Below are 144,179 nucleotides of genomic sequence, written 5' to 3'. Positions count from 1 at the left end.
TGCAGGGTGACTTGGATAGGTTAGGTGAGTGGGCAAATTCATGGCAGATGCAATTTAATGTGGATAAATGTGAGGTTATCCACTTTGGTTGCAAGTACAGGAAAACAGATTATTATCTGAATGGTGGCCGATTAGAATAAGGGGAGGTGCAACGAGACCTGGGTGTCATTGTACACCAGTCATTGAAGGTGGGCATGCAGGTATAGCAGGCGGTGAAAAAGGCAAATGGTATGTTGGCATTCATAGCAAAAGGATTTGAGTACAGGAGCAGGGAGGTTCTACTGCAGTTGTACAAGGCCTTGGTGAGACCGCACCTAGAGCATTGTGTGCTGTTTTGGTCCCCTAATCTGAGGAAAGACATTCTTGCCATAGAGGGAGTACAAAGAAGGTTCACCAGATTGATTCCTGGGATGGCAGGACTTTCATATGAAGAAAGACTGGATCGACTAGGCTTATACTCACTGGAATTTAGAAGATTGAGGGGGATCTTATTGAAACGTATAAAATTCTAAAGGGATTGGACAGGCTAGATGCAGAAAGATTGTTTCTGATGTTGGGGAAGTCCAGAACGAGGGGTCACAGTTTAAGGATAAAGGGGAAGCCTTTTAGGACTGAGATGAGGAAAACCTTCTTCACACAGAGAGTGGTGAATCTGTGGAATTCTCTGCCACAGGAAACAGTTGAGGCCGGTTCATTGGCTATATTTAAGAAGAAGTTAGATATGGCCCTTGTGGCTAAAGGGCTCAGGGGGTATAGAGAGAAAGCAGGTACAGGGTCCTGAGTTGGATGATCAGCAATGATCATATTGAATGGCGGTGCAGGCTCAAAGGGTTGAATGGCCTACTCCTGCACCTATTTTCTATGTTTCTAAATAACTACGTATATAATAAAGTGTATTTCCTGAACTGGTAATGGATTTAATTGGGAGACTTTGGGAAGTTGAGAGGGAGAGTTACCCCACAGCTGACTTTACTTTGTATTTACTGTGAATGCCCATAAGAAAATGAATCTCAGGATAGAATATAATGACGTATATGTGGATGTTATCTATCATGTCTGATGGTGACAGGAAACTTGTGTGGGAGAGTTTTTAAAGTTTAAAAGCCATTGCACTAGGGCAGTTCCACTCCCTCGACCTCAGCAGTCCGGGTCTGAACAAACATCACAAACTAGAGTCTTCCTTGGTTCCAGTGGATGACCATGACATTTCATGTGCCCTGTCATGACCTTCGCTCTCCACGGAGCGTTGCAGTACCGCCTTCCTAGCCGTTGGATCTCACTGTAGATCTCATCCACCCAGTCCACCGGAGCTGAGCTCGCATGCTGGGACAGGCATGACCCTCTCGCTGGAGTGTGAGGCTGCTGGTTACCCTCACCTGGGTTAGCCCGTCTGCTGAAGCGGGGTACCCGGGGTGCGGCTGCTGTCACATGCAAACAGCTACTTGGAGCCTTAGCTGAGAGCTGAGTGTCCGGTGGGGACCAACGGTGAGTGAACTGCCCCAGAGAGGACACAACAAGCCCCTTAACCAGAGGTACTACCCCTACCTGGAAACCCCATACATCGCAACATATACTGTAGGAGGTGCATAAATTATATATATGTACTCTGATAATCAATTGACTTTGAACTTTGACTTGTACTGTTTATTGTTTTTTGAGTTGAGTAGTACACATGGAGACATTTTCTGTTCAGACTGGAAAAGGAGTTTGACTGCAGCTATCACTAACATGAAGGATAAGGAAGTGGGCACCACTACATTGTAAATTTTCTCTGTACTCTGTACAGCTCAGAGTCATAGACCACTACAGCACAGAAACAGACCATTCAGCCCACGTAGTCAGTGCTGAACTGTTATTCTGCCTAGTCCCACTGACCCGCACCTGGACTAACGCCCTCCATACCCCCCCCCCCCCACCCCAGCCATCTCCTTATCCAAACTTATCTTGAATGTCGTATTTGAGTCTGCATCCACCTTTTTCTCCGGCAGCTCGGTCCACACCTGCGCCTCTCTCTGAGAGAAGGATCCCCATGAATGGTTCACCTTTCGCCCTAAACCTATGTCCTCTGCTTCTAGTCTCATGCAACCTGAAGAGAGAAAGCCTGCTTGCATTCACCCAAACTATATCTTATCTATATCTATATAACTGTCTTTTTATCGGCCTGCCTGTCTATCTATCTATTCATCTATCCATCTATCTATCTATCTATCTATCTATCTATCTATCTATCTATCTATTCATCTGTCTGAGTGTTTGATTATTTCTGTATTTGTCCTCTAGGTCTGATTGGGTTCTTCATTGCGTTTGGGATTTCCATGGGCAAGATGGGAGAAAGGGCTCAGGTGATGATCGACTTCTTCAACGTGCTGAACGAGATCATCATGAGGCTGGTTTCAATGATCATGTGGTAAGACACAGAGCCTCAAACGAACAGGACACTGCTCTGCCATTTTCCAATATCTCCTAGGCTTTCTGAGGCTTCATAATCTAAGTCTTCAAAGGGACAACCCAGATCCCAAATGGGCTCAATCTGAGATGAAAGGGAATTCAGGAATTTATGTGGGAAAGTTAGATACAGCAAAAAAGGAATTGATTACTCCAATTTTTGTTCTTTATGTTATTCTTTGGGTTTTGGCCATTGTCCATCAGAGGAATATTTGTTGACTTTAAGGGTCATCTCCTGTTAGGAGTAAAGGGAGTGCATTTCTATTGCCTCTTGGTTGATATTAGCATGCAGTCAATGAAATCAGTGAAGCATTGTGAGGTCAGAGATGCAGCAGCCAAACTGTGCACAGTAAGCTCCTAAAGATTGGGAGGTACGGTAGATAGCGGTCAGTGTAATCCATTGCATCCAATGCATTTTCCATTGACCCAGGACCGAGTGGTGAACATAGAACACAGAAACTCTACAGCACTTTACAGGCCCTTTGGCCCACATTGTTGTACTGACCATGTAACCTTACTCTAGAAGCTGCCTGGAATTTCCCTTCTGTATAGCCCTCTATTTTTCTAAGCTCCATGTCCCTGTCTAAGAGTCCCTGAAAAGACTCTTCCATTTTTTTGCCTTCATTCACCAATGGGATGTGTACCTCACCAGCAATGCCAGCAGATATCACCCTTTACAGAGGCAGTAAAGAACAGACTATGATGGTGGCGCTGGAGATGTGTAGGTTGGCAGATTTCCTATGAGCCATGGGGTGAAGCAGGCCAGTTGTCCACCTCAGGATCCCCCTACCGAGTCCATGGACCATCAAGCCCATTACTTTAACCTCAGCTTATTCCACCCACATTACCCTCAGCTCCCCGCCCCCCAGGTTCTACCCCTCACCCACACAATCTAGGCAACTCACAGCAGCCAATTCACCCACCAACCTGCACAGCTTTGGGATGCGGGAGGAAACCGGAGGAAGCCCACGCAGTCACAGGGAGAGCGTGCAAACTCCAGACAGGTATTGCTAGAGGTTGGGTTGGAACCCCGGTCAATGGTGGCGTGAGGCAGTGACTCTACCCACTGCGTCATTTTGTTGCCACCAGGTGAATGAGTTTCTGCAACGACCTGGTGGTTCTGTGGTTATTGAAATTAACTTTCGGCCCATTCGTCTTTTTTCCTAATTGCCCATGATTATCCTGGTCACAGCTTGCTCTCTCTAGAACAGCGTGGTCTAAACCCTGGCTACTGGTTCACTCACTTAGCCTCTGCGCCACCTACTGGTACAATGGATTCATTTCCACCCTCCTAATGCTGGTAGGCAAAGCTTCCTGTCACCTCAGACCATGAGTTCGAGAGCCTGGGGTTGGACTTGATCCATTAACCTCAGATTCAGCAGAATAATTGACAATGAAGAGAGGTTGCCACGGTGAAGATAATCATAGGGTTTTTGTCATTCTGATAAATCAATAACAGGGTGATGAAGCAGTTGTTAGGACACTGGCCTTCATTTGTCAGGACCTGAAGTACAGGAGCTGAGAAATGATGCTGTCCATGGTTATTTAAGATGTTGGTGTGGCCTCTTTTGGTCACCCTGTTATAGGAAAGATGCTATTGAACCAGGCAAAATGCAGGGAAGATTCACCAAGACGTTGCCTGGACTTGGGGGCCTGTGTTACAAACAGCGGTTGTATAGACTGGGACTTTATTCCCTGGAACGTCGGAGACTGAGGAGTGATCTGATAGAGGTATATACGATCATGAGGGGCATAGACAAAGTGAAAGGACATGGTCTTTCTCCCTGGGATGGAGTGCTGAAAAAAGAGAGATTGAACTCCAAGGCAGAATACAAGGTAAATGGCAGGATACTTGGTAGTGTGGAGGAGCAGAGAGATCTGGGGATACGTGTCCACAGATCCCTGAAAGTTGCCTCACAGGTAGATAGGGTAGTTAGGAAAGCTTATGGGGTGTTAGCTTTCATAAGTCGAGGGATAGTGTTTAAGAGATGCAATGTAATGATGCAGCTCTATAAAAGTCTGGTTAGGCCACACTTGGAGTACTGTGTCCAGTTCTGGTTGCCTCACTATAGGAAGGATGTGGAAGCATTGGAAAGGGTACAGAGGAGATTTACCAGGATGCTGCCTGGTTTAGAGAGTATGCATTATGATCAGAGATTAAGGGAACTAGGGCTTTACTCTTTGGAGAGAAGGAGGATGAGAGGAGACGTGATAGAGGTATACAAGATATTAAGAGGAATAGACAGAGTGGATAGCCAGCACCTCTTCCCCAGGGCACCACTGCTCAGTACAAGAGGACGTGGCTTTAAGGTAAGGGGAGGGAAGTTCAAGGGGGATATTAGAGGAAGGTTTTTTACTCAGAGAGTGGTTGGTGTGTGGAATGCACTGCCTGAGTCAGTGGTGGAGGCAGATACATTAGTGAAGTTTAAGAGACAGGTACATGGAGGAATTTAAGGTGGGGGGTTATATCGGAGGCAGAGTTTGAGGGTCGGCGTAACATTGTGGGCTGAAGGGCCTGTACTGTGCTGAACTATTCTACGTTCTATGTAATATCAGAGGTAGGGACATTGAGACAGCTTCTTCACACAAAGAAATGAGCTGCCAGAAATAGTGATGGGCACGGGCATATTAGCAGCATATAATCACCACCTAGATGAGTACACAAGACCATAAGACACAGGAGCTGAATTAGGCCACTTGGCTCATTGAGTCTGCTCCACCATTCCATCATGGCTGATTTATTATCCCTCTCAACCCCATCTTTCTGCCTTCTTCCCGTAACCTTTGACACCCTGACCTATCAACCTCTGCTTTAACTATATTCATTGCCGCAGATTCGGCATACGCACTCTGGCTAAATAAATTCCCCCTCATCTCTGAACTAAATGGATGTTCCTCCATTCTGAAGCTGTGCCCTCTGGTCCCAGAATCATCCACTATAGGAACCATCCTCTCCAGATCCACTTTCAATAGGCCTTTCAATAATTGATAGGTTTTAATGAGGTCTCCCCTCATTCTTCTAAACTCCGGTGGGTACAGACTCAGAGCCATCAAACGTTTCTCATTCATTTACCTTTTCATCCCCGTGAACCTCCCCTGGATGCTCTCCAATACCACTGCATCTTTTCTTAGATAAGGAGCCCAAACTGCTCACAATATTCCAAGGGTGGTCCAACCACTGCCTTAAAGCCTCAACGTCACACCTTTGCTCTAATGTTCTAGTCCTCTCAAAGTAAGGCTAACATTGCATTTGCTTTCCTTACTACCAACTCAACCTGCGAGTTAACCTTTAGGGAATCCTGTACGAGGGCTCCCAAGTCCCTTCGCACCTCCAGTTTTTAAATTTTCTCCCCATTTGGAAAGTAGTCTACACATGACCATACACTTCTCAACACCATATTCTATCTGCCACTCCTCTGCCCATTCTCTCAATCAAACCAAGTCCTACTTCAAACTCCCTGCTTCCTCAACACCGACTGCCCCTTCACCTATCGTCATATCATCCACAAACCTAGCCACAGGGCCATCAATTCCATCATCTGAGTCATTGACAATGTGAAAAGGATGGTCCCTATTCTGACCTCTGCGGAACACCACTAGTCAATGGCAGCCAACCAGAATAGGTCCCCTTTCTTCTGACTCCTTGCCTCCTGCCAATCGTCTATCAAAGCTAGTGTAGTGAACTACATATACCTGTCTGGACAAGGCCCCCTGCTGACTGCTCCTGTGGCTCCTCCCACAGACCCTTGTATAAAGGCGATTGAGGTCTGAGCCCGGCCTCTCAGTCTCCAGGATGTAGTATGGTGGTCAACCACTGCTTGTTCCTTCTTCCAATCAATAAAAGCCGATATCTCGCCTTTACGTCTCAGAGAGAGTTATTGATGGTGCAACAGCTAGTATCTTTCCTGTTATATCATGGGCTCTTATCCTGATGGATTGTAGAGGCTTAGAAGGCTATGGATCAAACACTGGTCAATGGGACTAACTCTCTGGGCAACAGGGCCAGCATGGATGAAATGGAGTTTCTAATGGAGTATGGCGCTCGGATCTTCTCCTGGCAGATGAGTAAGTCTGTTCTTTCTTTAGGTACTCTCCTCTGGGAATCGCCTCCCTGATCTGCGGGAAGATTGCAGATATCAAGAACCTGGAGGCCGTTGCTAGGCAGCTGGGGATGTACATGGTGACGGTGATAGTAGGCCTCATCATCCATGGTGGCATCATTCTCCCTTCCATTTATTTGTTACTGACGAGGAAGAGCCCACTGACGTTCTTTGGGGGGATATTCCAAGCTTGGATCACAGCTCTAGGAACAGCGTCCAGGTAGGATCAACACTTCCCACCCCCCCCCCCCACACACCTAAACCTGCTGCCTTGGCCATGTGAAATGAGGCCTTGCTCCAAGTTCAGCCTGTCCTGTCTCTGATGGATGGTACAGAGGGAGCTGTACTTTCCACTCAACCTGTGCTGGCTGTGGCTTAGTGTGTGTGGCGGGACGGTGCAGGGGGAGCCTTACTCTGCACCTTGCCTGTTACCATTCCCGTGTGGCGGACGGTGCTGGGGGAGTGCTGTTCTCCATCTTGTCTGTCATTGTTCCAGTGTGCCCCTGTTCCTTAGGCATGTCTCCTACAAGGCCGAGCCCTTGGTGGGTACCTCCCTCTCCAGGCACCCAGTCTTGGACCTCACTATCTGATCCATCCCTTTGTGTATTCCTGACCTATGAGGCAGATTGAGACTTGTCTGCATTCCGTCATTGCCTCCAGGAGGGGAAGCCCTCCTCCTCCCTCCTCCAAATGATCTAGAACTGACGGGAAAGTATCCTGAATTCCTGGGAAACTGGTTTATTACTGTTCTGTGTGCTGAGGTAGAGCGAAAAGCATGTCGAAGAGATTAGTTTTATTTATCGCATGCACATTGAAGCATACAGTGAGACGTGTTGTTTGTGTCAACTCAGATCAGCGAGGATGTGCTGAGGGAAGCCCGCAAGTGTTACCACACAGCATGCCCACAACCCCCGATTTAACCCTAGCATACTCAAGGGGCAACTTACAATGACCAATTAACCTACCAGCCGGTTTGTCTTTGGGCTGTGGGAGGAAACCGGAGCACCCGGAGGAAACACACGTGGTCACGGGGAGAATATAAAATCTGCCTATAGGCAGCTGCGGGGATTGAACCTGGGTTGCTGGGACCACAAAGCTTTGCACTACCGTGCTCCCCGTTTATGTCACCACATACACCTTGAGGTTAATTTTCTTGCAGGCATTTAGAGGTTAGTAAAGAAATACAGTTAAATTTATGAAAAACTGTACATTTTGTAAGCAAAGACTGACCTTTGTGGGGGGAAACCAGAGCACCCAGAGGAGACCGACGCGGTCAGGGGCAGAAGGTGCAAATTCTTTACAAACAACAGTGGGAACAGAACTGCGATCTCATAGCTGGCTGCTGTAAAGCACAGTGCTAACTGCTATGCTGCGCTACCAGCCCCGCTCACACAGGCCAGTTCACTACGTCAGAGCGTAGGGGTAGTACAAGGTAAAACAATAACAGTGCAAGTGTTGCAGTCACAGAGAAAGAGACGTGCAGCTGAGGTCCTTTAACATCTGCCGGACGATGCTGAGGATCTTCTACGAGTCTGTGGTGGCCAGTGCTATCATGTTTGCTGTTGTGTGCTGGGGCAGCAGGCTGAGGGTAACAGACACCAACAGAATCAACAAACTCATTCGTAAGGCCAGTCATGTTGTGGGGGTGGAACTGAACTCTCTGACGGTGGTGTCGGAAAAGAGGATGCTGTCCAAGTTGCATGCCATCTTGGACAATGTCTCCCATCCACTCCATAATGTACTGGTTAGGCACAGGAGTACATTCAGCCAGAGACTCATTCCACCGAGATGTAACACTGAGCGTCATAGGAAGTCATTCCTGCCTGTGACCATCAAACTTTACAACTCCTCCCTCGGAGTGTCAGACACCCTGAGCCAATAGGCTGGTCCTGGACTTATTTCCACTTAGCATGAGTAACTTATTATTATTTAATTATTTATGGGTTTACATTGCTATATTTCTTCACTATTCTTGGTTGGTGCAGCTGTAACGAAACCCAATTTCCCTCGGGATCAATAAAGTATGTCTGTCTGTCTGTAGACAATAAGGTGCAGGATCATAATGAGCTAGATGGTGAAGTCAACAGCCTGTCTTATCACAGTAGGGAAATGATTCAATAGTCTTATAACAAACAAAATAATCAAAGTTTGAATGCCTGGACCCTCCAGCCTCTCATTTCCTCTCTCAACAGGTTAAACACAATTCAAGATTCACGATTGTTTATTATTATTCTTCAATCAATGAGAACAAAATGGTTGTTACTCTGGATCCGACGCGGCATAAAAATACACAATAAAAACACAATTATTATAAATATAAAAGCTATCCTATAAAGTACAAACGGTAGAAAATCTTCAGATGCTGGAAATCCAACGCAACACACACACACACAAAATGCTGGAGGATCTCAGCAGGCCAGGTAACGTCTGTGGGAAGGAGCAGACAGTCGACGTGTCGGGCTGAGACCCTTCATCGGGACTGAAAGGGAAGAGGCGAGATGCCTGAGTTAAAGGGTTGGGGCGGGGGAGAGGGGAAGGAGGCTAGCTGGAAGGTGATGGGTGAAGCCAGGTGGGTGGCAAAGGTCAAGGGCTGGAGAGGAAAGGACAATAGGAGAAAGGGAAGGAGGAGGGGACTCAGGGGAAGTGATAGGCTGGTGAGGAGAAGTAGAAGGTCAGAGTAGGGACTAGAGGAGGGGATTTGTCAACTGCAGGGAGAAATCGATGCTCATGCCATCAGGTTGGAGGGTACCCAGGTGGAATATGCGATGTTGCTCCTCTAGCCTGAGGGTGACCTCTTTTTGGCACAAGAGGAGGCCAAGGACCAACAATGTACAACTAAGTATGGCTGTGTATATCTATAAGATTAGCTTATGTGTTGGTGCGTGGTTAAGGTGTTGGTCTAGTGGCCTGAAGGTCGCCAGTTTGAGCCTCAAATAAGGCAGCGTGTTGTGTCCTTGAGCAAGGCACTTAACCACACATTGCTCTGTGACGACACCGGTGCCAAGCTGTATGGGTCCTAGTGCCCTTCCCTTGGACAACATCAGTGGCGTGGAGAGGGGAGACTTGCAGCTTGGGCAACTGCCGGTCTCCCATACAACCCTGCCCAGGCTCGCGCCCTGGAAACCTTCCAAGGCGCAAATCCATGGTCTCTTGAGACTAACAGATGCCTATTATTATCAGTTTATGTACGTAGACTGTACACAAAGTGCAGGAGTATCTGTACATAAGGTGACTCTGATAGGAAATGATAAAGTGACGAAGTGACTCTTGGCAAGCGAAACTCTTCTAGGTAGCAACAGGACATGTGGAAGCACAGCAGGACAGTGACTGCGTCAGTGTGGGGATAAGTGTGAGGTGGCCGCGTTTGGGGGTGAGAGGTGCTAGGGGGCCATGGGGAGGAATGACCAATGTGGATGTAGTGGTGGAAGGAGGGGTGGAGGTGTTGATCAGCCTGAAGGCTTGGGGGATGTAACTGTTTTGAGTCAGGTGGTCCTGGCTTGGGTAGTGCATAGCCTCTTCCCCACCGGGAGTGGGACGGACAGTCCATGAACAGGGTGGCTAGTATCCTTCATGATATTGCTGGCCTTCATGGTAATGTCATCGGTGCTCATGCCTACTTCACAAAGCAGCCTCCAGCGACTCTTCCTCAGTACAGATTTAGAATCACAATCGGGTTTATTATCATTGACATATATTGTGAAGTGTGTTGTTTTGCAGGAGCAGTACAGAGCAGTAGATGCTGCGTGCATACATCTACCGATGCCTCGGGACACATCTTCAGTGATGTTCCTGGCATCATCGGGTGTTTCGGGTCTTTCAACATCATACACCCTCCTCCGGGTGACCCAGCCGGGGCAGATCAGACCCCAGCCTGTGTCCAGGTGGCTAGCAACACATGACTCCATGGCTCCCCTCTCTCGAGCCACAGCCACCTTGAGGCCCTCTCTGCCGCATCGGTGGTACTGCGGATGGCTCTCCTCTTCCTCCCTCCCTCGATGCCCAAATTGCCGAAGGCTCTGGATGAAATATACTCTCAACTAAAATAAGAAATAATAAATCTACCTATCTATCTGTATATAGTATATATAGATAGTGTTGTATGAAGATGCTCTGCTGCACACCACTGTTGTAAGGTGTGGCTACTTGTGTTAGGGGTCACCTTCCTGTCAGCTTGAACCAGTCTGGCCAGTCTCCTCTGACCTCTCTCATTGACAAGGCACTTTCACCCACAGGTGTCGCTCGTTGAATGCTTTTGATGAGCTTTCATTGCTGAGCTCTAAGGATTCTGAGATACTCAAACCACCCCATCTGGCACCAACAATCACAGTCAGTCAATTAGCTTACATTTCTTCCCTGAGTACTGAAGCAGGGTCTTGTCCCAAAATGTCAACTGTTTACACACTTCCATAGATGCTGCCTGCCCTGCTGAGTTTCTCCAGCATTTTGTGTTGGATTTCCAGCATCTGCGGAATATCTAGTGTTGACGTTTCTTCCCTATTCTGATAATTAGGCTGAACAACAGCCGAACCTCTTGACCACGGCTGCATGCTTTTATGCATTGAGTTGCTGCCACATGATTGTCTGAATAGGTATTTGCATTAACAAGCAGGTGCATGGAATCCTGTTGAATATCACTAGCGTATACGGCAAAATTAGTTGTTTTGTGGCAGCCGTACATTACAATACATAATAATAAATGACAGTAAATATGTTTAAGTTAAATAAGCAGTGCAAACGAGAAAGAAAAGTAGTGCAGTCGCGGTCATGGGTTCAATGTCCGTTCAGAAATCTGATGGCAGAGGGCAAGAAGTTGTTCCTGAATTATTGAGTGTGTCTCTTCAGGCTCCCTTCTGATTGCAGCAATGAGAAGAGGGCATGTCCTGGATGGTGGGGGGGGGGGGGGTCCTTAATGACGGATGCCGCCTTTCTGAGGCATTGCTGCCTGAAGATATGCAGAACGCTGGGTAGGCCAGTGCCCACAGCAGAGATGACTGAGTTTACAAGTATCTGCAGCTTATTTTGATCCTGTGCAGTAGCCTGCCCCTTTCACACCAAGCTGTGATGCAGCCAGTTTGCACCGTACAGGTGTACCTAATGAAGTGGCCATTGAGTGTATGTATATATAATAAATAAATAGTGCGAAACGAGACTTCCTGCTTCTCTCTATCCCCTATGGACTGCTCCATCCACTGTAGGAAGGTCCCAATGATCCAGCATCTGACAGATCTGATATTCTGATGGGTCATTATCTGGCCCACTGCCTTCATTATCAATGGGCCAGCTTCTCAGTGATCCACCTGGTCACAAAGTTGGCCATTAAATAGTTAACGATATTGGTGAGGCTGAAGTTGGAGTATTGTGCTCAGTTCTGGTTACCTACCTACAGGAAAGATATCAACACACTTGAAAGAGTTCAGGAAAAATTTACGAGGATGTTGCCAGGACAGAGGACCAGAGTTATAAGGAAGGGTTGAACAGGTTAATACTTTATTTTCATTTTTAAATTTTATTTGGAGATAAAGCACAGTACTAGGCCTTTCCAATCCATCGAGCCCACGCTGCCCAATTACACCCATGTGTAATTAATAACAATTAATAATAATAATAATAATGGGCATCCGTTAGTCTTGCAGGACCATGGATTTGCACCTTTGGAAGGTTTCCAGGGCGCAGGCCGGGGCAGGGTTGTATGGGAGGCTGGCATTTGCCCAAGCTGCAAGCCTCCCCTCTCCACACCACCGACGTTGTCCAAGAGAAGGGCACTAGGACCCAAGCAGCTTGGCACCGGTGTCGTCACAGAGCGATGTGTGCAAGGACACAACACGCTGCCTCAGCTGAGACTCGAACTGGCAACCTTCAGATCACTAGACCAACGCCTTAACCACTTGGCCAACACGTGACCAATTAACCTACAAAATCACACTTCTCTGGAATGTGGGAGGAAACTGGAGCACCTGGAGGAAAACTATGCAGTCATAGAGAGAATGAAGGAAGTTCTTACAGACCATGCCGGGAATTGAACTCAGGTCACTGGCATTGTAATAACATTACATTAACTGCTTCACTACCGTGCTACCCCATGGTATCATCGGGAGAGCAGGAGAATGAGGGGAGATTTGAGAGAGGTATACAAAATTATGAGGTGAATGCAAGCTGGCTTTCTCCACTGAGGTTGGACATGACTAGAACTAGAGGTCGTAGGTTAAGGATGAAATATTTAAGATAAACATGAGGGGGCACTTCTTCACTCAGAATGTGGGTTGACTTGCCAGAGGAACTGGGTTCAATTGCAACCTTTAAGAGAAATTTGGATGGGTACATGGGTGGGAGGGGTATGGAGGGCTATAGTCCAGGTAGAATAATAGCTCAGCATGGACTAGATGGGCCAAAGGGCCTGTTTCTCCGCTGCAGTGCTCTGTGGCCACAAGATGGACTCTTCACCTCACAATGTAGCTTGTCATGGTCTTCATTGTTTCTCTGCACTTCGCTTTTTCATTAGCTATTGAACTTCTTTCTGTACTGTTACTGTTTTCCCTCGATGCACAGAGGTGATGAAATGATCTGTCTGGATGACATCCAAAACAAAGTTTCTCACTGTACCTCAGTGTATGTGACATTAATGAACCAAACAGCAGTCGCTAGTTACCAACCCGTTCAGACTGAAAGCCCCAACTGTTCACACAGCGTGCAACTTCCCTTCACCAAATTCCTGATGGTATCACGAAGAGTTAGGACACTCCCAGAAAATCTTTTATATTTTCTTTATATTGATATCTGACACAGCTTTCACACTGTTACCGCAATGGCGTTAAGATACTCAGATCCTACCTCTTCAGCTGCTGACCAACTGACTTCCCTCGACACCTCGGCATTTCCACTGCCTCCCTCTCATTTTTTTTCTCTCCTGTCCAGCGCTGGCACCTTGCCCGTCACCTTCCGCTGCCTCGAGGAGAACTTGCACATCGACCGGCGGGTGACTCGCTTCGTGTTGCCCATTGGCGCCACCATTAACATGGACGGCACGGCCCTCTACGAAGCTGTGGCGGCCATCTTCATCGCTCAGATGAATGGGATCATGCTGGACCCAGGGCAGATCATTACAGTCAGGTGAGTCTTCCCATCCTGTCCACGGACAGTCTGTACATGGCCCAGCCAGAACTGGAGACAGTTTTGTGCCTTGTTGTTGAACTCGGCAAGATCTGCGACAGTACAGGGTTCCTCTAGCGACGGGGAAGTTGCATAGTTTGTGGCTCAGTTCCACATTCACAAGTTGTCGGGCTGGTTGTATATCCCCATTTGCTTGGTGACACCTTTGAATGATCTACACCAGTCCTCAGTCTGTTCAGGCAATTCCAGGTAGCCCAGTTGTAATTAGCTCCTGGGGGAGGGCTTTCATCCGGTGGAATTTCCATCGTTGGGTGTTGTTTGAGACTGGCGAGCCGGTCTTCCCACAAGGTGATGCGGGCTTCAGATGGGGTTGATTGTATTGGAACAACACTGTTCATGAAGCTCTTCCCTGATGTTAGGCAGCTGGCTGTAGGTGTATGACCACGTAGAGGGTGCCTCTCACCTGATGTTTGACAGAGTCGTTCTTTCTTGCTGGCTACCGTTCTTCTTATATCAGGAAGAGCGATATCCATCGGGACAGATAGGCTGTTGGTGTTTGTTGGTTTTAAACAACCTGTGATAAGTCGGCAGCTTGCATTCGGAACGGCATCCATCTTCTTAGCATGAGTAGATCTTCCCCATGCAGGGCAGACATATTCGGCAGTGGAATAGCAAAGAGCAAGTGCACTGGCTCGCAATGTTTTCGAGCTTGCTCCCCGTTTTGTGTCAGTGAGCTTATTCAGGATGTTGTTTCCTGCCCTTGTCTTATTGATGTGGTTCCTGAAAGTGAGGCCTCTGTCAAGGGTGACTCCTAAGTGGACAGGGTGCTCGCGATGCGTCAGGGTTGCTCCACCCCAGGTTACTTTAAGCTGTCGTTTGGCTTCATGGTTCCTGAGGTGGAATGTACAAACTTACATCTTTGATGGGTTTGTGTGGAGGTGGTTTTCTTCATCGTAGGTTGTTAATCCCTCCAAGGCCTCAGAAAGCGTTTTCTCCACGGTGTTGAAATCAGTGCTTTGGGCGGTGATGCGTAGGTCATCAGCATACGTAAAACGGCGTGTGACATCACCTGTAGGTTGGTCATTCGCATAGATATTGTACAGCAGAGGAGAAAACACGCTTCCCCAAGGAAGTCCATTCTTCTGAATATGCCAGGTGAGTGACCCATCTCTTCCCACTGACTTGGCAGGGAAAGCTCACATCCCTGTGCCAAGAGCACAACATCTTTACTGTATTTGCTTCTCCCTTCCTGCATCCCCCACCCCCCCAGTAACAGACATGACCTTTACCCTCTTCCTCCACAGTAGGGAGACAGGCCACCAAGAGACGGGTGTGCTGTAGTGTCCATAAAAAAACCATTCACCCCCATGGGAGTCTTAATGTTTTATTGCTTTACAGCATTGAATCACAGTTGACTTAATTTGTCTTTTTTTTTTGACACTGGTCAACAGAAAAAGACTCTTTCATGTCAAAGTGAAAACAGACCTCTACACCATTATCATCAGCCCCACTGATTTGCTTGCTATCCAGAAATCATTTAGAATGACTCGATGACTGAACTCCACTGTCCTTTAGGGCAAAGAATTCCAAGCTCTCGCCATCCTCTAAGAGAAGACATTTCCTCGAGTCCCATTCCTCATTAGACCATCCCCTTATTCTGACCCTTGGCTCCAGGCTTCTCATGTGAGGAGACGCCCTTCCTGTATACAGCCCGTCCACCTCTGTGAGGATATTGGGAATTTCAATGAGATTCCCTCTTATCCCTCTAACACGGGTCAGGTTCAGACTCATCACTGTACAGATGCACTGTACAGATGCACGTGTGATAAACCATGGTCTTTTGCTGCTGGATTCCATCCACTTCAAGGTTCGATGTGTTGTGCGTTCAGAGACGCTCTTCTGCACACCGCCGTTGTAACACGCGGTTTGGCCATTCTCCTCTGACCTCTCCCATTATCAAGTTGATTTCACCCACAGAACAGTCACTTACTGGGTGTTTAAACTCGAGAGACTGTTGTGGGTGAAAATCCCAGGAGGTCGGCAGTTTCTGAGATACTCAAACCGCCCCGTCTGGCACCGACAATCATTCCCAGTCAAAATCGGTTAGATCACATTTCTTGCCCTTTCTGATGTTTGGCCTGAGCAACAACTGAACCTCTTGACCATGTCAACATGCTTTTATGTCAGTTGCTGCCACACGATTGGCTGATTAGATATTTGCATCAACAAGCAAGTGTACTTTACAAAGTGGCCACTGAGTGTATAGCTAAGCTCTACTCAATTCCTCTTCATATGTGAAAGCTGGCCTGCCAGCCTGGTGAATTAAAGATTGGCTTTTTTTGTCACAACACATCCAGTGAAGTTTGCATCAGCGATAAATTCAGCCTGAGGATGTGCTGGGGGCAGCCAACAAGGGTCAGCACACATCTCACGCCAACATAGCAGGCCCACAACCTGCTAACCTTAACCTGTACATCTTTGGAATGTGCGGAGGGAACTGGAGCGGCTGAAAGAAACTCCCACGGTGGTGGGGAGGACGTAGGAACTCCTTACGGAGAGCAACGGGAATTGAGCCTGGGTCGCGCACGCGCGCAAGTGTTACGCAAACTGCTGTGCTACCGTGCCGCCCTCGTATTCACCTAACCTCTGGAGAAGGCAGGTCCTGTTTACCCAATCTCTCCTTGTACGTCAAAGTACCATCCCCGGCAGCAGCCTGGTGAGGCTTCACATCATACCCTCACCCTGCCTTTGGCGAGGAGGCCCAAACTGCACTCAATGCTACACGTGCTGTCTCCCCAGCACCCTGTGTCACGGCAGTTTGTTAGGCCCAGTTGATGGAGATAGGGAGAGGATGGTCTGATAAACATTTAGAGCATAGAACATTACAGCACAGTACAGGCCCTTCAGCCCACATCGTGCTGACCTTCTAATCTACCCTAAGATCAATCTAACCCTTCCCTCCTACATATTCCTCCATTTCTCTATCATCCCTGTGTCTATCTGAAGAGTTTCTTAAATCCCCTAATATATCTGCCTCTATAACCACCTCTGCCAGGACCTTCTATGAACCGACCACTGTGTAAAACACTCACCTCTGACATCCACCCCATACTTTCCTCCATTCATCTTAACATTACTGCCCCCTTGCATTGGCCATTTCCACCCTCTCTGGCTATCCAGTTGATCAATGCCTCTTATCGTCTCGTACACCTCCATAAAGTCACCCTCTTTCACTCCAAAGAGAAAGGCCCTAAATTGCTTCACCTTTTCTGATATCCTGGTAAATCTCCTCTGCACCCTCTCTAAAGTTTGCACCTCCATCTTATACTTAGGGGTGGAAGTGAGCAGTGAGGGCTCGATGAGCCGGAAAGCCTGTTAGCTCACCGTATCTATAAATCAAGGGTACCCAACCTTTTTTATGCCATTAATCGAGGGTTCTGTGGATCTCAGGTTGGGAACCCCAGCTCCAAGTTTAAAACAATAAAATACTTAAATTTCGGCCTGTTTCCTGAATCGATCTCTCGTTTTTCTCCCTCTCAGCTTGACGGCCACCTTAGCCAGTGTTGGAGCTGCCAGCATTCCCAGCGCTGGCCTCGTCACCATGCTCCTGATCCTGACAGCAGTGGGTCTCCCCACCCAGGACATCAGCCTCCTCATCGCAGTTGACTGGCTGCTGTGAGTAGGTCCGAGCGGGGGTGACTCGGGGACTGGGGCTGGGTGGTGCCTGTGCGGGATGTCGGAGGGCTGAGGAGGGGAGGTAAGAACATAGGTTGGACGATGAGAATGAGGCAAGGAAGATTGGAAAGGAATGCGTGGAAAATGGCAGTTCGCTCAGCCCCTGAAGAACCGTACTCAATGTTTTAGGAACAGCTTCTCTCCTTCACCATCAGATATCTCTATGCACCATGAGCTCATAACACTACCTCACTGTCTATCTACAACACACACACAATGTTGGTGGAACACAGCAGGCCAGGCAGCATCTATAGGGAGAAGCACTGTCGACGTTTCGGGCCGAGACCCTTCGTCAGGACTAACCGAAAGGAAAGATAGTAAGAGATTTGATTGACATGGGGAACAAAGTTAGCATTGCTGGAAATGGTCAGTAGACCAGGTCTGGCCCATGGAGTGACAGAGCCTTGGAGTGGTACTGCCTTTGTACCAAGGAGAACCATCACTGATCTCAACAAGTCAGCTAGCGTCTATGGAGGGGAATAAACAGTCAATGGTTTGGGCTGAGGTCCTTCTTCGGCACTGGCTGACTGTCGCTTTGTGGCAGCAGAGGAGGAAATACAGTGGAATCTGGTTCATTGTGTCATCAGTTAATTGGGGCAGGCACGTATCTGGAAAAACCCTTAAAGCACCAAAACTAATTGAGAAAATCATTGGGATTCCCTTCATTCATTTTGGACAATATGCTGCTTAACTGCGGCCAGAGAATGTTACCTAACTAGTGTCAGACGCGTGCACTTATGTGGCCATTAGTCAGGACACTATGCTTAGAGCGAAGTTTTTAAATAACATCAGTTGTGAGTGCCTATGTTCAAAAAGCAGTGACTTTTGACACTGAAAGTTGGCAAGGAGTAAGCAGTGAGACAATTCAGAGTTATTCTGCTCACTGAGGTTTCAAGCATTCAGGTTTGGAGTTGCCAGAAATGGATCGAAGAGTGAAAATGAAATGACTTCACTACTTCAACAAGTTAGGAGCTACAAAGAATTTTGAAGGTATCGACAAACAACTTGAATGTCACAACGAAAATGAAGATTTGGAGAAGTGCTTGGCTTAAGATGTTGGGGAGCATTTATACAGCAGTTCAGCTTCAGGTTTGTTGTCGGGGTCCCTGGGTACACGTGACGTGGAAACTGGCTTTTTGCAGAAGCAGCAGCGGAAAAGGACAAACAGAAGTTAAAATAGATTTTAATTCAGATATATTTACATCAAGCCATACAGTGAAATGTATCATTTGTGTTCAGGTTTTTTAAAGGTTGGCTTTATTTGTCATGTAGCTCGAAACAGTGAAATGTGTCGCTTGCACCAATGACCAAAACTGTCCATGAAGTGTCACCCCACTTCCGGTGCCAACACACCCCACTAACCCTAACCGTGCATCTTTGAAATGGGGGAGGAAACCCACGTGGTCACGGGGAGAAAGTACAAACTCCAAACAGGCAGTGGCGGGTATTTAACCCCGACTGCGCAGCTGGCTCTGTAAGGCTTTGAGATTACTGCTGCTCTAGAAGGTTGCCTGCACACCCAAGGATGAACTGGGGGCAGCCCACAAGTGTTGGAATGAATACTGGGGTCAACATGGCATACCCAAAACTAACACTAACTCTAAGTATTTCTGTATTTATACACATTTTACCTCAGTTTATTGTATATGTAATTCTCTATTCCGATAATTGTTGAATGTTGTTTTTTGTTGCATGTCGTGGTCAACACACCACAGCAATTTCCCAGTACCTGTAAATGTATATGGGGATAAAGATAATCTTTGACCTTCGATCTTTGACATTTCTTACACAACAAAATGAACATAATGATACTAGTAGAGAGAGGGGAATACATTCCGAGGTAGTGTCAGGGATTTTCAGGTGGGCTCAGGAACCTGATGGCCGTGGGGAAGAAGCTTTCGTTGAACGCGAGGGTATGGATCTCCTGCCTGGTGCATGTTGTCTTGTCTCTCCCCCTCCCAGAGGTGTAAACACCAAAGCAATGCCCCCAACCTCAGGATCGCTGGGCTCTGCAGTGACAGGTCTTTGTTTTGCAGGGACAGGATGAGAACGTCGGTAAACGTGATCGGTGACTCCTTCGGTGCTGGCATAGTCCACCACCTCTCCAAACGTGAGCTGGCAGCCATCGACGCCCAGCACGCGGACCAGGCCGACTTGGAAATGATTAAGCTCCAACCCTCGCTCAACAATGAGAAGATTTACAAGATGGAGATCAAAACTGCGCTTCCCTACGCAGGATACAACTCCTTGCCCACAGACGATTATGAAGTAACGCTTCCAATTCGATCGACTTTCGAATGCGTGTGCTCTTTGTCGGCCCACGTGTGTCCTGTAGAGGTGCCCAGAATGATTGATCAATGTCCAAATCAACAGAGAAAGTGCAGTGAATCGGCACAAGAGATGCTGGAAATACAGAGCAACATGTACAGAATGCTAGAAGAACACAGCAGGTCAGGCAGCATCTACGGAGGGGAATAATGTCAACATTTTAAACAGACACCCTTCAGCAGGACTGAAAAAGAAGGGGGAAGAAGCCAGAATAAGAGAGTGGGGGGGGGGGGAGGGGGAAGAAGTACAAGCTGGCTGGTGTTAGGTGAGACCTGCTAAGGGGGAGGTGGGTGGGGAGGGGGTTACGAAGTAAGAAACTGGGAGGTGGGAGAGTCAAAGGGCTGAAGAAGAACAAAGCTGATAGTCGAGGATAGTGGAAAGGGGAGGAGATGGGGAACCAGACAGAGATGGGTGGGACTTGAGGGTGTGGAAGGGGAAGAGAAGAACCAGGAATGAAAACAAAAGAGTGGAGGAACTAATTGAAACAGAGTGAGAAATTAGTGGAATTTAGAGAAAACAATGTTCATGCCATCCAGTTGGCGACCACACAGATGGAATATTAGGTGTTGCTCCTCCAACCTACACTTGGCCTCATCGTGTCAGTAGAGAAGGCCATGGTAAAGAGATATCGACTGTTCATTCCCCTCCATAGATACTGCCTGACCTGCTGAGTTCCTCTGGCATTTTGCATGTGTTACTCAAGATTTATGCATCTGCATAATCGCTTGTGTCTCAATGTCCAAAGATGCTCTAAAGCAACGACGTAATTTTTTTTGTAATTATAAAAATAGCTAGACCTCACAGTCAGCTGTGATATAACAAATATTCTTCTTTAATGGTATTTCCTGAGGTTCACATCTTGGCCAGGGAAGAGAGAAGATCTGTCCTTGTCAATGGACAGTGTCTTGAGGCTTGCTGTTACGTTTCCATGGAAAGGGTCTGCTTAAGTGTAGATACAACCACTGGCAGTGTGGCATTCCATCAACCCAGCCCCAAAGGCTTACTTACTCTATGATTTAGAGTTATAGAGTAATACAGAATGGACGCAGGCCCTTTGGCCCATCTGGTCCATACTGACCAAGGTGCACATCTGAGATAGTTCCATTTCCCATGTTTCAAAGGTTCATTTATTATCAAAGTATGCAACTCTGAAATCCTTCTTCTCCAGGTAGCCACGAAACCCAGACAGAAAAGACAGAAAAGAACGACAGCACAACCCCCAAATCCCTCCTTCCTGCACAAAAAAACAAAGAAAGACGGGACAGACACATCAACCCCCAAATCCTCCACCCCGCTCACAAGAAAGTGAGAAAGATCCGCTTTAAAAAACAGAATATAAAAGTTCTATAAGACTGGAAAAAGTATATAATCCAAGTCCATATCCAAAATGCAGAAAACGTGGCTAATATTCCCTCTCCCTCTAATAATTGGCCCACATCCCCCTAATAATAATAACAATAATAATATTAAAAACTTAGTACCAAGACCATAAGACATAGTAGTAGAATTAGGCCATTCAGCACCCCCCATCAAACCTTCTCCGCCATTCCATCATGGCTGATTTATTAATCCTCTCAACCCCATTCTCCTGCCTTCTCCCTGTAACCTTTGACGCAATTGAGTTTGAGTGAACATTTTTAGAAAGAGTGAACGCCAGGAAGCCTGACCAGGGGATCATCAGATGAAAAGACCGTAAGACATAGAAGCAGAATTAAGGCCATTCAGCCCATCATATCTGCTTCGCCATTCCATCACAGATGATGTATTAACCCTCTCAGCCTCATTCTCTTGCTTTCTGCCCATAACCTTTGACACTCTGACTAATCAAGAAACTATCAAACTCTGCTTTAAGTAACTTGGCCTCCACTACCATCTGTGGCAATGAATTCCACAAATACCCCCTCTGACTAAAGAGATTCCTCCTCATCTCTGTTCTAAAGGGACACCCTACAATTCAGAGGCTGTGCTCTTTGTCCTGGACTCTCCCACTGTTGGAAACATCTGCTCCATTTCCACTCTACTAGGCCTTCCAATATTCGGTGCTTCATTGAGATCTACCCCACCTTATTCTTCTAAACTCCAGCGAGTACAGGCACAGAGCCATCAAATGATCCTCGCACATTAACTCTTTCACTCCCAGGATTACTTTTGTGCAATTCCTCCAGACCCTCTCCAATGCCAGCATATCCTTTAAATTACTTAATATTATAATAAAAAACAATAATTGTTATTAGTAATACATAATCATCCATGTCACATACAACTGCAACTGAATTTTATATGTCATTATAGTACCTGCCTCAACTACTTCCTCTAGCATCTTGTTCCATGTACCAGTCATCCCCTGGAGGAAGAAGTTGCCCCTCAGTTTTCTTTAAATTCTTCACCTTCTCACCTTCAGCTTGCAAGGACTCACCCTGTGTCATCTTCTTTTTCTCTGTCTTGTTTTACGGCGATTGGCACCCAGCTTAATGGTGCATTACCGCCACCTTCTGCACTTACATTCTAAATCCCTTCTCACACACACACGCACTCTAAACTACACTTTATCCTTCCTTCTTTGGCCATCCTAGTACCCTATTCCTGCTTATCCATCATACACTATATAAAAAAAATCCCTGAATCCCTTAAGAAAGCTAAAAGTACCCTTTACCTGTGCTCTCTCACCCATGCCCAGTAACCCTTTTAATGTGAATTCCTGCACCCCCAATTCCCTTAGATTAATTCTCATCATCTCTCTCTGTATCCCATACTTCCTGCAACTCAGAACTACATGTTCTACCGACTCCTCTTCCTGACATTCCTCACACAAACCTGTCTGGTGTTTCCCTATCATTTTTAAAGTTTTGTTTAGTGCATAGTGCCCCAGCCTTAACCTAGTCCACACAGTTTTCTCTCTTCTGTATCCACTGCCTACCCTAGTACCTGTAACACTCTTGTATTTGATAGAAATGCCTCCCTTTCCCCTCTCTGTCCTATCTTTCTTGCCACGTTTGGATGATTTCTTTGCCAGATTACACACTTAGCCTCTGCTTTACTGATACTAATGTGCATTTCACCCTGTGTCCCTCATAATTTAATACACCTCTGTAAGGAAACCACCACCCCCATTGACACACCAAGGAATAAAGTGCCAGCCTGCTCAAGGTCTTTCCGTAGCTTCCACTGATCAGCTGGTAGTGAGAGGGTTAGACAGTCCTGATGTCCTATTCATTGGGGCGAAGCATAACTACAATAACATCTCCCCACATCATCAGTGACCCACCCCTCCCAGGCCATGTTTTTCCATCATCGAGGGCTCAGTCTGTGCAGGCCTTACTCTCCTTTTCACTTCTCAGGTAGGAGGATCCCAACTCCACCAACATTTACTCCCCTTCCACCATCAGCCTCCTGAACCGGTGTGGAAAGCTTCACTCACCTCAACCTCAACCTACAAACTCACTTTCAAGGGCTATAAAACTCACGTGATTAGTGTTATTTATGTATGTGTGAGTGCACATGTGTGTGTGTGCATGTGTGCGTGTGTATGTGCGTGTGTGCGTGTGTATTTGCACATTAGTTTTCAGTCTTTTCGGTCTTTGTTTTTCATTAGTTCTCTTTTACTTTACTTTCCTTGAATGCCCGCAGGAAATGATTCACTAAGTAGTTTATGATGGCATATACATAGAGTAATAATTAATTTACTTTGAACTTTCACAGATTATAGACTCCAAGAATGAAGGTACAGAGGAAGACGACAATGAGCTGGAGGGAAAGGAGGAAGAAGAAGAACTGAAGAACAGCATTGAAACCCTGCCCAACTGTGACACGGAGAAGAGTGAAGATGTGAATGGAGAGGATGAATAATTCTGTTTGGTTTCTCGAGTATCTTTTAGCCTTTTTTCCCCTCTTAGAGACCAGTAGATGTAAATCTTTAGTCCTATAGAGAGGCCCAGCACTCACTTGCACCCAAAAGCATGCTTGATGATAACCCATATCATTTGTATATTCTACCAGGTGGTTTCTCCCATACCTTAACAACTCAACCACTTCATGGTAGTTTGGAATTGTCAATGCGTCAGGATGGTCCTGGGATTAACAGGTAACTTGCTCAAGCACCCGAGATTAGCACCATTACATAACTCTATTCCTTTTTAAAGCGTTTTCTCAAGAACCCAACTTGGCATTTTACAAATAAACTGGTGAATAATGGCAAGGTTTAGAGTAAGAATCACTCAGATGGATATTCAAGAGTCTAGAAGTTAACTGGATGGCTGTGGGAAGGCAGGGTACTGCAGGAGTAGATTTATGGAAACAATGGTGAAAGTGCGAAGGTGGGTTGGGGAGGCTAGAGGCTGTAAGACCACCTCTCCATTGCAGGCACCTTTAGATAGATAGTTCAAATCCATGCAGTGACTGAGATTCCAGGTAAGAATGGAGTGTGTGCTAGAATAGGTACAGGAACTGAACTTGTCCAAAAGTTTCACCACATCCAGGAAAAGACCACATTGTTTGAATCAAAAGATGTCATCATGAAATAGTGTACATATATGTGTTGCTATCTGTGTTATGTGCTTGATGTAAAGTGGAGGTGTTAATGTATATATTTGATGAATATTGTTTCAAAGTGAATTGTGCTTTAGCAGATTTTTCTTCCAGTTTTGCCCAAATGTTCTGTAAATTCTCGGAGGTTAAGTCAGGTGGTACAACCCTGTAACCCTATCCTATCCTCGTTACATGCAACAGTGAATGTTCTCTCTGTCACTGGTCAATGCCATTGCATATGAATGAATAATAGACACTGTAGACATGGATTCTGGGGACCTGAACAGAAATAAAGGTGATGCTCAACAGATCAGGCAGGTTAAACATCGCTCTCTGAAACCACTGAGTTGAGACCAAAAACACAAGAGATTCAAGTCAGGAAATGTAGAGGAAGCTTGATCCAAATGCATAGCAGTGGAGATGGTTTAGAGCAGGGAATCCCAATCTTTTTTATGCTATGGAACCTTATCATTAACCGAGGGGTCTGTGGAGCCCTGGATTAGAGGGATAAAGGCCAAATGCAGGCATGTACCTTTGGACCAAAAGGCCTATTTCCGGTTGTATGACCCTCTGACTCTGACATAAGATCACAGCAGGAGGCCACTCAGCTCACTGAGTCTGTTCCGGCTACAAGGAGAACTTTGCCACCAGTTCCACAATTCCACTCTTACCCCACGGTTCTGCAAAATTGCCTTCTCTCCACTGCCCCTCTCCTTCCCTCTAGAAAGTCGATTGACTCTATTTTGATCCCATTGTGGGCAGTCATATCCCCTTCAAATGTCAAAGCTCAAAATAAACTTACTATCAAAGTATGTGTCAGAAAATGTAGAGGAGGCTTGACTCAAATGGAGAGCTACAGAGACAATCTAACAGTGAGCGATTACTTTAATAAAAGATCTACAATATAACAAGCTATGAAGAGCCTCAAAGCAAGACAGAGTGGATATTTAACACAACAAGACAGCAAAGTAACTGATGCCTGGGAGCAACTGGTTGAGGCTCGCTGGTTCAAGGACTGTGGATGAGAACTGGGTTTAAGTAGGCTGCAGGAGATGAGTTGAGAACTGGGTTTAAGTAGGCTGCAGGAGATGAGTTGAGAACTGGGTTTAAGTAGGCTGCAGGAGATGAGTTGAGAACTGGGTTTAAATAGGCTGCAGGAGATGAGTTGAAAGCAAGTGACGGGTGACTCCTGTTAGCTGGTTGGAGACTGGGAGTTTCCTGCATATGCAGGTCTGATAGGATCCCTTCTCCTATGGCCAGCTCCTGATGGCCCAGGGCTAAACAATGGGTCCTCAATGAGCGATGATTCCAAGATGATTCCAAGACCTCCCCTCCGGGCTCCCCAGTCGACCAGCTACTGCACAGCTCAATCACGATGATGTGAACCCATCAACTGGTGAACTGTGTAGATTGCAGCCTCAGTTCGAGAGGCGCAGGCTTAGGTAGGTTGAGTGGCCCATGGACAGCAGGCAGGACACGTGGAAAGTAAGTGTGATCCAGAGAGACATTGAAAGCTGGGTTCATGCAATGGGCAATCTTAAAGGGACTAATGAACTGGGGTGAGAGCTTGTGGGAGTCATTGCACAGGGGCAGATATTGTGTGGACAGCCAGACACGGTTCCCTGGCCGCAGTAGTCTGGCTGGGTGCTGATAGCGGTTAGCCTGATGGTAGTAGGCATGGTTGGCAGCTAGGATGGCCCACCGTGCCCTCACCCAAGCACTCTGACATTGGTGAACCAGGTCTCTGGTAGACAGAGCCTCCATTTTGGTTCCCTCGTGGGGAACAATGGTGGTTGGTAACCATGGAGCACCTCTACCTGTGGCAGAGGAGGTGTGTAGACTGGGGAACAGCTCAGGCCAGAGCAGGTACTTCCTCCATGGGGAATGGTTAGGGGTAGTGAAGCATTGCAAAAACTTCTTCACTTGCTGATTGACCTTTGACAGCTAGAGGACAAACTCACCGAGGTACGGAGGTGGGGAGCAGGAAAGTGGCCAGAAACAGTGCCCGGGTCTGACACAAAGCTCCGAGGGAAGCCGTGGAGGTGAACTACACGTCGGAGGACCGGATCCGCCATCGTCGCAGCTGATGGGGAGGGCAATGAAGTGGGCCACCTTGGAGGAGTGGTCATGGTCAACGTGGCCCCATTGGAAGGTGGCAGATCCATTATGATGACTGTGGTGACGTGGGACCACCGATCTAGGGGGACCTGCATGAGCACAAGAGGGCCAGAGGTTTGGAAGAAATGGACTGGGCACATTGAGGGCAGGCAGCAATGAACTAACAAATACCTGTAGTCTTGGTGGGCCACCAGAACCAATGTGACATCAAGGGTGTTCTTAACGATGCTTTGGTTGAGTCCACGGTAGTCAATGCAGGGACAAGGACCCCCATCTTTCTTTCTGATAAAGAAGAATCCTGCACCAGCTGAGGACTGGGATAGTTGAACAAGACCATGTTGCAGTGCATTGGTGACGTAGTCATTCACAGCTTGGGTCTCAGGAGAGGAGAGGGAGAAATTCAGGGAAGGGTGGTGCCCGAGAGGAGGTTGAACAAGCAGCGAGGTGTCAGGGTGCTGGCTTCCCTTTTACTGAAGGCAAAGGCTGAAGTGAGATGTTCCTGCGGGTGTTTTCCTCCATCTCCATAGAATGACGGGGTCTGCTGAGGTTGTCAGCGGTGGTCCCCAACTCAGCAGCAAAGCTGACGACGAGGCAGAGTGAGAGTCGTGCGTGGAGCGCCGGGCGGTCTCAAGATGGTGGTGGGGGGGGAGTGTTTGGTGAGTTGATAAAGGGGATTTAGGTGGGCCAGCAGTGCTCTGTGATGCTCCTGCCCAGGCTGTATGCACAATCTGACTGTCTGTCCCTGACCCCAGGGGACATTCGTCAATGGATGCACACGTGTAATAGCTCGGCCCGCACGTGTAGACTTTCCATGTTAGGGAAAGATTAGTTCAAAGAATTAAAGTAGATTGAAGTCAGAAACACCTACATCCACATCTGATACAATGTTAGTAACCTGCCTGTCACATAAGCCATAAGATATAGGTGCAGAATTAGGCCATTTGGCCCATTGAGCCTGCTCCACCATTCCATCATGGCTGATTTATTATCCCTCTCAACCCCACTGTCCTACCCTGTTCCTGAAACCTTTGGCACGCCTACTAATCAAGAACCTATCCAAGTCCGCTTTAAAAGGATGTCAGAGGTAGGTTTTTTACACAAAGAACGGTGAGTGAGTGGAATGCCCTTGTAGAGGCAGATACACTGGGGGCATTTAAGAAACTTTTAGATAGGTGCATGGATGAAGGAAGAATGGAAGGCTACGTGGCAGGGAAGTGTTAGATTTTAAAGTAGGTTAAAAGGTTGGCGAATGGTTAACTGGTTATGGGCTGGGGGCCTGTCCTGTGCTGAAACGTTCCGTGCTCTATGTGCTTAAATATACCCAGTGACTTGGTCTCCATTGCCCTCTGTGGCTGTGAATTCCACAGATTCACCATCTGCTGAATAAAACCCTCCTCATCTCCATCCAATGTCCTTCTATCGCGAGGCTGCGCCCTTAGGTCCTAGACGCTCCCTAGATTCTACATACTAGCCAATCAATTGTATATCTAGACTCGCGGAAGGATCATATAGAGGTAGGCTTCAGCAAACTCGAGTAACTTTGGACCAAGTGTAGAGTGGTTGGACAATACCTGTCACTGTGGTGACCAGGACCAGCATTGCCAAACTCTCCAGCAGCAATGTGTTCCTCAACCAAGAAATGAACCTGATATTACTGTTCCTTGGGTTCAGATCGACCCCTTTCCCCTGGAACTTTAAAACTTTGTAAATGTAAATAAGTGTGATGTTGTGTGTGATGTATTTGATCAGTTGTGTATTGTGAACGTGTGCATAGTCAAAGTACCATGAATAAACCGGACATACTTTTAATGCTCTGCGTTTCCTGCCTGTTGTTGTTACACTGCAAGTTACAGCACGTAGATCCTACACCAACAATAGGGACAATGAGGAAAAATCAAACGTGTCCAAAGTGACAAAGCTTTTGGAATGGGAATTGGTTTTTCAGTCTCACATGCACTGAGATACAGTGGAAAAGTTGTCTTGCATTCTGTTTTATACAAATCAAATTACTACACAGTGTACTGAGGCAGTAAAAGGAGAAGCAATAACAGATTGCAGAAGTGTTAACAGTTACAGAGAAAATGCAGAGCAGGCATACAACAACGTGCAAGATCAAAGCGAGGTGGATTTTGGAGATGGACTGAGCCCAGTCAGTGAGCAGGAGTACAACAAGGAGCGGCGATATCATCCAGGTCCATTGGTGAAGTTGAAAACAGGCTGCACTTTGCGGCAGTTTTCAGAGTTTAACTGCACAGGATTCACAAGAAAAGGCAAATAAAAATGAGGCAGGTGCAAGCAGAGCAGCCATTGTGTGAGTGGCCCAGTGTCGGAGTGGTTTCGGTAAGGTCAGGCTGGGCTAGGGAAGTATCTGGTATCTTTCTTCTTTCTCTCTATTTTTTTGTTCCTTGTCTGTTAGGGTACAGCTAGGGCAATGAGAATGGCTCCAGGGGCAGGTTTTTGTTCTCTGTGTGAGATATGGGAATTCTGAAGAGATCCGGCCTCTCGGATAACCACATCTGCACCAGGAGCACGGAGCTCAAGCTCCACGGAGCACAGGAGCTGCAGCTCGGTGACCTTCGGCTCCTACTGAAATCTGAAGAAGTGATAGATAGGAGCTTTGGGCAGGTAGCCACATCGAGGTTGCAGGAGGCAGGTAACTGGGTGACAGTCAGGAGAAGGAAGGGAAATGCCGATCCGGTCACTGTTCCCCTCCATAATAATTATGCCACTTCGGACGCTGTTGAGCGGGATAAGCCTACCAGGCGTGGGGGACGCACAGTGACTGGGTCTCTGGCACTGAGTCCGGAGCTGTGGTTCAGAAGAGAGGTGAAGGGGACTGCAGTGGTGAAAAGGGGTTCCATAGACAGAGGAGTAGAGACGAGAGGACTAAACACAAGAGCAACTGAAAGAAAGGTTGGGTCAGGCAGAGCGGCCATTGTTGGAGTGTGCCAGTAATAGAGTGGGAAGGCTTTGGCTTGACAGGCTGCAACGAGAACAGGCAGAGGCACAGACAAGGGACAGGTAAGCCTTTTTTTTTGGTATAGAGTAGTGAGAATGGAACGTTCCTCCTGTCAGATCCGGGGTTTCAGGACAGTTTCCAAGAAGACCACATCTACTGGAAGTACACCCAACCTCAGCTCTTAACTGACAGGGTCAAGGAGTTGGAGCTGGAATTGGATGTCCTCAGGATCATCTGAGAAGCAGGAGACATTAGAGATGTGGTCAAACCCAGAGTACATGCTTCAGACAGCAGATTACCAGGAGAGGTAAGGGGATTAAGAAGTCAGTGCAGGGTTCCTCTGTGGCCATTCCTTCAGCAAAAAGTTTACCTCTTTAGATACTGCTGTGAGGGATGACCCGTGGCCAGCTCTGATGCTTGACCAAGAAGGGTAACGTCAGGCGGAATTGTAGAGATAGGGGACGATAATTGGGGGACAGACAGGAGATTCTGTGGCCGCAAAGGGGGCACCAGGATGGGTGCGTTGCCTCCCAGGTGCTAGGGTCCAGGGTGTATTGGAGCGGCTGCAGGATATTCTCAAAGGGGAGGGTGAGGAGCCGGAGATCGTGGTACATATTGGCACCAATGACATAAGCAGAGAAGGGGAGGAGGCTCGATACAGTGAGTATGTAGAATTAGGAAAGAGGCTGAAGAGGAGGTCCTCCATCTCCTGATTACACCTGGTGCCACAGGTTAGTGTAGGTAGAATTGGGGCAATAGCATGGCTGAGGAGATGGTGCAGGGGATAGGTTTTCAAGTTCTTGGATCACTGGAACCTTTCCTGGGGAAGAGCTGACCTGTATGAGAGGATCAGGCTGCACCTGAACTGGAGGGGAACTAATAACCTGGCCGGGAGGTTTGCCAACGCTACTGGGGAGGGTTTATACTAATTTTGCAGGGGGCTGAGAACCGGAGCACCAGGCCAGTAAGTGAAGGATTGGACAGGAAGCTAGATGTCAGGGAAAGTGTTGAAAAGCAAAATCAAAATACCAGGTATGATGGGTCAGATAGTTTGAAGAGTGTGCATTAGGAGTATTATGGGTAAGGGTGATAAACTTAGAACATGGAACTGTGATGTTGTGGAAATTACAGAAACTGGTTGACAGAGGGATAGGAATGGATGATTAATGTACCAGGTTTCTGAAGTTTTAGTATGGATAGAGAAGGAGGTAAAAGGTTGGCAGGGGGACAGATGCACTACTAATCAGGGACGATTTCAGGGGAGACATAATGGAGGGGTCAGACACTGGGTCCGTTTGAGTAGAACTCAGAAATAGGAACGGTGCAATCACACTGATGGGACTGGTGACTGAGTTTTCAGTGGGTGAACAGTTAAGAAACAGTGACCACAACTCCTTAACTTTCAGGATCGCTCTAGATAAAGAAAGGTATGGTACTTACGGGAGAGTCTTAAATTGGAGTAGGGCAAATTGTTAGGCTGGAACTGGGGAAGTTAATTGGGAACTTTTTTTTTCTGGCAAGTCTGCATCAAATAGGGGGAGGGTGTTTAAAGATCAGTTGCACGGAGCACAGGAGAGGCACGTTCCTGTTAGCAGGAAGGACAGGGATGGAAAGATTAGAGAACCTTGGGCGTCCAGAGAGGCGATGAATTTTGTGAAGAAGAAAAGTACGTAAAGCTTTGGAATTTAGGATCAAACAGAGCAGATGAGGAGTATTAATGAGCCAGAAAAGAACTAAAGAAGGGAAATAGGAAAGCTAGGACAGGCCATGAAAAGTCCTTGCCATATAGGATTAAGGTGAATCCCAAGACATTCTATACATACATCAAGAGAAAAGGATAATGAGAGAGAGGGCAGATCCTCTTAAGGATGAAGAGGGGAATGTTTGCTTGGATGCAGATAATGTAAATAAGGTACTTAATGAGTACTTTGATTTAGTATTCACCAAGGAAAAGGACACGGAGGACCAGGAGATCAGTGCTGAATGTTAGGCTGGTTAGAGATCAAAGAGGAGGAAGTTGGACCTCCTAATGAGCATTAAGGTGGATAAGTCCCCAGGGCCTGATGGGATTTACTTCAGGTTATTGAAGGAGCCAAGAGACAAGATTGCTGGGCCCTTGACCAATATCTTTGTGTCTTTTCTAGCTACAGGTGAAGTCCTGGAGGACTGACAAATGGCTAATGTTGTACCTTTATTTAACAGACAGACAGAAAGGGAACAAGGGAAAATTCCTGGAAACGAGACCGGCGAACCTCACATCAGTTGTTGGGAAATTACTGGAGAAAATTCTTGGGGATAGGATATGTGAGCATTTGGAAACCCACGGCCTAATTAGGGAGAACCGGCATGGCTTTGTGTGGGGAAGGTCATGTCTTGCCAACTTGAGTGAGTTTTTTTGAAAAGGTGATGAAAGATTGATGAAGGTAGAGCAGTGGATGGTGTCTGCATGAATTTTAGTAAAGTATTTTACAAAGTTCCTCATGGGAGGCTAATCCAGAAGATTTAATGCATGGGATCTGCTGCAAATTGGCTGTTTGGATTCAGAACAGGTTTGCACATAGAAGACAAAGGGTAGTGGATAAAGGGACTTATTTGAGCTGGAGGTCTGTAATTAGTGGAGTTCCACAGTGTTTCTCTGCTGTTTGTGACGTATGTAAATGACCTGGATGAAAATGTGAATATGTAGGTTAGAAAATTTGCAGATGATACCAAGATTGGTGGAGTTGTGGATAGTGTAAGAGACTGGCAAAGAATACAGCACGATATAGGCCAGTTGCAGGTATGGGCTGAGAAATGGCAAGTGGAGCTTAACTCAGATAAATATGAGGTGTTGCACCTCGGTAGGGCAAAAGCAAGGAGACTGTACATTGTTAAGGACATGTTGTTGAGCAGAGGGTTCTTGGAATCCAAGTTCATAGCTCCTTGAAAGTGGCTACACAGGTCAATAAGGTGGTTAGGAAGGCTTATGGAATGTTTGTTTTTATTAGTCACATCTGGAGTATTGTGTACAGTTCTGGTCGCCCCGCTATGGGAAGGATGTTGAGGCTTTGGGGAGGGGGCAGAAGAAGTTTACCAGGATGCTGCCTGGTTTAGAGGGCACGTGCTAAAATGAAAGGCTGGACAAACTTGAGATGTTTTCTCTGGAGTGGTGGAGGCTGAGGGGAGATCTGGTAGAGGCACGTGAATGTGAAGATGGAGGGGTATGGACATTGGGCAAGCAGGAGGGATTAATTTTTGGGTGTCTTTGATTTCCGTTTCTCTATGGTTTGGCACACCATTGTGGGTTAACGGGCCTGTTCCTGTGCTGCACTGGTCTATGTTGATTTTCTGTGTGCACAATACAGCCTCCTAGATCACTCCCAGGGCTGTGAGGAATCAGGTTCACAGAACTCGAAAGGGGGAGGACGAGCAGCCAGAGGTCCTGGTACATATTGGCACCAATGACACTGGTAGGAAAGATGAGGAAGTCCTGAAGAGAGATTTTTGGGAGCTTGGTAGAAAGCTGAAAAGCAGGATGTCCATGGAATTGCTGACCGTGCCATGTGTCTTTGAGAGTAAGAACAGGATGATTTAGCAGATGAACGACTGGTGCAGGGAGAAGGGCTTCAGACTTCTGGATCATTGGATCTCTTCTGGGGAAGGTACAATCTGTACAAAAGGGATTGGTTACACCTGACTGCAAAGGGTCCAATATTCTTGCAGGATTTAAATTCGTTCGGCAGGGGAATGGGAACCAGAGTGACAGGGCTGAGGATGTGGTTTGCAATGTAGTGAGATAGCCAGCAAGGAGAGGCTGATGATAGGGCATAAGACCAGAAGCTATAGGAGCAGAATTAAGCCATTTGGCCCATCAAGTCTGCTGTACCATTCCATCATCCTCTAAGCCCCAATCTCCTACCTTCTCTCTGTATCCCTTCGTGCCTTGACCAATCAAGAGTCTATAAACCTCAGCCTTAAATATACACAAAGGCTTGGCCTCCAGAGCTGTCAATGGCAAAGTATTCCACTGATTCACCACTCACTGGCTGAAGAAATTCCTCCTCATCTCTGTCCTAAAAGGCCGGCCCTCTGTTCTGAGGCTGCGTCCTCTGATCTTAGACTCTCACCACCTCCACTCTATCACCATTCGACAGGTTTCAGTGAGGTCCCTGTGGTGACTTCCACTTTGAAAAAGGGCCACTCGACAACTTCATGTCCAAAACAACAACTTTATCTGGGACGGCAAAACCAATAGCTACACATGGAGGTTTTCACTAAACCGTGGCATGGCAGCGAGCTATGCACATTCACACCGGAGCAGAAAACAGAAGTGGAACCAGCCTCTCTGTACAGACAGCTTCCCTAGCAGGAGTATTGCTATATAACCATTGTCCTAATTAGTATTAACTTATTTTCATAATGCTCACATTACAACAGTCCCCTCATTCTTCTGAATTCCAGTGAATAGAGGCGCGGAGCCATCAAACGCTGTTCGTATGACAAGCCATTCAATCCTGGAATCATTTTCGTGAACTTCTTCTCCAGTGTCAGCACATCCTGTCTAAGATAACGGGCCCAAACCTGCTCAAAGAACTCGGTGAGTCCTCACCAGTGCTTCATAAAGACTCAACATTGCATCCTTGCTTTTAGATTCTAGTCCTCTTGAACTGAATGCTAACATTGCTTTTGGCATCCTCACCGCAGATTCAACCTGCAAGTTAACTTCTAGGGAATCCTACACAAGGACCTTCTTTCCATTTAGAAAATAGTCAATCCTTTATTTCTCCCACCAAAGTGGATGACCATATACTTCCCGGCTCTGTATTCCATTGCCCATTTCTTTGCCCGTTCTCTGAATCTGCCCAAGTCCTTCTGTAGCCTCTCTACTTCCTCAAGCCTACCTGCCCCTCCAGCTGTCTTCATATTGTCTGCAAACTTTACAACAAAGCCATCAGTTCAATCATCCAAATTATTGACATATAATGTAAAAAGAATCGGTGCCAACACAGACTCCTGTGGAACACCACTAGTCACTGGCTACCAGCCAGAAAAGCTGCCTTTATTCCCACTCTTTGTCTCCTGCCAATCAGCCATTGCTTCACCCATACTGGAACCTTTCCTGTAATACCATGGGCTCGTAGCTTGTTAAGACGCCTCATGTGTGGCACCTTGTCAAAGGCCTTCAGAAAATCCAAGCACACATCTACCTACAGTATTCTTATTTGCCTACCCTGCTTGTTATTGCTTCAAAGAATTCCAATTGCTGTCAATGGGGATGAATTGCATTGCAAAAAGTGGACAAAAAAGAAAAGGGTGACAGGTACAGGACTGAAGGGGTTATATTTGAATGCACGCAGTATATGGAATAAAGTCTTAGAGTATTGTGTTCAGTTCTGGTCACCTCATTATAGGAAGGATGTGGAAGCTATGGAGAGGGTGCAGAGGAGATTTACCAGGATGTTGCCTGGTTTGGAGAACAAGTCATATGAAGCAAGGTTAGCAGAGCTGGGACTTTTCTCTTTGGAGCGTAGAAGAATGGGAGGGGACTTGATAGAGGTCTGCAAGATTATGAGAGGCATAGATAGGGTGGATAGTCAGTACCTGTTTCCCAGGGCACCAATAGCAAACACCAGAGGGCATATGTACAAAATTAAGGGAGGGAAGTTTTCGGGAGACATCAGGGGTAAGTTTTTTACACAGAGGGTTGTGAGTGCCTGGAATGACTTGCCAGGGATGGTGGTGGAGGCTAAAACATTAGGGGCATTTAAGAGCCTCTTGGACAGGCACATGGATGAAAGAAAAATAGATTATGGGGTAGTGTGGGTTTAGTACTTTTTTTAAGGATTATATGGGTCAGCACAACATGGAGGGTTGAAGGGCCTGTACTGTGGTGTAGTGTTTTATGGTTCTAAGGTTGATGAATTGTAGCACAGGTACCGATTGGCATGTCTGACATTGTGTGTATCAGGCAATTGAGGCTGAAAGGTTATAACTGGGAGCTTAATGTCCAAGGGTGCACATTGTATCAAAAGGACAGGCTGGTAGGCTGAGGTTGCGGGGGGGGGGGGGGTGGGGGTTGGTTCTGTTGGTAAAAAGTGAAATCAAATCCTTAGAAAGAAATTACATAAAATTAAAAGGTGTAGAATCGTTGTGGGTAGATCTGAGAAACTACAAGGGTAAAAAGACCCTGATGGGAGTTGTATACAGACCCCCAAACAGTAGTTAGGATGTAGTCTACAAATTACAATGTGAGATAGAAAATGCATGTTAAAAGTGTAATGCGGGGCATTTCAATATGCAGATAGATTGGGAAAATCAGAGGTGCTGGATCCCAAGAGGGCAATTTCTAGAATGTCTATGAGTTGGCTTTTTAGAGCAGTTCAGGGTTGAGCCTACTAGGGGATCAGCAATTATTGACTGGATGTTGGGCTATGAACTGGAATTGATTAGCAAGTGTAAGGAACCCTTAGCAAGTGTAAGTGTAAGGAACCCTTAGGGGCCAGTGATCATAATATGACAGAATTCACACTGCAGTTTAAGAAGGAAAAGCTAAGGTCAGATGTATCAATATTACAGGGAAGAAAAAGTAATTACAAAGGTATGAGAGAGGAGTATGCCAAAATTGGTTGGAAGGGAACACTAGCAAGGATGATGGGAGAGCAGCAATGACTAGAATTTCAAGCAGTAAATCAGAAGGCGTAAGATAGTCCCAAAGAAGGAATATTCTAGTGGAAGGATGACGCAACCATGGCTAACAAGAGAAGTAATAGCCAACAGGAAAACCAAATCAGGGACATATGATAGACCAAAAATTAGTCGGAAGTGAGAGGATTGGGAAGCTTTTAGAAACCAACAGAAGGCAACTAAAAAAATATAGGCCAGTTAGTCTGATCTCAGTGGTTGGGAAAATGTTGAAGTCAATCGTTAAGGATGTGGTTTTGTAGTACTTGGACGGAGACAGATGATAAAATAGGTATAGAGGATTGGGAAGCTTTTCAAAAACAACAGAAAGCAAATAAAAATATCATAAAGAAGGAGAAGATGGAATATGAAGGTAAGCTAACTAATAATAATAAAGGGGATATCAAAAGTTTCTTCAGATATATAAAATGTAAAAGAGAAGTAAGATTAGATATCAGACCACTGGAAAATGATGCTGGAGAGGTAGTAATGGGGGACAAGGAAATGGCAGAGGAATTGAATAAGAATTTTGCATCAGTCTTCACTGCGGAAGACACTAGCAATATGCCAGAAGTTCGAGAGTGTCGGGGAAGAAGTGTGTGAAGCTGAGATTACTAAGAAAAAGGTTCTTGAGAAACTGAAAAGGATGAAGGTAAATAAGTCACCTGGACCAGATGGTGTACACCCCAGGGTTCTGGAAGAGGTGGCTGAAGAGATTGTGGAGGCATTAGTAACGACCTTTCAAAATTCAGTGGGTTCAGGCATGGTTCTTGAGTTCTGGAAGTTGCAAATGTCATTTCACTCTTGAAGAAGGGAGGCAGAAGAAAGGATATTATGGGCTAGTTAATTTGACCTCAGTGGTTGGGAAGATGTTGGAGTCGATCATACAGAATGTGGTTTTGGGGTATTTGGAGACACACGATAAAACAAGCTATAGTCAGCATGGTTTCCTTGAGGGAAAATCTTCCCTAACAAATCTGTTGAAATAAGTAACAAGCAGGATGGACAAAGGAAAATACTGTAGGTAGATGTTGTGTATTTGGATTTTCAGAAAGCCTTTGACAAGGTGCCACACATGTTACAAGTTACGAGCCCATAGTAGTACAGGAGTGACTCTAGCATGGATGAAGCAGAGGCCGACTGGCCTTTTCTAGTTGGCTGCTGGTGATGAGTGGTGTACAACAGGGGTCTGTGTCAGGACTGCTTTTTTTTTACATTATATGTCCATGACTTTGATAACTGAATTTTCTAAATGGAGACAATTGACAATTTTCTAAATGGAGAGAAAATTCAAAACTCTGAGGTGCAAAGAGACTTGGGAGTACTCATGCAGGATTCCCTCGGGGTTAATTTGCAGATTGAGTCGGTGGTGAAGAAGGCAAATGCAATGTTAGCATTCATTTGGAGAGGACTAGAATATAAAAGCGAGGATGTAATGTTGAGGCTTCATTATTCACTGCTGAGGCCTCATTTGAAGCACGGTGAGCAGTTTTGGGCCCCTTATCTAAGAAAGGATGTGCTAACATTGGAGATGTTTCAAAGGATGTTCATTGAGTTGATTTCAGATCAAAAGACTTGTCATTTGAGGCTTGATGGCTCTGGGCCCCCATTCTCACCAGAATTCAGGAGAATGAGGGGGGACTTCATTGAAACCTGTTGAACATTGAAAGCCCTCAATAGAGTGAATGTAAAGAGGATGTTTCCTTTGGTGGGGGAGTCCAAGACCAGGGGATACAACCTCAGAATAGAAAACGTCCATCTAGAATGTAGATGAGGAGGAAGTTCTTCAGCCAGATGGTGACGAATTAGCGGAATTTGTTGCTACAAACAGCTGTGGAGGCCAAGTCATTGAGTATATTCAAGGCAGTAGTTCATAGATTCTTGGCTAGTTAAGGCATGAAGGGGTACAGGGAGAAGGCAGGAGATTGGGGCCGAGAGGGAAACGAGTCAGCCACGATGTAATGGCAGGGCAGAGTCACTAGACCAAATGCTTAATTCTGTTTCCACATCATCGACTTACGGTCTCATTGTGAGGTTGAGGTCCCACCTCATTGTTCAAAGGGACCGTTTAATAATCTGAAACAGTAGGATAGAGTCTGGAGATACGTGCTCTCAGACTTTTGTATGTTCTACCCGATGGGAGGGAGTGGGGAGAAGAGAGAATGTCCAGGGTGGGTGGGGTCATGCAGGATACCCTTAAGGTTAACCTCCAAGTTGAGTCAGTGGTGAGGAAGATGAATGCAATGTTGGCATACATTTCTAGAGGAATAGAGTATTGGAGCAGGGATGTGATGTTGAGGCTCTATAAGACACTGGTAAGACCTGACTTGGAATACTGTGTGCAGTTTTCGGCTCCTTATTTAAGAAAGGATGTGCTGACATTGGAGAGGGTTCAGAGAAGATTCACTAGAATGATTCCGGGAATGAGAGGGTTAACATATGAAGAACGTTCGACTGCTCTTGGACTGTACTCCTTGGAGTTTAGAAGAATGAGGGGGGACCTCACAGAAACATTTCGAATGTTGAACGGCATGGACTGAGTGGATGTGGCAAAGTTGTTTCCCATGGTGGAGGAGTCTAGTACGAGAGGACATGACTTGAGGATTGGAGGGCAGAACAGAGATACGAAAAAGTCTTTTTTAGCCAGAGGGTGGTGAATCTATGGAATTTGTTGCCATGGGCAGCAGTGGAGGCCAAGTCATTGGGTGTATTTAAGGCAGAGATTGATAGGTATCTGACTAGACAGGGCATCAAAGGTTATGGTGAGAAGGCGGGGGAATGGGACTAAAGGGGAGATTGGATCAGCTCATGATGAAATGGCGGAGCAGACTCGATGGGCCGAATGGCCGACTTCTGCTCCTTTGTCTTATGGTCTTATTATGCTGGCTATTTCATCAGATGTGCGGAGCTCTGCAGTTTCTTGTAGTCACAGGCTGTACTAAGCCCTGATGCATCTGGAAGGGTTTGTATTGTGGCGACCCACTTCCTGCGCAGGCGAACCGGCTCACAAATAGCCAGCACGTGGGGAGAGACTTTGGTAATGCACCTCTGATGTCATTTCCACCCGGAGAGGGCAGGCGCTAGGGATTAAATGCCAGCGCTGCGAAGTTTGAATAAACTAGTCTCGAAACGACTTACCGACTGTGTGTCATTGTCTCTAGCTCTGTATGTAGTGCATCGCTACAGTATTATCTATGGTATTACAAAGGTTCTGAATAAATCAAGTGGCTAAATTCTGCATTCCACAGTTTCCGAGATGACGTCCAATTGCATAGCATGAGAGAGACTTTAAAAGAAGAGAGCAAGGGCACTCATACACGGGTAAGGTGCCAGAGTATTAGAGGATAGCTAATGTTGTTCTGTTGTTTACGAAAGGCTCTAAGAAATAAGGAAATTATAGGCTGGTGAGTCTGGCATCAGTTATTGGAAGGTATTTTAATTCAAAGACCAATTAGGGATAGGCAACATGGCTTTGTGCATGGTAGGTCATGTTTAACCAAACTTATTAAGTTTCTCGAGGAACTTATCGGTAAATTTGATGAAGGCAAGGCTGTGGATGTTGTCTACATAGACTTCAGCAAGGCCTTTGTGAGGTCCTGTGGGGAAAGTTGTTCAAGAGGGTTCAGTTGCCTGGCATTCAAGACGAGGTCATAAGTTGGATTACGTAGTGGCTTTGCTAAAAAAAAAGACAGAGTGGTAGTTCTACTGCCCTCGCACTGGGTATGTACAAAGCTATGCAGTGAGTTAAATACCTTCTCAAAGATCACCCAAGACAGGAGCCTCCTTCGGAGTTTTTATAATGAGGCTTTGCTTTTGAAAAGATATTGCTGTTTCAAGAATAAATGAAGAGGAGATGGAGATGGACGTCTTTCTGCTTCAAAATGAATCCAAATAACTTACTCTGCATATGGTATAAAACTTGGCTCATGGACAGGAAGAGCTATCCATACAAAAGGAACTGCAGACAAAATGAGGCCAGAGCACTCCTCCACCTGACATCCATAGGATATCAGATTAACTACTGAAACTAAATGATCATTTCATTGAGTCTTTGGGAAAACAAGGATAGTCTCAGTGAATGGCCTTTCTCTACAGTCCTTAATCATTCTCACTTTGAAAATTTCAGCCTTAATGACATTCCTGATTGGGATCATCAAGAAATGCTGGGCCAGTTAAGCATGAGGAGAAGGTGAACCGATTAGTTTGGAGACCTCTTATGGCCAGAGTAATTGGATTGACATCATAGTTCCACTGGTTTTTCTGGGTCGATTGCCTGATACATTAGATACTATTATGCATTTAAACATGGAACCTTCTTGTTTCATTAAATATGTTACTGAGCACAACCCTGCTGTAGGTAAAGAACTTGATATCATTTAGTTCTGTGTCCACCTCTTTGGTTATCCATCTCTGCCATCTCATCTGCTAGAACAGCAGCACCGAGGTCAAGCTTTGTTATGGTGGGCTCTGGTTTGGGGGCAAGCTTTGCCTTGCCCAGAACGAATCCAACTTCACTGTGTCCAGCATTGTCTGTGATCTTCAAGAATGCAACAGCAGAGCAGCAACAGCTTAAAGCTGATGCATCACAGAAGATGCAGGCTCTTCCTTGGGTGTTGTAAATAATGGAATTGCGTTGGTTCTTGGAATCTTCAAACCTTTCAGATCCTGAAGTGAAGAACTCAACTGTTGCCGCTGCTAATGTTTCTCTTTAGGGAGTGGGACATCCCATCCACAAGGTCAACTCTCTTAACATGCAGCATCCCTAGATACTGACTGGAGCAGCAAATAGTCTATTGATAGTTGATAGCACGCCACAACTCTTTCAGTGACCTTGAAAATAAGGATGTCAGTAATGAGGTCCTCTCCTGGCCCCAGACCACGCTGCATAAGAGGGAGGTCCTATCCAAGATCAAGGTTCTGTAGATCTTTGGCCAGATCTTCGGTTGGGAAATGCTGCGTGATCTCAGCACTGTTGGATGCGATCTTGCGCAATCTGAGATTAGACTGCCAACAGGTCTCGCTGACTTCTTCTTCTGCATTGGAAAATTATTTAAGGAAATTATCTATGTAGAAATGCTTTTCTATGTATCACTGTGCTTCAGTCCTGAATCCCTTCCCTCCCTCGATAGCTGACCTTTTAAGGCCATAGATTGCCACAGCTGGGGAGGGACAGTTCCTAAGAGCATGAGCTCTCGTTGTCTAGTTGGTGGTCAGGATCTTTCTTTCTTTATCAATCTTTTTATTAATTAAATAAAAGAGTACATATATATATAAACAAGAGGAGAATTATGTCAAATATCTATATCAATGACAATTCATATAAAAGGTAAAATAAACATTATCAAGATCATACATAGTATTAATCTCAGTATGTAATAAAGATAATTGATTCTCCTCTTATCCACGAAAAGAAGAAAAAAAAAGAAACTTTTATAATTTCAATATACTTTTAAAAAAACCACAAAACAAAAAAGAGAGAGAGAAAAGGAACTGGGCAGCTCAAACTAAGAGTGAAAGCAAGAACAAAGGAAAACTTTCTGATCAAATCCAACGTTTCGAGGAGGCAGCTGAAAGAGCCATAAATCGAAGCATATGAAAATACTGAATAAAAGGTTGCCAAGTTTCCTCAAATTTAAAGAGTGTACCAAATGTCCGACTTCTTATTTTCTCTAAACTTAAGCAGAACATAATGGAAGTAAGCCAATAAAGAACAGTAGGTGGATTAGAATCCTTCCATTTAAGCAAAATGGCTCTCCTAGCCAATAAGGTTGTAAGAGCTATCATCCATTGAGCAGAAACATGAATATATCCTGCTTCTGATGGAATGATCCCAAAACCACAAGAATCTAGGTCATTTCAATGATCCTGTCTTACGAGAAAGCTGTGGAATATTTTTCAAAGTCTGTCATCACTGAGATGACACAGAGATTTCTTCACTATTCTTGGTTTGTCTGTAATGAAACCCAATTTCCCTCGGGGTCAGTAAAGTATGTCTGTCTGATGGACTCAATCAGACTGAACAGACTGTTACGGAGGTGAAGATCACATTGTTCAGCGATACTCCTTTAAACTGCGCACTTGAATCAAAGACAGGTTTCTCGGGGTGGTAAACACCAAAGCTGGGCAAATACCAGCTACCTTCGTCGGGATCTGGTTGAGGCACTTAATCAGCATGATTGTCCCTGCAGAGTTTCTCCATGAAGACCACGTGGTGATCTTTCATTTCTGCTTTCCTTCTCAATATGTGACTGAAGGACATGAGTCAAATACTGGACTGCTCTCTGCTGTTTGGTGGGAGTTGTCGTGGCAAGCGAAAAGAAAGGGGAGCTACCCAACTGTTCGATAAACTGAAGCAACACACCCAAAATGCTGGTGGAACGCAGCAGGCCAGGTGGCATCTACAGGGAGAAGCACTGTCGACGTTTCGGGCCGAGACCCTTTGCCAGTCCTGACGAAGGGTCTCGGCCCGAAACATCGACACTGTTTCTCCCTACAGACGCTGCCTGGCCTGCTGCGCTCCACCAGCATTTTGTGTGTGTTGCTTCAGTTTCCAGCATCTGCAGATTTCCTCGTGTTTATTTGATAAACTCTTTGTTCGTGACTCACGGGAAGATCTTCGATGGAAGGTGCCAACTTATATTCATCTGGCAAGTGACAGAGAATCAGCTGATTGAGCAGAGATAAGTATGTCAGAGTGCTTGGTTTGTTTATCCGCAACCATACAGGTTCTGCTCTCACAGGGTCTGAAATGTCATTAGTCTTAAATGTGCTGACAGGGGCTGATAAGCCTCATTGGGGCAGACTTCACTCGTTATGACTCAGCCCAGGTCCAGGTATTGGACATAAGGTGCACTGTGCTGACCATCGCACTGTTCACCTGCCTTGTATACACGGATGGTTTTGCGAAGTGTCAACAGACCCCTATTGACTTCACGACAAATCCTCTGGACTTCTTCCAGCAACTTCTGATGTTCCAGAACATGTTACTAGATTGTACAGGGAAACAGAACTTTGAATACCAAATACATCAAAGAATGTTGATCTTGCCAGTGGCACATTGCTCCGATCATCTGATATCGCATATGTCTTTTTTTTTGCTCAGGATGTGCTTTTGGGTAGAGGTTGGCCCGAGTTATTTTAGAGCTGGATTTGCCTTGGAATCCTTTCCCGTATACCCCGTGCATGAGGAAGTGGCTACATCTGATGCGTGCTCAGCTGTGCTCTGTTGTGGGTGTGCCGGGGTCAGTAACAGCCCAAGGTGCCGGCCCTGAATGAAATTGCTGATATATGCTGGTCACTGTTGCAGTACCTGATAGCTTTACAGACTTCTGCTCAGCGTGCTGTTGAAGCACAACATTTGAAACATATTGAGTGCTCTTTTAGAAATTGTTTTCAATCTATGAGCATCTTTTCCCTGAATCTTCTGCATTTCCTTAAGGAGTGAGGTCTCTGATGGATGGGGCATTGTCTATCAGCGTTCGTGACAGAGCTTTCTACTTCAGTTTCGTTGATCATTGACAGGGGTTTTGGTTTTCCATGCGTTTGTTAGAGACATTTCTTGGAATGAGTTGTTGCTGGAAGTTGAGAGCATAAAACTAGGATCATTTTGCATTTCTGCGTGGATGCAGTTGAATTCCACAGAGAACGAAAATGGCAGATGGGGAAATGATACTTGGTTTTATTCCTGAATCTGTCCGTTATCCACTGTTCTTGCATATTGTTTGTTAGTTTCTCCACGATAGGGTTTGCTCCGAGTGACTCAGTCCTAGTAGGGAATCCTTGGTTTTTGTGGTTTGCAGTTCTGACAAGAGATCTGCAAGGTCCAGCAGCTTCCGAGATTGTTTATGTGAGAGCTTCGGAAAATCATCAGGTCTACTGAAGAGAGATTCATTCCCCTGGAGAGCCACAGCACTTGTCCAGCCTTTGCCACAACATTTGTAAACACTTAGCTGAATTATTCATCCGAACTGCCTTAACCCTTCTTGCATGTTGCAGTGACTCCGCATCAAGCCGCTCACAGAGAAGGTCCACCTCTTCATTAGATTTGAGGCTCATTCACTCCACGGTATTGCAAAAGCTTGACTTTCTGAACAGATAACTGGCAGACTTTTAGTCTCGCTGTGACTGTGTCTCGACAAGTCAGATTTGTACCGGCAGCTCCTGAATGAGAGAATTGTGGAGACTAGTTTGCCAAACGTGTGTCCCGGGATAGAGGGAAGTTCAGTCTGATCACGTTTGTTCGGATGGGATTGGCATTATTGACTGAAGTCTTTTCTGTGATGAAACGACAGAAGGGGGTGTTGCAGATCTTTGCTGCTGTAGACCTTGACTGTCAATACCTGGACTATGTGAAAGACAAGTTGGCTGTGTGGTGTGGACAACTTCTCCTTGTAGAGCTGGAGCACTGTCTTCATTTGGACGTTCTTTAGCAGGCTGCATTAGCTGTTGTGATGGCAAAGTATGACTGATTCTGGTTACAGACTCATCACTGTCTGGGTCAGGTGCTGATTCATACAGCTCTGCCTCTGCTGAAATAACCTCAGCTTCACGCTCTTCCTTGAGTGTACTTGATGTAGCTTCTAAACGTGTTTTCTCCATGTCTATGCGAGCTCTCTCCATTTGCACCTCTGCTTCGTGCTCAGCATAATCCGCTCTCTTTCTTGCTGCTTCAGCTGTGGTGTGGGCTCGTGCTGCGTCTCTGCCAATAAATGGATTCACTCAAGCGCCGCGATGATGCGATAGATACGCCACGCCCTGACTTCACTTCCAAGTTTTGGCGCTCGACATTGCTCGGTTTGGAAGCCGGCGTTATGGTCTGCGGCGTCCAGATGCATCTGCAGTCTGTAGGCGATGCGTTTGATAACGAGTTATCTTTTCACTCCACTGCCCTCGCAGTGCGTATGTACAACGCTATACAGTGAGTTAAACACCTTCTCAAAAATCACAAGAGATGGAAGCTTGCTTTGGGGTTTTTAATGAAATCTTACTTTTGAAAAGATATTTCTGTCTCAAGGGCAAATAAACAGTGGATGGGGATGCACATCTTTCCAAATCCAAATTACCCGCTTGGAAATCACATAAAACCCAGTTTATGTACAGGAAGTGATGTCCATACAAAATGTATTGTACCTCCAGAGGCCTAAATGTAGTAGATGGTTGCCCCTCTGACTGGAGGCCTGTGAGTAGCAGAGTGCCATAGAAATTGGGGTTGGGTCCATTGTTGTTTGTCATCTACTTCAACGATCTGGACGATAATGTGGTGAACTGGATCAGCAAATTTGTGGATGACACCAAGACTGGGGGTGTAGTGGGCATCAAGGAAGACTATCAAAGCTTGCGGCGAGATCTGGACCAGCTGGAAAAATGGCAGATAGAATTTAGTGCAGAAACGTGAGATGGTGCATTCTGGGATGTCCAACCAAGCTGGCTTACACAGTGAGCGGTAGGGCACCGAGGAGTGTGGTAGAACAAAGGGATCTGGGAACACAGATCCATAGTTCCTCGAAAGTGGTGTCACAGGTAGATAGGGTCATAAGGAAAGCTTTTGGTACATTGGCCTTCATAAATCACAGTACTGAGTTCAGGAGTTGGGATGTTATGTTGATCTTGTATAAGATGTTGGTGAGGCCTAATTTGGAGTATTGTGTGCAGTTTTGGTCACCCATCTACAGGAAAGACGTCAATAATATTAAAAAAGTGCAGAGAAAAATTACAAAGATGTTGCCAGGAGTTGATAACCCAAGTTATATGTTCCCTAGAGTTTAGGGAAATGAGAGGAGATTTGATAGAGGTATACAAAATTATGCTGGGCATAGATAGGGTAGATTCAAGCAGGCTTTTTCCACTGAGGATGGGAGAGACTAGAGCTAGAATGTAGAGGTCATGGGTTAAGGGTGAAAGGTGAAATAAAGAGAGCAAATTTGTAAATCAGGTTGGAGCAAATGATGTTGGGAACAGTGAGGGTGGAGTGCTGCGGGAGGGATGTGGGACAGGTAACAGTGAAGGAGCCCCAGGAGCCGGGGGTTGGGGGTGACGCGGGCACAGACACACCCAGTCCTGAGACACCAGGCAATATCATTTGATTCTGAACAACTGGGTTATTGGTCATTACAGAATGTATCTCTGGTGCTTCCCACTCCCTGCCCCTTTTCCCCACCACAATGCCCCTCTCCCAGCCCCCTTCCCACTCTCAGTCCACAATAGAGATCCATATCAGAATCAGGTTTATCATCACTCACGTATGTCATGAAATTTGTTTTTTATTGTGACGGCAATACAGTGCAATATTACTACAGTACAGTGCGATACATAAAATTACTACAGCATTGTGCAAAAGACTTATGTGCCTTATCTGTATGTTTGCACAGCTCTGCATGTATGTACTGTTGACAGAGGTTCTTTTTAAAAATATTGGAGATGGGGCCTGGATTCCACTCAAGAATCCACATTCCTTGGGTACAGATCAGAAACCCTGAGGACTGAGTGGGAATGCGGACAGTGGACGGGGTAGTCCAAGTATATTTTTGCTCTTGTACCTGTAGCGTCAAAACATATAAAGAGGCAGATACAATGTTTTTTCCTTTGGGGCATTTATTCATTCTTTAAGCTGCTGCGTGAACATGTCTGTAAATGCAGTTCTTACAGAAATTCAACAAAAGGGAGCTTGCCAGAGATCACGATGTTGTCCCAAGATAAGCCCTGTGATTCCTGCTAGCTGGGAGGACAACTATGTACATCTGATTTTATATAATATATATAACTACATGATTTATATACATTACTACAATATTGTTTCATCGCCCAGAGCAGGAAAGTGAATGAACTGCAGGACACCCATTAAAGTGAAGATAAAGGCAGCACACTTCTGTGTTTGGGAGCTTAATGTCGTTACACAGAAAAGTGTATATGACCCAGATTGACTTTACTAACTCTACAGTGAAAACATAATTAGCAGCATTTGGAGAAACTTTTGGCGATCTATTGAATGTCACCAGTGGTCACCCTGATCTTCAGTTGCGAAGGCCTCAGAGTAGCAAGCAAAGAGACCTCATCTTACGGTGAGTGACTGCCCGCCACTGCGTTCCGACAGTAATTAAGAGTTTATAATAAATACAGTAAACAAAGTATCTCAGTCACCTGGGAGCTGGTGAAGAAGGTGGCCCCCTTCTGACTTGCCCCATTCTGTAGGAAAATTCAATCTTTCTCTCTCCGATTTCCATCCCTAAAATCCCAGATCTCCACCTAACTCGGCCCTTGTGGCTGCGTACGCCCACCTCCGTGTTTCAGAACGTGTCCCACGCCTAGATTTCCGGTCTTTGCCCCCTCCCTACAGGCAGAGGTGTCCATTGCAGCGTGGGAGGGACTGCTGAGCAATTCCCCACTCCCTTGGGGGAGGCAACTGGTCCCTGCTGTGAGATGACCCTCTCCCTCACCTTTTATGGTTCAGTTTTGGTGAGTCTCGGATGAACGACCCACAGTACAGCACATCTGCCCACAGCTGGCCACTGAGGAGTGTGGTAGAACAGAGGGATCCGAAAATACAGATCAATAATTCTTTGAGAGTGGTGTCACAGGTAGACAGGATTGTAAAGAGAGCTTTTTGGCCTTCATAAACCGGCGTTTTGAGTACAGGAACTGGGATGTTGTGTTGAAGTTGTACAAGACGCTGGCGAGTTCAAATTCAGAGCATTGTATCCAGATCTGGTCACTTACAGCTGTCAATAAGGCTAAAAGAGCTCGGGGAAAATTAACAAGGATGTTGCCAGGTCTTGAGGACTTGAGCTTATGTCGCAGAGACTTTATTCCCTGGAGCGCAGGAAAACGAGGGGTGATTTAATAGAGGAATACAAAATTTGAGGTGTACATAAGGTAACTGTAAGCAGACTATTCCCACTGACGTTAGGGGAGACTAGAACTAGAGGTCCTGGATTGAGGGTGAAAGGTGAAAGGTGAAATGTTTAAGGGGAACACACACACACAATGCTGGAGGAACTCAGCAGGCCAGGCTGCACCTATGGAAAAGAGTAAACAGTCAACGTTTCGGGCCGCGACCCTTCAGTGTTTTGTGAGTGTTGCTCGGATTTCCAGCATCTGCAGATTTTCTCTTGTTTACATTTAAGGGGAAATTTCTCTCAGAAGGTGGTGAGAATGTGGAATGGGTTGCTAGCAGAAATGGGGGAAGCAGGTTTGATTGCAAAACTGTTGAGAATTTTGGTTAAGTACATGGATGGGGAGGTATGGAGGGCTATGGTCCAGGTGTGGGTTGATGGGCTAAGCAGAATAGCAGTTCAGCATGGACTAAATGGGCCAAAGGGTCTGTTTCTGTGCTTTAGTGCTCTATGACTCTATGCCACATCTGCCACCAAGCAGTAGAGGACATCATTGTTGCTAGGCCAAGAGACCAACGTTTCCAAACACCAAGCAATACACTCCTCAGTGATGTAGACCACCGTGGCAATGTGGCATGCAATCACAGAGCCCTGTCAAACCCTGTAGAAAATGGGTGAAGGAGGTGCGTGGGGGGAAGGTGGGGAGGGGAGCTCACACCGATTTGCTGGAGAAGTTATGGACTTTGTGGACAGGAGGGTGAGATTTCGCTCCTGACAGGTCTGCACACGTATTGTCCTGCTCTGGAAGCTCTCAAATGGTCACATTGGTCAGGAGTTATCTCCTGCATACCCACACCCTGAGCACATGCAATGGTTCTGGGGTAATGGCAGCCCGTGCTGCTGAGAACCGCCTGTACTCACAACGGTGCAGAACACTCTTCACCTTGGTTGTTCAGAACAGGAACCGTCAGGAAATCACCTCGGCCTTGTCTGAAAAGCTTCGGGCAAGAGTCGGACAACAGTTGTTTGTACAAGCATCGAAACAATTAACTGAATAAAATATCCAAGTTTTATCAAAAAGCTATTGCATAAATCATTCTCCTGGTTTTCTCCTTGCTGTGTTTTGAGAAGCTGTTCTCTCATTGTCTTCCTCCAGTGGTTCTCCAGTTAAGAGATTTACGGGCTCTTGTCAGCCAAATGAGGACAAAGTGGTCCAATTGCTCAATCCTTTGGCTAAAGGAATGCTTGTGAAAAAAATATCAGAAAGGCGAGAGATTCTGTAGATGCAGAAAGTCCAGTGTAACGTGCACCAAACAGCGGAGGAACGGAGCAGGTGAGGCAGCATCTATGGAGGAGAATAAAAGGTCTACACCTTCATGCCGAGACCCTTCATCAGGACTTGCGTGTGCGGAAAAACATCAGTTCCTTTTGTTCAAACCCGCTCGCTGTTCCACCTTCCTCAGAACCCAAATCTTCAACCTTTCCTTTTAAAACAGAGGCAGCCATCTTCTACTTCCACTGAGGTCAATTTTAAATCCATAGAATTTCATCCCCCAAAATGGCTTTTTCTCATCGAAGACAATAAATACGGAATTGGAAGTCATTGTCCTATGTACAGTATCTCTGGGTAATAAGGGGCCTATAGTACTAACGTGGCACAGCTGCATGTCTAATCATGCTGTCTGAAGAGATGCCTGAAAAATCAAGTCTTTGCGGCCCACTGCTCACAAAGTGGACATTTTTATTTCAGAATCCACTTTTTTCTTCTGTTTCGCCATTATGGCTTCCAGCTCTGTAATACTCCGATTTTCCTGTAAGAAATTTGGCAACAGGGTCATTAATCAATGAATTTTTTAATAGACTTGTTAACAGACTATCCCAACTGGTTGTATCACAGCCTAGTATGGAAACACCAGTGCCCAGGAATGGAAATGTCTACAGGAAGTGGAGGATACAGCCCAGTCCATGGCAGGCAAAGCCCTCCCCACCACTGAGCATATTTACAATGAGCACTGCCTCGTGAAAACAACAAGAATCATGAAGGATTCCCACCATGTTCTCTTCTCACTATTACCATCAGACAGGAGGTTACAGGGGTCTCAGGTCCCACACCGCCGGGTTCAGGAAAGGCATTATCCCTCAACTGAACCAGCGTGGATAACTTCACTCACCTCAACGCTGAACTGTCTTCACAACCTACAGACTCACTTTCAATGACTCTACAACTTAGATTCTCAGGATTACATATTTACCTTTTATTATTTGCATGATTTGTCTTCTTTTGCACGTTAGTTGTTTATTATTATTTATAGTTATTAATTTTACACGTTAGTTGTCTGCCAGTCTTTGTTATTTATAGTCTTTCATGAATTCCGTTGTAATTTTTAAATGTCTGCAAGAAAATGAGTCTCAGTATAATAAATCTACTTTGAACTTTGTCAGAGTTTGCAGGGTTTTCTAGGTTGATAAAGAAAGGTTGAGCAGGTTCGGTGTCCAGTTATAGGCATTTAGAGAATGAGGGGGCATCTTTTTGAAACAGTGGAGGTCCAGAAGGCCTCTGAGAGGCAGAGTGTAGAGGGGGCATTTCCTCCTGTAGGCTACCTCGAACCAGGGAGCACGACCTTTAGAAACTTTTACTCCAGTTGGATCAGTTATGAAGTTATTGAACTGCAGAGCTCAAGGGACTGAATGGCCCAGAGCACAAATGAACCGTTCAGTGCAATGGACGCCACCCCTGCCAGCAACAAACTGAGTGGCAAATAGAGTATGCTCTCCCTTCATTCTTTCAGGGCTGGCTGACCAGTGGCGCGTCACCTTTGGGTGAAGGGCTGCAGCGCCTTGAGGAGAAGGCCGGTCACAGTTGGACAATAAGCCCTCGCCCGCCTTCCGGCGGAACCCAGAGGTACTTAACTCCAATGGGTGAGGAAGCAATAGCTCCTCTGGGGTCTTGCCTGTTCTTCCCCATAACTCCTCGAGGGGCAGACAGCGGACTTGAAGCAGAGCAGAGGCGCAGGTCCTAGCGTTACTCTGCAGGTCTGGAGGCTCTTTGAACATCTGCTGCCCGTCCCCAAACAAAGGGAAGGGTCTAAAAAGGGGCTCCCAACCTGTGGTCCATGGACCCCTTGGTCTGTGGCATAAAAAAGGTTGGGAACCCCTGGTCTAGAATGAGGGGTTGAGGCTGATTGCCCAGCTATGGTTTCCAGGCCGAGATGGAATACTACGGGGGTCAAAATTAGTGCAAATTTTTGCTCCCAACAACTGACCAATAGTTTCTCACAGAGAATGGCCAATGACTTCTTTCTAAATTATTCGCAAAGACGGGCATGAATTCTTTTACTCTGACCATCCCTATTATTTCTGGGAGCTCTCGATACTTGGCTATTGTTGGGCTAAGGCTGGTACCGTTCTATCTTAAAAGGTTGGCACAGCATCACGGGCTGAATGATGGGCTAGACAGAGCTGTACGGTTCTATGTTCTTGTAGCGCTTGGTTAACTAGAGGAGAGGGGATTTTACCTCAAGCAGTGATTTTTGGACCATGATCTGGCTGTAGACTCTTGCTCCTTCCTCTGGACTTACTGATCTCAATTCTTCCTTCTCAAGAGAGAAAAGCTGAGCTCCGGTCAGGATCCCGAGAGACTTCACCGTCCTATAAGGGAGAAAGTCGGTCATTGTCATCCCAGCCTGCCTGCTGAAGGTCTCTGCTGTCCGTCCCCCCCCCCCCCACCCCCACAGTGGACGCGGTAACACTTGGACCCGAATAACAGTGCATCGATCGGAGAGTTCCCACCCCCTCCCTTGCCCTTCCCGGTAAGAACCACCTTCTTGTACACAAGCAATGATGAAGATTCAAGACGGTTTCTCGTCACTCTTCCCCGCACGAGTGTAATAGAGAACAAAATGATTTCTACTCCGGATCCGATGCAGAATAAAATACGCAATAAATATAAAAGCAATTCTAAAAAAGACAAGGTGCAAGAAATTGACCCTCACACAAGACTGATTTATATACGTAGACTGATCGCGAGTGACGCTAGATGCAGCAGTCTCTGTACGCACGGTGTCTCGGCCAGGAAATGATAAAGTGACAAAGTGACTCTCGTCACGAGGAACTCCAAGTAGCTGCAGGGTGTATCAGAACACAGCAGGGCAGTGACTGTGTCAGTGTAGGTAGGAGGTGTGGAGTGGAAGCGTAAACTGCCTGTGCACAGGGGGATGAAGTGTGCAGAGGGGCCATGGAGGAAAAGTGACTGACGTGGCCTCAGTGGTTGCCGGGTGAGTTAATGGGTGGGGGGCATTGATCAGGTTATCCTTAGAAAGCTAAGATACCGTATTTGATGGAAATCTGATATAAATCCAGAGTGGACTCAGAGACAGCAGAGTGGAGGACAACTTTTCAAGACAAAGTCCCTCCCCCACTTTTTCCCCCCGAGGGACACAGGAACCAAGCCTACTGCCTGTTCTGGTAGTGGTGGGCCTAGTGTTGAGGATTATTGCAACACAACTGTCCATTCGGCCCATTGGCTCAGAGCAACCCCATTCCTCCCCTCAGGCAGCTCACTCCCTTTTTTTTTGGCTCTTTTGACTTCTTGCCCCACACCAGGGGTAATTTACAGCAGCCTACCAATTTGATGCAGGGGGAAATGAGAATAGGAAATCCGGGAAAACCCACATAGTCACTGTGGCGAACGTGCAAACTCCACACGGACAGTGCCGGAGGTCAGGATCAAACCCGGGACTGTGAGGCAGTGGCTTTACCCGCCGTGCCACCGTGCTGGGTGGAGTTAGTGAGGCTGTGACAGAAAGTCTTATTATCCCCCCCATTGTCAACCATGAGCTCCCTTCTCGGCAGAAGAAGCGTCGTCACGTGACCAACTGCTGCCTATCTGCCCCGCCCCTGACGCTCACTATTGGCTGCCTGACATGTCAATTATTCATGGCTCCTCACTTACCCAATGGAAAGGTCCTCAAGCTAACCTATCTGTTCACAGTCACTGACTGAAGCTACCCCTGAAACAATCTACTGGGTAACATAAGAGGGGCATTTGATGTCTCTCGGCCTGTACTCACTGGAGTTGAGGAATGAGGAGGCATCTGATTGAATCTTAGCAAATAATGGAAGGCCTAGATCAGGGATTCCCAACCTTTTGATGCCATGCACCAATACCACTAAGCAAGTCCCCAGGTTGGGGACTCCTGGTCTAGACAAAGTGGACATGGAGAGGATGTTTCCTGTAGTGGGTGTGTCTAGGACCAGACAGCACAACATCAGAATACAAGGACATCCCCTTAGAGCAGAAATGAGGAGGAATTTCTTCAGCCAGATGTAGTGAATCTGTGGAATTCGTTGCCCCAGACGACTGTGGAGGCCAAGTCATTGGGTATATTTAAAGTGGAGGTTGATAGGTTCTGGATTAGTAATGACACCAAAGGGAGGAGGCAGGAGAATGGGGATGAGAGGGATAATAAATCAGCCATGATGGAAAGGTTGAGGAGACTCGATGGGCTGAATGGCCTAATTCTGCTCCTGTGTCTTATGGTAAGAGTGTTCAGGGGAGGCTTTCACTCCCAGAGATAACCTCTGGACACCGACCCCTCCCCTCTGGCCCTACTCACATCTGGTTAAAGCCTTTCGCCTCCAGCCAAGTCTTGACTTCACTCGGAGAGGAACTGTAATCCAGGGGTACAGAGGTGTCGAGCGTCTTCTGTACGTGGAAGGTCTTGGGTTGCGACGTGCGCCCGTTCGCTATTCTCAGCAGGAGCTCTTCATTCATTACGTTAATCTGCGAGTGACGCTCTGAGGAAGTAACACACAGTGGGGTTAGGGAGCGTCGCTGAGGGTGGAGGCCGCCTGGCCCACAGAGGGAGGTAGGCCTGGTCCCTGAGCAGACAGATCCATGGAAGACCCATCATGCAGCCTTCCACACCTGGCAAATCTCCTCTGGACTGCCTCCAATACTCTTCTATCTGTTTTTTTTTTAAAGCTAAGGACTGTGTCCAGTATTCAAAGTGTGGCCTCACCACTATCCTCTGAAACTGGGACAGGAAAATATCTTTCTTTATTCTTAAAACCCAACTGCCTCTGCAATAAAGGCCACTGGTGTTGGATTAGATTGGATTGGATTCAACTTTATTGTCATTGTGTCGAGTACAGATACAAATCTAAAGAAATGCAGTTAGCATCTAACCAGAAATGCAAAGAATAGTGTTATTTATAAAATAACTGTGAATAAAAAGTAAGTGCTACAGCATACAAATATAAAAGTACTGAGACGGTACAATATGGGTGCAATACTGCTTAGTGTTGTGATGTGAGGTTCAGTAGGGTCACAGCCTCAGGGAAGAAGCTCTTCCTGTGCCTGCTGGTGTGGGAGTGGAGGCTCCTGTAGCGCCTACCGGATGGGAGGAGAGTAAAAAGTCCATGGTTAGGGTGAGATGCATCCTTGATGATGCTTTTCACCCCGCTCAGGCAGTGTTTATGGTAGATGTTCTCAATGGTGGGCACTTAGGTGCCGATAATCCGCTGGGCAGTTTTCACCACACGCTGGAGTGCTTTGCGATCCGATATGGGGCAATTGCCATACCTCACTGAGGTGCAGTTGGTGAGTATGCTCTCAATGGTACAGTGGTAAAACCACTTGTTAAGCCATTTTGCCCAATTCTGCGACGACTCATGCACCAGAACACCTCGATCCCACCTGAACTTCACTCACTCACAGTCTCCTCATTCAGACAATAATCCCGTCCTATTGCCCCTGACCAAAGTGCGTGGCCTCATGCCTCTCCCCATTTCTCAGGTGTTCACCCATTCTGGTATGGGACTGTACATCTGGTAGGGAGGGGCCACACCCCAGAATCAGAGGGTTGCAGATCCAGCCAGCCCTATCTTGGGCCAGCCAAAAGGCGATGCCTCAAGAAAGTAGCACCCATCCATTAAGAACCCTCACCACCCAGGATATGCCCTCTTCTCACCACTACCATCAGGGAGGGGTACAGGAGCCTGACGTCACATACTTAACACTTTAGGAACAGCCTCTTCCCCTCTGCCAGCAGATTTCTGAATGAACAATAAACCCACGAACACTACCTCACAGTTTTTTTACTGTCTTTTTACACTTCTTAATATTTTATATACAAAATTCTAACTGTAATTTAACTCTTGCACTGTACTTCTACCACCAAACATAGAAACATAGAAACCTACAACACAATACAGGCCCTTCAGCCCACAAAGCTGTGCCGAACATGTACTTTCTTTAGAAATTACCTAGAGCTACCCTTAGCCCTCTATTTTTCTCAGCTCCATGTACCCATCCAGGAGTGTTTTAAAAGACCCTATCGTTTCCACTTCCACCACCATCGCCGGGAGCCCGTTCCACACACTCACCACTCTTGAGTAAAAAACTTACCCCTGACATCTCCTCTGTATCTACTGCCAAGCACCTTTAAACTGTGCCCTCTCATGCTAGCCATTTCAGCCCTGGGAGAAAACCTCTGCCTATCCACACGATCAATGCCTCTCATCATTTTGTACACCTCTATCAGGTCACCTCTCATCCTCCGTCGCTCCAAGGAGAAAAGGCCAAGTTCACTCAACCTATTTTCATAAGGCATGCTCCCCAATCCAGGCAACATCCTTGTAAATCTCCTCTGCACCCTTTCTATGGCTTCCACATCCTTCCTGTAGTGAGGCGACCAGAACTGAGCACAGTACTCCAAGTGGGGTCTGACCAGGGTCCTTAAACAACAAACTTTACCACATGTGTCAGTGATAATAAACCTGATTCTGATTCACACAGCCTGGACGGGCCAATCACTCACTCCTCTTTCCTTTTAGAGAATTACAAAGTCCCAATCATGACTGTCCCACCTACTTCTGCCCTGCCATCGAGCACAACGTACAAAAGACAGCTCTCACCAGGCTCAGCAGCAACTTCTGCTCCACCGTTCCAATTCAAATGGAGGGTCCCCTAGTAGCATAACCTCCTGGCCTTTTCCATGCACAACAGTCTCTGGAGATTACAGAGAAAGGTACAAGAAGCAAAAACGGCAGCAGTTCACCCCTAATCAGTGCGGTGCTGCACGCTGAGACCCCTCCCCTCGATCCCCAGACCCTCAGCCCATGGGGGTCAGGCTCACCTTTCTCCTTCTGTGTCATCCCGATGGTCTCGTGGTCTGAGAACGCTGGAGTGCTGTCGGGCGGCGCCACCTTCTTCTGGGGCGCCGGAGGTGGGGTGACCTTATCTTTATGTCGGCTGCCCTGTAAAACGCGCGGTGAACGTTAAGCTCATGCGACGGAGAAAGAGGAGGCCTTTTGGCCCATTGAGTCCATACTAACCGCCACCCACTCGCTGACCAGCCCCACAATCTGCAGCTAATCAGGTGTGATCGTATCAAACGGTGGGACAGGCTTGAAGGGCTGAATGGCCTCCTACTGCTCCCATTTTGAGAACTTGTGCAGGGCAGGCTTGAGTGGAATGTGGTGGAGAATAAAGATTTAAGGACACAAGTTGGTCCTCATGAATCTTGGGAACACAGTGGAGTCCAAAACAAAAATCTCCATCATCTCCATGGACACCCCTCCCTCTTTGGAGACCCCCACCCTCCATGGACAAATGCCCCCTCCACGGACTCCTCATCCCTCTATGGACTGTCTCCACAAACACCCCTCCCCTCCATGGACAAATGCCCCCTCCACGGATTCCTCATCCCTCTATGGACTGTCTCCACGGACCCTCCTTGTTCTGATGTATGCATTGTATGCATTGCACACAAACAGAAGCTTTTCACTGTGCCGCGGTCTGTGATGATAGCCAACCAATTTCAAAACCAGAACTCTAGGAACAGACGCTAAGGAATTATTTGCCGCTGGGTGTTTATCCCGAGCAGGATGTAGGTTGGGGTTGGACAGCATGGGGAGCGTTAACTTGGGAGCTACCTGTGTATACAGGAGGAGTTATCTCCACAGCTACATCTGGAGTGTGCACACAGGCTAGACTTACCTTGGGGGCTACCTGTGCATATAGACCGGAGTTATCTACTGTGTCCTGAGCGGGGACAGGCTCCAAAATGTTGAAGGGGATGTATCCGATTTGGCCACTCTGGTTCATCACCCTCCACCACCGTTTGGAGTCGTCCAACACCTGGAGAGGGCAAAAAAGCCAAGCACAGTGAGATATAACCATCAGTCCCCATGGTCAATGGCCAAACGGCGGGTTGCCCACAGAGTGTGAACGCCATCCCAGACATGACCTCCTGTCCTCTGTCTGATTGGAGACTCCACCACGTCTGGTTGGAGGTCGCAGGCCTGCGGTACGACGCGGTCTGCAGTGTGGCCGGTGTGGTGTTCAAGATGGAAGCTCTGCGCACAGCAAGCTGCCATCAACAGGACAACCTGATCGCTTGTTTCAGTTTTGTTTCATTCATTCACTGTTCCCCCCTTCTCTTTCTCCACCCCCCATTCTCACTCCTCCACTCCCTTTAAATGTCTCCCCTTTTATCTTAGAGCTCTGCCCTCTAACTCTAAACTACCCTACCCAGGCAGAAAGACTCTGACCATCTCTACCGTCTACGCCTCCCCACATCCTCCCATGCTCGACCTTGTCAGTGATGCCCAGGGGTAAATAAAGGAGGTGTCAGCCGGGTCACCAGCAGTGAAATTCGGGAGCTGTCCCTCACGTGAAGGGCTCTTTCCCAAAGACCTGCAGACCCTGGGTTGGGTTAGGGGACCGAGCTGGCTTGTGTTGCTGACCAGTACGAACTTGCCAAGGGGCAGAATGGCCTCTTTACCTCTCTGCGGAGGGGCATCATGTGAGGGGACTCACCTCCACCAGTTCTCCACTCAACACCGAGAGTTCACTGCTGTTCCGAGCCACGAAGTCATAGCTACACCTCATCCTCTTCACTGGAGCCTCGTGGGTCCTGAGAGAAGGAGAGAGTCCATTCTTAGCAGGTATATGAGGAACTCACCTGACACCAGGGAGGGGTGGTGGCAGTCGGACCATTCATTCGTGGTTGTGCAGTGAGTTGCCTGTACCGGGGGGGGCGGGGGGTATACTGCACACTTCAACTTCCCAAACTGGGGCGAGACATCTTGGTGTGAAAACTGCAGAACGTTGAAGTTAAGTGGAGACGAGTCTTCCGCTGCTCCAATAAGGAGATGAATGAGATGAATAAGGAGCTGACCCACAATGAGGTCAATCTTGTCACTGGGGAGGAAGTCGCCTGGATCTGGAGGAGATACTAGGAGATGGGAGAGGCAATGGGTTCTAAAGGCTGTGGGTACACAAGACGATAGGAGTTATTCTACATCTGAGGAGATCAATTGGTCATGAAGGTTGTGGAGATGCAAGGAGATAGACATCACTCAACATCTGGGGAGGGTCAATGGGTCCAAATAGTGTGGAGATACCAGGGGATAGACATCACTCAACATCTGGGGAGGGTCAGTGGGTCTGAAGAGTGTGGAGATACCAGGGGATAGACATCACTCAACATCTGGGGAGGGTCAGTGGGTCCGAAGAGTGTGGAGATACCAGGGGATAGACATCACTCAACATCTGGGGAGGGTCAGTGGGTCCGAAGAGTGTGGAGATACCAGGGAATAGACATCACTCAACATCTGGGGAGGGTCAGTGGGTCCAAAGAGTGTGGAGATACCAGGGGATAGACATCACTCAACATCTGGGGAGGGTCAGTGGGTCCAAAGAGTGTGGAGATACCAGGGGATAGACATCACTCAACATCTGGAGAGCAGAACATTGAAGTTAAATGGAGACGAGTCTTCCGCTGCTCCAATAAGGAGGTGAATATTGAGCTACTAAAGACATTCGGGGAGAGGGGCAACTCGCTGATAATTACTGGTCTGGAATGGCACTTACCCATTGGTCTGTTTAACGGGGATGGTCTGAGGGCCGGATTGCTGGAAAACAAGAGAGACAAGCCTGTCAGACACAGGTTAAGGTGCAATTCAAGGCGAGTATGGCTGACAGCCTCAGGGAACCTCCGATGTTTGGCTGCTCCCTGCCAGGACAGGAGCAGAGTCGTTGTAGGTGCAAGGGGATGCTAGCAGCGTCTCTGCTCCACCTGGAAATCCTCGGCCAGCATCTACAACCCAAGGAGGGCGTTTAGTGCTATGTTATAGTGTCTAGTGACCTGGGTTCAACTTTCTGCTGTCTGTGAGGAGTTTGCATGGGTTTCCTCTGGGTGCCCCAGTTCTAAAGGCTAATTGGTCACGTGGGTGGCATGGGCCCATTGAGCTGGAAGGACCTGTTCATCTGCTGTGTCTCTAAACAAACAGGGGCCAGACCCCCACTCACTCAGACAGGGCGGTCCAACCTGCGAAGAAGAGCAAACAGGGATCTCACTGAAAGCTATCGAATGTTGGAAGTCCTAGAGGGAATGGGTTTGGAGAGGCTGTTTCCTTTACTGGGGGGGGGGGGGGTCTAGGCCCAGAGGGCATGGCCTCAGAACTGAGGGATACCCATTTACAGAGGTGAGGAAGAATCTTGCTGGCCAGAGGGTGGCGAATCCGCGGAATTCATTGCTACGCGCTGCCGCGGAGGCCAAGTCATTGGGAGTATTTAATGCAGGGGTTGATAAGTTCTTGATTAGTCAGGGCTTGAAAGGTTATGGGGAGAAGGCAGGAGAACAGGGTTCAGAGAGAAAATGGGTCAGCTGTGTTGGAATGGTGCAGCAGGCTTGATGGGCCAAATGGCCTAATTCTGCTCCTATCTCTCAGGGTCTCTTTTGGTAAAATATCGGTCCAGTGGCCTCTGTTATTGGTGTGATATCATCTCTTGACGGCAACATCCACCATGAAAGACCCTCACCTTCCAGGATGTGCATTCTCATAACCAACATCAGGGAAGAGGTACAGGAGCCTGAAGACCTACGCTCAATGTTTTAGGAACAGTTTTTTTTTCCCTGCAACATCAGATTTATGAATCGTCGTGAATGAATGAACAGTACATTATTAGTCTTTTTTATACAATATTCACTCATTTTTATACACTATTTATTTTTGTAAGTTAAAGATTTTCATGTCTTTGTGATGTACTGTTGCCACAAAACAGCACGTTCTATCATATATCAGTAATAAAAAATCCAATTCAGATGCAATTTCTCAATTGCTGTCTATTTTTAAAAAAGTTATTTGCAACATTTTAGAGACGTTTGAAAGCATCTCTGGGCTTTGACTGGATTGGCCCCGCTTCATTTTTGCCTCAGGTGAAAGGGTTCCGGCCTTCAATCTTCCCCATTTCCTGTGCTGCCATGTTTCTGGAATCACGCTCTGCACCCTCTCCATCCTCAACCTGATTCTCTCTGCTTCTCTCTCTCCAGATACTGCCTGACCAGCGAGTATTTCCAGTGCTTCTGGTTTTCATTTCAGATTTTTCTGGCATCTGGTTCTAAATTCCAACGGATCGCACTCCAGCTCCTCAGCTTGTGGTACGTTACCCTGTGCTGGTTATTGTGGAGAAGGGGAGATGCCTCACCGATGCCCAGGAATAGAAATATCTGCTGAAGCTGGTGGATACAGCCCAGTCCATCACAAGGAAAGCCCCCTCCATCATCGAACATATCCTCAAGAAAGCAGCATCCATCACCAAAGGCCTTTCACAATCCAGGCCACGTTCATTTCTTCCTACTGCCATCAGAAAGGGTGCACAGAAGCCTTAGGCCTCACATCACCAGGAATACCCTATCTCCTATGCCTTGGAGCCTGTACCAGCATGGATAACTTCACTTACCTCAACTCTGAACTGATTCCACAATCTGCACATTCACTTTCAAGGACTCTTACAACTCATGTTCTCAAATTTTTTTGCACAGATTGTCTTCTTTTGCACATTGGTTGTTGCTTATGCATGGTTTAGCTTAAATTCTACTGTATTTCTTTATTTTCCTGCAAATTCTCACAAGAAAACGAATCTCAAGGTGGTATATGGTAACATATATATACTTTGACAATAAATCTTACTTTGACTCTGATACCTCTTTACATTTTCGCTCCAATCTCCCAAATGCAGTGGAGCTGCACTACCATTTAGCCCGCCAGGTGGCGGCGCTGAGCTTAATGTCGGGCATTGGGCACTCAGTACTGCCACCTAGAGGGCAGCAATGGAATGGCAGCCCACAATCACCAACAATGTAACCAATCAGAATCAGATTTACCATCACTGTCTGCTATGATGTGAAATTTGTGATATGTTTCAATGTACATGTGACAAATAAAAGCTAATCTTTAGAAATTTACTGAATTTATATATATATAGGTGATTATATAAAAATTATAAGCAAGCATAGGAAAGTTAACTACAAGAAAAACGACAATTCTGAACCCTAAGACAACACACCTAATGGTGTTACGAAGGAGGGTACAGAGAAAGCAAAGCTCAAGAAAACCATAGGAAGCCCAATCCTGGGATGTAAACCAACACCTCTCCCTTCCAACCCATCTCATCTCACTTCTCCAGGGACCAGCCCCCACGACAGACGCTGGGAGCCCTGGGGACCAGGCCATCAGGAATTGCTGCCCCTTCCGTACCTGCATCCGGAGAAACTCATGCTTATGCTGCAGCTCCACGGGATCCTCCCACGGGAACCCGTTTGGGTCAAGGTCATCAGGGGTCCAGCCCGACCGGAACTGGATGTTGTAGGGGCTTCCCCAGTGCTCGGGGGGCCACTCCAGCCTGTGGAAGAGGGGGACAGATGGTGTGAGCAGAGACTCATGGCGGGCAGGGGGCTGAGCTACACTAGGTCCAGGAGGTGTAGGACATTCCCCAGTGAAGGCAGAACAGTAGGTACAACGCCAGCAATTGGGGTTCAATTCCCACTGCCGTCTGAAAGAAATTCATATATTCTCCCTGACTAAGCGGGTTTCCACTTGGTCTCCGGTTTCCTCCCACATTCCAAAGACACACTGGTTAGGGTTGGAAGCTGTTGGCACCAGAAACGTGGTAACACTTGCAGGCAGCCCCAGAACATTCTCAGACTGTGTTGGCCATTGGAGCAACAGTTCACTGTATGTCTCGATGCTCTGATGTATAAATAAAACCAATCTCTAATCTTCCATCTTAATTTTCTAATCTTTAGCAGTGGCTACCTTGGGCTCAAGTTCCCTCGACCAGCCCTGGTACCTCACCAGGTAAGGAAAACCACTCACCCGGAACAGCGGGTAGCTCAGGGCCAAGTCAGTTGCTCTTGGCCAAGAGGCCAGTGCCTCCTGCTGGCAGGTGTGGATGGGTGCGCAAGTCCAGCCTCTCTGCCAAGCTTCCCCAGGGTGCCTGCACATCCATGGTGGGGTGGGGGGGTGCACAGATCGGAAGGGAAGATTGTACCACGTTTGATGGGCTAACGTGGCCATTCGGTCCATTGAGACTCTTTGAATCTGTCCTCCCCTTTCCCTCTGGATGCTCCTGTCAAGCCTGTAATCACCTCTTTCCCCCTCCCCTCTGGTTCTATTCCCGCTGAGATCCCAGCCCTCGGTTACCATCTCCAGCTGGGGATGGAGGTGCTGCACTGGTTCATCTGAGATCCAGACCAAGGGTCCAGAGATTTGAGTTCAACTCCCACCACAGCAGCTGTGGAATTTAAATTCAGATGAATCATTTCTGTAAAGATGACCTTGGAATTGACAGATCGACATAAACACCCATCCAGTTTTTGAATACCCCAATCTTACCCCAGTCTAGATTCTGGGCCCAATATAGTTCACTCTGAAATGTCCTGGGACACCCCAGAGAGTCAGAGCCATTGGGAGTGCGTAATAAATGAATCAAAATTAACAAAGCACCCCTGGTAAGGATGCCTCATTTTTCAGGAGCCCAGGACCGTGGAGAAATTTAGGAGGAGGATTTCCTGGGCTGGGGGATCTTTCCTACTTTGGGATGGCATCAGTGGTGGGGAATATGGGAAACTAGTCGCGAGCTTTATACATTCTCCTGATTTGGGAATTCCTCGGAGAGAGAGAACTCACGCAAAGCCACAAACGATGGTCACCCCACCAGATTCATTCAGGGTGTGAGATTAAGAACTTTCTGCCAGTGGTTCCACACTGGATACACCCCCCCCCCCCCCCACTCTCTGCTACTGAGTGACCACACTGTGTATTGTGACGTACTGTCAGATTGTACTAACATGGTCCTGTAATCACTGAATAAGCCACCTTTGGAAAAGGTTAAGAATGATCTTGGATGTTCATCTGACTGCTGCTGGCCACTTTAATCCTTCAATTTCAGCCTCAGGTTTTATCCTGCTCTTGAGAACTTCTTGTGCCTTGGTACTTTGGTGTACAGGGACCAGCAGTGTGCCCCTGGGACCATCCCTGGTGTACAGGGACCAGCAGTGTGCCCCTGGGACCATCCCTGGTGTACAGGGACCAGCAGTGTGCCCCTGGGACCATCCCTGGTGTACAGGGACCAGCAGTGTGCCCCTGGGACCATCCCTGGTGTACAGGGACCAGCAGTGTGCCCCTGGGATCATCCCTGGTGTACAGGGACCAGCAGTGTGCCCCTGGGACCATCCTTGGTGTACAGGGACCAGCACTGTGCCCCTGGGATCATCCCTGGTGTACAGGGACCAGCACTGTGTCCCTGGGAACATCCCTGGTGTACAGGGACCAGCACTGTGCCCCTGGGAACATCCCTGGTGTACAGGGACCAGCACTGTGCCCCTGGGAACATCCCTGGTGTACAGGGACCAGCAGTGTGCCCCTGGGATCATCCCTGGTGTACAGGGACCAGCAGTGTGCCCCTGGGAACATCCCTGGTGTACAGGGACCAGCAGTGTGCCCCTGGGACCATCCCTGGTGTACAGGGACCAGCAGTGTGCCCCTGGGACCATCCCTGGTGTACAGGGACCAGCACTGCGCCCCTGGGACCATCCCTGGTGTACAGGGACCAGCACTGCGCCCCTGGGACCATCCCTGGTGTACAGGGACCAGCACTGTGCCCCTGGGATCATCCCTGGTGTACAGGGACCAGCAGTGTGCCCCTGGGATCATCCCTGGTGTACAGGGACCAGCAGTGTGCCCCTGGGACCATCCCTGGTGTACAGGGACCAGCAGTGTGCCCCTGGGACCATCCCTGGTGTACAGGGACCAGCAGTGTGCCCCTGGGACCATCCCTGGTGTACAGGGACCAGCAGTGTGCCCCTGGGACCATCCCTGGTGTACAGGGACCAGCACTGTGCCCCTGGGATCATCCCTGGTGTACAGGGACCAGCACTGTGTCCCTGGGAACATCCCTGGTGTACAGGGACCAGCACTGTGCCCCTGGGAACATCCCTGGTGTACAGGGACCAGCACTGTGCCCCTGGGAACATCCCTGGTGTACAGGGACCAGCAGTGTGCCCCTGGGACCATCCCTGGTGTACAGGGACCAGCAGTGTGCCCCTGGGACCATCCCTGGTGTACAGGGACCAGCACTGCGCCCCTGGGACCATCCCTGGTGTACAGGGACCAGCACTGCGCCCCTGGGACCATCCCTGGTGTACAGGGACCAGCACTGTGCCCCTGGGATCATCCCTGGTGTACAGGGACCAGCAGTGTGCCCCTGGGATCATCCCTGGTGTACAGGGACCAGCAGTGTGCCCCTGGGACCATCCCTGGTGTACAGGGACCAGCAGTGTGCCCCTGGGACCATCCCTGGTGTACAGGGACCAGCACTGTGTCCCGAGACCATCCCTGTTGCCTCCTACCTCGGCTTCGTCCAGTACTCGCCCAGCGACTGCCACTGCGCCGTCTCTGCCTCGGTCAGTGTCATGCTCAGGAGATGGACAGCATCATTGGTCAGGAACGGGGTAGCCACTGCCTTGGCGATGTCCAGACCCGTGGCCTGTACCATCTGCAACAGAGTAACTTCACTCAGCCACACTCACCCCAACACAGAACCGTCCCCACAACCTATGGTCTCAATTTCAAGGACTCTTGATCTCATGTCCTCAATACTCATTGCTTATTTATTATACTTTTTCTCTCAGCCGTACGTACCTGAGGTAAAACCATAGCCAAGCACACTGATTTCTCAATTGCCAGCAACCTGTGGACTAGTCTAGTGGTGTTTTGCATTACGGCTTAGATAGATATTGTTGTGTAGCCTCATTATTTAACCTATTGTGTACAGCCTATGGGATGAGACCAGCTGTAGACATTACTATTGGGACAAGGTATACCCTCCTCATGTTCCATAACATCATTATTATTGTTTGGGAGATTAACTGGTCAATGTAAATTGTTCTGTAACTACGCCAGCCTGAAGCTGAGGGTCGCTGGGGGTGTGGGGGATGATTCAAAGGGTTGAAAGGGTCTGTTCAACACTGTAGCTCAATACATAAATTAATAAATACCTTATTTTTCCTTTCTTGCTTTTTGTATTTGTACAGTTTGTTGTCTTTCGCACACTGGTTGTCTGCCCTGCAGGGTGCGGCCTTTCATTGATTCTGTTATGGTTATAGGTTTCATTGAGTATGCACACAAGAACATGGAACTCAGGGTTGGGTATAGTGACCTTTGCGCACTTTGATAATAAATTTACTCTACTTTTGGAGGGGATTCCCACTGCTCTGCTCCTGATGCTGATTAGTGTTGGACTGAGTAACAGGTTCTTAGTGCTAGTATGGGCTCGATGGGCTGAAGTGCCTGTGTCCGTGCCATATACCCATAGCAGCTCTCTGGAGTAAATGAACTGGAAGCAGAGACTGGAAGCTGCCTCCTGCCTTCACCCCTCACACAGACCCCGCAGCTTGGACACAACCATCCAAACTTCCAGAGGATCCAACTCCATCATCTGGTAGCCGACCCTTCTTCCGAGGGTCCCAAGAATGTTAAGGAGGGACGGGATGGAAGATTGTAAGGTTGCTGGCCTGAGAATCAGACTGCCTGATGCCCATCCCCCCAGCTATTGGAGGGGTCTGTAGACCAGGGTCGAACCAATTCCCAAACCTTCCTGATCTCCTAGAAGAATCCCTCCCTCTCATCAGCTCACCAGATTCTCAACCTTAGGAAGCTGTCGTTCCCCAGAAATCCACTGGGACAGACGTTCATACAGATGAAAACAAGAATTATCCAGAAGAGAAGGGTGCATAGAGTTGGGGGGTGATGTATTAGCATGGATAGAGGATCGGTTAACCAATAGAAAGCAGAGTTGGGATACATGGCTGTTACTCTGGTTGGCAATCAGTGGCGAGCGGTGTGTCACAGGGGTCGGTGCTGGGTCCACAAGCGTTCACGATATACGTTAATGACCTGGAAGAGGGGACCGAGTGTAGTGTATCTAAGTTTGCTGATGATACTAAATTGAGTGGGAAGCAAATTGTGCAGAAGGTACGGAGAGTCTGCAGAGAGATATAGATGGGTTAAGTGAGTGGGCAAGGGTCTGGAAGATGGAGTACAGTACAATGTTGATAAATGTGAGGTCATCTACTTTGGAAGGAAAAATGGAAAAGTAGATTATTATTTAAATGGCAAAATGTTGCAGCATGCTGCTGTGCAGAGGGACTTGGGAGTGCTTGTGCATGAATCACAAAAGGTCGGTTTGCAGGTGCAGCAGGCTGTCAAGAAGGCAAATGGGATGTCGGCCTTCGTTGCTGGAGGGATTGGATTGAAGAGCAGGGAGGTTATGCTGCAACGGTACAGGGTACTGGTGAGGCCGCACCTGGAGTATTCCGGACAGTTCTGGTCTCCTTACTTGAGGAAGGATATACTGGCTTTGGAGGCGGTGCAGAGGTTCACCAGGTTCATTCAAAAGACGAGGGGGTTAAACTATGAGGAGGGATTGAGTTGCCTGGGACTCTACTCGCTGGAATTCAGAAGATTGAGAGGAGACCTTATAGAAACATGTAAAATTATGAAAGATAGAGCCAGGAAAGTTGTTTCCACTGATAGGTGGGACGAGAACTAGGGGACGTAGCCTCAAGATTCGGGGGAGTAGATTTAGGACAGAGATGAGGGGGAACTGCTTTTCCCAGAGAGTGGTGAATCTGTGGAATTCTCTGCCCAATGTTTGCATAGATTTTTGCATAGTAGGGGAATTAAGGGTTGTGGGGAAAAGGCAGGTAGGTGGAGATGAGTCCATGGCCAGATCAGCCATGATCTTATTGAATAGTGGACTGGGCTCGACGGGTCAGATTTCCTCCTCCTGCTCCTGTTTCTGATGCAGGATGGAGCGGTGAGGAGGGCATGTGGGGAACGGTTTGACTCCGTCACACAGGGGATGTGGGGAACGGTTTGGGTCCGACACACAGGGGATGTGGGGAACGGTTTGGGTCCGACACACAGGGGATGTGGGGAACGGTTTGACTCCGACACACAGGGGATGTGGGGAACGGTTTGGGTCCGACACACAGGGGATGTGGGGAACGGTTTGACTCCGTCACACAGGGGATGTGGGGAACGGTTTGGGTCCGACACACAGGGGATGTGGGGAACGGTTTGGGTCCGACACACAGGGGATGTGGGGAACGGTTTGACTCCGACACACAGGGGATGTGGGGAACGGTTTGATGCTGACACACAGGGGATGTGGGGAACGGTTTGACACCGACACACGGGGGATGTGGGGAACGGTTTGGGTCCGACACACAGGGGATGTGGGGAACGGTTTGACTCCGACACACAGGGGATGTGGGGAACGGTTTGGGTCCGACACACAGGGGATGTGGGGAACAGTTTGACTCCGTCACACGGGGGATGTGGGGAACGGTTTGGGTCCGACACACAGGGGATGTGGGGAACGGTTTGACTCCGTCACACAGGGGATGTGGGGAACGGTTTGACTCCGACACACAGGGGATGTGGGGAACGGTTTGACTCCGTCACACAGGGGATGTGGGGAACGGTTTGGGTCCGACACACAGGGGATGTGGGGAACGGTTTGACTCCGTCACACAGGGGATGTGGGGAACGGTTTGGGTCCGACACACAGGGGATGTGGGGAACGGTTTGACTCCGACACACAGGGGATGTGGGGAACGGTTTGACTCCGTCACACAGGGGATGTGGGGAACGGTTTGACTCCGACACACAGGGGATGTGGGGAACGGTTTGGGTCCGACACACAGGGGATGTGGGGAACGGTTTGACTCCAACACACAGGGGATGTGGGGAACGGTTTGGGTCCGACACACAGGGGATGTGGGGAACGGTTTGACTCCGTCACACGGGGGATGTGGGGAACGGTTTGACTCCGTCACACGGGGGATGTGGGGAACGGTTTGGGTCCGACACACAGGGGATGTGGGGAACGGTTTGGGTCCGACACACAGGGGATGTGGGGAACGGTTTGGGTCCGACACACAGGGGATGTGGGGAACGGTTTGGGTCCGACACACAGGGGATGTGGGGAACGGTTTGACTCCGACACACAGGGGATGTGGGGAACGGTTTGGGTCCGACACACAGGGGATGTGGGGAACGGTTTGGGTCCGACACACAGGGGATGTGGGGAACGGTTTGGGTCCGACACACAGGGGATGTGGGGAACGGTTTGGGTCCGACACACAGGGGATGTGGGGAACGGTTTGGGTCCGACACACAGGGGATGTGGGGAACGGTTTGACTCCGTCACACAGGGGATGTGGGGAATGGTTTGACTCCGTCACACAGGGGATGCGGGGAACGGTTTGGGTCCGACACACAGGGGATGTGGGGAACGGTTTGACTCCGTCACACGGGGGATGTGGGGAACGGTTTGACTCCGTCACACAGGGGATGTGGGGAACGGTTTGGGTCCGACACACAGGGGATGTGGGGAACGGTTTGGGCCCGTCACACAGGGGATGTGGGGAACGGTTTGACTCCGTCACACGGGGGATGTGGGGAACGGTTTGACTCCGTCACACGGGGGATGTGGGGAACGGTTTGACTCCGTCACACAGGGGATGTGGGGAACGGTTTGGGTCCGACACACAGGGGATGTGGGGAACGGTTTGACTCCGTCACACGGGGGATGTGGGGAACGGTTTGACTCCGTCACACGGGGGATGTGGGGAACGGTTTGACTCCGTCACACAGGGGATGTGGGGAACGGTTTGACTCCGTCACACGGGGGATGTGGGGAACGGTTTGACTCCGTCACACAGGGGATGTGGGGAACGGTTTGGGTCCGTCACACAGGGGATGTGGGGAACGGTTTGACTCCGTCACACAGGGGATGTGGGGAACGGTTTGGGCCCGTCACACAGGGGATGTGGGGAACGGTTTGACTCCGTCACACAGGGGATGTGGGGAACGGTTTGACTTCGACACACAGGGGATGTGGGGAACGGTTTGGGTCCGACACACAGGGGATGTGGGGAACGGTTTGGGTCCGACACACAGGGGATGTGGGGAACGGTTTGACTCCGACACACAGGGGATGTGGGGAACGGTTTGGGCCCGTCACACAGGGGATGTGGGGAACAGTTTGGGTCCGACACACAGGGGATGTGGGGAACGGTTTGGGCCCGTCACACAGGGGATGCGGGGAGCGGTTTGACTCCGTCACACAGGGGATGTGGGGAACGGTTTGACTCCGACACACAGGGCATGTGGGGAACGGTTTGACTCCGTCACACAGGGGATGTGGGGAACGGTTTGACTCCGTCACACAGGGGATGTGGGGAACGGTTTGGGTCCGACACACAGGGGATGTGGGGAACGGTTTGACTCCGTCACACAGGGGATGTGGGGAACGGTTTGACTCCGACACACAGGGGATGTGGGGAACGGTTTGACTCCGTCACACAGGGGATGTGGGGAACGGTTTGGGTCCGACACACAGGGGATGTGGGGAACGGTTTGACTCCGTCACACAGGGGATGTGGGGAACGGTTTGACTCCGACACACAGGGGATGTGGGGAACGGTTTGACTCCGTCACACAGGGGATGTGGGGAACGGTTTGGGCCCGTCACACAGGGGATGTGGGGAACAGTTTGGGTCCGACACACAGGGGATGTGGGGAACGGTTTGGGCCCGTCACACAGGGGATGCGGGGAGCGGTTTGACTCCGTCACACAGGGGATGTGGGGAACGGTTTGACTCCGTCACACAGGGGATGCGGGGAGCGGTTTGGGTCCGTCACACAGGGGATGTGGGGAACGGTTTGACTCCGTCACACGGGGGATGTGGGGAACGGTTTGACTCCGTCACACAGGGGATGCGGGGAGCGGTTTGGGTCCGTCACACAGGGGATGTGGGGAACGGTTTGACTCCGTCACACGGGGGATGTGGGGAACGGTTTGACTCCGTCACACGGGGGATGTGGGGAACGGTTTGACTCCGTCACACAGGGGATGTGGGGAACGGTTTGACTCCGTCACACAGGGGATGTGGGGAACGGTTTGACTCCGACACACAGGGGATGTGGGGAACGGTTTGACTCCGTCACACGGGGGATGTGGGGAACGGTTTGACTCCGTCACACGGGGGATGTGGGGAACGGTTTGGGTCCGACACACAGGGGATGTGGGGAACGGTTTGACTCCGTCACACGGGGGATGTGGGGAACGGTTTGGGTCCGACACACAGGGGATGTGGGGAACGGTTTGACTCCGTCACACAGGGGATGTGGGGAACGGTTTGACTCCGTCACACAGGGGATGTGGGGAACGGTTTGACTCCGTCACACAGGGGATGTGGGGAACGGTTTGACTCCGTCACACAGGGGATGCGGGGAGCGGTTTGACTCCGTCACACAGGGGATGTGGGGAACGGTTTGGGTCCGACACACAGGGGATGTGGGGAACGGTTTGGGTCCGTCACACAGGGCATGTGGGGAACGGTTTGACTCCGTCACACAGGGGATGCGGGGAGCGGTTTGACTCCGTCACACAGGGGATGCGGGGAGCGGTTTGACTCCGTCACACAGGGGATGTGGGGAACGGTTTGGGTCCGACACACAGGGGATGTGGGGAACGGTTTGACTCCGACACACAGGGCATGTGGGGAACGGTTTGACTCCGTCACACAGGGGATGCGGGGAGCGGTTTCACACCGACACACGGGGGATGTGGGGAATGGTTTGGCTCGAACGCGCAGGGGATGTGGGGAATGGTTTGGCTCGAACGCGCAGGGGATGTGGGGAACGGTTTGGGTCCATCACACAGGGGATGTGGGGAGCTGTTCCACCATGTGGGGTGCACGGGGACCAGCTCCATTGCTCGGGGTGTGAGGGGAGCATGAGGATCGGCTCCATCGTGCAGGGCGGGGATCAGCTTTGCCCCGCGGAAGAAGCAACGGCTGGAGGATGACCCGCTACTCACCATGTCCAGCGGTCCAAACAGGAAGTGGATGAGCTCAGTGGCGCTGGGGTTGACGATGTGGTTCCTCACTCGTGCCTGGAGAAGAGAAATCCTCGGTCAAATGAATCCACCTGATTGTCCCCGGCTAGACCTCTCCCTTCATGTCATCACCCAGGCCCCTTTTCCTCTGCGTTCCTGCTATCTTGTGCACCAAAGACTGCAGCAGGTTGATATCGACCTACTGTGAAGAGCATTCTAACTGGCTGCACCACCATCTGGTACCGAGACAGCAACACACAGGATGGGAAAAGGCTGTAGAGGTTTGTAAACTCAGCCCGTTCCACCGCTGGGACAACCCTCCCCAGCTCACACACTTCTTCAAGAGGAGGTATCTCCAGGCTGCATCCATTATTAAGGACCCCCACTATCAGGGATATGCCCTCTTCTCATCACTACTGCCGGGGAGGAGGTACCGGGAGCCTGAAGATTCACATTCAATGTTTTAGGAACAGCTTCTTCCCCTCTGCCATCAGATTTCTGCATGGTCCATGAACACCACCTCGTTAGACCTTTCTCTGGTGTTGTTGAGTCACCGACGACTCATGGCGACCCCATAGATAGTGTAGTTATCCGTAGGGTTTTCGTGGCAAGATAACGGAAGGAGATTGCCACTGCCCAGATAGGGACTTGGCTGGATTCGAACTCAGGACCATCTGGTTCCAAGTCCACTACACCACTGGCCAGCCCAGACCCGTCCTTATGAATTATTTGTTTTGTAATTTATGGTCAATAACAATATATTGCACATCATACGTCAGAGAAAGTAAAGCTGATTGTCTCGTGTTCAGTGTGATCACGATCGGTGCTCGTGAGGGATGGACGGCTTCACTAGGGGTGGCCCGCTGTTAAAGTGAGGCATTATAGTTCTTTGCCTGGGTGCCCCAACAACATCTTCCAGACTCACCACCCTGACCGCCAGGCACAGATCCACTCCACCACCTACAGGTTCCACTCTCCAAGTCGCACACTGCCGTGACTTGGTAATACCATACACCGCCACCCTTTCGTTATTGCTGGGTCTAGCCCCCGGAACTCGCCCACCCCAGAAGCTCAAGGGGGTGGCCCACCAGCAGCCCCTCAGCGCACCCAGGGGTAAATGTTGGCTCTGTCCGGATTTGAAAAAGGAATAAATTTTAAAACGACCTCACTGTCAACTCTCACGTCGTTATCCCATGACCGACACACAGAGTGTTTGCACACGAGACCGGGTATCATTTCCTTCACTCCCGTTAATCATTCAAAGCTCAGCAAGGTGGATTGAATCTGACTTGTAATGAATTATGGACAGTTTCGAGCTGATGATTTACCTGTCCTGCCTCTTAGATAAGACTGACTTATGCACAAAGAGAGAGAGCGAGAGTGAGGGAGGGGGGAAAGGAGGGGGGTAGATAAAAAGTCAGAAAGAGAGAGTGACAAAGGCAGGAAAAGATTAAAATGCAGAGAGTGATTGCAAACAGAGATGGGAAAGAAGGAGAGAGAGGTAGAGATAGAGAGCGCAAGGTAGAAAGCACGAGAGAGAGAGAGAGAGAGCAAGAGAGCGAGAGAGATAGAGAGAGAGAAAGAGAGATGATTTAAACTCAATTTCCAGGTAAGAATTGCACAAGATATCCCGCAGTCCCATTAGTCCAGCCTGGTTGCTCAGGGTAACAGGTTGAGTGATGCAACCGAGATGAAGAAATACGATTGAATAGAATGAGATTAAACTAATCTGCTGAGGATCTGTGTGAGGATTTTACCCCAGATACCGGAGTTTACCCTAGTTTGGGGAGCTATACTTAGCACCACCTATTCGTTGAGATTTCCCTCCCCAACAAACAAAAAATCACAGAACTCAGGAAAATTTATCCTGAGTTCTATCAGCAGGAAGGTTTTGCCCTAGTTGCTGCAGGATTCCCGGCTGCATGGCTCCTGCTGCAGAATTCCCAGTTCGAACATTCCGAGCCGCACAGCCCTGCAAAGGTTGTGTGCTTGTTGCAAATCATCACCTGTTCCATGTCCTCTCACTGTGCCGAAGACGAGCGGGCTATTGTACTTGTAAAATACCCCGACTGTGGTGTGTGACAGGAGGGTGAGGGCAAGTTGAAGAACGAAAGACTATGGCAGTTTGGGGTGAACAACCACAACCACTTTGGGGTGAATTGTGAACAGAAATGCCGACCGGCCTCTGGAAGTGGTCACAGAGGGACCGGAACCTGCGTACCTGCCTCTCAAACACCGCACGGGGCAGTGGTCAAAGAAAAACATGGGCAGTGTTGCCCCATTGTAAGAGAAAGATTTGCACTGGTCTGGAAGTCGAGACCCGATGGCTAAAGTCATGGGTGTGTTTGTCTGCAAGTCAAAGTCCCAATGCCTACGAGTCCACAAGCCCACTGGCGGCTGGAGTCGTCCTGAGGTTGGAGTCTTGTCTGTGTGCGTGTGGGAGTGGCTGGTTGGTGGGAGGGTGCTAAAGGGGGCTTGTTGTGCTGTTGTTTTGTTTTATTGCTGACTTCGTTTGTGTTGTTCTGCTGGACATTATGAGCCTGGTCCTCTGTTGGTGCCGGAATGTGTGGCAACGCTCGTGGGCTTCCCCTAGCACATCCTTGGCTGTGTTGGTTGCTAACACGAACGATGTATTTCACTGAGGTACTGCAGGTGCTGGAATCTAGAGCAATACACACAATGTGCTGGAGGAGCTCAGCAGGTCAGGCAGCATCAGTTGGGAATAAACTGTTGACATTTTGGGCCAAGACCATTCATCAGGAATTCATAAAAAGACTGTATGTTTTGACACACATGATAAATAAATGAACCTGGACCTGAATCTGGATCAGGACCAGGACCAGGATTTGGATCTGAATCTGGATCAAGACCAGGACCAGGATCTGGATCTGAATCTGGATCAGGACCAGGACCAGGGTCTGGATCTGATTCTGGATCAAGACCAGGACCAGGATCCGGATCTGGATCTGAATCTGGATCAGGACCAGGACCAGGATCCGGATCTGAATCTGGATCAGGACCAGGACCATGATTTGGATCTGAATCTGGATCAAGACCAGGACCAGGATCCGGATCTGAATCTGAATCAGGACCAGGACCAGGATCTGGATCTGAATCTGGATCAAGACCAGGACCAGGATTTGGATCTGAATCTGGATCAAGACCAGGACCAGGATTTGGATCTGAATCTGGATCAAGACCAGGACCAGGATTTGGATCTGAATTTGGATCAAGACCATGGCCAGGATTTGGATCTGAATCTGGATCAAGACCAGGACCAGGATTTGGATCTGAATCTGGATCAAGACCAGGACCAGGATGTGGATCTGAATCTGGATCAGGACCAGGACCAGGATGTGGATCTGATTCTGGATCAAGACCAGGACCAGGATTTGGATCTGAATCTGGATCAAGACCAGGACCAGGATCCGGATCTGAATCTGAATCAGGTCCAGGACCAGGATCTGGATCTGAATCTGGATCAAGACCAGGACCAGGATTTGGATCTGAATCTGGATCAAGACCAGGACCAGGATTTGGATCTGAATCTGGATCAAGACCAGGACCAGGATTTGGATCTGAATCTGGATCAAGACCAGGACCAGGATTTGGATCTGAATCTGGATCAAGACCAGGACCAGGATCTGGATCTGAATGTGGATCAAGACCAGGACCAGGATTTGGATCTGAATCTGGATCAAGACCAGGACCAAGATCTGGACCTGGATTTCTTCCTCATTCTTCTCAGCTCCAGTCAGTATAAGTCCATCCTGTGCTCAGAAGACCATCCCAGGGATCAGTCCAGTGAATCTTCCCTTAAGGCCATTAACACCTGCCCTTCAATGAGGGGATCGATGTGCTTGATAAAATTGGAACGTGCTGGTGGGAGGAGAAACGCAACAAACATTTCAGGTTGAAGGCCCCACATTAGATGGAGGATCGTCGACACTGGTTCTCCCTCCACAGGTGCTGCCTGACCAGCTAAGTGCTCCTGGTATTTAGACTTGGCACTTAACCTTTCTAAATCTCTCATCTCTCCCCTTTAAACCTTTACCCCTCATTGCTGATTCCCCCAACTCCGGGACAAAGATTAACTTTATTTGTCACATGACACTGAAGCGTCACAACATGGGTGAAATGTGTCATTTGCATCAACAGCCAATACAGGGACAGTCAGGCATGCATGAAGTCCGGTGACAGTGAAATGTATCATTTGGTCAATGACCAACACAGCCTGAGGCTGTACTGGGGGCCCACAGTGTTGCTGCACTTCCTGTGCCAACATAGAACGCCCACAACTTAACTAACACTAACCTGTATGTCTTTGGAATGTGGGAGGAAATCGGAGACCCCAGAGGTCATGGGGAGAACGTATAAACTTCCTACTGATGGCGGTGGGAATTGAACCCTGATTGGTAGAACTGTAAAGCATTACGCTAACTGCTAACCTACCAAACCACCTGTTAATATTTTCAGTTAATATTCCAGATTTCCAGTCTCTGCTGTTTTACTTGGGAGTTTTATTTACTTAAAATCCTCAGCTAAAAGAGGAGATGAACACTAACAGGAAAAGTCTGCAGATGCTGGAAATCTGAGCAACGCACACTGTTCATTGACTTCAAGCCTCTGCAGGCCCCAAGACCTACGACGGGTATCAGGAGGTCCGTGCCCTCCGTGCCGGCACCCTGGGGAGTGTTCAGCACTCCCGGCAGTTACGAGGTTCAAAGACACAGACTGCAGCAAAAGGTCGCAGACGCCACCCTGGGCCCTCTCGAGAGCTATGCTTACCAGAAGGCTGAAGGAGTACTTGTATTTTTGAAAGATTTCGATAAACTCCTCTTGGCTTGGCGGTCGGGCTCGCAGTGTCAGGAGTCCCTCTGAAATCAAGAAGGAATTCAGGTTGAAGTGTTTTAGTCAAAGGCAGAGATAGCACGGGCGAAGGGGATTGGGCAGTGGGCCAGCATAAACTCAATGGGCCCAATGGCCTCATTCTGTGCAATAAGGCTTTTGTGACATCAGGTTTCATCCTCTTGCATTCCCAGACATTGAGCGTACAACAGCACAGGATTAGGCTCTTCATCCCACACTGTCTGATCATGATTCCCATTGTAACTAATCCCATTAGCCATCACATGCTACATAGATCCCCAGTGAAAGCTGGAGATCTTAAAGAGCACCTTATAAAGGAGAAAGGTGAAGAGTCTACCTGGATCTATTTGCCTGGGTGATTTGGTACTGGTTTATTATTGTCAGAACTGCTAAAATGGAGTAAAAAGCGTGTCTTGCATACTGTTCATTCAATTTAAACATTTCTTTCCCCAGGCAGTTAGTCTGATCAACCATTCTAGTTAACCCCCAGCCCCCTCTATCTATTACTCCATCACTGCACTGTAAAAAAAATTTAAACCATCTTTATAAGCAACACACACAAAATGCTGGTGGAACACGGCAGGCCAGGCAGCATCTACAGGGAGAAGCATGGTCGATGTTTCGGGCCGAGACCTTCGTCTTGAGTCCTGACGAAGGGTCTCGGCCTGAAGCGACGACAGCGCTTCTCCCTATAGATGTTGCCCGGCCTGCTGCGTCCCACCAGCATTTTGTGTGCGTTGCTTGAATTTCCAGCATCTGCAAATTTCCTCGTGTAACCATTTTTATAAAGTTGTTTATGACTGTAAATACATGCTGATATTTATGTAGTAAGCACATTTTATTCCATATCTGCACTTTAACCTCTAAGGTTTTTAAAAAATATATTCTTTATAATCGCTGAAAGTTGTTATTTGTTATACGTCACTCCCTGACCAACACACCACAGCAAATTCATAATACAAAAAAAAATGTCTCCAGTGAATAAATTTGGTCCTCAGTCCTTCTCTCAGGTCAAATCATTGAGCATTGCATTGAGTTGGAATAAGGTAAAACCATGCAGAATAAAGTGTAAAATCTGGAAAAAGTATACGTTCGTAACAAAATAGATTGTGAAGCCGAGTCCATCTTATCGTACAAGACACTCCTGATGAAGGGTTTCGGCCCAAAACATTGTCACTACCTCCTCCCATCGATGCTGTCTGGCCTGCTGAGTTCTGCCAGCATTTTGTGCTTTCATTAGGTCTATTCAAAAGTCTGGTAACAATGGGATAGATTTTGTTTTTGAGACATTCTTTTATATCTTCGGCCCAATGGGAGAGGGGAGGAGAGAGAATGTCTGGGGTGGGGCGAGGTCTTTGACTACGCTCTCTGCTTTACTGAGGCAGCAAGAAGTATAGAGAGAGCCTTTGGAAGGGAGGCTAGTTGCTGTGAGGAACCCAGCTCTCTGCTGTTTCTTATGGTCATGTGTAGAGCAGTTCCCATACAGATCCACGGCACATTCAGGCAGAATGTTTTCTGTCTGAGACTGGCAATGGAAACTTCATAAGGAATTTGTTGTGCTTCTACCGGATGGTCTCCCCACCAGGCGAGAGTCACCTACCTCCACTTTCCTTTGGGCTCTTCTTCCGGCCCATTCTGCTCTTCTTCCTTTGGTCCAGAATCTTGAACGCTTCAGCTGTTTTCTGCAGCCTCGCCATGAAGCCCTCGATATCGTCGAAGGTGTGGTTCAAGATCATCTGAAGGGAAGGGAGATGCAGAGCTCGGTTACGTTCTGGCGAAGAGGCCCCGACATCTCCCATAGCCGTCCTGCCCCTCCCCTCTCCTAACCGCCCAGACTGTCGCCCAACAGCTGCTTTCCCGCAGTCTGTCCATATCTGCATCCATCCACATGGGACCCCTCCTCATAACTCCCACCACTCTTACCCTCCCGGTTGTTGCCATTCAGCCCAAGTTCAGGGCTCTGCATCTGAATTCAGGACTACTACAGTACCTATCAGCTGTGAAAGTACGTTTGAGCATAGGCTCCATTGTAATCAACTTATGCCAATTCATGCACAAACTGGTCAGGCCCTCTTCCCTACCCACCTCTCTGCCAATCAGCTTGCTCCCATCACCCACCAACTCAGATCCTTTGGACGTCCCATGAGCCACAAGGTAATGTTACAGCTCTGTAAAATTCTTGTTAGACGACACTTAGATTGTTGTGTCCAGTTCTGGTCATCTCATTATAGGAAGGATGTGGAAGCTTTAGGGAGGGTGCCAAGGAGTTTTACCGGGATGCTGTCTGGATTGATCAACACATTTTATGAGCGAGCTAGGACTTTTCTCTTTGGAGTGAATGATGATGAGAGGTGACTTGATGGGGGGTGGGGGGGGGGCTACAAGATTATGAGAAGCATTGATTGATTGGAGAGCCAGAGACTTCCCCCCCCCCCTCCACCCAAGGTGAAATTGGCTAATACAGGGATTTTACTTTTAATAATTTTACTTTTATTTAGTGATACAGTCCTTCTGGCCCAACAAGTCTGTACTTGCCCACTTACGCTCACGTGACCTACCGATCTGTATGTCTACGGGATTGGGGGTGGTGGGGGGGGAAGTGCAGCACCACGTGGAGAATGTACAAACTCTTCACAAGACGGTGGCGGGATTGAACCCAGGTCGCTGGCGCCGTAATACCGTTACACTGCCATGGACATCTGGAGCCACTGCATACCAGCTTTCTTTCCACACAAAATTCACAGCAGCTGGGAGGTGACGGACAATCTTTGCACCTCAGGTCGATTGTTGGGCAATGATTGGAAAGTTTAAGGAGCCAAAGTGGGAGACAAATAGACCATGATCAGATCCTACTTAAAGGTAGATCGGGCTCAAAGAGCCACATTGCCTTTCGGTGTGGAGACAACCCAACTGGGGATTGGGGGGCCGGTTCGAGACTCTGAGACCTGGCTCGCCAACGCCCGGAGCAGCTGAAGAAAGAACTCACCACATCGCGCGCCGTTCTCTGCTCTGTCATGTCCGCAGCACCCTTGCCAGCTCCGTTCAATTCTGTAACTGAAACAAGACTCTGTCAGTGCGGGCGAAGCAGGACAAGGTGTCTGGTGAAGGTCCTCAGCGTTCCATCGAGTTGGGGGGTGGGGGGGAGAGAAGCGTTAGTGGTGAGGGATTCCATCAGGACTTTCTGCCTTGTGCCAAGCTTCCACCCAGCCACACGATGGTGGCTGGTTGTAGAAGTCCTGGCAGGCGATGGGTTGGGCAAGTAATGGAAGGAGACCAAGAGAGGACAGAGCCCAGGGGTGAAGCAGACTTGCTGAAGCATGGGCAATCGCGTTTTGGTGAGTACGAATGATCAGAAACCTGACCAGGGGACCATCAGATGAAATGACCATAACACATAGAAGCAGAATTAGGCCATTCAGCCCATCAAGTCTGCTCCTTCATTCCATCAGCACTGATTTACTACCCTTCTCAATCCCATTCTCCTGCCTTCTCATGATCTTAGATGTCCTTACCAATCAAGAACCTATCAGCCTCTGCTTTAAATACACCCAATGTCTTGGCCTCCACAGCCGTCTGTGACAATGAATTCCACAGATTCACCACCTCTGGCTAAAGAAATTCCTCCTCATCTCTGTTCAAAATGGACGTCCTTCTATACTGAGGCTGTGCCCTCTGGTCCTAGACCCCCCCCCCCCCCCCACTATTGGAAACATCCTCTCCGCATCCATTCTATCTAGGCCTTTCAATACTCAATATGTTTCAATGAGGTTCTGTCCTCATTCTTCTAAACTCTGGAGAGTCCAGGGCTAGAGCTATCGAACATTCCTCATACCTCATCTCCCCTTGTGATCATTCTCACGAACCTCCTCTGGACCCTCTCCAATGCTAGCCCATCCTTTATATGAGGCCCAAAACTACTCACTATGGTCTGATCAACGCCTTAAAAATCCTCAGGAATACACCCTTGGTTTTGTATTCTAGCCCTCCCAAAGTGAATGCTAACATTGCATTTGCCTTCCTTACTATCAACTCAGCCTGCAAGTTAGCTCTTAGGGAATCCTGTACAAGGGCTCCCGATTCCCTGAATTCGCTCCCTGTTTAGAAGATAGTCTGCACATTTATTCCTTCTACCAAAGTGCGTGACCATACACTTCCCTACACTGTGTTCCATCTGCCACTTCTTTCCATATTCTCTGCGATTTCTATGCTTCTATCTCCAAGCCCTTCTGCAGACTCCCCTTATTCCTCAACACTGCCTGCCCTCCCACCAATCACTTCATCATCATGGAAGACCTGGGCGGTGATGGGTAGGGTGAGACACGAAAGGAGATCGGAAGAGGTACAGAGATCGGAGATGAGTGGGACTTGCCAAAGGCTCGGGCAATCGAGGGCGAGGGATCTGCTTCCGGGTGAAACGAAAACACGCGATTTCCTTACCAGCCACACCCGAAGTGGCAATCGGCAATGGTGGAGCAGAAAAGGAGCCTTGGAACTTGTTGGTGGGGTTGTAGGTTATTGGAGCTTTGGGAGCGGTCTTCATTGGAGGCGAGGGAGGCAGTTTTTCTTGTTCATTCATCCTCTCTTTGTTCACTCTAGAAAGGAGAGCAACATGATCGTATCATCGTCTGCAATCAGGGATTGGCCCTCTGTTCATTTACCAGGTTTTGTTTATGTGCGTTCTTTTCCAGAGACTCTATTGTATTTCTTTATATTTCCTGTAAACGTCTGCAAGGAAATGGATGAGTGAACTTGGCCTTTTCTCCTTGAGCGACAGAGGATGAGAGGTGACCTGATAGAGGTGTGTAAGATGATGAGAGGCATTGATCGTGTGGATGGTCAGAGGCTTTTTCCCAGGGCTGAAGTGGCTAACACTAGGGGGCATAGTTTTAAGGTGCTTGGGAGTAGGTACAAGGGGGATGGTGGAAGTAAGTTTTTCCACACAGAGAATGGTGGGTGTGTGGAATGCACTGTCAGCAACGGTGGTGGAGGCAGATACAATAGGATCTTTTAAGAGATTGTTAGATGGGTACATGGAGCCTTGAAAAATAGAGGGCTATATGGTAGGGAAATTCTAGACAGTTTCTCAAGGAGGTTACATGGTCGGCCCAACATTGTGGGCTGAGGGGCCTGAAAGCTGTTGTAGATTTCTGTGTTTCTATCTCAAAGTAGTATATGGCAATTCGGATAATAAATTTACTTCAAAGTTTGAATTTTTACATTTTGGCCCATTATCACTATGCTGGTTTCTACCCCGTTTCAGCAGAGTTACCACGTCAGGGGTAATTCCAAACACCAGAGGCGCTGGAAATCCAGAGCAACAAACAGAAAATGCTGGAGGAGCTCAGCGTGTCAGACAACATCTGCAGAAGGGAATAAGCAGTCCAACCCTTTCAGCGTTTTGTGTGTTGCTCAGGCGTTACCGCAGCCCCTTTCCGGACAGGGTGATGGGATGCAGCGCCACCTCCTGTTGGTGGCGCACATCTCAGATCACCGTGTACCAGTGTCTCCTCATCACTGGGAGCACACAAAATGCACTGAGTACAAAAGTCGGGAAGTTACATTGCATGTTTATGAAACTCTAGTTAGGCTGCATCTAGGGTATTGCATACAAATCTGGTCGCCCCATTGTAGGAAGGATATTGAGGCTTTCAAGAGGGCGCAGAAGAGGTTTAGCAGGATCCTGCCTGGTTTAGAGGGCATGTGCTATAGTGAGAGGTTGGACAGACTTTTGGGCTGTTTTCTCAGTGGCAGGGGCTGAGGGGAGATCTGATAGAGTATAAGATTATGAGAGGCTTAGATAAAATATTCAGACAGTACCTTTTCTCCCCAGGGTTGAAATGTCTCAGACCAGAGGGCATGCATTTAAGGGGGCTAATTTCAAAGGAGATGTCAGTGGCAGTTATTTTACAAAGAGGGGTGGGTGGGTGGCCTGGTGGTAGAGGCAGGTACATTGAGGAATCTTAAGAGATGTTTAAATAGGCACGTGAATGTGAGAGAAATGAAAGGATATTCAACTTGTGCCTATGTAAACATCTACATTGTGTTGGCTGAAGAGATTAGTTTAGCTGACTATTTGATTACTAACTTAATTGGTTTTGTACAACATTGTGGGCCGAATGGCCTACTCCTGTTCCGTACTGTTCTATGTTCTATGGAGGGGAATAAATAGCCGACTGTTTATTCCACTCCATGGACCCGTTGAGTTCCTCCAGCATTTTGTGTGTGTTGCTCTGGAATTCCAGCATCTGCAGAATCTCTTGTGTCCTCACCACTGGCATTGTGTTGGTGTTTCGTTGGTTACCATCCCTTCAGCCAATGAAATAACAACTTCTTTATTGTTCAGAAACCTCTTAGAACTCTTGGACATCTCCACTAAATCCTGTAGCACCAGGCTCAGGAACAGTTTCCATCCCACTGTTATCAGCATCTTGAATGAACCTCTTGTATGATAAGACAGACTCCTGGCCTCACAATCTACCTCATTGTGATCTTGCACGTTAGCTGCGCTCCGCACTTTTGGGAGCTGTTACACTTTGTTATTGTTTTCCCTGTTCTAGCTCAATGTGATCTGTATGATCAGTATATGCAAGACAAGCTTGTCTGTGTCTCTCTGTACCGGTGACAATAATAAACTAATACCAATAGGAATAGAGAGTTAATGCTGAGCACACGGGTGGGCCAAAAGGTAACAACATCGGCTGTACTTTTTTTCCATTGATGCTGCCTGGCCTGCCGAGATCCTCCAGCATTTTGAGTGTGTTGGCCTGAAGGTAGGAAAGTCCCCTGGTTCTGATAGGATGCATCGCTGATTAACTTTCAGAATGCCTCTCGCTGGGCGATTTTAAGACAGCAACTCCAAATAAGTTGCATTTGAACCCAGCCTCCCCTCTACGGACTCTGTCTACACTTCTTACTGCTGCCTCAGCGTAGTCAAAGACCCGGCCTATCCTGGACCTCCTCGTTTCTTCCTTCTCCCGTCGGGCAGAAAATGCAAGAGTCTGGAAACACGTCCCACCAGGTCCAGGGACAGCTTCGATCCCACTGCTACCAGACTCTTGAATGGACCTCTTCTAAAAATTAGACCCTCAATTTAGCTTGTCAAGGCCCGTATGCTGTACTGTCTACCCACACTGCATTTTGACTTTATTCACCCTGATGTACTTGTATTTAGAAAGATCTGTCTGGATGGTTTGCAGACAAAAGCTTTTCACTGTATCCCAGTCCATGGGTCAACAATAAACCAATCACCAGTTACCCGTTAACTTATTCGGTGCAAGTTAACTGTTCCATGGAGTTTACAGAGATGCCGTAGGCCCTTCAGCCCACTGAGTCTCTACTAGCAATGCCACTATACTATCCGAAACTCAGATATGGAGTCACTCCAATGATCTGGCTTCAATCCCGCCCTCCAACGCTGTCCCTATGCTCTCCTTACCACCGTGTGGGTTTCCCTTGTTGTTCTGGTTCCCTCCCACAGCCCAAGATAGACTGGCTGGTGTAAATCATTTCCTGATGTAGGTTAATGGCAAAATGGATCGTAAGGGAGTTGGTAGATGTGCGTGAGGCTGACTGAGTAGTGGAAACATTAGGAGAAGGGGGAAAAGTTTTAAACCCTGCAGGCGCTGGAAACCTGGAACAAAATTAAAAGATTCTGGAAACACTCAGCGGGTCAGGCAGCATCTGTCGGGAGAGGAGCAGCGTTAGTGTTTCAGATCTGGAACCTCACGTCAGTACAAAGGGTGCTTCACCTGAAACATTAATCTGCTTCTCGCTCCACAGGCGCTGCCTGATCTGAGTGTTTACAGCAGCTTTTTTAGTTTGACTTATTTTTAAGGAGACGTGGATGTGGAGTGAGGAACTACTGGGAGTCAGACAATCAAATAGTAAAGATTAAAGCGTACGTACATCGAAACATACAGTGAAGTGTGTCGTGTGTCAAAACAAATTAGCACAAATTGTGCTGGGGGCAGCCCACAAGAGCCGCCATGCCTTTTTGGAATGTAAGTCTTTGGAATGTGGGAGGAAACCGGAGCACCCGGAGGAAATCCGCACAGTCACAGGGAGAACGCACAAACTCCTTACTGATATTGGAGGGAATCGAAGCCCGATCGGTGATTACTGGCGCTGTAAAGCGATCTATACCACTAACCCCGGCTGGCAGCAGTGACTCACCTGAGGGCGTTTGGCCTCTCCGTCCTTCCGCTCCTCATGTCCGTGATCGCACTGTTGATGTCGGACTTAATCAGGTCAGCCTGCCGAGATAGTACAGGTGAGGTTAATGCTGCGTCCGAAAACGGGTGGCGCCAGGCATGAACTCTGCTTAACTTTCCCCTTCGTGCCCATTAAACGCAAACCCTGGCTTTTCATCATCACCCGTAGGTTGAAGAGAAAACAACTTGCTCCTCTGGGGAGGAGGAATCACTTTGCCCTTCAGTACCCGCCAATATCAGCCCATGGGATATTCAAAGGTCAGCTGGCTTGAGAATAATTGCTGTTTTGGATCCTGACATCAGTGCAGGGTCTACTTCCCCATGCAGATGTTGCCTGACCCTTTGAATTCCTGCAGCAAGTTGTTTTGTTTTTGCCCCTTCCTAAGTACAAGATTTTCAGTTAATCCTTGGGATGCCTCCAGCCTGGCCATTTCCTTTTCTCTTCTCTACCTTCTAGGAGAAGATACAAGAACTTGAAAGCCCCAATGAGCAAAAGGTCAAGAACAACATAGAACATAGAATATTGCAGCATAGTACAGGCCCTTCGGCCCACAATATTGTGCTGACCCTTAAACCCTGCTTCCCATATAACCCCCACCTTAAATTCCTCCATATACCTGTCTAGTAGTCTCTTAAACTTCACTAGTGTGTCTGCCTCCACCACTGACTCAGGCAGTGCATTCCACGCACCAACCACTCTCTTGAGTGAAAAACTTTCCTCTAATATCCCCCTTGAACTTCCCTCCCCTTACCTTAAAGCCATGTCCTCTCGTACTGAGCAGTGGTGCCCTGGGGAAGAGGCGCAGGCTGTCCACTCTATCTATTCCTCTTAATATCTTGTACACCTCTATCATGTCTCCTCTCATCCTCCTTCTCTCCAAAGAGCAAAGCCCTAGCTCCCTTAATCTCTGATCATACTCTCTAAACCAGGCAGCATCCTGGTAAATCTCCTCTGTACCCTTTCCAATGCTTCCACATCCTTCCTACAGTGAAGCGACCAGAACTGGACGCAGTACTCCAAGTGTGGCCTAACCAGACTTTTATAGAGCTGCATCATTCCCTCGCAATTCTTAAACTCTATCCCTCAGCTTATGAAAGCTAATGCCCCATAAGCTTTCTGAAGTACCCTATCTAGCTCACTGCTATCAGACTCCTCAAGGGTAGCTACTCCATGAACCAACAAGCCCACCCTTTACACTTATGTGAACCATTAACCTGCTAACCAGTACATCTTTAGAATATGGGAGGAAACCAGAGCACCTGGAGTAAACCCAAGTAGTCACGGAGAGAATTTACAAACTCCTTACAGACAGCGGTGGGAAATGAACCTGCGTCACTGGTGTTGTAACAGTGTTATGTTAACCATTACGCCACATGCCACCCTCTTCCATTATTGTCACTTTAGCATTAACTTTTGCACTAGTCGGTTTGTACCATTGTACTTCAAAATTCAAAGTAAGTTTATAATCACGTCACCATATGCAACCCCGAGATTCACTTACTTACAGGCATACCCAATAAATCTACAGAATAACAACCATGACGGAGTAAATGAAGGACTGCACCAACGTGGGTGTTCGAGCAGTACAGAAGACAACAAACTGTGCAAACACAAAAATGAAAGCGATTGTAATAATAAATAAGTAATAACTATCGAGGACATGAGATGAAGAGTTTTTGAAAGTGGCTCCATAGGCTGTGGGGACATTTCAGTGACGGGCAAGGGAAGTGAGTGGAGTTACCCCCTTAGGTTCAAGAGCCTGATGGTTGAGGGGTTTCTGAACCTGGTGGTGTGAGTCTTTGTATCATGCTCCTCTTTTTTCACCCATTACTGTGTTTATTGTTGTACTTATACACGTACACTGTTTACACTAGCAGCCTTACACACACAAGGAATTACTCTGCACACTGGTGGATCTGACAATAACCAGACCTGACTCTGACTCTGCACCCACTCCGAGACAGGAGTTCTGTGCGGAGGATGGATGGGAAAGGGGTCAATGAGAGATGTAGGAAGCTGTGGAATTCATTGCCACAGATGGCTGTGTGGTGAAACCTGTCAATTATTGAAAAGCCTAGACAGAGTGGATGTGGAGAGGATGTTCCCTATAGTGGGGGAGTATGGGACCAGAGGGCACAGCCTCAGAATAGAAGGAAGTTCCTTCAGAACAGAGATGAGGAGGAATTTCTTTAGACAAAGAGGGGTGAATCTGTGGAATTCATTGCCACAGATGGCTGTGGAGGCCAAGTCATTGGGTATATTTAAAGAGGAGGATGATCAGTTCTTGGTTAGTCAGGGCATCACAGGTTACAGGGAGAGGCAGGAGAATGGGGCTGAGAGGGATAATAAATCAGTCTTGATGGAAGGGAGGAGCAGACTTGGTGGGCCAAATGGTTTAATTCTGCTCCCATGACTTATGCAGTGACCAGGAAGGGGAGGAGAGGAGGATTTCTGCCAGGCAACAGGCTCTGTCCCAGAGTCTGTGGCTTCAGGGCAATGGGAGATGACAGAGCAGGAACATTCAACAGGGAACTGTGTAAACACTTGAAAAAGGAACAAGCTTGGCTAAGAGCTTCTCCTTTCCAGTCACAGGAGAAACATAAGCAGAACTCATTCGATAGCTCATTTGTAATTGGCTTATTGGCTAATCAGCCCAACTGATCCACAACGACTAAGATTTCCATCCAAGTTCCTGCCAATTGCCCATGTTTGACCCCATATCCATTTAAACTTTTCTTATCCATATACAGTACTGTGCAAATGTCTTAGGCATATATATAGCTAAGGTGCCTAAGACATTTGCACAGTGCTGTAGTAATTTTAAGTTTTTCGCTGTATTACTGTTGCAAAAATAACCCAAATTTCATGACATATGCAAATGATGATAAACCTGATTCTGATATCGGTCTCTATTGTGGACTGAGAGTGGGAAGGGGGCAGAGAGAGGGTTATCATGGTTGGGAAAAGGGGAAGGGAGAGGGGTATCATGGTTGGGAAAAGGGGAAGGGAGAGGGGAGGGAGTGGGATGCACCAGAGAGACATTCTGTAATCAATAAACCAATTGCTTGGAATCAAGTGACCATTCTTGGTGTCTCAGAGCTAGTTGTGTCTCCACCCGCACGAGGTCCCTCACCCCCGGCACCCCTTCTCAGCCACCTGTCCCACACCCCTCCCACGGCACTCCACCCTCACCATTCCCAACATGCTTTGTTCCTGCCGGATTTACAGACGTGCTCCCCGCTCCACATTGACAAAAACGGTACTGTGCAAAAGTCTTAGACACCTTAGCTCTATATACACCCCTAAGACCTTTTCACAGTACTGTACGTGTCCTGATGAAGAGACTCGGTCAGAAATGTCGACTGTTTATTCCTCTCCATGGACACTGCCTGACTTGTTGAGTTGCTCCAGAACTTTGAGTGGCCATTTTTGCTTTAAGGAGTGGGTAGCTACCCATAAGAAGTACGGAAGATGTTGTTCATGACCTACTGACTATCGGGCTTTCAAGCTTCTGTGTCTTCTCCCAGAAGGTAGGAGGGAGTGGCCAGGGTCATAATCGAAGGATTAAATGAATGTCTGATATTTAATCAGAGGTTAACGGATCAGGCAGTATCCGTAGAGCCTACAGAAAATGATGGACACAGCCCAATCCATCACAGGAAAAGCTTTTCCCACCATTGAGCACATCTACACGGAGCACTGCCAGAAGGAAGCAGCATGCGTCATCAAAGACCCCACCATCCAGGCCATGCTCTCTTCTTGCTGCTGCCGTCGGGCGGGATGTACAGGAGCCTAAGGTTCCACATCACTAGGTTCAGGACCAGTTATTTTCAACCGTCAGGCTCCTGAATCAGTGTGGATAACTATTCACCTCAGTATTGAACTGATTCCACAACCAACAGACTGATTTTCAAGAACTATACCACTCATGTTCTCAGTATTGTCGGCTCACTTATTTATCATTATTATTATTATTATTATTATAGAGGTATGCTGGAACAAGGTAGATCAGCTGGTTGAGTGGTGTCACAGCAGCAACTTTGCTCTCATCATCAACATCAGTAAGACCAAGGAACTGTGGACTTCACGAGGAAATCTGCAGATGCTGGAAATTCAAGCAACACACGCAAAATGCTGGTGGAACACAGCAGGCCAGGCAGCATCTATAGGGAGAAGCACTGTCGACGTTTCGGGCCGAGACCCTTCATCAGGACCTGTGGACTTCAGGAAGGTGAAGTCGAGGGAACGCACGCCAGTTCCCATCGAGAGATCAGAAGTGGAAAGGGTGAGCAGTTTCAAGTTCCTGGGTGTCAACATCTCTGAGGATCTATCCTGGGCCCAACGCATTGATGCAGTTGCAAAGAAGGCACACAGTTACAAAGAAGGCACACAGTTACTATATTTCATGAGGATTTGGAGGAGAATTGGTATGTCAACAAAGACACTCACAAATTTGCGTTCTAACTAGAACGGGCACTGCACAGGATCGGAAAAAGCTTTAGAAAGTTGTAAGCTCGTCCAGTTCCATCATGGGCACTAGCCTCCCCTGCCTTCATGGGATACAGGAGTCTCTGAAGATACAGACTTATCATTTCAGGAACAGCTTCTTGCCCTATGCCACCAAACTTCTGAATGAGCAATGAAACCATGAACACTTCCTCAGTATCTCTTTACCTCTGGTCTTGCACAACCTAATTTAATTTTCTTTTTTTTTAATAAACTTCTTACTTTAGTTTATTATTTTTTTATTATGTACTGCTGCCACAAACAACAAATTTCACAACATATGCCAGTAATATTAAATCTGATTCTATTATTATTGTTATTATTAATATATTTGCACAGTTAGTCTTCTTTTCACATTGGATTCTTTGTCAATATTTGTTTGCATGCAGTTTTTCATTGATTCCATTGAATTTCTATCTTCTGCTGTGATTGACTGCAGGAGAATGAATTTCAGGGTAGTATATGATGATATATATGTGATATATGTTAATAAATTTACTTTGAACTTTGTGGGAAGAAGATCTTTCACCTAGTAATGTTATGAAGCAAATGTAACATGGCCTCCTCTACTGTCAAAATGAATCCAAACTCAGGTTGGAGGAACAACACCTTATATACCGGCTGGGTAGCCTCCAACCTGATGGCATGAACATTGACTTCTCTAACTTCTGTTAATGCCCCTCCTCCTCTTCTTACCTCATCCCTGACATGTTTGTTTTTTTTTCTCTCTCTGCCCATCACTCTACCTGGTTTCCATCTCCCTCTGGTGCTTCCCTCCTCCCCCTTTCTTTCTCCCGAGGCCTCCCGTCCCATGATCCTTTCCCTTCTCCAGCTCTGTATCACTTTCGCCAATCACCTTTCCAGCTCTCAGCTTCACCCCACCCCCTCCGGTCTTCTCCTATCATTTCGCATTTCCCCTCCCCCCACTACTTTCAAATCTCTTAGTATCTCTCCTTTCAGTTAGTCCTGACGAAGGGTCTCGGCCCAAAATGTCGACAGTGCTTCTCCTTATAGATGCTGCCTGGCCTGCTGCGTTCCACCAGCATTTTGTGTGTGTTGTTTAAATTTCCAGCGTGTTTCCTCGTGTTTACTCATCTAGAATCACCCATCCCACCCTCCTCCATCTACCCTCTAAGAGAGAGAGGTTGGCAGTCCTTCCTTATCAAGGCACACGTACTCACCCCGACCTCAGAGCACTGGAAGAAGTGGATATCGGGCTTGGCTTGGTCAGCCTCCTTGCAGATCAGGATGAGAATGGAATTGTATCGCCAGTTGTTCAGCAGAGAGTCACAATGTTGAATAGCCATCAGCGGGTATGTCTCCAGCTCATCCTAAACCAAACCCAATCAGAAATAAAGACTTGAAGATGAGCTTTCTTTGTCTCACGTACATCGAAACATGAAGGACCACAAGGGCGGGCGGCCCTTGAATGGAATCCCAGTGGGTACAGTTATTGAGTACAGTGTACAATGTGTCACGACCCCCAATGATTCTGTTGTTTATCTTCATCAAACAGCTTCAGCAGACCTGGTTTTGTCTTTATAACCTTCTCATTGGAATCAGCAGTGTAGGTTTATACCTGCTCGGATATGAAGGGAGTTAAAGTCTATGCGGCCGGTACAGCAAAGTGTTCCTTAAGCTAAAGAAGGAACAGGAGAAGTCTATCCTTATATCCTGAGATGAAAGAGTATCCTTCCTTGTCACCTGTACGTCAAGACATACGGGAAAATGGGTTACTTACATCAACGCCTTGCTTACATGCTCACATGCTCCTGGGACCAATGTAGCATGCTCACGATTTACTAATCCGTCGCATGTCTCTGGAACGTGTGAGGAAACCGGAACACCCCAAGAAAACCCACACGCTCACAGGGAGAACGTACAGAGAAGGGCGAGTGATGAATCTCACACTGACCGCTACACCGTGGAAAAATGGTTTGGTGATGGCGGCTATAAGCCCCACCTTGTCCCGTACCCAATGGCCATTATGTCCTTCCCAACTGGACCAACTCCATAGCTACCTCACTGGAACTGGTCCAACCAGTAAGGCTACACAGATCAGCAAAGTTCAGGTCTCTTCCCCCACCGAGGCAGCCTACCTTGGACTCGATGTCCACCAGGCTGACGGCCGATGTGTTGACTTGCAGCAACATTTCCTGTGTCCAGATCCTTCCCTTGCTGTCTAAGCTCTTCAGCTTCTTAATGGACTCTTCCACAGTCTGGGTCTCCTCGCCAGGACCCAGGGGAAAGGTGGTCAGGTGCTGTCAGCAGTAAGACAAGTAAGGTCCAAGTGAGACACATTGGGATGGTGAGGAGAGGAGACTATCGGGAAGATGTTGAGATAAAGGTTGTACTGTTCGGGGCAGAAACATGAATGGTGCAGACAAACTTTAAGTGGGCATATTGAATTAATGGTGAACAAAACATGGGTTAGCCACAGTTAGTGTAGTTCTCGTCGCCCTATCACAGGAAGGAGGTGGAGACTTTGGAGAGGGTATAGAAGCAGTTCAGAATTAGAATCAGTTTTATTATCTCACTGACATATGTTGTGAAATTTGTTGTTTTCTGGCAAGAGGACAGTGCAAGGCATGAAGCTACAATTGAAATAAATAAGAAAATAGTATAAAAGAGGAATAGTGAGGTGATGTTTCACAGGTTCAAGGACTGTTCAGAAATCTGACAGCACAGGGGAAGAAATTCTTCCTGAATCGCTGAGTGTGTGCCTTCAGGCTCCTGTACTGCCTCCCTGATGGTAGCAGTGAGAAGAGGGCACCGCCTTTTGAAGATGTTTTCAGCTGATGTTTTCAACATCCATGATGTTGCCTGGATAAGAGGACGTGTTCTATGAGGAGAGGTTAGGCAAATGTGGGTTGTTTTATCTACAGCGCCAGAGGCTGAGAGGAGACATAATAGAGGTTTATAAGATTATGAAGGGTTTAGTTAGGATAGACAGCCAGTATCTTTTATTAATACTAGAAGGCATACAGTGATGGTGAGAAGCAGATATGGGGGTGAGAAAGAGAAAGTTCGAAGGAGATATAGCGGGAGTGGTGGGGGGGGGATGGTGGCAAGTTTTTATTTTACACAGAGAGTGGCGAGTGTCCCTACAGGCTGCTAGGGGTCTTGCTGAAAGCAGATGCAGTTGCGGTGTTTAAAAAGCCATTCGGCAGAATAGGCAGGGAATGGATTTTAGACGGATCGCATGCAGGCAGAAGAGATTCGGCATCGTGTTCGGCGCCTGCGCTGTGGGCCGGCTCCTGTGCAGTACTGTGCTGCGAATGTAGAGGGAGACATGCAGCAATTATAATTTCTGCATACGTCACAGGGAAGTATGGTCAACGATACCCAGATTTTAGAAAGAGCAGCTTTCTGTTTGGCTCAGCTTTGGATTGAAGTTGACAGCGGAGAGGCCGGTGACTTACATTCACGTAGTACTGGGAGTGATCGTCCATTATGAAGTTGGTGTTGGAATATTTCTTCCTCTGCTCTGCAAATCAAAATGAAAGCAGTGAGTAAAAGTCCTGGTGAGAGAAATATCAACAGATTCTTGGAAAGGGAGTGGCTGTTGCAGCTACAGGTGAGGCAGAGCCTCATTACGGCTCACCCTGCCCTTCTCCGTTCACGTCCGCACACCAGGCGCTGAGCAACCTGTGGCTGCTGCTTCCTTCAATCTGACCACCCTCCACCCCCACCCCCACCTCTCTAAAGTCTTCACCCTGCGACAGTGCAGAGTAAATCACAGCACGGACCACTTCGCATACGTCAAGGAGAGTTGTGCAAATTCCAGCGTCAAAGTTGCAAAACCGGACCATCTGAGCCCTCCCTCTCTGGCAAGGGCAGGGCCAGTTATCACAGGGACGTCTCTGAGCCCGACCTCCGCTTTCCCTTTGTCTTTTGAAACACTGCCGAACCTCTCGGGCTAGCAGCTACCGGCGTTTGGAGAATTCACCGTCCGCGATGCCAGGCCGCAGAAGATCACAAACACAAGAGATTCTGTGGGTGCTGGAAACCCAGAGTATCACACACAAAAAGCTGGAGGAGCTCAGCAGGTCAGGCGGCGTCTAGGGAGAGGAATGAACAATTGCCATTTCCCGCAAATTTCTAGCAAATTCCCGCCACTGCCCAGAAGGAGCTTGTACATTCTCCCCGTGACCATGAGGGTTTCCTCGGGGTGCTCCGGTTTCCTCCCACAGTCCGAAGGCGTGCCGGTCGGTCGGTTAATTGGTCAGTGTAAACTGTCCCGTGATTGTTAAATTGGGGGATTGCTTGACGTCGTGGCTCGAAGGACCTATCCTGCTTGGTACCTTAATAAATAAATAAATCGGTAAATACACAAATCAGAACTGTTGCTCTCATTTCCTGATAACAGATTCAGATTTTTTTTAAAAATCACGGGTATATTGAAACATACAGTGAAACGCGGTCATTTGCGTTAACTCCAACACAACCCAAGGGTGTGCGAGTGTTGTCATGCGTTTCAGTGCCAATGTAACATCTACAATCCTCAACAACAGCACAAAACATAACAGAACAACCAAGCCCCCTTCCTCCCTCCCACCCATGCACGCGCGCGGTCCTCTAAGTGCAGGACAGAACGTCTCCGCTCCCCCCCCCCCCCACCCTTCAGAGTGGCACTCGCAGAGATTTCGGGCTTCGACTTCCCCCACTGGACTCACAGTGGACTCAGGGCTCGAGTCACCAGACCTCGAATCCCAGACCTCCAAATGATTTCTAGAGCCGGCTGGTCGACTGGGAGTCTGGAAGCCGGAGGAGAGGTGCAAGTGCTCCCTCTCTGTGTCTCGTCTCGCTCCTGATCTGCATGGGCCCCCTCACTCTGTATCTTTCTACCCTCTCCATTCGCCCATCGCCCCACAAACCCCTCCCACTGGGTCCCCTCACCTTCTGTTCCCACCTGCCCTCCCCTGATTCTATTCTCCACCCTCCTGTCCTACCAGATCTCAGCATCTGCTGCCCCTTGAAAAACCTCCCAGCCACTATGGCAATTGCCCCTGTCCCCTCCTCCATCTGCCTATCACCCCCCCCCCCCTTCTGCAAGAGACACATTTAATTGGCCACAGATAGATTTAGGATGAAAGATTAGCTTCAGATATCAACATATCAAAACATAGAGTGAACTGGGTCAAACCAAATCAGTGATAATGTGCTGGAGGCAGCCTGTAAGTTCTGCCTCGCTTCCAGCGCCAGCGTAACGTGCCCATATCTCACTAACCCTAACCCATAGTGTACGCCTTTAGAACGTGGGAGGAGACCAGGGAGAAACCCGTGCGATCATGGGAAGAATGGGTAGACTCCTTACAGTGACTGCTCTGTGAAGTGATTGTGCTAACTACTGCACTACCGTGCAAGTTTTCCTTTCTGCTGGGTTCCTGGCCTCAGCTGGGGCCGCAGAGGTTCCCTGACCAGACCGCAAGAGCCAGCTTTGTGAAGAAACACAATCTCTGCTTCTCCGTCACCTCCCCCTGCCCAAAGCTGGCGCAGAGAGGGGGGCTTTGGAGCACAAATCAGATCGGGAGCCAAGATACCGAGGAAGGGGCGGCTCCTAGAAACAACTGCAGACATGGGAATAGCTTTCTGCTCCTCTGAGAGAGAGGAGGACACAGCCTGGCCCATCACCATAAGACAAAGGAGCAGAATTAGGCCATTCAGCCCATCAAGTCTGCTCTGCCATTCCATCATGGCCGATACCATATCCCATTCGACCCTATACACCTGCCTTCTTGCCATATCCTTGGATGCCCAGACCAATCAGAAAACATTCAACTTCTGCATTAAATATACACATGGACTTGGCCTCCACCATAGTCACACCATTGGCAGCATCTACAGGAGGCATCTATGATCAAGATTCCCCTCTGACCGGGTCATGCCCTCTTCTCACTACAACCATAACGCAGGAGGTACAGAAGCCAGAAGTCCCACACCACCAGTTCAGGAACAGCTACTTCCCTTCAATCCATCAGATTTGTAAACCATAAACACAGGAGATTCTGCAAAAGCTGGAAAAAGGTACTCGTTAGGTCAAGCAGCATCTATGGAAAGGAATAAACCATCAACAAGACCCATAATCAGTTTCCGATAAAGCAGTTGTGTGCCTTAGTTCCGAATTCAGGAGCCTCCAAAAAAATTATTGTGACATTTTTCTGCTTCCTGTGTTAATAACAATTATACGCACAAGAAAATGGGAGCAGCAGTAGGCCATCCAGCCCCTCAAGGCTGAACTATCTTTGAGCATGATTGTGATGGGGAATGTCATAGGTAAGATCTATTTTAATGCAGACAGTTGGGACTCGCTACCAGGGGTGGTGCTAGAGGCAGATACAGTCGGGAACATTTAAGAAACTCTCACATAGGTACAATCCCCGAGTCCTGATGAAGGGTGTTGGCCTGAAGAATTCCTTTCCATAGATGCTGCCTGCCCTGATGAGTTTCTCCGAGTTTTGTGTGTGTTACTCTTCTGTGGGCAGGTGGATGATAGAAATGTAGAGGACTATACAGAAGGCAAGGGTTAGATTGATCTTGGAGTAGGTCAAGAGGTCAGAATAACATTGTGGGCTGAAGGGCCTGTATTGTGCTGTCATGTTCTATGCTCCATGCTCCCTGCGCTTTCCCCCAGGTATTTACTGATTTTAAAGTCTGCAGTGTTTACAATGAGTGGCAGCAACTCCACTTTGGCAGGTCTGGAGTCACATACATACAGGCCAAGCTTCATGAAAGGGTGGGGGATCACACTCCCTTCCGGGAGATCAGTCGACCAATTGGATCTTCGCGACAATTTCACAGTCACCCCCACCGAAACTAGCGCTGCTTAAACTCCAGTTATATTCAATTACCTGGATTCGAATTTGCCAGCTGCCCTGGTGAGATGTGGGCTCAGGTCTCAGGATCAGCCGTCGAGCACCTGTTGGAATGGTGTCCTAACCATTCAGTGTCGCGCCCAAGGAAAGCGCAGGCACCGGTTAGTAAGCGTGTCATGTGCATCCAGCTACACTGCATGGGCACGGGCACACTTGTGTGTAGTTTTAGAATGGTCTGTGGACTGGGCCCCACTGCGCATCTGTCTAGTCCGGGGGTTCCCACCTTTATTCTGCTGTGGACCCCGACCATTCACCGAGAGGTCCATGGACCCCAGATTGGGAAACCCTGCGTTGTGTGCGCGTGCGCGTGCTTTCTGGTGCGCCCTTTCCAACCAGGCAACCTGGACTGCAACAGGATCGAGGCTGATTCTACCTCCGCCACCTCTCCCCAAAAGACACACTATTCAGTGAAGGAAAGTGAGAGCTCCAGCCTGCCCAGGTCTCGCCACGACCCTCCCTCTCTGCCTGCCACAGGATAAAGGCCTGGAAGTTCCCGACCCATGGCGAGCAGGAATGAAAAGTCATACCACTACCAAGCCGAACCCAACCCCGCCCTACTATGCCGAATAGTCCAAAGTTTGGAGTGAGGTGTGACTGTTTTCAGCAGTTTCATAAAACTCTCGCCTCCCCAAACACTGAGCAAACCTAGACTTTAATCGTTTCCTCATGAGGAATGGAGTGTTACTGACCTGGGTGCCTCCTCTCACAGCTGTCCTTTAGTCCTTTAATGTCAGGTGCCTTTTCTCGCGAGCTGGGAGGTTGAGTTCTGCCACGAGTAGGAAGTGCACTGCAGATAACAGGTGAATGGTTTCGCCACCTGTTATTTTATAACTTTAATCGTTGGGCAGGGCTTCAGTCAGGGATTAACCCTGTGTGAGCCTTTCCTGTCAGGAGTGTAGTCCTCATCCCAGACACTCCCCTCTTAAACACAGGCAACACACAGAAAATGCTGGAGAAAATGCAGGCAGCATAGAACCATAGAACATTACAGCACAGAAACAGGCCTTTCGGCCTTTCTTGGCTGTGCTGAACCATTTTTCTGCCTAGTCCCACTGACCTGTACCTGGCCCATACCCCTCCAAACCCCTCTCATCCATGTACCTGTCCAAGTTTTTCTTAAATGTTAAAAGTGAGCCCGCATTTACCACTTCATCTGGCAGCTCATTCCACACTCCCACCACTCTCTGTGTGTTCCCTTTAAACTTTTTCCCCTTCACCCTTAACCCATGTCCTCTGGTTTTTTTTTCTCCCCTAGCCTCAGTGGAAAAAGCCTGCTTGCATTCACTCTATCCATACCCATCATAATTTTATACACCTCTATCAAATCACCCCTCATTCTCCTACGCTCCAGGGAATAAAGTCCTAACCTATTCAACCTTTCTCTGTAACTCAAGTTTCTCAAGTCCTGGCAACATCCTTGTAAACCTTCTCTGCACTCTTTCAACCTTATTAATATCCCTCCTGTAATTCGGTGACCAAAACTGCACACAATATTCCAAATTTGGCCTCACCAATGTCTTATACAACCTCACCATAACATTCCAACTCTTATACTCAATACTTTGATATATAAAGGCCAATATACCAAAAGCTCTCTTTATGACCCTATCTACCTGTGACGCCACTTTTAGGGAATTATGTTTCTGTATTCCCAGATCCCTCTGTTCTACTGCACTCCTCAGTGTCCTACCATTTACTTTGTATGTTCTACCTTGCTTTGTCCTTCCAAAGTGCAATACCTCACACTTGTCTGCATTAAACTCAACACCGCCAATCTTTGTATCATCAGCAAACTTGCAGATACAATTTGCCACATTGTCATCCAGATCATTGATATAGACGACAAATAACAATGGACCCAGCGCTGATCCCTGTGGCACAAAAGTGGGAAAAAAAGTACTGTCGACGTTTCGGGCCGAGACCCTTCGGCAGGACTGGGGAAAGAAAGGTGAGGAGTAGGTTTGAAAGATGGGGGGAGGGGAGAGAGAAACGCAAGGTGATGGGTGAAACCAGGAAGGATGGGGGGAATGAAGTGAAGAGCTGGGAAGTTGATCAGTGAAGGAGATACAGTGCTGGGGGTGGGGGTCTGATAGGAGAGTACAGAAGGCCATGGAAGAGAGAAAAGGGGGGATGGAGTACCAGAGGGAGGTGATGGGTGGGCAAGGAGATAAGGTAAGAGAGGGAAAGAGGGATGGGGAGTGGTGAAGGGGGAAGGGGCATTACCAGAAATTTGAGAAATCGATGTTCATGCCATCAGGTTGGAGGCTACCCAGACAGAATACGAGGTGTTGTTCCTCCAGCCTCATTGCTACAGTAGAGGAGGCCGTGGGTAGACATACCAGGATGGGAATGGGAAGTGGAATTAAAACGTGTGGCCGCTGGGAGATCCCACTTCCTCCGGTGGTTGGAGCATTGCCTCTCTCTGGTGCTCCACCCCCATTTTTCTTTCTTCCATGGCCTTCTGTCCTCTCCTATCAAACTCCCCTTTTCCAGCCCTGTATCCCTCCCACCAATCAACTTTCCAGCTCTTTATATCATCTCCCCTCCTCCCAGTTTCACCTATCACCTTGAGTGCCTCTCTCTCTCCCCCCCCCCCCCCACCACCCGCCACCTTTTAAATCTACTCCTCATCTTTTTTTCTCCAGTCCTGTCAAAGGGTTTTGGCCTTAAACGTCAACTGTACTTCTTTCCTATAGATGCTGCTCGGCTTGTTGAGTTCCTCCAGGATCTGTGTGTATGTTGCTGGGATTTCCAGCATCTGCACGTTTTCTCTTGTGAAACTTTACACAGAACTACTTCGGACTGCCATCCCTCAAGGTCACTACTTGCCAGTCCTGATGAAGGATCTCAGCTTGGAACATCGACTTTCCTTTCCATAGGTGCTGCCTGACCTACCAAGTTCCTACAGCATTTTGAGCTCGACACAGTGCCTCTTCCTCAGAAGGCTAAGGAAACTTTATAAAGCACTGGTAAGGCCTCTTTTGAGTACTGTGAGCAGCTTTGGGCCCCTTATCTTCGAAAGGATGTGCTGAAACGGGAGAGGGTTCAAAGGCGGTTCACAGAAATGATTCCAGGACTGAATAGCTCTGGGCCTGTGTTCACTAGAATTCAAAAGAATGAGAGGTGACCTCATGGAAATCGATCAGATGGTGAAAGGCCTTGATAGAGTTGATGTGGAGAGGAAATTTCCTATTGTGGGAGAGTCTAAGACCAGAGGACACGGCCTCAGAATAGAGGGAAATGCTTTTAGAATGGAGATGAGGAGGAATTCTTTCAGCCAGAGAGTGGTGAATCCATGGAATTCTTTACCACAGGCAGCTGTGGAGGCCAAGTCTTTAAGGCAGAGGTTAATGGATTCTTGATTGGTCGGGGCATGAAGGGATATGGGGAGAGGGCAGGAAATTGGGTTTGAGAGGGAGATTGGATCAGCCATGATGAAATGGCAGAGCAGACTCAATGGGCCAAATGGCCTAATTCTGATCCTATATCTTTTGGTCTGATGTTCTTATGACCTTAAATTCGGCATGTCCGTTGCCGCTCGCGGATTTTTACGAGTACGCCACCGAAAGTATCCAGTCCAGACGCATCACAGCCTGGTGCGGCCACTGCTCTGCACGTGCCTGCAGGAAACTGCAGAGAGTCCAGTCCACCACACAGACCAGCCTCCCCTCCACTCGCTCCCTCTAGACTTCCTCCTGCCTTGGGAAAGCAGCCAAAGGAATCAAGAGCCCCTCCTCCCCACGGACGTTTTCCCTTCTCCCCACTTCCGTCAGGTGGAAAGTCAACGGGCACCACCAGGCTCAAGCACAGCGTCTATCCCACGGTCGTAAAACTCAGGAACGGACTTCTCACGCAGCAAAGAGGAAGTCTTGATATCACAGTCTACCTCGACGTGAACCTTGTCCTTTACTTGTCTGCCTGCTTTGCATTTTCTCTGTAACTGTGACACTACGTTCTGTATTCTGCTTTTTTAACTCCTTCTGCACACCCTCAGTGTTCTTACATAATGCATCTTGGTGCGTGCGAAGGTGAAGGGCTTTCTTTGTCACACGTACACCGGAACATACAGTGGAGTGCGTTGTTTGTGTCAGATCAGCGAGGATTGTGCTGGGGGCAGTCTGCGACTGTTGCCACGATTCCAGCCCGCCCACACCTCACTGACCCTAACCCATACCCATCTGGAATGTGGGAGGAAGCCCACTCGGTCACGGGGAGAATGTACACTACCCCTACCCCTGATATTCGTGTGTACCTCTATCAAACCCCCCTTCATTCTCGTACAGTCCACAGAATAAAGTCCGAACCTTTTCAACCGTTCCCTGTAACCCAGGTCCTCAAATCCTGGCATCATCCTCGTAAACTTTCTCTGCATCCTTTCACTTGTATTGATTCCTTTCCTATAGGTAGGTCACCAGAACTGCGTACAAAGCAGGCCTCACCAAATTCTCAGGCAACTTCAACATAACTTTCTGTGGTAAACCATGTATATCTGTTTGGATATGCCCCTCTGCTGACTGCTCCTGTGGCTCCTCCCACAGTCATTCAACATGGTCGTGCTCCGTTTTGCTGTTAACGAAAGCCTATCGTTATTTACTCTACTTCCAGTCTCCTAGAGCTATTGATAGTGCATCACTTTCCAGCTCCTGTACTCAATACTTTGATTTATTAAGGCCAATGTGCTGATACGACCCTGTCTGCTCGTGAACTTTCTATACAACCCTGTCTGCTCATGAGTTCTCTATACGACTCTATCTGCCCGTGAGTTTACTATACGACTCTGTCTGCCCGTGAACTTTTTTACAGCCCTATCTACCTGATACTTGATATTTCTAGCCTGGAGTAAAATATTGTCTATCTGTGACTCTCATAGTTTTACAAGCCACGACTGGATATTCCCTCGTCCTCTGCTGTTGCAGAAAACACAACCCGGGTGAGTCTAAGTTGTTTAATCCAGGCAGGATTCTGGTGAATGTCTTTGGCAGCCTCTGTAAGTTCCTATAATGGGGGTGACTGAAACTGCACAGAATACCCCAAAGTTTCATCGAGCTGCGTCACTCCTTCCTGACCCATATCTTTACTGCCCCGAGTGACAAACCCTGGCATGCAGTACACACCTTTGCCACCATATCTACTTGTGTTGCTGATTTCTGGGAGTAATGGACCTGGATCCCCAGCTCACTCTGCATATCGACATGGAGAGCATTCGCCATTGCTTCATAGCCACCAGCAATGACGTCACTGCAACGCTATGTGACATCATCACCACCACAGTGACATCATCACCACCACAGTGACATAATAGCTGCAATGACATCATCACCACCCGTAATGATGTCTGTTGCTCCAAATGACATCACCGCCCCATCAATTACATCACCACCACCTACCATAACATCTTTGACACCGATGACAAAGTGAACATAACTTACACTTTTTCTTTTTACCAAGTGAAAAACAGTTTCTGCCAATAGCTTTGCACGAAATGCACGTGGTTCTTATTTCTGTTTCTGCCTTGGAATTATTTTAATATGCTTTTCACTCCTTGCAAAACTTGTGGTTCCCTCAGTTTCAAGTTCAGTATTTTACCCTTACACCCTGATGGTGCACAGTTGTGTGTGTGTCCGGACCATCCTAACCTCAGCCCTGCATCAGGGTCCAGCTGAACCAGAAGATTTACCCCTGCAGCCATGGTTAAGGCTGGCTTTCGCCTGATGCAGTTGAGCAGGAAAGCAGCTTACTTTGAAGGCATGTCATCAGCGGTTGTTGAACAAACAAAGTTATTCTGCTGATATGCTTGGCCACTACACTAGTCGACCATGCAAAACACATAGGCAAATGTGCAGCTGGGAGAAACGCAAACATAAAACTAGGCACTGTGCAGGATCACAACTGCACAGAACCCAACAGTCACCGTGCAAATGTGCACGGTCCGATCAGCTGACGGGCAGACGCACGATGTGCACGGTCCGATCAGCCGACGGGCAGACGCACGATGTGCACGGTCCGATCAGCCGACGGGCAGACGCACGATGTGCACGGTCTGATCAGCCGACGGGCAGACGCACGATGTGCACGGTCCGATCAGCCGACGGGCAGACGCACGATGTGCACGGTCTGATCAGCCGACGGGCAGACGCACGATGTGCACGGTCCGATCAGCCGACGGGCAGACGCACGATGTGCACGGTCCGATCAGCCGACCGGCAAACGCACGATGTGCACGGTCCGATCAGCCGACGGGCAGACGCACGATGTGCACGGTCCGATCAGCCGACGGGCAGACGCACGATGTGCACGGTCCGATCAGCCGACGGGCAGACGCACGATGTGCACGGTCCGATCAGCCGACCGGCAAACGCACGATGTGCACGGTCCGATCAGCCGACCGGCAAACGCACGATGTGCACGGTCCGATCAGCCGACGGGCAGACGCACGATGTGCACGGTCCGATCAGCCGACGGGCAGACGCACGATGTGCACGGTCCGATCAGCCGACCGGCAGACGCACGATGTGCACGGTCCGATCAGCCGACGGGCAGACGCACGATGTGCACGGTCCGATCAGCCGACCGGCAAACGCACGATGTGCACGGTCCGATCAGCCGACCGGCAAACGCACGATGTGCACGGTCCGATCAGTCGACCGGCAGACGCACGATGTGCACGGTCCGATCAGTCGACCGGCAGACGCGCAAAGATTAAAGAACGGCGTAGTAGCATAAGAGTTAGTGATTACTGATCAGAGTTCAATTCCCACCGCTGCCTGTATGGAGCTCGGAAGTTCTCTCTGTGACACCGTGCGTTTCCTCCAGGTGCTCCGGTCTCCTCCCACAATCCACAGCGGTACGGGTCAGGGTTAGCGAGTTGCGGGCAGGCTATGCTGGTGCTGGAAGCGTGGCGGCAATTGCAGTCTGCCCAGTGCAATCCTCATCGATCTGATCCGACGCAAATGACACATTTGACTGTGTGTTTCAATGCTTTGATATATGTGACGAATGAAGCTAGCCCTTTACAAACCTTGTCACGTGTATATCGAAGTATACAGTGTAGAAAGTGAGGCTTGCGCCAATGACAGAACGCAGTCCGAGGGTGCGTTGAGTGTAGCTTGCAAGTGCCGCCACGCTCCCGGTGCCACATCGCCTGCCCACAACTCGCTAACCCTACCCCGTACCTCTTTGGAGTGTAGGGGGGAGACCCGCGCAGTCACGGTGAAAGAGTACTAACTCCTAACGGACAGAGCGGGAACTGAACCTCGAGTGCTGGTGTGAGAAAGCACAACGCCACCACGAAGCAAAGAAAAATGGCTTGCCCCAAGGTGACAAAAAGACAACTGGGCCAAGCCCAGAAGGCTACTGCCGCCATCCCGCCCATTCCCTTTCTCCCCAGCCCACCCCCTGCTCGGGTCCCGAGCTTCCCCTCGAGATTCTCTGCTACAAGCATCCACACTTGACAACCTGGTGATGGAGGAACGAGACAAAACTCACCGTAAATGGACCTGCCGCTGGGTTTAGAAGTCTTCTCGCTGCAGAGTGAAACACAAGACAAGATGATTTAAGGATCTGGCTGGTGCCAATCCCAAACTTTCCATTATATCACATGCTTCTGGCTTCGCTTGGCACCTGTTCAATTGTAACCTCCTCTCCAGAACAGTTCCTGTTTGCAAAAACTCACCTCCTGCAATCGCCCTGTTGACCCGATGAGACCGCGGTTGCTCGTTGCAAGGCACTGTGCCTTCAGTCCCTGTTATGTGTGGGATGTTGAAGGCATAGGTGATGCCTGTGTTATTTTCCCATTCATCACCATAAAGGACGGGGCAGTAACAGCTCAGCCTGGATTAAATGGGCAAGTTTCGAGGCAGTGGTGCTCCATGAGTCAATGTGCGCTCATGTGCACGCACACCATCACATGCGTGCACAGTTGCAGACACAAAATTCCTCCGATGCTCACAGAGCAACTACGAAGACAGGCAGCTCCGCTGGAATTCCAAGCCCCACACACGCAAGATGCTGACGGAGCTCATAGACGCTGGCTGCCCTACTGAGTTCTTCCAGCATTTAGTGCGCGCCACACAAAAATCAATTCACTATTCTTCTCTCCTTCCAGTCCCTCACCCAGCGCTCCGTTGTTCAACGTGACTGTGGGGTTTACGGTAGTCGGTGATTGGTCAAAAACAGAACCATTATCAAATGAGCAACAGCTTCTTACATAACCCGGCCCTCAAACAGAACAATTATGGCTGTGACTAAATTGTGTTAATCTGTTCGACAAAGAGGAAGTGAAACCCTCGGCCAATGAAGTACCTCCGTTTCAGTTTTACATTTTATTAGTTACACCCGTACACCCGTTCATTCGTGCAAATACCTAATCGGCCAATTATTTCTGTAACGCTGGTCCTTGGGCCCCAGTAAAAAGTTTGTAAAGGCAACACACAGGAACTCAGCAGGCCAGGCAGCATCTATGCAAAGGAATGAATGCTCGACATTTTGGCCGAGATGCTTCATCAGGACTTTCTACTTACCAAGCATCCCTTAGTATTTTCCTGGCTAGTTTGATGCTTACTGACCCTTCACTGATACTAGCTTTCTGACACCACATTTATCAGACTAAACTATTTCAACTTCCTCTCTGGCCCTTTATCACTTCCTAGCTGTCCGCCCCCCCCCCCCCCCGGCATCTACCCCCTTCCTTCCCAATCCTGAAGAAGGGTCTCAGCCCGAAACGTTGACTGCTCATTCACTTCCATAAACGCTGTCTGACCTGCTGACCTCCGGCATTTAGTGTGTTAATTTAAGCTCTGTAGCTGTTGTGGTGGGATTCAAACTGACATTTCTAGATAATCAGATTATACCTGAGGATTATAAACAGTTGATTCCCCATGAAGAACTCCACAAGCAATGAGCGGAGATTCAGCTACAGCAAGCTGTAAATCGACAAAGATTTAAACCAGTTTATTTAGGGTATGTCAGTTGCCTCTGGCCTTGAAACTGGGCCCTGGGCCAATCCTTGCTGACAGCCTAGCTCTGGTATGTGCTCCTCAATTAACAAAGCTGAGCTTTAATTTGGGCTAGAAACTGAAGGCTGGGTTGTGCAGATCAATAGATCGTCAAGTGCGACAACTCCAGCAGAGATAAATGTGACTACCAGTCTTAAGAAGGTAGCCGTTCCCCTGATAACATCGAAGGGCCTTGGGTGGGGTGGAACTAATTGAACTTTGCCGAATGAGACGCCAACACTCAAACCAGGAACTCCTCAGGACCCTCCGTGCCAGAATTACTCTCAAAGAGCTGCGATTTGGTTTGGCAGTAAAGGCCAAGGACGTCTTGTGAGGAGAGGCAGACTCCACAAACAGGCGGATCGAGGGTTGAGGAAAGGAATGGGAAACTGGTAGATCGATAATGTTGGAATTCAGCTGGGTCTGTGGGCTGGAGGCTGGAGATAAAGGGAAGAACAGAGTGACAGCTTGGACACAGGGCCCTCAGCCCACAAACCCATGCCAACCATCAAGAGAACATTTAAACATAGTTACACCAATCTGCACTTTCATTCTGACATTCCCAGTCCCTCTAGGTTCTACAGGCTAGGAGCAGTCAATCAACTAACTAACACCCTCCCGCAAGTCTTTGGGATGTGGGAGGAAACCTGGACATCCAGAGGAAACCCACGTGTTTGCATGGAGAACAGGCAAACTCCACACAGTCAGCGCACGAGGTCGGGATCGGACCCGGATCTTTGGTGCCAAGGGGCAGCGATTCTACCTGCTGTGCCTCTCTACATAGAACACAGACCATTACATTACATTCGAGGCCCTTCGGCCCATTATGTTGTGCTGACTTTTTAACCTACTCTGAAATCAATCTAACCCTTCCCTCCCATTTAGCCATCCATTTTTCTTTCAACTACGTGCCTATATAATTTTTTTTTTAAAACGCCCCTTACGTATCTGCCGCTACCACCACCCCCTTTGGCAACGTTGAACCATAGAACATTACAGCACAGAAACAGGCCTTTCGGCCCTTCTTGGCAGTGCCAAACCATTTCTCTGCCCATGTTCCAAGTACCCACCACTCTCTGTGTAAAGGACATCCTCCCAAATTTTCCTCCAATCACCTTAAAATTATACTCTCTTGCATTAGCCACTTCCACCCCAGGAAGAAGGTCCCTCTGAGAACAGTTGCAGTTAACAGGGATTTATTTTGAAATAAGTGGGAGAGGATCTATACCCTTGGGTGGCAGGATGATAGGGAGGTAAATTATTGGCAAAACCACTAGCTGACAAGGCAGTAAGCTGAAATCTGGCACGTGCCACTTGAATGCAGATTGAGGAGGAACTTTCTGGAAGGACTGTTGCAGACACTAAGGAAGGAACAACTTGCCCACCTGAGGGAGGGGTATGATGGTTCCATTGTTTTTCTGGAAACTAGGATCGGTAAGATGGCATGCCTAACAGAACGGCAGCCTCACTGGACCAGACGCCCAGGGTCAACTCTGACCTCAGATGTTGTCTGTGTGGAGTCTGCAAGTTCTCCCCATGACCACGTGGGCTCCCCTGGGTTCTCCGGTTTCCTCCGACATCCTGACTCCTGGGGGTCAGTAAGACATTGGTGCTGTAAATTGCCCCCAGTGCATCGGTGGGAAGGGGGATCTGGAGAGAATTGATGGGAGAGTGGAGGTTTAACAGGTTGCCACCCACTTCAACTCTGCCTCTCATTCCCATCTAGATATGTCCATACATGGCCTCCTCTACTGCCATGATGAGGCCAAACTCAGGTTGGAGGAGCAACACCTCATAGACCGTCTGGGTAGCCTCCAGCCCCTTGGTATGAACATCGAATTCTCCAACTTCCTGTAATTCCCTCCCTCTCCCTTCCCTCATCCCAGTTTCACTCTGCCTCCTCCTCCAGCTGCCTATCACCTCCCTCATGATTCTGCCTTCTTCTACTACCCATAGTGCTTTCCCCTTACATTCCTTCTTCACCTCTTCTGCCTATCCCCTCCCTGCTTCCCCTCCCCCACCTCTTGATCTTTCCTCTGATTGGTTTTTCACCTGGCACCCGCCAGCCTTCTCCTCCCCTCCTTCCCCACACCTTCTTTATGGTGCCCCTGCCCCCTCCCCCTTCAGTCCTGACGAAGGGTCTCGGCCCGAAACGTTGACCGCTCGTTTGCACGGATGCTGCCCGACCTGCTGAGTTCCTCCAGCGTGCTGTGCGTGTTGCTTCATGTTTACCAGAGTGCTGCCTGGACTAGAGAGCAAGTCTTATGAGGGTAGGTTGAGGGAGGTAGGACTTTTCTCCTTGGAGCGAAGGAGGATGAGAGGTGAGATGACATCGATGTACAGGATTAAGAGGCTGAGCTCAAGTGGACAGCCAGAGACTTTTTACCAGGGCAGAAATGGCTAATATAGGGGGCATAGTTTTAAGAAGTTCAGAAGAATGTATTAGGGAGGGTGGTGTCAAAGTTAAGTTTTTTTTTGTGGGTGAGTGGAACGCCCTGCCAGGGATGGTGGCAGAAGGAAAAACATTAGTGGCATTTCCGAAATTTTTAGATAGGCACAAGGATGATAGAAAAATGGAGGGGAGGGTGAGATTGCTCTGAGGGTAGGTTAAAAGGTCGGAACAACATCGTGGGCTGAAGGGCCAGTACTGTTCTACGAGGGGTGATTGATAAGTTCGTGGCCTAAGGTAGAGGAGTCAGTTTTGGAAGACCAAGCACATTTATTTTTCCTACATTTACACACTTAGCCCAGCGGTCGTGGAGCGTACGGATCCCTTCTTTGTGGAAGTCGGCATCTTGGACCTCCAGAAGTGGTCCACGGCAGGGGTGATTGATAAGTTGGTGGCCTGAGGTCGAAGGAGATGAGTTATTAACTTCAAACTTTCTGCATAATCACTCAGAGTTGAACTGCATGTGCATGTAGCGAGAGCTGTATAACTCATCTCCTTCTACTTTAGGCCACAAACTTATCAATCACCCCTGCGGTGGACACTTTCTGGAGGTCCAAGATCCGTATGCTCCACGACCGTAGGAGGGAACTATGGTGAAAAATAAGTGTGCAAGGTTTTCTAAAATTGACTCCTTCTACCTTAGGCCATGAACTTATCAATCACCCCTCGTATGTTCTTTTCTCTGTTCTCTATTCTGTGTTCTTTGTTCAATGCTCTATGCTCAATGTGGTAAAGGGCTCCTCAAATAGCCTCTGCCAACCATATCCAGCTCCTGGCTTTCACGTGTGGCTCAGCTACTAATACCAGCAGAACTGTTGTTACTGACAGGAGAAGGGGCAAAGGTGGATCACTGGCGCATTAAATCCAGTCACTTCAGGCAGTTGGGGCTTATCAGCCGTGGTTAGCACCATCTAGGAGAAGGAAAACTTTGATCCCAAACCTCCGCTGCCTTGTGGCCATACCCACTCAGGGGGAAGGCTTCAAGAGTAAATCCTGAGTGAAAACCTGGAGCCGGAGCCCCTAAAGCAGTCCTACGTTGAGCTCAACGCTGACTGGCAACTCCTGCGATGCTGCTGGTGCATCGGTCTCTACCACTCCTTTGGGTTTGTCAGATACGTGGAGATGGGGAGCTTGCTCTCCATATTGTATTGTCCTGGCTAACAAACCTAGACAGCTAGGATGCAACATCCATGGTCGACTCTGCCCCACAGAGTCATCAGAGGTGCGGCTTGCACCAAGGACTTGGGCCCTGAGAGACACCGACTCTGAAGGTGAACAGAAGCCTCTCCGAAGACTCCTCACTCACATCTGGCAGATTAGCAGGCAGTGAGGCTCCTCCAGGCTCCTGGTCAACCACCGTCACGCCTTCCCTCGCCTGCGCTCCACGGTTGTCACGCCGACACGCGGCAGAGGCCATGCACGAAGACCTCCGGGACGGGACGGTAACCTACCCAGGTGGGAGGGTGCCTCCTCGCTCTTGGGATCTGTGGCTCATTGCCGACCCGATTCCTGGTGCGCGTCCAAGCTGAAAAGAAACAGGAAACAAACTCGTTGAAATGGGGAAAGCAATGAGACTGTCCAGCTGATGCAACATGGGGCATTCCAGAGTTTGGAGTTCGATTCTGGCACCATCCGTAAGGAGACGGTACGTCCTCCCCAGGGAATGCCTGGGTGCTCTGGTAGACTAGGTTAATTGGACATTGTAAATGGTCCCGTGATTAGCTTAGGGTTAATTGGGTTTGTCAGGGGTTGCTAGAGCAGTGTGGCTTGAAGGACCAGAAGAGCTTCTGCACACTGTATCAGTAAGTAAATACATAGATCAGTAAATTGGATTATTACTCAGGCACAGTGAAAAACTTGTCTTGCATACCATCCATACAGATCACTTCATTACACCAGGACATGCTAAATCAATAAGGGGAAGCAGAATAGAAGAGCATTTCAGTCACTGCCTTTCTCTTCTGAACTCCCTATCAACTTCTTAAAGGTTAAAGAATCTTTAAAGAAAGCTCGATTTTGTCACATACACTTCAAAACACCGAAACGTCTCGTTTTCGTGTCAATGGCCATCAGTCTGAGGACGTGCTGGAGGACGCTGTGAACATCGACACGCTTCCAGGGTCAACGTAGTTACTGACCCGTACACCTTTGGGATGTGGGAGGGGACCGGAGCACCCGGAGGAAACCCACACGCTCGCGGGGAGAACGTACAAACCCCTTACAGGCAGTGGCGGGAATTGAACACCGATCGGTGATCACCAGATACACTGCCATGCAACTCTAAGCTATACTTTTAGAGTTTGGGTAAATCCAGTTTCTCCGGGGGGAGAAAAGAACAAATATTCCATTTTCCAATTAAAATAATGGACGCACGAAAAGTGCAATAGTGCTAGCAGCAGCATTTGCTTTCCAAGCAGTTTATGTTAATGAATTCACAGTTCCAGAGGCAAAATGCTGGAGGAATTCAGCAGGTTAGGCATTATCTTTGGAGGGGAATAAGTGGTCAATGTTTCAGGCTGTGAGACCCTTCCTGACGAAGGGCCTCAGCTCAAAACATCAACTATTTATTCCTCTCCATAGATTCTGCCTGACCTGCTGAGCTCCTCCGGCATTTTGTGTGTGTTAATCTATATTTCCAGCGTCTGCAGAATCTCTTGTGTGTCGACGGTTCCATAAGTGTAGTTTCCTCATTGACAGTGTTATTCATCTGCTATGTGCTGTACAATGAATGGCGAAATGCTCGGCAGTGACTCGAGCATTTCCCTCAATTTTCCTGAAAGCTTCAATGGTAACTTACAGCCTTTTTGGGTAGAACTAGATTAATTCCGGATGGTATAGCTGGGAAAAATGATACTGCTTTCTTCACAGCCCAAAAGAGACTACAAAACCAATTACAGTCAACTCTGGAGTTGAACTTAGCTGTTGTATATCTTAAGAGAGAAAATGGCAGCTGGAAGGAATGATTGTTGTGAACAATTCTCGATGCACAGCACTGTGCAGAGGCTGACTCTACAGACTCACTTCCAAGGACTCAACAACCTGTGTCCTCAGTGAAATTTACTTCTTCATTTTCACAATTTGTCTTCTTTCGCACATTGGCTATTTGCACAACTGGTTACACGTACAGCATACTCTGTATATTTTATCGTACATTTCTTTATTTTCCTGTAAATACCAGCAAAAAAAAATCTCAAGGTTGTATATGGTAACATATACAGTATGAACTTTGATGATAAATCTTAACTTTGGTTTTCACTTTATGTTTTCACTTTATGCTGTGATGCAGTTTCTCTGTAACTGCGACACTTCATTACGCATTCTGTTATTGCTTTCCCTTGGACTACCCGATTACGTCACTGCAATTTAAACATCTTATGTATGGCTTACAAAACTAAATTTTTCACATACAGCAATAATAAAACAATTTACCGATTTACCAAATATTTCAGTTTCCAAGAAAGGCTGCAGAGTGAATCCACATTGGAAAAGTTAACGCCTGAAGGAAAATGGTTTTATGGAATTTGAAATCAAGAGTTATTTGATCTCCTGAAAGTATTAGAAATACTGAACAGGCCAGACAGCATCTGTGAAGGGAGAGTACAGGAATTGCAAGTCGAAGGCCCTTTCCCTGAACTGGGAAAGAGAAAAACAACCTTGATCTAAAGTGTTAGCCCTGTTTTTCTCTCTCCACAGACACTACCTCACTTGCTGAGTATTTCAGCATTTTCTCTTTTTATTTCAGATTCCCAGCATCAAAACATCGAAACATTGAAAACCTACAGCACAACAAAGGCCCTTCGGCCCACACAACTATGCCAAACTTGTCTTTACCTTAGAAGTTACCTAGGGTTACCCATAGCCCTCTATTTTCTAAGCTCCATGTACCTATCCAGGAGTCTCTTAAAAGACCCTATCGTTTCCACCTCCACCACCGTCGCCGGCAGCCCATTCCACACTTACCACTCTCTGTATAAAAAACTTACCCCTGACATCTCCTCTGTACCTACTCCCCTGCACCTTAAAACTATGCCCTCTCGTGTTAGCCATTTCAGCCCTGGAAAAAATGACTATCCACATGATCAATGCCTCTCATCATCTTATTCACCTCTATCAGGTCACCTCTCATCCTCCGTCGCTCCAAGGAGAAAAGGCCGAGTTCACTCAACCTATTCTCAAAAGGCATGCTCCCCAATCCAGGCAATATCCTCGTAAACCTCCTCTGCACCCTTTCTATGGTTTCCACATCCTTCCTGTAGTGAAGTGGCCAAACTGAGCACAGTACTCCAAGTGGGGTCTGACCAGGGTCCTATATAGCTGCAACATTATCTCTCGGCTCTTAAACTCAATCCCACAATTGATGAAGACCAAAGTACTGAATGCCTTCTTAACCACAGAGGCAACTTACACAGCAGCTTTGAGTGTCCTACGGACTCAGATCCCAAGATCTCCCTGATTCTCACACCGCCAAGTGTCTATATTCTGCCATCATATTTGACCTACCAAAAAGAACCACCTCACACTTATCCGGGTTGAACTCCATCTGCCACTTCTCAGCCCAGTTTTGCATCCTACCGATGTCCTGCTGTAACCTCTGACAGCCCTCCACACTATCCACAACAACCCCAACCTTTGTGTCATCAGCAAATTTACTAACCCAACCCTCCACTTCCTCATCCAGGCCATTTATAAAAATCACGAAGAGTAGGGGTCCCAGAACAGATCCCTGAGGCACTCTTCTGGTCACTGACTTCCATGCAGAATATGACCTCTCTACAACCACTCTTTGCCTTCTGTGGGCAAGCCAGTTCTCGATCCACAAAGCAATGTCCCCTTGGATCCCATGCCTCCTTACTTTCTCAATAAGCAACTGTAGTCTTTTGATATTTAGTTTGACATATAACCTATCACTTGGGATGCGATGGATGAGCTAGAACGTAGAGCAGAGAACAATACAGTTCGGGTCAGGCCATTTGGCCCACAATGTTTTTCTGTTCTTGATGCCAATTTATTCTAAATTGCATTAGATTGTGTTACACTGGTTTACTATTGTCACATATACCAAGTTACGGTGAAAAGGTTGTCTTGCATATTGTTCATACGTCAAATCATTGAACTGGAAAAACAGTAACACTGCAGAAGCTGCCATAAAAGTGAAGTGCAGGAAAATAATAAAGTGCAGTATCACGACAGGGTAGATTGTGAGGTGAAGAGTTCACCCTATCAGTTCAAGAGTCAGCAGTGGAGTAAAAGTTGCCCTTGACCCTGGTGGTTCGGGCTTTCATGCTTTTGTGTCTTTGCCCAGTTGGCGAGGGGAGAAGAGAGAACGTCTGGGGAGGTCTTTAATTACTTTAGCTGCCTGTGTATCATCCATCACCTTCAGCTTCTTACATCTATCCATAAGCCTCTTAAACGCCACCAAAATGCCTGCTTCCGTCACTAAACCTCGGAACCTGTTCCAGCCATTTGCCACTCTCTGCACGGAATAAACTTCCCCACTCTAGCCTTAAAAGCAGAAGGCTCCGATGGTTGACAATACTATCCTAGGGACTGTCCACCCTACCTGTGCCCTTCATAATTTTAACAACTTCCATCGGAGTTTGAGACATTCAAGCTGGAAGTTCACAACCAGCCTCAAAACTAAGAGATATAAGAATGAGCAAGACATTACTTCCGGAAGTTTGGTGTTTAGAAATTGGGAAATGTTTTTATAATTGTACAGTTGTTATTGAGGTCAGACCTGGAGTACTGGGTGGAGACTGGTCCCTTTATTTAAAAAAGTGAGAAGAAGTCAAAGTTGGGAGGTGCAAAAGATAAAGGGATAAAGAAGAGGGAATATGATAAGAGAGGAGAACGGACCATGGGAGAAAGGGAAGGAGGAGGAATGCCAGGGGGAGGTGATAGGCAGGTGAGGAGAAGAGGTAAGAGGCCAAAGTGGGGGGGTAGAAAAAGAAGAACAAGACCTCATATTCCGTCAAGGTAGCCTCCGACCTGACGGCCTGAAGAGGGTCAGGGGGTGGGGGAAAATTACCAGAAGCCGGAGAAGTTGACGTTCATGCCATCAGGATGGAGGCTACCTAGAAGGAACCTGAGGTCTTGCTCCTCCAACCTGAGAGCGGCCTCTAAGTGGCAGAGGATGAGGCCGTGAACAGCTTTGCCGGAATGGGAACGGGGATAAGAATTTAAATGGCTGGCCACCAGGAAGCCCCACTTTTCTTTTTGCGGACGGAGTAGAAGTACTCAGCGAAACAGACCCCAAAGTAACAGGGGCCGGTATCGGGAGCAGCAGATGGCCCAAGGTCTAACCTGAGTTCGAACGTTACCTCACAGCTCTCGTACTCAACCCCCGACTAATGAAGACCAACACGTTCCACTCCCTTTCCAAATTTTGCTCATTTCTTTCTCAATTCCTGATAAAACATTGTTTACATTTACATCATTTATTATATTGTAATTTGCCCTTTTCTGTGCCTATTGTCCTGTTTGTTAATTATTGTACTGTCTTGCGCTGTTTTGTACACTTCATGTAGTCCCATGTAGGTCTGGAGTCTAGTGTAGTTTTGTGTTGTTTCATGTAGCACCAGGGTCCTGGAGGAACGTTGTTTCATTTTTAATGTGTACTGTGCCAGCAGTTATGGTTGAAACGACAATAAAAAGCGACTTGACTTTACTTGACTCTGCGCCTTCTATCAATGTGTGTCATGTGGGAAACCATCCAGGGGTCACAGTGAGAGCGGGAAAACTCCACAGGGACAGTGCTCGAAGACAGCAATGGGAGACAAGGAAAAGGCGGATAAACTGAATGAGTATTTTGCATCGGTCTTCGCTGTGGAAGACCGCAGAAGTATGTCAGAGGTTTGACAGCGTCGGGGGCAGAAGTGCGTGCAGTTACCATTACTAGGGAGAAGGTGCCTGAAAAACTGAAAGATCTGAAGGTAGATAAGTCAACTGGACCAGATGGTCTACCCCACCCCCAGGATTCTGAAAGAGGTAACTGAAGTGATTGTGGAGGCATTAGGAATGATCTTTCAAGAATTGGACAGGTATATGGATGAGAGGGGTTTGGAGGGATATGGAGGTGCAGGTCAGTGGGACTAGAATGGCAGAGCAGAATCGATGGGCTGAATGGCCTAATTCTGTTCCTATGCCTTATGGTCTTAGGGTGATGTAAGACCATATGGTCTTATGGTCTTTCTGATGAAGTAAACAGCATCATAAAATGGGTTTTAAAGAGTTTAAAGTGCAGTGATGGGGTTAATAGATCAAGGGGGTGGGGGGCAATTAGAATGACTTATCAGTTTAATTCCTCAAGGGAAGAAACTTTTAAGATAGCATGATATTGCTGTTTTAAAAACCCTACAGCTCTATAAAAGGGAGCTTTTGGAAAAGGCATTTTTCTGGGTGAGTCGTGCCTACAATTATTTTTCCTGCCTGCTTCCTTGTCCTAGACACGTACAAGTCCTGAGGAGATGGTAGACCGAAGCGAATGGCCCTTTCTGTTGACCTGACAGTTCTCTGTAGCTTTCAGCTGTTTGTGAGGGGAAGCTGTACCAAACCAGACGATGACGATAATGGCACAGACCGAGGACATTCATCCCACCAAGTCCATGCTATCTCCCAGGGAAGCAATCACCCTGCCTTGTCCTTATTTCCCTGCCCTGCTACAGTGTGTACCCTCACTTGACCGTCACTCCACTTGTTTAACTCTAACTACCTACATCAATGGTTACTTTACAGGCCTACAAATTCTCAGGAATTGCAAGGAAACTCAAGCACCCTAGTGAAAGCCATGTGGGGGGAGGTCCAGACTCCAGCTGTGGTCAGGATTGAACTGACCTACCAATTTTCTGGGATCTGAGAGGAAATCGGGGCATGTGGGAGAAACCCATACAGGGGAGGGTACAGAATTCAGTCACAGTCAGGACTGACCGCAGGCTGCTAGAGTGGGGAGGTACCGTCAGTGACATCACTGCCCTGCCTGTACCAGACTGGCACAATAGCGATGAATAAGGAATATAGAGCCTAGAAAAATAGATCATTGTTGGTCACCATTAAGCTCATTTACAAGGAGTGCTTCCACAAGAAAACAGAACGTACTGTCAAGGACTCGCACCATACAGGTCATGTCTTCTTTTCTCTCTTACCGTTGGGAAGGAGGTTCAGGAGCCGTGGGACCCACACCACCAGATTCAGGAACAGTTATTGCTCTTCAACTGGGGAAGATAACTCACTCAGCGCAACTTACAACCTACATCAAGGACTCTACAACTCATGTTCTCAGTGTTATTTTTCTTTACTTGCACAATTTGTCTTCCTTTACACATTGGTTATTTGTCAATCTTTGTTTATGTATAGTTCTCATAAATTCTGTTGAACTTCCTTATTTTCCTGTAAACACCTGCAAAAAATGAATCTCGAGGTAATATATAGTGACATAAATGTACTTCCATAATAAATTTACTTTGGCTTTGAGACTGTCCATGCTTAACACAACCCCAAATGAAATTAAATCTCTTCTGCCTCCATACAATCCATATTGCTTCATTTCCTACACATTCAGAGTATCTATTATCCTCTTGAACATCTTGCCCTCTATTTTCATTAACTTCTGTAAAGATCCACAATTCCCACCAAGGTCTGATAGTACTGGACTGAAGATTAATTCTGCAAGTTCAGGCCAAGGACTGGAAGTTAGAGGCCAAGTGTCTGTGAGTCTGAGAGAATGACGGAAGGCCTGGAGGTAGCCTATCCTGGTGCTGGAGGCATTTCTGTGTGCACGAGTGGGAGGGTGGGCAGGACAGGAGCTTGTTTTACTGTTGAAGTCTTGTTTTATTTTGCTTTGTTGTTTTTGTCCTTGCTGCTTGCGTTGTTTTGTTGAACATTGGGACACGTTGTGTTAGCACCAGGATGAGTGGCGTTGCTTGGTGGGCTGACTCCAGCACACCATTAGGTTGTGCTGTTTGTTAACAGAAATGATACATGTACACGTGATAAATAAATCTAAAGCCATGTCTGACCCATCGAAATGTAAACACTTTCAGAGCAGGGAACTCTCAATCTCTGCTACATGTAACAGGGTAATTGAGGAAGCCAGTCTCATCTCCGTATCAGAGAGGGGTGCACTTTGATTGTGATCCCTCCCATCTGTCCAACCATCTCTCTGACAGCCTACCATCAGGCACGAGGTACCAGAGCAGGGGTCAGCAACCTTTACCACTGAAAGAGCCACTTGGACCCGTTTCCCACAGAAAAGAAAACACTGGGAGCCGCAAAACCCGCTTGACATTTAAAATGAAATAACACTGCATACAACGTTTTGTTTTGCCTTTATGCTATGTATAAACAAACTATAATGTGTTGCATTTATGAAATTGATGAACTCCTGCAGAGAAAATGAAATTACATTTCTGCATGCAACAAAAACATTTTGAACTCCGAAAAAAAGACGTTACTTTTAAGTAAAATACTCAACATCTATTTGAGTCCTTGTATTTATGAAAAACACCAAACTTAAATTTGCCGCCAGCAGCAAACCAAAAATAACGTCAGCCAGCTGTCAACCTGAAAAATAAAAGGACTATTTCACTGAACAATGAAAACATATGAATATACGTAAAATAATAGGCAATTAAAATATTTATCATACTTGTTCAGGTTGACTCACACCTGACAATGCAGTCGTATTTAGTAGGGATGGATCGATGCTTAGGGGAGTGACCGGGAAGGATAATGTATTTTTTTCCTCTCTGAACTCACAGAAGCGTTTCCCAAACGATGTTTGCATTGCGATGATTGCAGAATGTAAATACTCCGAATTTATCATGTCGTGACCTTGTTTGAACTCTCTCAAATTGGGGAAGTGAGACAATGTGCCTTTCTGTAAATCTCTGGCAAGCAACGTCAACTTGCGCTCGAATGCCAAAACATCCTCCAACATGTGCAGGGCTGTACGTCCTTACCCCGTTGAAGAGCTGTGTTCAGCGTGTTCAGGTGCGCTGTCATGTCTACCATGAAGTGTAGCTTTTCCAGCCACTCTGGCTGTTCCAGCTCAGGAAAGTTGAGCCCTTTGCTGCCCAGGAAAGTTTTCACTTCTTCCAGACACGCGACAAAGAGTTTCAGCACCTCCCCTTTGGACAGCCACCAGACTTTGTTGTGCAGCAGGAGATCAGAATATGCGCTTTCCAGCTCGTCCAGTAACAAACGGAATTGACGGTGTTTTAAACTTTTTGCCATTATTTTATTGACAATCTGAATGACAACATCCATTACTTCTGTGCATTCCGGAGGAAATGTTTGAGCGCACAGTGCCTCTTGGTGCAAGATGCAGTGAAAAGTCAGCAGCTTTCTGTCCAGCGACTTCTGCAGTAAAGCCACAAATCCCTTGTGCGTTCCCGTCATATTCGGCGCCCCATCAGTAGCTACTGACACCAGATGGGTGGTCTTTATTCCTTTGGCTCTTAAACAATTCAAGACAGCCTCACAGATGTCCTCCCCCCGTGTTTGGTCTTTTAGAGGTATCAACTCAATCAGTTCTTCCTGTGGCCCGGCAGAGTTTACATACCGGCAGAACAACGCTATTTGTTCAATATCACCTTTGTCTTTAGACTCGTCACAGGCAATCGAGTAGGCCACAGCTGAATTGATGTCTTTAATTTGCTGTCTTGTGATGTTTTCTGCCATTTTTATGGTTCTGTCTTTGACAGTCTTTGCAGAGAGGGGCATATCCCTGATTTTCTGCACAATTTCACTCTTGTTTTTAAAGTCCGTGAATAGATGTTCTGAAATCTTAATGAAAGATTCTTTTATATATTCACCATCTGTAAACTGCTTCCCGTGCCTGACTATTTCCTGAGCGGCAATATAACTGGCGTATGTCGTTGATTTTCCAGACTTCATCCATTTCTGGAAATGATTTTTGCTCAGATCAACCTTCCGCATCAGTTCCGAAACGGCTTTTTTTCTCTCATCTCCATCCGGATATTTTTGAGCAAAGGCTGCGTGTTTATTCTGGAAATGCCTTGCGACATTTGACTTTTTGTTGTTTGCTAGTTTCTCATTGCATATTAAGCATACCGGTAAACCAGTCTCGTCAACAGTGAAAGCAAATTAATCTGTCCACGTATCATTAAACGTTCTGTTTTCTTCAGTCACTTTTCTTTTTTTAGAATTCTCCATAGTTGGCTTACCTTGGATCGAAAAATTAAAGAAATCGCGCACTGGCGGGTGTCAGGTATTGGCAGTGGTGACGTATATTAATAGCGACAAAAACACGTTGTAGCGGTGTGCTCACGCAGTCAGTAAACTGCAGTCGAATAACTTTATTCGAACTAAACAGCCTTGCTTTTAAGCCTCCCTCAACCCAGCCCCCATGGACGCAGATGCTGCAAAAGACGCGTACTCACAAACCCCCGTAGGCTATCTCCCTTAGCCTGAATGCTGGCTAATTGTGAGCCGTTTCGGATGTGCCAGGAAATGTGTCGCCACACTTAGATTGTACAAGATCACCATAATCTTCAAATTTAGAATTACATTTCAAAAGCTAACAAACTAACATAAAATACATTTTAATTAAATACTGACCAATTATTTCCCAAAGCCACAGGGAGCCGCAGCACAGAGGTGAAAGAGCCACAAATGGCTCGGGAGCCGCAGGTTGCCGACCCCCGTACCAGAGCATTACAAGGTCTGTTAGGATGGGAAACAGCTTCTTCTCCCAGATGGTGAGGCTACTGAACTTCCTGCTAATGTGCAGAGTCAAAATGCATTAAGTGCCACTGGCATTATACTGTCCACTATTTAACTTGTGTCATAAATGCAACTTATTATTTGTTGATTTATTTGTAACAGTTGTACTTTATGCGCTGTGTATGTGAGTTATATATACTGTGTTGTGCACTTTGGTCCAAATGAACATTGCTTCATTGGGTGGTATACATAGATGTAGAACATTACAGTGCAGAAATGGGCTCTTTGGCCCATCTAGTCCATGCTGAACTATTAACCTGCCTGGTCCCATTGACTTGCACCTGGACCATAGCCCTCCATAACCCTCCCATCCACACACCAATCCAAATTTCTCTTAAATATTGAAATCAAACTGGCACCCACCTCTTCCACTGACAGCTTGTTCCACACTCTCACCACTCTCTGAATGAGGAAATTCCCCCTCATGTTCTACTTAAACATCTCACCTTTCACCCTTAACCTATGACCTCTAGTTCTAGTCTCATATAACCTCAGTGGAAAAAGCTTTACTGTATTTACCTTATCTATCAACATCATCATTATGTGCCGTTTCATATGACATAGGCGATCATGGTCTCATGACCATAATTGTTCTTGGCAAGTTTCTCTACAGAAATGGTTTCCCATTGCCTTCTTCTGGGCAGTGTCTTTACAAGATGGATGGCCCCAGCCATTATCAATACTCTTCAGAGATTGCCTGCCTGGCTTCAGTAACCAGGAGTTGTGATCTGCACCAGCTGTGCTCGTATAACCATTCACAACCTTCTCCCATGGCTTCACATAACCTTGATTGGGGGGGGGGGGGGGGCAAGCAGGTGCTACACCTTGCCCAAGGGTGACCTGCAGGCTAGTGGAGAGAAGGAGCAACTTACACTCCCTTTGGTAGGGACGTACCGCTACACCACCACTCAACCCTATTTATATCCTTTATAATTTTGTGTGTATCTATCAAATCTCCATTCATTCTACTAAGCTCTACCTATTCAACCTTTCCCTATAAAACAGATCCTCAAATCTTGGGAACATCCTTGTAAATTTTCTCTTCACTCTTTCAATCTTATTGACATCTTTCCCATGGTAGATGACCAAGACAGCACACAATACTCCAAATTATTCTTTACTTAAGTCTTACAGAACTTCAACATAACATTTCAAATCCTATACTCAGTACTTGGATTTATGAAGGTCAGTGTGTCAAAAACTTTCTTTATGATCCTATCTACCTGTGACACCACTTTCAAGGAATTATGGATTTGTATTCCCAGATCCCTCAGTACTATCACACTCTTCCATGCCCTTCAACTCACCTTGTAAGTTCAACCCTGCTTTGTCCTTCCTCAGTACAACACCTCACACGTCTGCATTAAATTCCATCTTCCATTTTTCAGCTCATTTTTCCAGCTGGTGTAGATCCTGCTGCACACTTTGATAGACTTCCTTGCTGTTCACTACACCCCTAAATTTGGTGTCATCTGCCAATTTGCTGGTTCAGTCTACCACATGTCCCTCCAATGCATTAATATAGATGACAAACAATGGACCTAGCACCACTTCCTGCAGCACACCACTAATTACAGGCCTCCAGTCAGAAAGGCAACCATCTACTATCACTCTCTGACTTCTCCTGCAAAGCCAATGTCTAATCCAAATTGTCACCTCACCTTGAATGAACCTTCTCGAACAACCTCCCATGCAGGGCCTTGTCAAAGGCCTTGCTAAAGTCCAGGTGGGTAACATCCACTAACTTGCATTCATCAACTATCCTGGTATATTTCCTTGAAAAACTCTATAAGTTGATTAGACATGACTTTCCACACACAAGGCCATGTTGACTAATCCTATTCAGTCCCTGTTTTTCCAAATACTTATATACCTGGTCCCTGAGAATACCTTTCAATAATTTACCCACTACTAATGTCAGACTCACCAGCCTGTAATTTCCTGGCTTATCTTAGAGTCTTTCTTAAACAGTGGGACAACATTACCACCCTCTAGTCCTCAGGAAGCCCACCTGTGGCCAAGGGCATTTTAAATAATTGTTAGGATCCCTGCACTTGCCTCCCAAGGATCCAAGGGAACACTGTGTCTGGCCCTCAGGATTTATCCACCCTAATTTTCTTCAAGACTTCCTCCGCTGTAATCTGCATAGGGTCCATGACCTCACTGCTGATACTCCACGTTAAGTATTCTCTTCCATTTCGGATACTCAAGAACCTCAGTTGCTCCTGCCTGCCTATACCTTGTATACACCTCCCTCTTTTTCTTAACCAGGCCTCAATATCTCTGATGCACCATCAATAACTCTCTGAGACGTGAGGCGAGACATCGGCTTTTATTGACTGAAAGAAAGAACAAGCAGTAATTGACCACCATGCTACATCCTGGAGACTGAGGGCAGGGCTCAGGCCCCAATCGCCTTTATACCGGGGTCCGTGGGAGGAGCCACTGGGAGCACTCAGCGGGGGGGCATGTCCAGACAGGTATATGTAGTTCACCACGATCTCAAACCAAGGTTCCCTGAACCTGTTATCCTTGCCTTTTATTCGGACAAGAACATACAAACTCTGTACTCTCAAAATTTCACTTTTTTAAGTTTTCCCATTTACCAAGTACAGCTTTGGCAAAAAATAACCTGTGCCAATCCACACTTGCCAGATTATTTCTGACACCAGCAATATTGGTCTTTCTCCAATTTACTCGAGGACCAGACCTATCTTTTGGCATAGCTACCTTGAAACTATGGCATTATACCAATCGTACAGTTATCTAATCGAACTTCTGTCACCTGCCTTATCCCATTCCCTAGTAGGAGATCTATTATCACACTCTCTCTAGTTGGGACCACTTTGCACTGGATTTAACAAAATTTTCCTGAATACATTAGACATACTCTATGATATCTAGTCCTTTTACAGTATGGGAGTCCCAGTCTATATGTGAAGCATTAAAACCACCCTCTATCACAACCAACACACACAAAATGCTGGTGGAACGCAGCAGGCCAGGCAGCATCTATAGGAAGAAGCACTGTCGACGTTTCGGGCTGAGACACTTCGTCAGGACTAACTGAAAGAAAAGATAGTAAGAGATAGGAAAGTGGGGGGGGAGGGGAAAATCCAAAATGATAGGAGAAGACCGGAGGGGGTGGGTAAAGCTGAGAGCTGGAAAGGAGATTGGCAAAAGGGATCCAGAGCTGGAGAAGGGAAAAGATCATGGGACGGGAGGCCCAATTCCATGTCCTATTCCCATTCTGATATGTCTATCCATGGCCTCCTCTATTGTCAAGATGAAGCCACACTCAGGTTGGAGGAACAACACCTTGTATACCGTCTGGGTAGCCTCCAATCTGATGGCATGAACGTTGACTTCCCTAACTTCCGGTAATGACCCTCCTCCCCTTCTTACCCCTTTCTTTCTTTCTTTATTTATTCTCCTTTCCCCCTCCTCCTTTTTTTTTCTCTCTCTGCCCCTCTCACAATCACTCCTTGCCTGCTCTCCATCTCCCTCTGGTGCTTAAGCAAAACTTCCCACACAGATATTAGTCCCTCACCAGTTCAGGAACAAACCGTCCATTCTGTACACGTCTAACCTTCTCTGGGAGACAGCCCAATGATCCAAAAATCTGACAACCTCTCTCTCACATCATCTCCTTTACCTTATGTTAAACTGCGTGATCATAAGACCAGAAAATGTAGGAGCAGAATTAGGCCATTCAGCCCATTGTGTCTGCTCTGCCATTCCATCATGGATAATTTGTTACCCCTCTCAACTCCATTCTGTCTTCCGCCCATAACCATTAACACCTAGACTAATCAGGAACCTACCAAACTCTGCTTTAAACTTACCCAATGACTTGGCCTCCACCCCATTTGTGACAGTAAATTCCACAGATTCCATCTGGCAAAGAACTTCCTCCTCATCTCTGTTCTAAAAGGACATCCCTCTATTTTAAGGCAGTGACCTCTGGGCCTAGAGCACCCTTCCCCTCCCCCCACCGTAGGAAACATCCTCTCCAAATCCACTTTCAATATTCAATAGGTTGAAATGTGACTTCCCCGCCCTCATTCTTCGAAACTCCTGAGTATCAGCCCAGAGCCATAAAACACTCCTAAAACAATAACTCTTTCATCATCCAGAATCATTCTTGTTAACCTGAAAACTTTCCAACGGCAGCACATTTTTTTTCTGAGATACAAAGTCCAAAGCTGCTCACAAAAATCCAAATGTGGTCTGACCAATGCCTTATAAAGCCTCAGCGTTACATTCTTGCTTCCATGTTCTCATCCTAGAATTGTACTCTATCATTGCATTCGCCTTCTTTAAGATCAGCTCAACCTGCAAGTTAACCTTTAGGGAATCCTTTGATTTTTGAATTTTGCTCCCCGTTTAGAAAACAGTCTATACATTTATTCCTTCTACCAAAGTGCATGAGCATATGCTTCCCTTCATTATATCCATCTGCCACTTCTTTGCCCATTCTCCCATAAGTCCTTCTGCTTCCTCAACACCATCTGCCCTTCTATCTTCGTATCATCTGCAAACTTATCCACAAAGACATCTATTCCATGATCCAAATCATTGACATATAACATGAAAAGAATCGGTCCCAATACTGAGCCCTGAGGAGAACCACTAGTCATCGGCAGCCAACCAGAATAGGCCCACTATATTCCCAATCTTTGCCTTGTGCCAGTTGGCCAATCTTCTATCCATACTGGTATTTTTCTTGTAATATCATTAGTTCTTATCTTGCTGCACCTTGTCAAAGGCCTTCTGACCTCACTGACTCTCCTTTGTCTATCCTGCTTGGTATTTCCTCAAAGAATTCCAACAAATTTGTCAGGCAAGAATGTCCTTTAAGGAAGCCATGCTGACTTTGCCCCATGTTATCATGCGCCTCCCGAAACCGCATCCTGGATAATGGACTCCAAAATCTTCCTAATCAGTAAAGTCGGGTTATTGGCCAATCATTTCCTTCCTTCTGCCTCTCTCTCTTCTTGAGGAGTGGAGTGACATTTGCAATTTTCCAGTCCTCCAAAGTATTCCAGAATCTAATGATTCTTGAAAGGTCATTAATAATGCTCCACAATCTCTTCGACTACCTCTTTTGGAACCCCAAAAGGGTCTATGTGGTCCAAGTGACCTATCTACATTCACACTTCACAGCTTCCTAAGCACTTTCTCCTAAGTTATAGCAATTACAATCACTTCTGCCCCTTGATACTCTTGAATTTCAGGAATACTTCTAGTGTCTTCCACAGTGAAGACCGTTGCAAATTACTCATTAAGTTCATCCTCCATTTCTTTGTCCCCCTTTACTGCACAGCAGCGTCATTCTCCAGTGGCCCAATATCCACTCTCTCGTCTCTTCTACTCTTTATATATCTGAAAAAACTTTTAGTATCCTCTTTTATATTATTGGCTACCTTACCTTCATATTTGATCTTTTCTCTCCTTGTGGCTTTCATAGTTGACTCCTGTTGGTTTTTGAAAAGCTTCCCAAATCTCAAACTTCCCACTAATTTTGGCTCTACTATATGCCCTCTCTTTGGCTTTTATGCTCTCTAACTTCCCTTGTCAGCCACAATTCCCTTTAGAATACCTTTTCTTTGGGATGTGTCTATCCTGCACCTTCCAAATTGCTCCCAGAGGTGTCCTCTTCCAATCAACTTTGACCAACCCCCCTCTCATGCCTCTGTAATTCCCTTTAATTTACTGTAATACTGATGCACCTGACTTCAGCTTCTCACTCTCAAACTGCAGGGTGAATTCTGTCATAAAATGATCATTTCCTCCAAGGGAAATTGTTTTAAGCCTCATTAGCACATGACACCAATAATATTCCTGAGATCACCACCCAGAGCTCCTGTCTCTTAACATAGCACCTAACTTCCTGAACTCACTTTGCAGGACCTCGTCACCCTTCCTACGCACGTCATTGGTACTAAAGTAGATAACAACCTCAGAAATCTCATTCTCATCCATAGACCCTCCTGTACATCCCCTAATCAATTAATCCCCTATCACTACAGCTCACCTCTACTCCCTTGTAAGCCACACAGCCAGACCCAGTGCCAGAGTCCTGACCACTGAGACTTTGCTCTGCTAGGTCAACCCTCCCAGCAGTATCCAAAGAGGTATAACTGTTGTTGAGGGCAACGGCCACAGGGAAACTCTGCACTGCCTGCCTATCCCCTTTCCCCCTCCTGTCAGTCACCCGATTACCTGAGTCCAGCACCTTGGATGGAGCTCCCTCTCGGTATCTCCTGTCGATTGACCCAAAGTCTGCGGAATGATCCTCAGTTCATCCAGCCCCAGTTCCAGTTCCTTAACACTGTCGGAAAGAAGCTGCAGCTGGATGCATTTCCTGCAGGTGTAGTCGTCAGGGAGAATGGAGTTCTCCCCACCTTCCTACATCTGCAAGAACAGCATTCCTCTATCTTACATGGCATCCTCACTGTTCTAGTTGTACAATAAGGAAGAAGGAAAGAAAAATAAGATGAAAAGATTTACCTACAGCTTCTGCCTCTTCTCGCCAATGTCTGAACTCCCCACTCTAACACTTGCCCGCTCCCATAGTGGCTGCTCTAACTTACTGTTATTGTATCTTGGCAGGTGCCTAAATGTACACACTTCAACATCTCCTCAGGAACTCTGGCACACAGAATGTCCAGAGTGCCCTGTTCGCTTCTTTTGAAATCTCTCTTCCGCTACACAATCCAACAGCTCCTCAGGAACTGTGGTGCACAGAAATATGTACTGTTGAATGAGAAAAAACTTGAACTTGATTATCTACTTATTGAGATCCAGCACGGACTAGGCCTTTGCAACCCTTCGAGCCACATCACTCCACAGTCCCCCAGATTAGTCCCAGAATAATCACAGGACAACTTACAATGACCAATTAACCTACAAACTTGAGTTTGGACTTGAACTTAAGTTGCCATCATCAAAATGCCATTCCTCAGCCTTGCGGTGTTCGCTCTGTGACAGAGGCCATTCTGAGGAATGAGAAGATACGGTACATCTCTGGACTGTGGGAGGAAACCAGAGCACCTGGAGGAAACTCATGCGGTCACGGGGAGAACGTACAAACTCCTTACAGACAGCGGCAGGAATTAAACCCGGGCCGCCTGCACTGTGAAGTGTTCTGCTGACCACTATGCTACCATGTCACACTGATCGGAAGACACGAGAACATATTCTCTATTCTCCAAAACGATCCGAAGTATTTACGCGAAATTCTCAAGCTACTGATGTGCTTCCAGGACGATGTTGCCAGCACCGTGGCGTGATTGAGTGTGTTGTGTCGCTGATGACTTGCAGTGTAATCGGCAGCTATGTGGGGTTGGTGAGTAGTACTGGGGAAGGAGGTTGGTGAGGAGTACTGAGGAAGGAGGTTGGTGAGGAGTACTGAGGAAGGAGGTTGGTGAGGAGTACTGGGGAAGGGGGTTGGTGAGGAGTACTGGGGAAGGGGGTTGGTGAGGAGTACCGGGGAAGGGGGTTGGTGAGGAGTACCGGGGAAGGGGGTTGGTGAGGAGTACTGAGGAAGGAGGTTGGTGAGGAGTACTGGGGAAGGGGGTTGGTGAGGAGTACTGGGGAAGGGGGTTGGTGAGGAGTACTGGGGAAGGGGGTTGGTGAGGAGTACTGGGGAAGGGGGTTGGTGAGGAGTAGGGGGTTGGTGAGGAGTACCGGGGAAGGGGGTTGGTGAGGAGTACCGAGGAAGGGGGTTGGTGAGGAGTACTGGGGAAGGAGGTTGGTGAGGAGTACTGGGGAAGGGGGTTGGTGAGGAGTACTGGGGAAGGGGGTTGGTGAGGAGTACTGGGGAAGGGGGTTGGTGAGGAGTACTGGGGAAGGGGGTTGGTGAGGAGTACTGGGGAAGGGGGTTGGTGCGGAGTACTGGGGAAGGGGGTTGGTGAGGAGTACTGGGGAAGGCGGTTGGTGAGGAGTACTGAGGAAGGAGGTTGGTGAGGAGTACTGAGGAAGGAGGTTGGTGAGGAGTACTGAGGAAGGGGGTTGGTGAGGAGTACCGAGGAAGGGGGTTGGTGAGGAGTACCGGGGAAGGGGGTTGGTGAGGAGTACCGGGGAAGGGGGTTGGTGAGGAGTACCGGGGAAGGGGGTTGGTGAGGAGTACTGGGGAAGGGGGTTGGTGAGGAGTACCGGGGAAGGGGGTTGGTGAGGAGTACTGGGGAAGGGGGTTGGTGAGGAGTACCGGGGAAGGGGGTTGGTGAGGAGTACCGGGGAAGGGGGTTGGTGAGGAGTACTGAGGAAGGAGGTTGGTGAGGAGTACTGGGGAAGGGGGTTGGTGAGGAGTACCGGGGAAGGGGGTTGGTGAGGAGTACTGGGGAAGGGGGTTGGTGAGGAGTACTGGGGAAGGGGGTTGGTGAGGAGTAGGGGGTTGGTGAGGAGTACCGGGGAAGGGGGTTGGTGAGGAGTACAGAGGAAGGGGGTTGGTGAGGAGTACTGGGGAAGGAGGTTGGTGAGGAGTACTGGGGAAGGGGGTTGGTGAGGAGTACTGGGGAAGGGGGTTGGTGAGGAGTACTGGGGAAGGGGGTTGGTGAGGAGTACTGGGGAAGGGGGTTGGTGAGGAGTACTGGGGAAGGGGGTTGGTGCGGAGTACTGGGGAAGGGGGTTGGTGAGGAGTACTGGGGAAGGCGGTTGGTGAGGAGTACTGAGGAAGGAGGTTGGTGAGGAGTACTGAGGAAGGAGGTTGGTGAGGAGTACCGAGGAAGGGGGTTGGTGAGGAGTACCGAGGAAGGGGGTTGGTGAGGAGTACCGGGGAAGGGGGTTGGTGAGGAGTACCGGGGAAGGGGGTTGGTGAGGAGTACCGGGGAAGGGGGTTGGTGAGGAGTACCGGGGAAGGGGGTTGGTGAGGAGTACCGGGGAAGGGGGTTGGTGAGGAGTACCGGGGAAGGGGGTTGGTGAGGAGTACCGGGGAAGGGGGTTGGTGAGGAGTACCGGGGAAGGGGGTTGGTGAGGAGTACCGGGGAAGGGGGTTGGTGAGGAGTACCGGGGAAGGGGGTTGGTGAGGAGTACCGGGGAAGGGGGTTGGTGAGGAGTACCGGGGAAGGGGGTTGGTGAGGAGTACCGGGGAAGGGGGTTGGTGAGGAGTACCGGGGAAGGGGGTTGGTGAGGAGTACTGGGGAAGGGGGTTGGTGAGGAGTACTGGGGAAGGGGGTTGGTGAGGAGTACTGGGGAAGGGGGTTGGTGAGGAGTACCGGGGAAGGGGGTTGGTGAGGAGTACCGGGGAAGGAGGTTGGTGAGGAGTACTGGGGAAGGGGGTTGGTGAGGAGTACCGGGGAAGGGGGTTGGTGAGGAGTACCGGGGAAGGAGGTTGGTGAGGAGTACTGGGGAAGGGGGTTGGTGAGGAGTACTGGGGAAGGGGGTTGGTGAGGAGTACTGGGGAAGGGGGTTGGTGAGGAGTACTGGGGAAGGGGGTTGGTGAGGAGTACTGAGGAAGGAGGTTGGTGAGGAGTACTGAGGAAGGAGGTTGGTGAGGAGTACTGAGGAAGGGGGTTGGTGAGGAGTACTGAGGAAGGAGGTTGGTGAGGAGTACTGAGGAAGGAGGTTGGTGAGGAGTACTGGGGAAGGGGGTTGGTGAGGAGTACCGGGGAAGGGGGTTGGTGAGGAGTACCGGGGAAGGGGGTTGGTGAGGAGTACCGGGGAAGGGGGTTGGTGAGGAGTACTGGGGAAGGGGGTTGGTGAGGAGTACTGGGGAAGGGGGTTGGTGAGGAGTACCGGGGAAGGGGGTTGGTGAGGAGTACCGGGGAAGGGGGTTGGTGAGGAGTACTGGGGAAGGGGGTTGGTGAGGAGTACTGGGGAAGGGGGTTGGTGAGGAGTACCGGGGAAGGGGGTTGGTGAGGAGTACCGGGGAAGGGGGTTGGTGAGGAGTACCGGGGAAGGGGGTTGGTGAGGAGTACCGGGGAAGGGGGTTGGTGAGGAGTACTGAGGAAGGAGGTTGGTGAGGAGTACTGAGGAAGGAGGTTGGTGAGGAGTACTGAGGAAGGGGGTTGGTGAGGAGTACTGAGGAAGGAGGTTGGTGAGGAGTACTGAGGAAGGAGGTTGGTGAGGAGTACTGGGGAAGGGGGTTGGTGAGGAGTACTGGGGAAGGGGGTTGGTGAGGAGTACCGGGGAAGGGGGTTGGTGAGGAGTACTGGGGAAGGGGGTTGGTGAGGAGTACTGGGGAAGGGGGTTGGTGAGGAGTACTGGGGAAGGGGGTTGGTGAGGAGTACTGGGGAAGGGGGTTGGTGAGGAGTACTGGGGAAGGGGGTTGGTGAGGAGTACTGGGGAAGGAGGTTGGTGAGGAGTACTGGGGAAGGAGGTTGGTGAGGAGTACTGGGGAAGGGGGTTGGTGAGGAGTACTGGGGAAGGGGGTTGGTGAGGAGTACTGGGGAAGGGGGTTGGTGAGGAGTACCGGGGAAGGGGGTTGGTGAGGAGTACCGGGGAAGGGGGTTGGTGAGGAGTACCGGGGAAGGGGGTTGGTGAGGAGTACCGGGGAAGGGGGTTGGTGAGGAGTACTGGGGAAGGGGGTTGGTGAGGAGTACTGGGGAAGGGGGTTGGTGAGGAGTACTGGGGAAGGAGGTTGGTGAGGAGTACTGGGGAAGGAGGTTGGTGAGGAGTACTGGGGAAGGGGGTTGGTGAGGAGTACTGGGGAAGGAGGTTGGTGAGGAGTACTGGGGAAGGAGGTTGGTGAGGAGTACTGGGGAAGGGGGTTGGTGAGGAGTACTGAGGAAGGAGGTTGGTGAGGAGTACTGAGGAAGGAGGTTGGTGAGGAGTACTGAGGAAGGGGGTTGGTGAGGAGTACTGAGGAAGGAGGTTGGTGAGGAGTACCGAGGAAGGAGGTTGGTGAGGAGTACCGAGGAAGGGGGTTGGTGAGGAGTACCGAGGAAGGAGGTTGGTGAGGAGTACCGAGGAAGGAGGTTGGTGAGGAGTACCGGGGAAGGGGGTTGGTGAGGAGTACCGGGGAAGGGGGTTGGTGAGGAGTACTGGGGAAGGGGGTTGGTGAGGAGTACTGGGGAAGGGGGTTGGTGAGGAGTACTGGGGAAGGGGGTTGGTGAGGAGTACTGGGGAAGGGGGTTGGTGAGGAGTACTGGAGAAGGGGGTTGGTGAGGAGTACCGGGGAAGGGGGTTGGTGAGGAGTACCGGGGAAGGGGGTTGGTGAGGAGTACCGGGGAAGGGGGTTGGTGAGGAGTACCGGGGAAGGGGGTTGGTGAGGAGTACTGGGGAAGGGGGTTGGTGAGGAGTACCGGGGAAGGGGGTTGGTGAGGAGTACTGGGGAAGGGGGTTGGTGAGGAGTACTGGGGAAGGGGGTTGGTGAGGAGTACTGGGGAAGGGGGTTGGTGAGGAGTACTGGGGAAGGGGGTTGGTGAGGAGTACCGGGGAAGGGGGTTGGTGAGGAGTACTGGGGAAGGAGGTTGGTGAGGAGTACTGGGGAAGGAGGTTGGTGAGGAGTACTGGGGAAGGAGGTTGGTGAGGAGTACTGGGGAAGGGGGTTGGTGAGGAGTACTGGGGAAGGGAGTTGGTGGACGACCGCAGTGGAAGTTCATAGTGACCTGGTGTGGCAGAGATCGCGTGTATGAGGGGGAAGTGTAGCAGAGAGATTGTGTCAGCAGCCGGTTGTACAGCAGAGGTGCAGTGTGTCAGTGTTACCTGGACCTGTGAGCTGGTGTCACGTAAAGGAAGGAGGTACAGAAGTCTGAAAACACACACTCTTCCCCTCTGCCTTCCCATTTCTAAATGGGCATTGAACCCATGAACTCTACCTTATTTTTTATTATTTCTGTTTCGGAACTACAACTTTTAATTTAACTATTTAATATACATAGGCTTCCTGGTATTTATTTATTTTCTCTATTAATCATGTATTGCATTGTACTGTTGCCGTGAAGTTTACAAACTTCACGATGTATGCCGTTGATATTAAACCTGATTCCAGTTCCTGATGCGGCGTGACGGTGACGCAATATTACGGTGACACAGTGACGTAGGCTCACAATGTCACAGTGAGACTGTGATATGTTGTGACCCTCACACAGTGTGACAGTGACACAATGTGGCAGTGAAGGGACAATGCACACTGACCAATTAACCTACCAAGCGGTATGTTTTGGACCGTGGGAGGAAACTGGAGTGGTCACAGGGAGAACGTACAAACTCCTCACAGACAGCGGTGGGAAATTAGCCTGGATCGCCTGTACTGTAAAGCGTTGTGCTGTTAGGTTAAGATCTGTAGGCAATGATGACTTAAGTATCACCAAATAAACCTTACCCCCTTGGTCTTTTATGAATTACTACAGTGGGACCCTTAAACCTTCCCTTTGGCAAAGTGATTGTTCCTGTCTGCTTAAACATTCACTCTGACTGCACTGCAGGTGAAATAAATGTAGATGCAGGGAAAGGTAAAGAATCACTTGCAGAAACAATTAGTAATGCCCGAACAAAACTGACAGATTCCAGCCCAGGTACTGAAGGTAAACTAATAGAGAAATCCCTTGATATGGAATCCCTCTACAATTGAAGATAAGCTTAGACACTGCTGTGTCACTGACTGGTATACAAATCCATTGTGGACGTATACATGACATTGAAACTGTTCAACTAGAAAATTGCAAAAAAAAACCCTATTTATTAATGGATACTCTTCTCCATTGGTCAGATGTCTTATTACACTTCCCCTTTGTGGCCAATAAGAAAATGAACATACTTACTACAAACATTTTATATGTTTCCATTTCTCCAACTGTGTCCACTATCCCACTCCAGTGATGTGACGATTTTCTACATTTCTGGGTTATGTTCTAAATCAGGGATTCCCAACCCGGGGTCCACGGACCTCTTGCTTAATGGCATTGATCCATGGTATACAGGAAGATTGGGGACCCCTGTTCTAAGTGGCTCAGTAAAGCCCTTGATCCGTGTTGTATGGGAAGACTGATGAAAAGATGCACTGAAGCAGAAGCTAAGATAGATTGGACTGAAACTAGTAAGTCCAATAACCATTTTTAGAAACCTTAATCCCACAGACTATTGCATCTACCCAGATTTTCTATTTGCATTTCATCAAACAGTTGTGAATAGTGATCTTTTTCTCCAGTCCTGATGAAGGGTCTCGGCCCGAAACATCGACTATTTCCTTTGATGTCCGGCCTGCGCAGTTCCTCCAGCACTTTGTGCGTGTTGCTTGGATACATATACTGCATGTGTGGTACTCTTACAATGCAACAAGTCACTGGGCCTACTAATTTTCTATATTGTTATACTTAATGCTACAAAAATAGTTTTGATAAAATCCCATGGTTTGGCAGAGCAAAAGATTTCTGGGAAAACAGAAAGGTTGGGAGATGTGTAAGTTCTTCTCAGTTAGGCCCAGTCCTTCACAAAGTAAAAGGAGGAATACCTGAACAATTACACACAGAGTCCAGAGTCACTAAAATGGGAAGAAACTTATGCAGGTGGTTTAGTTGTTATCTGAAGGATAAATTACAGCACAGCAGTGGGTACTCACACCCATGGGAGGGACAAACCCAGCCCCCATGTTTTGACATCTATTTCTGCGCGCTCAGAAATAAAAGTACAGACAGAATTTTCAACAGGAGAACTGTACCTTTCCTTGCCTCGTTATACATAGAGAGGCAGGTTTCTTTTGTATATAAACATCTGAAATCCTGCAGCTGCGGAAAATCCAGAGCACCTCACACAAAATGCTGTAACTCAGTGCGTCAGACAGCAGCTAAGGAAATGAAAAGTCCTGAAGAAGAGTCCCGGCCCATAAACATCGACTATTTATTCAATTCCATAGATGCTGCCTGACCTGCTGAGTTCCTCCATCATTTTGTGGGTGTTCCTTCATTTATACCGTATCTGTTTAATTTTCTATCCATATTAAATTATACAATGGTGTGCTACTCAAATAGCTTCTGATCACCGCAGTTGGAACCAGCACAGCTTCAAGGAGACTTGGTCCACAGCCTGAGATCGATTAAATACCATGGGCAAGTTTCCACCACAATACAGGATAGCATGGCATGCTTGTCTTCATTGGTAGAGCCATTGAGTACAAGGGTAAAGAGGCCATGCTACAACTGTATAAAACTTTAGTTAGACTATACCTGGAGTATTGTGTGCAGTTCTGGTTGCCCCAGTATAGGAAGGATGTGGAGGTTTTGGAGAGGGTGCAGAAGAAGTTCACTAGGATGCTGCCTGGATTAGAGAATATGGCCTATAAGCAGAGGGTAGACAAATTGTGTTTTCTCCAGCGTTGGAAGCTGAGGGGAGACCGGATGGAGGTTTATAAAATTATGAGCTGCACAGAAAGCGTAGACAGCCAGAATCTTTTCCCCAGGGTAGAAATATCTTAACCTCAAAGGATATACTTTTAAAGGGGGAGAATGTTTTTAAAGGTGACTTGAGGGGCAAGTATTTTTTTTTAAACGTACAGTATGGCAGGTGCCGAGAAGGAGTTAGCTGAGGTAGAGGTGGACCAGTATGGTGGAGTTTCAGGGGCTTATGGGTAGTCATGGGAATGGAGGGATATGGATGTTATACAGGAGGGACTTTGGTATAAACTGGCCCAAGATTGTGGGCCAAATGGCCTGTCCCGTGCTGCACTCATCTATATTCTAACATGCTGGGAAGCGCGTGTATTTATTGTCCATTCTAGCTCCTGGCCTTCATATGTGGCTTAACTACTAAGCCCAGCAGAACTGTTTCTACTGACAGGTGGGTTACTGGGGCTCGGCAGCCACACTTGGCGGCTCACCTAGGAGAAGGAAAACTCTGACCTCAAACCTCCGCTGCCTTGCGGCTATACCCACTCACGGGGAAAGCTTTGGGAGTAAACCCCGAGGGAAAAATCTCACGCCGGAGTCCCCAGAGCAGTCCTACGTTGAGTTCAACGCTGACTGGCAACTCCTGTGATGCTGCTGGATCAGTCTCTGCCACTCCTTGGCTTCATCGGATGCATGGAGAGGGGGGAAGCCCGCTACATGGGCAACAGCTTGCTCTCCTTATTGTACTGTCCTGGCTTGTGTATCTAGACAGCTTGGGCGCAACATCCAGCCCTGACCAACGGAGGCCTCGTCATTGTATTGCGAGCTCATACAACCGATGGATATAACTTTCTGTGAGATTACAGTCGGCCCTCCTTATCCGCGGATTCAACCAACTGCGGATCAGGAAAACCCAGAAGTTCTCTCTCCAGCCCTTGTTGTTAGAGCATGCACAGACTATTTTTTCTTGTCATTACTCCCTAAACAATACAGTATAACAACTATTTACATAGCATTTACATTGTATTAGGTATTATAAGTAATCTAGAAATGACTTAAACGTACAGGCAGTCCCCAGGTTATGAATGAGTTCCATTCCTGAGTCCATCTTTAAGTCGGATTTGAAGTCAGAACAGGTACATCCGGTATTACTTAGTGTCAGTTAGTCAAACATTTGTCTTAGTATATAGTGCAGATTTTACCTTTCTATGCATATAAAACACTTAAGAAACATACGTATTTCAATAATTAAACCACTGTGTTGCTTGGTAATAATTGTAGCTTTCATTGGGGCAGGGCCTTTCACATTCTCCATTAAAATTGTTCCAATTGTTGACCGACTGTAGCCTAACGCTTTTCCAATGACTGATGGCGTTTCACCTCTTTCTGATCACTTTATTACTTCCACCTGATTTTCAATCGTGATCGTGATTATTTTCGTGAACAGAAACACTGCGGATTCAGAGCTCCGCCGGGTCCTAAAGACCTCCACACTGAGACAGGTTAAATAAGGGACTTGAGCATCCGCGTTTTATGGTACCCGCTGGGGGTCTCGAAACCAGTCCCCCGCGGATAAGGAGAGCTGACTGTACTAACCCTTAGTCAAAAGGAGACAGCAGTATAATATCAGCAACTAGTCTACAAGACTCATTTTCAGGAACCTGAGTAGAGTGGTGCACGCATTGGAAGCAATGCAAACACCCCCGTGAAAGAGATGAACTATCTTCAGCTTAACGAGAGACAAAACAGTCTGACCTGATGAACCCAGGTGCCAGAGACAGTGATTCAGAATAGTATCAAGAAAGTGGCAAGATCTGTTTGTGAGGAAGAAGATTTTAAAGGTGGAGTAGTATGCACTTATAATATGGACGTTGACGCGTTGTCTTCATGTGTTTGTGCCAGTAACGTTCCCTTGAGGATTGGGGAATGTGTGCAGCTGGGATTGAGGAAGTGAGCACTCCGAAGGGAAATTCACACAGAAGTTCCTACATTGGGAAGTACCCAGCAATAATGAGCTAATGCGCATCGGTTTGAAGGAGTTTTCCTAGCACTGGAACGGCTGGTGGAGTGTCAGACTCCTCCCAAAAGGAGTCTTGGAGGGAGTCTGATCTCGAAGCTGATACCCCTAGGAAGAAGCTAGGTGAGCAATCTGCCCTTCGCAAGAGGGCGTGTGATGGACATTTGATTCCTGGGCCGGGAGCCTCTCGTTTTTTTTTTGCCAAGCCTAGTTTTCTAAACACAACGGCTGACAACTGTTAAGATCAAACAGTTGTACGTTAAACTTTCAACTAACATCCATTTCTTCTGGTCGTAAAAAGGGGAAAGTCTTCAATTCTTAATGTAAATGGAAAGCAGTAATCAGATAGAAGTTGAAAAAAAAAGACAGCTTTGCAAAGAGATGCACTATCTATAGAAGGGACAGGCAGGGATACAATACGGAACAACAGGTTATTTAATTCGGCTTGTTTCGAAACAGACAACACTGATTAAGTTGCTTAGTTCAAGAAAGCTTGCAGACCAGATGGAGACAATCACTTAGCACATTTTTTGCTTGGAGCAAGATCAAGGCACCATCGTGTCCGCCCTGCCTTGCAGAAGGACCCTGGAACACATCCTTAGCAGCTGCCCAAAAGCCCTGGGAGCAGACTGCTACTGCTGGAGCCAGTGGCTCTGGCAGAAAATATCTCCAACAAGAGAAAAATCAGCATATGGTGAAAATCGGAGCAACACACACAAAATGCTGGAGGAACTCAGCATCTATGGAAAAAAAAGTACAAACGACGTTTTGGTCCAAGACCCTGCGGCGGGACCGGAGGGAAAAAGGAGGAGATTTAAACAGTGGGGGAGGGGAGAGAGAAGCACAAGGTGATGGGTGAAACAGGGAGGGGAAGGCTGGGAAGTTGATTAGTGAAAGAGAAACAGGACTAGAGAAGGAAGAGGACAGAGGGCCATGGAAGAAAGAAAAGGGGGGGGGGAGAGCACAAGAAGGAGGTGATGGGCAAGTAAGGACATAAGGTGAGAGAGGGAAAAGGGGATAGGGAACGTTGAGGGAGGGAGGGGGGTTTGAGAAATCGATGTTCATGCCATCAGGTTGGAGGCTACTGAGACAGAATATAAGTTGTTGTTCCTCCAGCCTGAATGTGGCCTCATCGTGACAGTAGAGGAGGCCATGGATTGACATACTGGAATGGGAATGGGCGGCCACTCTGAGATCCCGCTTTTTCTGCCGAACGGAGGGTAAGTGCTTGGTGAAACAGCCTCCCGATTCACATCGGGTCTCGCCGATATGCAGGAGGCCACACCGGGACCACCGGACAAGGTAAATGGCCCCACACCTCACGGGTGAAGTGTCGCCTCACCTGGAAGGACTGTGTGGGGCCCTGAATGGTAGTGAGGGAGGAGGTGTAGGGGCAAGTGTGGCACTTGTTTCGCTTGCAGGGATAAGTGCCAGGAGGGAGATCAGTAGGGAGGGATGAATGGACAAAGGAGTCGCGTAGGGAGCGATCCGTCCGGAAAGCAGAAAGTGTTGGGGGGGGGGGGGGGGGCCGTGTTAGAAATGGCGGAAGTTCCAGAGAATTATGTGCTGGACCCGGAGGCTGGTGAGGACAAGAGGAACCCTATCCCGGGCAGGGTGGCTGGAGGATGGGGTAAGAGAAAATATCTCCTCGGCCATTAATAAAAGAAAGCATTTCCGCCAACCCTGAAAGCTGATAGACTTTGTTAAAGCTGGAGACGAACCACAGGCTCAAACCAGATCACCAGCAGGCTAGCTCGTCGCAGAATCTGACTAGTAACTGAACATCAAGCACCTGAAGTTCCCTGAGTTGACCGCATCATCATTCTGGTTATTCTGTCAGAAACCTCAAAACAGGTGGTCAAAGTAGAACTGACAGTGCCTGGGAAGACCGGATTGAGAAGATGTTTGAGCGTATGAAGGCCAAATACCAGGAACTGGCAGAGCAAAGCCAGAGATGGATGGAGGACAGGATCCGAGTGGGGTGTAGAGGCTTTGCTGACCGCTCCCTCAGCTCTCTCCTTGGCCTTCCAGGGGCTACAAGAAGAGGAGCCATCAGGACCATCACACAAGCTGCTGAGCAAGCCTCCAGATGGCTATGGATCAAGAGGTGTGATGGACCAGTGCTTCTGCTCCTGGTCAACCCCGGCTGGGTCACCTGGACAAGGGCATCTGGCGTTGGAAGACCTGAAACACCCGATGACCCCAGGTTATACCACCGACAATGTGTCCCAATGCATCCTAAAGTGTTTCTCAGAATCTTGGATGGGCCTGAATGTCTTTGTTTGAGTTTAGGACCTTGTGGTCAGCAAACTCATGACCATCACGGTGATACAATGTGACAGTGGCTCTGTGCTTGAAAAGACCACCGTCAGTTCTACAACGTGCCTTTACCGCAACACCAGAAGCATGAAGATAGCAATGAACACCAGCTGATTACCACCTCGGAAAATTAGAGCAGAAGTAGGCCCCTTGGCCCCTCAATCCTACCCCACCATTCATTACAACTTCCCTCAACTTCATCTCCTCTATCAGCAGCTGATCCCAATCGTCCTCATTTTCTGATCTCTCAAGAATTTATCTCCTTCATTGATAACCCTCTCAATGATCATCACTCTACCACCTTCTGGGATACAGAATTCCAGATTCCTCACCCTCTGTGCCAACTTGCTCTTAATGACCAGCTCTACTAAACGCCAAGGAACACAGATCTAGTTTCTTTAGCTCTGTGTGAGAGATAGTCACCTCTCCTGGAGTTAAGGCGGGAAGGAGGCCAGCTTAGGAAGGTATTTGATAAAGTTCCCCTTTGGTCAACAGGACCCGGCGCAACCAGCTGAGAGCAATGAACAACGGGAGGCTCAGGTCCCAGATCCGACACAGGAGAGCAGCAGGAAGTGATAAAGTAGACAGAGTGGGAAGTAATTCTGAATTAGAGAAGAATTGGGCAATTTCTTTTGTTAAAGCTCATGTACTACAATGAAACTATGCAAACTACTCTACGAAGAGCGCTCCCTGCTTGAAATAATTCCAGCTGAGAGTTAGCGCCTCCCAGCACTCTAAGGTGTGTGGTAAACCATCCAATTGTCTTTATGATGGCTTCGAGTGCAAAGCTAAGCCTTCCCAATAAAGTTTATGGGCGTAGGATAGTGAGTCACCAGCTGCCAACATTCCCTCAACTCCACTGTTTTCAGTTTCCCATCTCGTTGCCATGGCCACCCACTGTTTGATCTTCTGACAGAAATTGCAGTCATAAAAACATAGTGCAACCGCGAGGAAAGGTTGAGCAAGCGAGGGCTTGGCGCGAGGCAGGATGAGAAGTGACATGATAGAGATGAGTAGGTTGTTAGGATTCATAGATAAAGTGGACAGCCAGAGATATTTTTCAGGATGGGGAAGACTAATAGCAGAGAGCAAAATTTTAAGGTGATTGGAGAAAAGTGTAGGAGAGGTGTTTTTTTTTTACACAGAGAGCGGTGGGTATATGGAACGCCGTGCCAAGGGTGGTGGTAGAGACAGATACATTAGGGACTTTTAAGGAATTCTTAGGTAGGCGCATGGATGATAGTAAAATGGAGGGCTATGCGGGAGGGAAGGGTTAAATTGATGGTAGAGTAGGTTAAAAGGTTGGCACAACACTGTAGGCCGAAGGCCTGGACTGTGCTGTTCTACATTCTAACCGAGTGAAAAGTCAACAAGTGACGTGGGGAAGGCAGTAGCCAACTGATACACAGCAGAATCCCGCAGAGACGAACGTGGGAATGACTAGATCATCTGCCTTCAGGAGTTGGCTGGTCGATAAACACATGTGGACTCGCAGGGGTGGCCTGTTCTCCCCATTGGGAGATCTGAGGGACCAGAACGGGGCATGATTTGACATCTCATCAGCACCGAGGCAGCAGTAACAGAGGAGGACTCCAGAAGTTCCACTCTGGAGGAACAACCTTGACCAGCTCCTCACCTCAGTGGTCCCCTCCCCTCCACTGTATGAGTGGTCACACATCAGTGATTTCCATAAATTGTTATTAGGGTCAGAGGGCACTAAAGCCCAGAAACATGCTCGTTAGCCCATTTAATTTAATCTGAACGATTATTCTGCGTAGACCCATCGTCCTGCCCCCCCCCCCCCCCCAAATGCATGTCCATGTACTTATCCAAACTTCTCATAAATGTTGCAATCAAAACTGCATCCACCACTTCTTCTGGCAGCTCGTTCCAGACTCCAACCAATGAGTGAAGAAGATCCTCTTAACATTTCGCCTTTCACCCTTAACCTATGACCTCCAGTTCTGGTCTCACCCAATCACAGTGCTTGCATTTACCCTATCTATACCTCTCGTAATTTGGTGTACCTCAAATCTCCCCTCGTTCTCCTGCACTTTAGGGAATGAAGTGTTAATGTATTCAACCTTTCCCTCTAAATCAGGTCTGCAAATCCCAGCAACATCTTTGTAAATCAATTATTAATTTAAATCTATCCTGATTTGGTGAAGTTCCTTGTGTTATCGTCATGCTCTGAGATCGTGGGTTGGGCCCAGATCGCAGAGAAATTATGTTCCCCCCACCTGCTTCCCTGTTAGCATTTCTCTTTCAAACACCTACCATCTGCCCCCTGATTCTCCCAGAGATAATTAACAGAGGCCAACTAATCTTCCAAACTGCATGTCTTTGGGATGTGGGAGAAAACTGAAGCATCTAGGGGAAACTCACAAAGTCACAGGGAGAAAGTGCAGACTCCACTCAGTCAGTACTGGAAGCTGGGATTAAACCAGATCTTTTGAGATGTGGCCGACTAACCTCCCAAGCTACACGCCTTTAGGATTTATGATCCCGGGAATGAAACGGTTAACGTATGAGGTCCGCTTAATGGCTCTGGGCCCATACGTGCTGGAGTTTAGAAGAATGAGGGGGGAACCTTATTGAAATCTATCGAATATTGAAAGGCCTGAATGGAGTGGATGTGGAGAGCATATTTCCTATAGTGGGGGAGTTCAGGGCCAGAGGGCATAACCTCAAAATAGAGGGACGTCCCTTTAGAACAGAGACAAGGAGTTTCTTTAGCCAGAGGGTGGTGAATCTGTGGAATTCATTGCCACAGATGGCTGTGGAGGCCAAGACATTGGGTGTATTTAAAGTGGAGGTTGATAGGTTCTTGAGTAAAGCATCAAAAATTATGGGGAGAAGGCAGGAAATGGGGTTGAGAGGGATAATAAATCAGCCATAATGAAATGGCAGAGCAAGGTCAATGGGTCGATCCTCTACTGCCACGATGAGGCCACTCTCAGGTCAGAGGAACAACACCTTGTATTCTGTCTGGGTAGCCTCCAACATGATGGTATTAACATCAATTTCTCCAGCTTCATTCACTCCTTCCCCTTCTCTCCCCACTCTGCTACCACTCCATATTCACAGAACATAGAATAGTACAACGCATTACAAGCCTTTCGGCCCACAATGTTGTGCCGACCCTCAAACCCTGCCTCCCATATAACCCCCCACCCTAAATTCCTCCATATACCTGTTGTATTCCTTTTTTCTTCACCTGCCCATCACCTCCTTCTGCTGCCCAACTTCCTTTCCTTTCTCCCATGGCCCACTCTCCTCTCCTATCAGATTCCTTCTTCTTCAGCCCTTTACCTCTTCTACCGATCACCTCCCAGCTCTTTGCTCTTTATAGATGCAGCCTGACCTGCTGAGTTCCTCCTGCGAATCTTTTCTTCCTGAACCAATACTATTGGAAAAAGAGGACAGGAATTGTTGCTCATACAGTTCCTAAACTCCTCTTTGTCACACTCTGCAGTGACTTCATCAACACTCAGAGGCCATTTATTAGGTACACCTGCTCATTAATGCAAATATTTAATCTGCCAATCATGTGGCAGCAACTGAATGCATAGAAGCATGCAGACCTGGTCAAGAGGTTCAGTTGTTGTTCAGATCAAACGCGAGACTGGGGAAGAAATGTGATCTAAATGACTTTGACTGGGAGTTATTGTTGGTGCCAGTGAAGGTGGTTTGAGTATCTCAGAAACCGCTGATCTCCTGGAATTTTCATGTGCAACAGTCTCTAAAATTTACGGAGAATGATGCAAAATACAAAAAGAATCCAGTGAGCGGCTGTTCTGTGGGTGAAAATGCCTCATTAATGAGAGAGGTCAGGGGAGAATGGTCAGACTGGTTCAAACTGACAGAAGGCAACAGTAACTCAAATAAACACGCTTTACAACAGCCTCTGAATGCACAACACGACAAACCTTGAAGTGATTTGGCTACAGCAGCAGAAGAACATGAACGTACACTCAGTGGCCACTTTATTAGGTATAGGAGGTACCTAATAAAATGGCTACTGAGAGTAGCTGGTAATTCATCTGAGCAAGGCTCAGCAACACAACAGGAATGGTTATCATATAAGTGAAAACTCTCTGTAATCCTTATTCACCCACATACCATAAGGCCACAAGATTTAGGAGCAGAATTAGACTTTTTGGCCCATTGTGTCTCCTCTGCTATTCAATAATGGCTGATCCTTTTTACCCCTCCTCACCCCCACACCCCAGCCTTCTCCCCGTAACCTTTGATGCCGTGTCCAATCAAGAACCTATCAATCTCTGCCTTAAATACACCCAACGACCTGGCCTCCACAGCGGCCTGTGGTAACAAATTCCACAAATTCACCACCCTCTGGCTAAGTGGCTCATACCTCACTGACTACGCCTTACCCAAACTGCACGGTGCTAAATCGGTGGGACAAACTGGAATTTAGCACTGACGAAAAACAAATTACAAAAGTTCGCAGAAATTAATAGGCTCATTCCAAACTGGGCGGATTAAGAGATTAAATTATTTAAATGCCCTTTATATTTAAATCTTGCCATTAAATCCTGTGTGTTAAGTGCTCTTAACAAAGTAACTGTTCACATGTCCCTTTGGGGAGTGCATCTCATTGTTTCAGTCCGGGGACGGGATCTATTCGGGATATGGAATCTGCAAAGGACTGGCAAATGGGGATACTGGGTGACCCCAGGAGGGTCACTGAGGGAGGTTGGAGACCCCAGGGGAGGGTCAGTGTGGGAGGATGGACACACTAGGGGAAGGTTATCATGGGAGATTGAGATCCCAAGGGGGGGTAGTCTATGAGGGAGGTTGGTGGCCCAGGGCGGGAGGGTGGAACTCCCAGGGGGAGGGTCAGTGTGGGACGTTGGTGACCTCGGGGGGGGGGGTCTGTGTGGGTTACTGGTGACCCTGAGAGAGGCCAAAGGAAGATATAGAAGGGAAGAGAGGCCAGAGACCTGAGGTGTGGGGGGGCAAGGCTAGAGATGGAGTGGGTTGGACCATTCCGTCCATTGACATCAAGGCCTGGTGACTCCAGATTCCTAGTAATGGGACTAGGTCTTAAAATCCCTCCGCAGGGGTTCACAGGGGCAATTGATGATCAGCAAACGATGGCATGAGCCAAAAAAACAGAAGAAATTCAAATCCCTTTCCAAGGTCAAATGAACAAAGACTAGAAACGAAGGGAGTCGGAGCCTGTGAAGGGTAGCGTGTACCGGTACTCTGAACCTTCCCAGGGGTTGGCAATGATGTAGGACCATTGAGACTTAATAAGAAAGGCCACTTGGCCCGTCATATTCATACTGGGCTTTTGAAGTAGCAGTCGCGTTTTGAACCCGCACTCTGCTCTTTGACCTGTGATCTTTTCTGATGTTTAAAGTTGTTGTTGAACAGGTCTTTCGACACACCTTCAACCCTGGGACCTCAACCCTTTGTCTTAGGAGGAAAGAACCCAACCCTTCCGATGAACATTCAACCTCAAGCACCAGGGAGGTGACCCTGAGGGGGATTTTCCGGCGTGCACCCTTCTCTCAATGTGGAGAGCCTGGAATTGGGAGTCACCGTCCCAGGATAAGCAGCTGACCGCTCAGAACAGGGATGGGGAGGCACGTCCTGGCGGAGAATTGTGACTCTTTGGAATTCACCCGTTTGGACGCTGAGCACGTTCAAGGCTGGGATCAATAGCTGTGGGGACAGGACAGGAAGCTGGCGAGATACTAGGTCCTGTGTAAGGCAGACCAGGCCAGCTACAAGTGCCGTCACTTGGGTAACGTTCCAGTGTGACATATGGGAACGCGAGTCACTTCACCATCCTAACTGGGATGTGTATCACCGGTCTTTCATTGTCACTGGGTTTAAATCCCGGAACTCCCACCCCAACAGCTCCAAAAAATACCGCACCGACTCCTCCGCTGTCAGCATGGGAAAGAAACCCGGTAACTCATAAACTGGGAGTCATATTACCACCAGATTGGCCAAGGACAAAGACAGTGCCTTTCCTTCTCTGGAGAACCTAATAAGCTTTTACCACAATGGTACTGAGACAAACCCTATTCAAATCACCACTTTAGTTTCTATTCCCGTGGTGTGATTTGAACCCCCGTCGCTGGTTCGAATCTCTGATTGAAGAGACAGCCGCAACACTGCTCCCCGCAGCGATGCTCTGCTTACGCCGGTAAAGGAGGCATGCAAAGCAGATTAACTCCACCACATCCCCGAAGACATCATTTGCATCAGTTATTAACCAGTTTGCGAAGTTTGAACTCTCTCAGTTGCTCCGCAGATCCAGCCTGCCTCATGTGTGCGGAAAGTTACTCAAAGCAATGTGAAACTCACCGAGTGATTGTCGGGATCCCTTGACCAGCTCGGTAAAACTTGCAAAAAGAAAGGAATGGTCCCAGGGCCTTCACAGATAGCCTCCCTCTGTCCTCCTCAGCATGTATGTGCCCGCTCACGTTTCCCTTCACTCAGTTAAAGCCGCACAGGGAGGGTGTGGATGTAAAACACAGCTCATGACTCAAGACAATAAGGGGAAACTGAACGCCAGGGCCCCGCCCCAGCTGGCTCATTCCACTCTCCTTCACATCCAACACGGCCACATTCCAGCGCCGACGTCCCCTACCCGCTCATCCACAAGGTTCTGGTATAAATTGTAAAGCCACACAGGCTTAACCGCAGGTTTATTATTAACCAACAAGTGCTTGCTCAGGACATCTTGGTCATCAACAATGGGTTTAAAGCTTCTCGCGGAACAAGCTTCAGCCACGGCACACAAAAGTCTTGTGACGCACCACTGTTTACATACACAGCTTTACCTTGCTGGCAGCGCTGGAGAATAATGTTTGCTGATCCACCATACTG

General features: G+C 47.9%; 2 protein-coding genes across 8 annotated transcripts in view; one reads left to right on the top strand and one right to left on the bottom strand.

Annotated features, from left to right (window-relative positions):
* The window catches only part of LOC132382788 (excitatory amino acid transporter 2-like), a 172,050-nt gene extending 148,489 nt beyond the window's left edge, over positions 1-23,561 (top strand). The window contains exons 7-12 of the mRNA XM_059953250.1: positions 2,281-2,407; positions 6,532-6,765; positions 13,458-13,652; positions 17,193-17,327; positions 19,424-19,655; positions 23,415-23,561. Of these exons, the coding sequence (XP_059809233.1) occupies positions 2,281-2,407; positions 6,532-6,765; positions 13,458-13,652; positions 17,193-17,327; positions 19,424-19,655; positions 23,415-23,561 (1,070 nt within the window). The remainder of the gene's footprint in view (positions 1-2,280; positions 2,408-6,531; positions 6,766-13,457; positions 13,653-17,192; positions 17,328-19,423; positions 19,656-23,414) is intronic.
* Positions 23,562-46,219: 22,658 nt separating this feature from the next.
* On the bottom strand, positions 46,220-143,824 carry LOC132383137 (epidermal growth factor receptor kinase substrate 8-like protein 1). Of its 7 annotated transcripts, none has more exons than XM_059953969.1 (21): positions 143,655-143,824; positions 108,419-108,492; positions 103,011-103,048; positions 92,073-92,137; positions 90,750-90,911; positions 89,832-89,981; positions 84,106-84,185; positions 80,371-80,525; positions 78,920-78,981; positions 77,534-77,669; positions 75,853-75,941; positions 71,047-71,121; positions 64,505-64,650; positions 61,353-61,497; positions 58,684-58,724; positions 57,628-57,724; positions 56,806-56,946; positions 55,943-56,063; positions 53,420-53,600; positions 51,320-51,452; positions 46,220-49,615 (listed from the first exon to the last, which is right to left on the bottom strand). In XM_059953969.1, the coding sequence occupies exons 2-21, from the start codon at positions 108,460-108,462 to the stop codon at positions 49,529-49,531; spliced, it is 2,148 nt and encodes a 715-aa protein (XP_059809952.1). In that variant the 5' UTR covers positions 108,463-108,492; positions 143,655-143,824; the 3' UTR covers positions 46,220-49,528. The 7 variants fall into 7 exon arrangements, with proteins under 7 accessions (XP_059809952.1, XP_059809953.1, XP_059809951.1 ...); XM_059953970.1 differs by having other exon boundaries at positions 78,920-78,987; positions 108,274-108,492; positions 143,655-143,821; XM_059953968.1 differs by having other exon boundaries at positions 78,920-78,987; positions 143,655-143,821.
* Positions 143,825-144,179: the final 355 nt, after the last annotated feature.

The sequence above is a fragment of the Hypanus sabinus genome, chromosome 29 (genome assembly GCF_030144855.1).
Source record: "Hypanus sabinus isolate sHypSab1 chromosome 29, sHypSab1.hap1, whole genome shotgun sequence".
Taxonomy (NCBI): Eukaryota; Metazoa; Chordata; class Chondrichthyes; order Myliobatiformes; family Dasyatidae; genus Hypanus; species Hypanus sabinus.
Note: the sequence above shows the minus strand (reverse complement) of the source record. Positions and strands in the feature narration are given on the sequence as shown.

What these genes read in the sequence shown, in the direction of transcription:
- LOC132383137 (XM_059953968.1), bottom strand. Translation starts at nt 108,462, where the DNA reads ATGAGCCACAGATCCCAAGAGCGAGGAGGCACCCTCCCACCTGG. An exon ending in CAGCGGCAGGTCCATTTACG is followed by an intron (nt 92,138 to 103,010) that starts GTGAGTTTTGTC and finishes TTTGATTTGCAG; the next exon opens with AGCAGAGGAAGAAATATTCC. An exon ending in TGGTGGACATCGAGTCCAAG is followed by an intron (nt 89,982 to 90,749) that starts GTAGGCTGCCTC and finishes GGTTTGGTTTAG; the next exon opens with GATGAGCTGGAGACATACCC.